At 38.7% G+C, this 144179-nt stretch overlaps 1 protein-coding gene across 1 annotated transcript; it reads right to left on the reverse strand.

The window, feature by feature from the left end:
- Positions 1-13705: 13705 nt before the first annotated feature.
- LOC131855899 (uncharacterized) lies at positions 13706-80157 on the reverse strand. The gene is made up of 4 exons (XM_059207430.1): positions 79910-80157; positions 79729-79833; positions 20085-20224; positions 13706-13834 (listed from the first exon to the last, which is right to left on the reverse strand). Exons 1-4 carry the CDS (start codon positions 79992-79994, stop codon positions 13829-13831), a joined length of 336 nt encoding a protein of 111 aa, XP_059063413.1. The 5' UTR covers positions 79995-80157; the 3' UTR covers positions 13706-13828.
- Between the last annotated feature and the right edge of the window lie 64022 nt (positions 80158-144179).

Consider the following 144179-nt stretch of genomic DNA (forward strand, 5'->3'; position numbering starts at 1 on the left):
CCAATTGATCAAGGACAAAACCAATGGAATCATGAAATGTTAAGTGTTGTCTTGTCAAGAGCCGAGTTCCAAGTCTTTTCCTCATGAACTCGAAATCCTGAAACCCCCCAGTTCCAAGCCTTTTCCCTAATGACCCGGAATCCTTGAACCCCCAGGTTCCAAGCCTTTTCCTCACGACCCCGAAATCCCGAAACCCTCGGTTCCAAGCCTTTCCTTCATGACCCCGGAATCCTGGAACCCCCATGTTCCAAGCCTTTTCCCTCATGACCCTAGAATCTCAAAACCCCCAAGTTCCAAGCCTTTCCTTCATGACCTCGGAATCCCAGAACCCCAAGGTTGCAAGCCTTTTCCTCATGACCCCAGAATCCCGAAACCCCCAGGTTCCAAGCCTTTTCCTCATGACCCTGAAATCTCAAGACCCCCAGGTTTCAAGCCTTTTCCTCATGACCCCAAAACCCCCAAATTCCAAGCCTTTTCCTCATGACCCCATAATACCGAAACCCTCAAGTTCCAAGCCTTTTTCTCATGATCCCGAACTCCCGGAACCCCCAAGTTCCAAGCCTTTTCCTCATGACCCCAGAATCCCAGAACCCCTAGGTTCCAAGACTCCTCTCCCCTTGCGGCAGGACTTGACATTCGACTTCGGATGACTTCCAACACTTCTAGATGATGTGATCAACACTAAAGCTCTTAATGCTCCACCAAATTCTGCGACTTGTCTACTTTCATTCATGAAGCTACAGGGGCACATTTAATGTTTTTTGCAAGATTGCCATAAAGTGGAGTCCAGGGCCATGTTTATTTATGGTTACTTGATGGCCTTCATGTTAGGACTGCATGCTTTGACTTTGGAATGTCAGACAATCCACCTTCTAGAAGTACTTTTTGTCTTGAGATTGCCTTCTCAGGGTATGGACAGGTTGCTTGCATACACACCATGTCGGGTCTGTGCACCTCCTTGCTTTCCCTGACTGACATTCCTTTGTGCACGCCAAGGTCAAGGCTTCCTCTCCTTGACCATTGGTCTCTCCTCTACAACCAGTTTTCTATATATAGGTTGTTAAGCCTCATTGTAAAGGGTTCTCTCCCTACTGGCTTGAGCTACTCTTCGCTCTTTCACTTTTTTTGAAGATTTGTATATTTTCTTGCATTTCTACAACTGTAAGTTTGGCCATTGGCCTGAGAATGAATTGAAATTATCATTCTTGCCTTCCTTCAACTTATGCATGTTGTGTATGTTTTTCTTACCTTCATTGTAAGTGTGTTTTGTGGCTTTCTCTCACGTATATGTTGTGTTAACTTGTTTCTAGGTATGACTTGTGGGAAGCCTTCTCCCCTTTTGACAATCAACAAATTCTAACCTCCATACATGCGTTTGGGGTAATTCATGCAACTAAAGTTGGTGCATCTCCTGGGTATTTCGATTGATTCTTTGTGTTGTTTTTGGGTGTCCATATCTTATCTTGGTGCATCACCTCCTTTCATTTTAGCATTTCCTTCTTCCCTTTTTCCTCTGCAAGCTATTAGGATAGGTTTAGAAGTAGAATGTGGAGTGTTGAGTTGGTTCAGCACCTGCACTCGGATTGAGAATGAAGTCGACCTTCTCCAGAGATTCAATCCCATTGGGCAAGGTCCCACACTTTGGGGTTGTTTCCATGTTTCACAAGGTCGCTGAGCTTATAGCTCGGCAAGGGTGCAAACAAAGACAAGAACTATCGCGAAAAGGATTAATCTGAGAGTTTGAGTCCATGAGGTAGCTAAAATACTAGTGCCAAAGAAGGATGGAGAATAGAGGATGTGTACAAACTCCCAAGTCATCAACAAGATTACCATCAAGTATAGGTTTCCCTTGCTAAGGATGGATGACATTATAGTTGTTTGAGTGGAGTTGAGTACTTCATAAAGATAGATTTGAAGAGCAAATATCACCACATCTAGATTAAGAGGAGATGAATGGAAGACAGCCTTCAAAACCAAGGAGGGCTTGTACGAGTGGTTCGTCATGCCTTTTGGGCTAACCAATGCAACGAACATATTCATGCGGCTCATGAACGAGCTATTAAAAGATTTTTTGGGCAAATTTGTTGTTGTTTACTTGGATGATATTTTGATTTTCAGTAAGACAATGGAGGGGCATTCAATGCATATTAGTAAAGTCTTTGAGAAGTTAAGAGAAAAGTTGTTGATTAACCTAAAGAAGTGTGGTTTTGTGAAGGACTAAGTGTACGTGGGATTTTTGTCCCGGTAGATGGTCTTAGAATGGACCTAGAGAAGGTGAGGGTTATCATTAAATGGCCTACCCCAAGGAGTGCTACTAAGGTGAAATCATGTCATGGTTTGGCTAGTTTTTACGTAAATTTTATCAGGAACTTCAATAGTATTTGTGCACCCCTAACTGAAACAACGAGAGGGGGGTAGAGAGGAGTTTAAATAGAGTACAAGAGCAGCGAAGGGTTTTGACATGCTCAAGAAGAAAGTCACAAAGCAACCTATTTTGCAACTTCCAGACCTTAATAAGGTGTTTCAAGTAGATTGCGATGCTAGTGGTAATGCCATAGGAGCAGTATTGAGTCAAGAAGGTAAACCCGCTGCTTATTTTAGTAAAAAAGTTGAATGATGTGATGCCAAGAGAAAATATTTTGTTTATGGTCGGGATTATTATGCTATAGTTTAGACATTGAAAAAATGGAGACATTATCTTATGCCAAAAGAGTTTGTTTCATTCACTGATCATCAAGCTTTACAAAACTTGAATAGTCAAAGAAAATTGAATCAAAGGCATTTAAAATGGGTTGAGTTTTTGCAATGGTAAACTTTTGCTTTAAAGCACAAGAGTGGAAGGTCTAACAGAGTTGCAGATGCCTTGAATAGAAGGTAGACTTTGTTGATAGAAATGTAGATTGAAGTCGTTGGGTTTAATTAAATCAACATTTTATATCCTAAGGATCCTGATTTTGGAGACACTTGGAGAGCTTGCATGGAGCCTATTACTTTAGATAGGACATGGTGGTTGGATTTTATAATCCAAGATGGTATGTTATTCAAGGGAAGCTAGTTGTGCATTGGCAAGACACATTAGTCAAGATAAGACCATTGCTCTAGTTAGTGAGCATTGTTACTGGCAACAGTTGCAGCAAGATGTGAAGAAGCTTGTGCAAAGTTGCAAAGTATGTCAAATGGAAAAAGGAACAAGTCAATATACAGGGCTATATCAACCATTACCTCTACTAGAGAGACCATGGGAGAATAATAGTATGGATTTTACCAAGGACTCAAAGAAGACATGATTCCATTTTTGTGGTAGTGGATAAATTTTCAAAGATGGGACATTTTATTCCTTGTAAAAAGAATATTGATGCTATTCATGTTGCAGAGTTATTTTTCAGAGAGGTGGTAAGATAATATGGTCTACCAAAGAACATATTTTCAAATCGAGATACCAAGTTTGTTGGGTATTTTTTGAGGACATTGTGGAAGAAATTGAAGACAGATTTAAAGTTCAATTTTGCGCCCCATCCATAGACCAATCGGCAAACAAAAGTGGTGAATAGGAATTTGGGTAACCTATTGAGATGCTCAATAGGAGATAAACCCAAGGGATGAAATTTGATTTAACCACTAGCGGAATTGCTTACAACAAATCTATCAATAGGACCAATAGTAAATCACCATTCTAGATTGTATATGGAACTAGTCCCATAAATGCTTTAGAGTTAAGGAAGATGGGCAAAGGAGAAAAGAGAAGTGTTGAAGTTGAAGACTTTGCAAAGCACCTAAAGAATTTGCATGAAGAGGTGAGAAAACATATTAATAGGATGAATAATCAATATAAGGCTAAGACAAATCAGAAGAGGAGATTTAAAGAATTTGGGCCATGCAGAATCTTAAAGAAGCATGATTCAAGAAATGCTTATGAGGTAGAGTTGCCAAGTAGACTTAGCATTTCACTTGTGTTTAATATTTCAAATTTGAAAGAGTATCATGAAGGAGGCATAGTGAAATATTCCTTCACCTACTTCAGAAAAGGAGATAAAAAACATCTTGGATAGCCATGTGGGTAAAAACACAAGAAACATGCAATATGAAGAGTATCTGGTTAAATGGAAAGGAAGACTTGTTGAAGATTCATCATGGCTAAGGCAAAGGTTGACCATTTTGGTTTTCCTCTGAAAACCTGAGATGCAACAAGGCCACTTATAAAATTACCCCGAGTGTCTGATGCAAGAGCATCCAAGGTGTAAGAGCAATCTTACATCACCCAAAAATATTATTTAATTTTTCAATAAATGCAAATACTAGCAAAATTCCTATTTTTAGTAAGTTTGCATTTTTGCATAAATGAACCTAAAAACTTACCCCATGGAGCAAGACTAGAATACAAAGTGAATGGTGAAAGAGTCATCTCAAATGCTATGGCGTTTGAGAGATATTAAGTTTTTTTATTTGGGGAAATTTCTCCAATACAACTTCAAATGCAATTTTGAGGGCCTTAGAAGCCTCTGATGGGCTTGAAAGTTGAACGAGTTTGATATCAACCCAACTTGTTCTAGGTCTCCTTCATGATCTTTCCAACGATGGACAATGATTGAAGATCTGACAACCGGATTAAAAGTTATGGCTCCCAAAAGTTCAATGACCAGAAATCAAAATTTTCAATATAATATCTTCTTGAGTGGGAAATTGGATGATTAAAATTCTAGTGCCCAAACCAAGGATTCTAGAACATTTTAAGGTGGTTACGCATGCCAGGTAAAGAAGGTGAATGAGAGTTATAAAACACAATTCCAGTAGTGCAAATTGGGCTTTGCCTTGTAGATTATGGTAATAAGAAAGCCCATATGGCTATAGCATGTTATTTTCTCAATGTTGTAGTTTCATTTCAGTGGAATAATAGAAATCAAGTGTTTCTTTCTTGCATTTTCTAGTTATCTCTCTATTGTTGTTGTGTGTTTGGGTTGTAAGGGGAGTACACTTCATCATTTAGTCACGTGGGCACCTAGCTGCCAACTCTTAGGCTTAATTTTGGCCCCTCAAGCCTTAATTGGACAATTTTCTTCCAAAAGCCATAACTTTTCACTTGGGTATTGAATTTTGGTGAACGAGATATTGTCGAAAAGTTGGTTCCCAGCACTTTATAGTGGTGCAAATCTCATTATCAGATTTTGTTGTTGTTGAATTTTATTGCTGTTGGAAGTGTGATCAACTTTTTGGACCTCTAAGCTCATCACTTTTTGCCTATTTCTCCTATTTTTGTGATTTTTGCAATTCTTGTGGCGTTGGAAAGGTATTGAGGAGCTCTATCATTGTGCCCATGCACTTTTTCCAAATCCAGTCCCAAGTACATTTTATTAATTTTTTGCAAATATCGCATTGTGATTGATTACTTAGACATCCTAACTCCTAGAGGTTCTATCTTTTGGGAGTTTATATATGTTGTTGAGGGTTTCTATCTTTGTAATTTGCGAGAATTGTCTTGAGCAGATTGTTGAAGCAGAAGATAGTAATGAGGAGCATGAGTAGATTGAATCGACTACATCCACTTCAAGCACCATACCAAGCGACATTCCTTCAGCCAAAGCTATTTCTCCAGATGTTGAACCCACAATAGAATATATTTTTTCCAGCTATTGGAGCCACTGTAGAGGATACTTCTCTAGTTGCAAGAGACATTCCCACCATGAAGACTATTTTTGCAGTTAGTGATATTCATCTAGCATCAGTTCCAACTAACTTGTCAGTTGAGGCCTCTGAACAAATGGCTAAAAGCCTAAAGCTACTAGGGGCTCCTATTGAAGTCAAGGAGCATCCTCCACAAGAAATAGAGCAACCTACAGTGTTCTAGCCCAATATCAATAGTATCCAGCCTTGTAGCGCCCAACAGACTGCACATATCATTGAGCCTCAATTGATCCATCTATTATCTACAGATACACCTACTTAGGATGGGGATTCCAATAGTTCTAAGGAGATCACTATCCAAAATTCTAAGTCGGGTCCACAAGACTACATGGGTATCATCAAAGATATGTTCAAGATTTGGAGCCAATAGTTGTGGTTATGAGTGAAGTGGCAAAAATCGCCAAACAACTAGACACTTCTTACTCCCCTCTAATTCTACACGAGGTCCATCATATTAAAAAAAATTATGAAGGATGCCAAGAAGAGTTTACAAGAATCTTCCTATCTAAAGGCTTGCCTGCTACTCAAACTCTCAACATGAAGAAGGCTTGGCAACCAAAAAGTATAGTACCTGGATTTGGTAGGAATGACGGTTGGCTTATTTCAACCCTCTACTCCATTGAGTCCCACTTTCAAGAAGTCTTCTACTTGCTTCAACACCATTCGGCCCCCCACAGGTAGCTCATGGAGCATTGGGATGAATCGACCAACATCTTTCGGAAGTTATGTGAAGCAATAGATGAGCAAACTCAAAGATTTCGGGAATAGTTTGCTAAACAGTCACACCTCACCAAAATTGAAAAGGCCAAAGTCATGGAGAAAGCAAAGAAAATGTGGGTGAAGGATCAACAGTTGCTAGGCAAGGACAACCAACTCACTAGAAAAGATAAACAACTTGTGGAGTTACAAACTGAATATGAGAAGATCAAGTGCCAATTGTTTGAAGTAGTCTAGCTTGTGAAGACCACTCATGAACAATAGTTGTTGGTAGCCATCACCTAAAGCTTCACACAGAAGAAGTGTATCATTTGCACCAGAGTATCTCCCGACAACCTATTCCGTCTACATCATTTCATACTTCAGGGACATATTCTAAACCAATCCCTAGGTAATATGTAATGTGTTTTGTTATGTCTTCCAATTTTGTTTTCTAGTAGTCTAAAAGTTGACTTCTTTAGGGGGGGAGAGGGAGACGGGGGATGGGGTTGATGTATTTAGCAAAAATAATTCTATTTGTTTTGGTAGTCAGCATAATTAGTTCTTGGTTGTAAGAGGTTGGTAGTTGTTGATAGTTGGTAGTTCTCAGTTCTCAGCAACCATTGGCCACTTCATATACTTCTATTGTAAACGAGAAAGGGAGACCACGTGTATGGAATTTCCCTAAACTAATTCTGTATACACTCATGAATGATATACGTTGAGAAACCTTTGTGTAATTTCTGATATGAATTCGTTATAGTTTTTGCATTCATTATACTATTTACCCAGTTGTACTCAATCAATTAGATTGTAATGTCCCCAATTTAGGAACTAAAAGATATACGATTTAATGGCAAGCATGAATGTAATCCAGAAAGCAGCAATTAAGGATAGTAAACAGCAATATCAATGGTGAATAATGCCGATGGAGGAAGAACAATAATCAGGAGTTAAGTAACCGTGTGCAAATTAATGCCTAACATCACAATGTCTCAGCAAAGGGACATTACATTATGAGCAACCATTGAAAGATGATATAAATATTATAAAACTCATGAGCGGCATATAGTATGAGTAATGGTTAGATACTAAGTAATCTATGTCAAATATGGTTGAAGAGCTACACCGAAATGGACAATGTCTTATCCATGATCTATCTATCATCTTTTGGGCTAACATAAAAGTTGACTGATGTCTAGAAATATAATACTTCACGGAGGTGCTTCAGATGAATACACTGAAGATCCTTGACACATCAGCAATTGCATACATGGCGTGGCTAAGATTAGAGAAGAAGTAGTCGATATTGTTGAGCATTGATAATAACAAAGATCGATAAGTAAGGATTCAACAATTTATGATCTACACCTCTGTTGTGCGAATCGCACACCCATCCCCGTCTTGGACAGGGACCCCCCAGTTTGTGCCTTTCTGTCTTTGTGGAAGAGGAAGAGGATATGAAGGGTCAAGTGCCGCTAAAACCAAATTCGGCCTCTAGAACCATATTGCGAACTTAAAACTCCCCAATTCTCGCAAAATCGCCTAAATATGAAGAAAGAGTTAAGGCCTGCAATGACGTTGAAATGCCGATTTTCGCCAAGGGATACAAAGGAGATAAAGAATGCAAAGTGCCAAGGTTGACAAACTCACCCAAGTGTCAAAAGCTCGCACTTCTTGAGGAAAAAGTTAAAAATCGCCAAAATGCCCAGGAAGGGCAAATTTCGGACTTTCAGGCCAAAATGAGAAAAATGCTAAAAGTTGGCAAAAAGTGCCAGAGGTCCGAAAATGCTAAAAGTTGACAAAACTGGCTTAAGGTCCAAAATTCACAAAAGTTGGCAAAAAGTGCCAAAGGTCCGAAAATGCTAAAAGTTGACAAAACTGGCTTAAGGTCCGAAATTCACAAAAGTTGGCAAAAAGTGCCAAAGGTCCAAAAATGCTAAAAGTTGACAAAACTGGCTTAAGGTCTGAAATTCACTAAAGTTGGCAAAAAGTGCCAAAGGTCCGAAATTCACTTAAGTTGGCAAAAGTGCCCAAAGGGCCGAATTTGGGCCTTTAAATGAAAATTTGAAAAGTGAAAAGTTGGCAAAAGTGCCCAAAGGGCCGAATTTGGCCTTAAAATGAAAATCTGAAAAGTGAAAAGTTGGCAAAAATGCCCCAAATGGCCAAATTCGGACCTTTTAGCCAAAATTTGAATAAGTGAAAGTTGGCAAAAGTGCCCAAAGGGCCGAATTTGGGCCTTTTAAGTGAAAATCTGAAAAGTGAAAAGTTGGCAAATATGCCCCAAATGGCCAAATTCGGACCTTTTAGCCAAAATTTGAAAAAGTGAAAGTTGGCAAAAGTGCCCAAAGGGCCGAATTTGGGCCTTTAAGTGAAAATCTGAAAAGTGAAAAGTTGGCAAAAATGCCCCAAATGGCCAAATTCGGCCCTTTTAGCCAAAATGTTAAAAAGTGAAACTTGGCAAAAGTGCCCAAAGGGCCGAATTTGGGCCTTTTAAGTGAAAATCTGAAAAGTGAAAAGTTAGCAAAAATGCCCCAAATGGCCAAATTCGGACCTTTTAGCCAAAATTTGAAAAAGTAAAAGTTGGCAAAAGTGCCCAAAGGGCCAAATTTGGGCCTTTAAGTGAATTTGAAAAGTGAAAAGTTGGCAAAAATGCCCCAAATGGCCAAAATTCGGACCTTTTAGCCAAAATTTGAAAAAGTAAAAGTTGGCAAAAGTGCCCAAAGGGCCGAATTTGGGCCTTTAAGTGAAAATTTGAAAAAGTGAAAGTTGGCAAAAGTGCCCAAAGGGCCAAATTTGGGCCTTTAAGTGAAACTCTGAAAAGTGAAAAGTTGGCAAAAATGCTCCAAATGACCAAATTCGAACCTTTTAGCCAAAATTTGAAAAAGTAAAAGTTGGCAAAAGTGCCCAAAGGGCCGAATTTGGGCCTTTAAGTGAAAATCTGAAAAGTGAAAAGTTGGCAAAAATGCCCCAAATGGCCAAATTCGGACCTTTTAGCCGAAATGTTAAAAAGTGAAAGTTGGCAAAAGTGCCCAAAGGGCCGAATTTGGACCTTTAAGTGAAAATGTCAAAGTTTTTAAAACTTTTCGAACGCCCCTCTTGCCCGAAATTGCCAGGAACAACTAAATTCGCGGAAGGAGTAAAAGCGTTAAAACTTGGGAAATTTTCAAATAACCCTCCAGGCGTTAAATTTTAATATTTGTTAAATTAAATTAATTAATTTTTCAAATTGATTTATTGAAATGAAATTGATTGTTCACAGGTCACAGGACGTCATTAGAGAACCAGGAGAAAGACCTGAAACGCAAGTCGAAGAAGGATCGCAATCAAGGCCAAGCACTGAAGACTGGAAAAGAAAAAGATGTGGGAATGCGCTGCAGGAGCGCGAGAGCAACCAAACATTGGGAACCGTGCCGCTGAACAAAGATGAAGTCCACCATTAGGACCAAAGACCAAAGAACACTCTGAAGGCTGCAAGTTTATGCCTTCTCGAGAAAAAGCACACAGCTGGATTTAATTCCAAGAATTCAATTTCTAAAAAACTGAAATTGTTTTATTGTAAAACTGCTTGTAGGTCCCACTCAGATATTTTGAAAGAAAGGGGAAACAAGTCAGTTGTGGACAGTTATGTCCAACTACCGGATAGACTCAAATTGAAGCCAAATAGTGGCAGGTAGTTGAAATTGTGGTTGAATGGATGAGTGAGAATTTAATGGGCATGGGTTAAGGCTGCTAGTTTCTAGAAGGCAGATCAGGACCCTTGGATGCAGTCCATCCTGGCCTCTGATTCAAAATTGTAAAACTATAAAAGGCAGAGGCCTTTCTTTTGTAAAGAGTTAGATAGTTAGAGATTTTTAGATAGTTAGAGATTGTTGGATAGTTAGACTCTGTTGAGAGAGTTAGATTTTAGATTTAGAATAGGTTAGATTTTAAGCAGTAGCATAGAGATGCTACAAAAAGTGTTGTAATAGGCAGCTGAAATCAATATATAAACATTGATTTGGTGTTTATTGTCTTGTTTTCATCCTGTTTGCATGGTTTCTCTCAGCATTTTAGATAGATCTTTCTGTTTTGGGTGTGCAGGTATTTGATAGATTCAGGCTCATACCATTGAGGATATACTGATTGTGTATCCTTTTGTATGGTTAACCTGAGCCTTTAATTGTGCTTAGTTCAATTGCAAGTGTCCGTCTGAGCTGCGCCAGAATTGGGTGCTTAGTCGTGCGTCTCCAATCTGAAAAATCTTCCAAGTCCCTTTGAAGATTGCACCATTCCTGCAAGGTTGTGAGCTATTCTGGCCAAGCAGGAATTGGTTATGTTGAATCCGTCTACCCGCATACCCGTGTTGTTAGTTTTAGATCTCCCAACCCTTTCCTTTTGCTCTTTATTACGTAATTTGAGAATCACAGCAAACCAGCTTGTTGCAAATCGTAAGTCCCCTTGTGCTCCCAGCAAATCACATCGACCACTGGGTAATCCCGTAGTCAAGACCTGACAATCAAAACCTTGAGGTCGTCCCCTTTGATCAAACAAAAAACAGCATTAGGGATTTCCTTATCTCAAGAGAGGATAAGATACTTAGCGAGTTTATTCTATTCTGCGTTGGCCAGATGAAGTCGCAAGTTCAGCGATTTCAGACGCGTCAACAATCTCTTAACTATTTTGTCAGGAATCCCAAGCGTATCTAACCAGAGACAACAAAATGGTTGATATTACAATCAGCGATCATAATGACCACTATCGTTTGGCACAACATTATATGATATGTTAATGTCTACGTCACAAGAAGCAATAATATAAAGGGAATATTGTAATGTCCCCTACTAGGTTTAGATATGTTTTAACCATAATTAATCTATTTTATATACCAAATATATTAGGAGGCATTTACATCTTAACCAGAATCCAATCAGTGATATTCCATTGTTCAATCAATTAACCATTATTAAATAAATGGTCCATAATTCTTAGTGCAAGTGTCAAACCAATTGTAATGTCCGTACATGAAAATATCTCATTTTATATATATATATATATATAACCTTATTGATATTTCATCATTACTCCATATATATATATATATATATATATATATATATATATATATATATATATATATATATATATATATATATATATATATATAATACTTATTCTGATTGGAATATATACACAAAAAATTAATTAAATAAATAATTTAACCCATTATTGATGTATTTGCTAATTACCTATTATATACATTGATACTACCACTGCCCAAAACATTAGTTATTAATATATTTAGTGCTGGTAAAGGGCAGACAGATCTGACGCATAACAGATCTGGTCTGCCACTGTTATGAATTGAAGTATTAGTATTATACACATTGCAGTCTATGTTAGCATTATTATTAGATTCTGCAATCAAACATTATCGGACTGCCTATACTAAGTATACTTAATAGACACATCCCCTATGCATACCACTCAGAACAAGATGTTCTGCCTATAACTTATAAACCGTTTTGATCTGATTTCACCGATATTATTAATTTCTTTATATTATAATATTAACACTTGTATTAGGCTGGATCCGTCAAAACATATGTATCTAGTATTACGTATATATTCTACATATAATGACAGACACAAACAACAATATATCAAGAATTAGAATTAAGCAGATACATTTAATATTTATTATGCTATACCTCAGACCACAGGTTGTTCGGATCTGCTTGTGTAATCTTATGAATTATTAATGCCCGATCTCTCCTTGATTTCCTTTTTTTTAACTTCCGTTTGGTTTTCAAATCTCATTTATATCTCCCAAGGAGACCAACCCAAAGAGTCATCTTCCTTCATTAAGGAACCATTCAAATAAAACACATCTCACAAATCGCACCCTTTGTTATCTTAATTTTTTCGTCTTTTTAATATTATCTGGCCCTCATTGAATTCAATGATTGCTGTATATTATATCCCTCATTTGGTGATGGAAGGTTATGTCTTTTTCCTCACCGACACCGCCCTTGTAAAAGTGGTGACTCTTAGTTAAATGTCTTCTGCCTTTAACTAATAAACTACTGCTTTTATCGTAAACTCATATGAGTCTCTTCTATATCACCTTTCAGTAATAGATATGTAAATTATAAATTTAATATTTTAAATATATAAATTGTGTTTTTACAATTAAGAATATGTAAATTATGTTTATAATTTATAATATATAAATTATGTTTATAATATAATATTAAATTATTTTTATTTGAATATTTCAAGAGTATTATTAGTAATAAATATTAATTAAATAATAATATTAAATTTCAAATAATCATTTGTTGGTAATTAATTAATAATAATTACTTCATTTTAGGATATATATAACGATCAAGGAGGGGACATGACAAATATAGGCCATGTATACATCAGCAAACTTATATAACAATTTCGATAAAGCAACAATCATTAGACATCGATTATTATACCGATTAAGACAAGTCAAAGACTAATCATTAGACGAGGGGGAGCAATTAACAAATTTGATCAGCTATTAGTTAGAGGCACAATTAATCATTGATTAATGAAGAGATATGAAGAGGCCCGATTGATGGAAGGTTATGACTGTTCCAAACTAAAAGGTGCAATCGATCAGCACTATGCCATATTTAAAGGAGATCATACACTCATTTGGAAGCATCGATGGTGTTATTTTTATATTGTTTCTTATTCCAGTTTAGAAGAACTAAAGGAGAGCAGGTCGAAGGCCCAATATCGTGTGCAGGAGCTCAAGGGTTCTTCAGAGCAGACACAGCACTCTGTATCTTGCATAATATTATCCCCAGATCTGAACAGCAGTATCCAATTGTGTGTGCTATATAGTCCAAGTCAGAACAGTCATTCATATTGCCTTTGGTAACATCAACGTCTAGTCCATTGCACATCTATATTGTCTTATTAAACAAGTAATTGTGCATTTAGTACAAATTATTTCACTTCAGCCTAAACTTAACTGTATAAATCAGAGGCAACCAATAGCTTGACCATTACCATTTATTATATATTTGCATTCTTATTTCCAAATATCTAAACTTATTGTAAGAACCAGTTATTAATTGTCCCATAATTCAGATATTGTCTGATAAGGGATATTACATAGATTAAGGCACTAAACAAAGATCAAGCATAAAAGGAACCACATAATTGTCATTCACAAGGTTGTCAAAGCAAGTCATATTTCTAACCAAAGGAAATGTTTTGCTAGAGCATAGGTTGGGATGAAATTTTCATACCTACTTACGTAGCTTGCCAAAATGGAATGCACTGCTTCTCCAGAAAGGGCAATTACTCTATGTGCAAGTTGGAGAATGTTGGTCAAGCTTTCACATTTAATAGGTCAATATAGTCGGGAGCATTCAGGTTTATGCCAGCAGCAGAACAATTGGAACATGATGTCGGGAGCAGGGCAGTCAGATTAATTCTGTAGTTGACACCCATGCATCAGGATATTGACTAAAAGACCAAAGGATAGAACACAATTCTTCTATCTTCTATAACAGATCAATTTCATCTTTCTCAATGGAGTTCATATAAATGTGTATAATGGCCGAAAGGAATCCAGCCTCCAATCTACAAGTTAAATCATGTCATTTTACACCTGTTCCCATAGACTTAAATTGAAATACGAAAAACAATATAATTGTGGAGCACTAATTCTAGTATTTGTGTTTTTGTGGAAGAATGTTGTTGTTATGCTTGAATTAGAAGTTTGTTGTTGTTCTCCTTACCAATGCACTCTAACAGCAATTCATAGATGACTGTTCAAACCATTTCCTCCCATAACACATTGGAAACCATACAATTTGGTGGGTTGTGAACCTGGATGCTCCTGATGTACAATATTATTGATGTGTAAGTATGCAGAGGAAGATAATGATATGCTTATTTTTGAAATGGTAATTGAATAATCTACAAGGAGAGGAACTCCTTAGATAGAGAAAAATACAAGAAGATCAATCCATAATGGAAATGATTGAGAACTGAAACAAAGAAAGGAAACTTACTAAAAAGAAACTAAACGACTTAAATGACCATTGTGGCCAAATATAAAAATATTACTTTAATACCCTCCCTCAATGGTCATTCTACTAACTATACCAAGTTGCCCCCTAAATTTTACAAACTTCTTCGGGCTCAAAGATTTGGATAGAATGTTTGCAGTCTGATCCTTAGTCGGAACATATTGCAACATCACAGATCCATCTTCAACAAGTTGTCATATAAAGTGACAATGAAGCTCTACAAGCTTTGTTCGCTTATGAAAGACTAGATTCTTGGCAAGATTTAGCACCCCTTGGTTGTCACAAAACAAGGGTGAAGGCCCTACTTGAAACATTCTCATGTCAGAAAGCATCCTCTAAAGCCAAACTGCCCCACATGTTGCTTTGACAGTTCCCCAACCCTTTGCTTTTATCAAGGAAAGAGCTACTGCCTTTTGCTTCTTACTGGTCCATGCGACTGCACCCATACCAAAATTGAAAACATATCCAGAAGTAGACCTCCTGTCATCAACAAAAGTTGCCCAATCTGAATCTATGAAACCAATCAGCCAAGCATCTTTGCTTCTACTATACTATATACCAAAGTCAAGTGTCCCTTTCACATATCTCAGTACTCCCTTCGCTGCAACCCAATGTTCAGCCTTTAAGACAATCATGAAATGAGAGATGTAACTCACTGCATAACTTAGATCAAGTCTAGTGGTTGTAAGATAGATGAGACTGCCAACTAGTTGCCTGCATGCAGACTCATTGACCACTAGTGAGTCTGATTTGGCTAATAGTTTCAGCCCTTTCTCCATAGGTGTAGATGAGACTTTACAATCTGTCATCCTGAACTTGTCCAACAAACTCCTAGCATACTTCTAGTGAGAAATGAAAAAACTACCACTTTTTTGCCAAACCTCTACACCAAGACAATAATGTAGAAGACCCAAATCTATCATATCAAATGCCTAACACAAATTCAATTTGATTTGCTCAAACAAATATGCCCCACTAATAGTAATGATGATATCATCCACATAGATGACAAGAAGAATGATGTCATTACTAGTGCTCTTGACATACAATTTGGGATCTAAAGGACTTCTCTGAAGCCCTATGCATCCAAATACTTGTCAATCTCGATGTACCACGCCTTGGGGGCCTGCGTTAGGCCATAAAGAGCCTTCACTAGTTTGAATACTTGGTGCTCTTTGCCTGCAACATTGAAACTTTGAGGTTACGTCATGTAGACCTCTTCCTCCAAACTTCCATTGAGGAAGGCACTCTTCACGTCCATTTGATGAACTTTCCAGCCAAACTGAGCTGCAATAGCTAGAACAAGTCGGATGGTGCTCATCTTTGTTGTAGGAGAAAATTTCTCATAGTCAATGCCTTCTCTCCACGCAAAACCTTTAACCACCAACTAAGCTTTGTAATTATCAAGATTTCCATTAGCTTTGTATTTCACTTTGTCAACCCATTTGCAGCCAATGGGTTTCTTCCCTAGTGGAAGATTTGACAGAACCCAGGTGTTGTTCTTCAAAAGACTATGATGCTCAAATTCCATAGCCTTTTCCTATTCAGGTTTTACCTTTCGCCTATGAAAAATCTTGGGGCTCATAAATATTCTAAATGTTGGCCATAAGAGCAAAGTTTACTATGCTCTGCTTGCTCTTGCCTCTGGATGATCTACCCTCAACTAGTTCATTATCCCAAGCATCAGCAATAAGCTTTTCCCACCACTTAGGTCATAGGGTAGAAGCATCTTCTTCCAAATTAGGACAATCGTCATGACTTGGGTTGTCTGGAATGAAATCATCTGGATGTTGATTCAAGTTCTCCTAAGGGAAATCTGCTAGTATAGGTTCGTGCCTAGGAGATGCCACAAGTTCGAATTGTCAAAATCTCTCCCTTTAGGTGGAGTTAATGGAAGCCTGACACCCAAATCTTTAGTCTGCAAAGGTTGATCTTCAAGATTCTTAGAAGAGAGCTGAAATGGCCCACCTTTTTCATCGACTACAACAGCCCTGTTGAAGGTGAGATGATTGGTGTTCACATCAAATCGCCGATAGGCCTTATGATTATCATTGTATCATGTAAGCATCAACTTTTGGCTTTTGTAATCCAGTTTGGTCCTCTTTGCATCTGGAATCCAAACATATGTTGTCAAACCAAAAACCTTGAGATTGTTGATTTTTGGTTTCCTCCCAAACCATGCTTCCTCTAGGGTCATCTTCTTGATGACCTATGTGGGGGACCAGTTAAGAAGGTATATTGCAGTATACACTGCCTCAACCCAAAACTTCTTCGGAACATTTATGTTCTCTAGTATACAATGGGCTGTTTTCGTAGCAGTATAATTCCTTCGCTCAACAACACCATTTTGTTGAGGGGTATAGGGTGTGGTAAGTTGATGCTTGATACCGTGTTTAGCACAAGAAGTTGATGAATTCATTTGAACAAAACTCACCCCCATTATCTGACCTAAGAGTGATGATTGGACATCCTAACTCTTTTTCAACTAAGGCTTTAAACTTATGAAATTCATTAAACATATCTGATTTTGCTTTGAGGAAAAACACCCACATTTTCCTATTGAAATCATCAGCAAACAAAAGAAAAGACCTGGCACAAGTGACAATTGAGATATTCATTGGTCCACAAACATCCGCATGAACCAGTTGCAGGACCTTGGATGCTCTCCAAGCTTGTTTGTCTGAGAATGGAGTTCGATGTTGTTTCCCTGCTTGGCAAGCTCCACACACACCATGTGTCTGATGTTGAATCTCAAATAAGCCTTCTACTGAATTCTCTTGAGCCCCCTGAGAGAGGTATGATAGGTTGAGATGCCCATACCGTTGATGTCAAAGAGTACTGATAGATGAAATCTTCACAACCATTGCATGCTCTTGAGACTCCAATATCAACCAACCTATACAATCCATGATCTTCAAGCCCAACTGCAATTGTCTTCTTAGACTCCTTGTCAACAATGTGGCACTTATGTGCACTAAAGATGATGTCCAACTTCGGACAATATCACATAATTTGACTCACAGAGAGAAAATTGAGCTACATGCTCGGAACATAGTAAACATTAAAAAAAATCAGATTTCTCCCACAAGATGTAATCTAAATGTTGCCCTTGTTGATAACTGTATACTCTTCACCACCACCAAAGATCACTGAATCAGAGCAAGCGTTGTACTACATGAACCAATCTCTCATCTGTATAAAATGTTGAGAAGCTCTAAAATCAATGTACCACGCAAAATATTTGACACATGATCTGTTGGTCTTTTGGCCATAAATGCATAAAAGGTAAACTCCTACTTAGCATGCTCTGCAACATGGGCCTTCTACTAAGACCCTCCCTGATTAGATTTCTGATCAGCCAATCACTTCCTATAGTGTTTTTTCATGTGACCGATCTTACCATAATAATGACATGTGATATTCTTCTTGGAACTCTCCTCAGATTTGCTTTCTCCTTTCTGTTGAGAGGACTTGCATTTGCCTTTGTCTTTGGCAGTAAAAGCTTGTTCCATAGTGGTTGTCTAGCTGCTACTCCCAAACTACTTCCACCTGTCCTATTGCAAGAGCTTGTTGCACTAGTCATCAAACTTCAAGTCATTGGTGGATGTAATGTTGAGAGTTTCAATGAAGTGCTCATAGGATTATGGTAAGCTTTTTAGTGTAATAACCACCATATTGTCTTCTTCCATCTTGCGACCAATGGCCTCCAGTTGATCGCGGATGTCTTTGATCATCATAAAATGATCCTACAAAGAAATCTTGTCGTTCATCATAATCAAGAACATATTCTTAAGGAAGAATGCTCTGCCCTTGTCTGACGTTTCATGCAGGTTCTTTAGGTGTGTCTAGATTTTTGCAGTTGGCACTTTTGGAAGCATCTCGCCAGTGACAGATAATTTGAGCAACATGACCACTTCATGGTTACATTCATCAAACTTGTCTTGGTCTTTTCCTAACACTGTGGGACAAGCAGAATTACCCAAAACAATCTGATCTACGCACTAGTACTCAAAACTTGTGAGTATTTTATGTTTCCAAGTGTTGTAATCGTTGCCATTAAATCTCTAGTTACCTTCCAACATGATGTTGGTCAAAGATATCATCCCTCCTGTTTTCCAAAGGCACAAAAAACGAGGTCAAAATCAACTCCAACAATGAACTTCAATTTTTTATTAAAAAATTGGCAAAAAAAGATGTTTGTTTTTTGTCAAAAATCAATCGAACCCTAGCTAGCACAAATCACTAGGTCTGCAAATTTTCAAAATTCTAGCAAAAACCCTAGGCCTGTAGAAACCCATGATTTTTTTAAATCATCAAAATCTTGAAGAAACCCACCTCCACCAAAATGCTCATAGAAATACGATTTGGGCAAGCAAAAAAAAAGAAGTAACCCATGTTGTAGAACCCATGATTTTTGAAGAAAATCATGCCAAAAAACCCTAGGCATAGAAAAAGGAGTAGAGTCGTTGCACAAAAGTTCAAGAAAAACTCGCACGGTCTTGCAAAGGCACACACTTTTACAAGAAACGTCAAAAAATAGACTTCGCGTGTGTCAAAAAACATACTTCGCAGTTCGCACAGATAACTTTCGAATTGCAAGAAAAAAACTTTTGAATTGTTGACTATGATGAAACGTCCCACTACAAGCAGACTTCACGCAAAGTTTTTAAAAGAAAAAACGCAATTTAAAAGTAGAGATGCCACAATTTTTCTAGAAACAAGCCTACGTTTTTCAAAAGAGAAAATTTGCAGATTTTTTATAGACAAAAAGACCTTGAATTTGCTTTGTAACAAACAGCGTGATTTTTCACAGAATAAAGGCCACAATTTTTATTTTTAAAATATCGATCAAAAACGTTCATGAAATTTCAGGCAATTAGACCACGAATTTTATTAAAAAAAATCGCCAAAAAATTCCTTGGCTCTGATACCATGAAATGGTAATTGAATAAGTAGAGGAAAACTCCTTAAATAGAGAAAATTGCAAGATCTTTCCTTAACAGAAAAGATCAAGAACTGAAACAAAGAAAGGACACTTACTAAAAAGAAACTAAATGACTTAAATGATCATTATAGCTAAATATAACAATATTACTTTAATTTTTTTGATGTTGAGTTGAGGTTAAACTGTATTTTTTTCGGTTTAGGGCATTTTTATCTAAAATTTTCCTTGAGTATTATTTGCTAAAAGTGGTTGCAAACATTTTCAAAATTTTAACATTGGTAAACTTCTTGTCTGCTTTTCTGGCTTTAGTATCAAACTGAGATTTGGACTTATGACTCAGTATACATTTGCCCTCTGCTTTAAGAATATACACTCATTTGCATTTAACCATTTTATTGTTACAGTAAGTTCAGATTCGCTATCATCAAAATTGTTTTAGGGTTCCAGCAATATCTAGGGATATATTTTCAGACAGCTAACGGTAAGTCCCACTAAGAATGCTAGTATGAGAAGTAGATAAGCTAGTGTTACATGCAAGCCAAGTACCATTCTAATTTACCTCAAGAATATAGAATGCAAAACAACAAACATTTTTATAAAAGCAAATACAAACTTATTGGAGGGGAGTAATAAATTTGAACAAAGAAAAAGGAGATAAGTGAAGCATGCTTTAATGTCAAATCTAAATATAAGCCAAAGCATACCTGACCCCACGCATGGACACCTGCATCAGTTCGGCTTGCACCAACCAAGCCAAGCTCCTTTCTTCCCAACTTTGTAATCTTTGTTAAGGCATCCCCAACAATGCATTGCACTGTTGCTGGTTTTATCTGATACTGCCATCCTGAAGAGCAATGTGAGAAAATCAGCAACTTGAAAACATCAAAAAGAGTTGTGTCCAAAGCAATCAAATCTGAATGTAAGAGATTATGTTGATGCAAATAGCTCATAAATTCAATGCAATATTATGATTTTCATCTATAGTTACTACAAATCTATCGTTTTCCATTGTCTTCTTTGATAACAGTGAATGAAGTTCTGTAATATTAATCTGTTAGACATTAACCACATGGACACACAGAAATCAGAACATTTAGAGACAAAAACATTTTGGCAAAAGCATTTATAGCATTGTTAACATAATGCAATCCCTTATGAGATGCAGCCACCCAAACAATAGGACAATGTCATGTCCCCCTCCTTGATCGTTATATATATTTATATATCCTAAATAAAGTAATTATTATTAATCAATATGATAATTATCAACAAAAGATTATTTGAAATTATTAAATATTATTTTCCAATTAATATTTATTATTAATGTGATGAACCTTATAGTGTGTTTCTATCTTATAATATTACATCTCAATGTTTTATATTATAAACATAATTTATATATTTAAAATTTAATCCATAAAATCTAATTCTCACAATCCTCACAATGAATTCTTGAAGAATACATTATGTGCAAGTAAGGAAGACTGTGAGAGAAAAGACAGATTGAACAAGACAAATCTTGAAACAGGTCAAATAGAGCAGGTCGCACAAGACAAGATAATAATCATTAGTGCCACGATTTGATAAAATGATAAATTTGGTCTTTGATAATTTAGTCAATATATTATCATCACCTTTAAGTGATAATTTAATCAGTTTAAGATGCCGAGTTTAGTTAATAATAAAACAAATTGTTTGAATAACACATCTATTTGGAAAGTCACGTAGTCATAAAGAGAAACGGCTTCCAAGGTAAACTTCACATATTAAATAAAGAGATGATTCATTTTTCGGTGGTGATTAGAAATAAGATCGAATAAACTAAGCCAGAGATTATTATCATTAAGGAAGAAAATGTAATTGTGACTTATGTAATTGTGACAAGTCACAATCGGTTATTATGAGAAGATACAAATCTGCTTGAATGGGCACACGAAAGTTCACTGTAGATTATAAGAAGGCTCTGATTCAGATAAAACATCCTTGCTCTTGATGGTATGTACGGTGATGTGCTTAATATATAAAGTCTGATAATGTTTTTATGCAGAACTTAATAGTAATACTAATATAGACTGTAATATGTATGACAGTCATTCTTAATTTTGTATACAGTGGCAGACCAGATCTGCTCTTACAGCCACTAAATATAGTTAGTGATTTTACGCAGTGTTAGAATTAATAATTTATATAATACGTTATTAGCTAACACATAAATTATTGGTAATATTGTTTAATCCATTTACTTATTTCTGTATATATATATATATATATATATATATATATTATATACTCAAATCAGAATAAGGAATAATATAAGGGTTATAAATATAAATATTGATATAATAATAGATATTAATATAATATCTTTTAGAAACTGCTCTGCAGTAATACATAATAATTCATGTATCTAGTATTTAATAAATATGTAAATGATATATAAATGAATCAGAATAAGATTAATTATCTAGTATGATAAATTAGCAAGTACTTGATAGACTAAAGAAAGATAGAATATCACAGATTTGATTCATGTTAAGGTATACTTGGCTCTTAATCAAGTTATTTAAGTCATAAGTGCATTGAAATAGATTAATTATAGGTTAAAATAGACCAGACCCTAGTAGGGGACATTACAGACAAGGTTATAAGATTTAAGTAACAACCCACCAAACAAACAACAATCATATCAGAAGCCATAGGAACAAAGTGGAACTAAGTAGAAAGAATGGATTAAGTATTCACGTACAAAATAACCTTTCCATGGATGCTTATTGCCTAGCCTGCACTTCCTGCATAACATCCTGATGACTTTCCTAATCTCATGCCATCATCAAGGAATGTCATTGTGAGAGATTCTCTCTATAAGGAATCACTACTAATCCATGTCTCCACCAAAAAATCTCAATTGTGGCATATATTCATGAAGGAAAAAAGAAGAATAATTAAGATTGCATATATACCCAAAAAGTAAGTGTGAAAAAAATGACTGCTTTTTATGGCCTTACTGGTCAGAACCCTAAGAGAATCAGAGGACAAATCTGCAAATTAAAGTAAAAACCACATCAGATTAGTATGCAGATGCACATTCAAGAAGAATGAAAGACTTTACAACGTAAAAATATTGCATGAAAGAAGATATGTACAGTACTGTATATGTAGCAATCATGCTCGTATGAACTTCTATAGCTATTTATACAAAGAGGCTATAAGCTAGGCCTTTAACAATATGCTAGCCGAAGTCAAAAGCATATGTACACTTTTCATGTGGACAGAAGTATGTCAGGTGTTGAACTGGTATGATGTGAAACTTCAACCCTGTATGGTTCGTAAAAAATATGGTGCAAGTGTCATCAAGTGTTAGATGCATATGATGCCAAACTAGGTGCATCCAAGTGAAGGCATATGCATCCATGTGCACATCCAAATACGTAGGCAAGCAGTGTTGTGCAAGAAGGAACAAGGATTGAACATTGGATAGTATGCTAAACTACTATGCACAAAGTTGCATTGTAGCTGCATTGTGCATGTTGAGAGCAGAGAGGATTACAAACTGAGTGATGAGGTAGAACAAGAGAAGTGTGTATGATTCCTACGCTGAAATCAATTGCCCCTTCTTAAGAAGCAGTAATCTCTATTGCATTAAGGCTAAGCACAATAAACTGTCCACAAAGTTGCTCTAAGTGGTATCATTTGACATGATCATCATATTGCCCAATATTGACTACACGAAATAGTCAAAGATTGCTGAAACGAGTACTACTTGTCGTTATGTCTAAAATGGCTTCCTTTACTGCTAGATTGACATGAACAAGGTCCAAGTCTATTGGTTTTTGAGAATGCATTAGCTCTAGAAGACAGAAAATATGGTTTCACTTTCAACAACTCTATGTTGAAGATAAGATGCAGACCCAAGTTATCAGACCCAAGTTATCATCAACAAAAGCGTTTTGGCTAGCTTGCATAGTATGGTGTAGGGTGTAATGTCCCCATCTTTAACCTGATTTTAAGAAGCAATAAACAATTATGTGATCAAAGGTGGCAGCCTTGATAACAAAAGTTTGAGTAGTTAAGAGTAGAAAAGAATGGTGTAAATAGTATCAATAGTAGGTTATACAGTTGTATAGTTTGTAAAACAGGGGAAATCCTCTTGTCCAAAGAATGATAAGGATAAAGACAAGTAAGAAATGGGTACATAGGTCATCAAGGCATAAAGGCTTTCAAGCATTTAAGCTTATATTGTCATGATGATGACCTTGCTAATTAACCATCTTACACATATGAATCATGAATCTACCATTAATGACATTGCTGATCACCTTTCCAAAAGTGATCAGGATCAACATATCAAGCAAGAAGAGCATTAAATCAATTAGTTCACATGGAGGTTACATATTCCCAAATACAGTGAAGATTGATAAAAGCTGACTATCTAGATAATGGAACATTGATGACAAGCAAGATTACTAACTGCTCATACCAAGATCGCAAGTCACCAAACATTGTATATTAAAATCATAAGTGCCGCTAAACCATGGAAGACAAAGATCGATGAATGGTACGGTGATAGTGAACAGAAATCAATGGATGAAGAAGCGGTAACGATTACAAACTTTATGTTCATTGATTGATTAGTCATGTTCACTGATCATAACGGTATAAAGAAATCATTTATAGTTGACACCTCTTAACTATGTTGTAAACAAAAAACAAAAATATCGATTAGACTAACTACACAAGTATGATCATGACATTAAGAGTTAATTGGGCAGCAATCATGATAAGCAGATATCGTTTATGTACAAGTCTGATTTGATTATGATCATGACTGATGGATACAAATTACAAGGTTAATGACAGCAATCAAGTCTTAAAGCAGAATTACCAAGAGATGCCACCTTTAAAGAAGATTAATTATCAACTAAATTTGCCAGCAATCACTAAGAGTGTTAATGGTATAATGAACTGATGCAAATGAGAAAGACACAATTTGTCAAAAGAGGTGTGACGTTTAAGAGATAACAGTATACATGAAGACTCAAACACATTCAATGAATCATCGAATATTGTTTTGTTATTTACTTGTATCCATATTTGGATCTGCTCAAATCAAGCATCTACCTTTGGCATTTTCAGGTTGCATGGATTAGAAGTCACAATCAGGAACAGCACCATTATTTGCACAGTTCAAAGAAATAATCAGACACAGCAATTAATCAGCATCACTATATGTGACAGAGAGAAGACCAACAGCATAAGTTTATAGTTATATCAGAAACAGCAAAAAGGTATCTCCATAGTATAGATCAGAACACAGTCATTGCATAGTTCCCACAGTCATATCAGACATAGCAAAGATATTACATCTTATCAAATTAATAAGTATCATTACAACAAATTCTGAATATCATATTCATTGTAACCAAATAATAGTTGCAAATCATATATTGTTTCAGATATCAATTGCATCAAGTTAGAGAAATAGATATATCTATATAGCAGATTATAACTTATCATTCTTATTATAAGTGGTATCTACTATTATCTATTTCAAGGTTTTGTGTTAATTACTTAGAAAGAAGTCACCTATGATTAAAGTGTTAGTTAATAGTCCCTCATTCCTAATGTAGTGTCATAAATTGTAACCAGTCCAATTTACACCTCGTGTTTGTGCTCCTACTTTAGCATGTCCTATCTCCATCCTCTCCAAGTCGGGTTTGACCCTATTCTCCAACTTAGATGTCATGAACAACATTTGGTGGGTCCCATCTTGGGGGTCCCTCTCTCATTTCTCTTTGTATTGGTCCTATTGGTGGGAGGACCAAGGCGTGGAGGGCCCTAATCTAGACCAAGGCACCCCAAAATGCCCCGGTCCATCTTAAACAGGCCCCAATTTGAAATGGGGCAAGTTCTCTATCTCCCCGATGACATTTGATCCCCATGGCTAGACATGACCGTTGGAGATCAGCCTAATCAATAATTTACCTAGAGAACCCTATATAAAGACATCCTATCAGTTCATTTTAGATCTAAAACTCCATCCGTATTGTTCATGCATCCATGAAGCATTCATCATCAAGCATCTTCAGAGATTCAAGGCTGCAAATTCATCATTCAAGCATTGTGCAGCAAAATGCAGCAAAATTGCATCAATCTTCATGCAAGCATGTGTGTGTGTGATTAGGGTTTTTGATGTTCATGTGTTTGTCATGCCATTACATTCAACATTTGTGATTACATTCAAAGAGTATTACATCATCATCAACAATTGCAGATCTGAGGTATATCTCCTTAACATTTATTTTAGTATTTGCATTATTTCATTCAAGGTTAATTTCTAAACCGGGGTTTGACTTAGGCAATCCCCTATCCACAACATCTTTCCCTCTCTTTCTGTGTGCAGGAAATAGATGCAAGATTTGTACTCGGTAATTTCAATAGTGACGAACAGGTTCAGCTTTCGATGACGGAAAATTCGGAGTTCCAAGGCGGATTAGTGCTACCTGGTCTCAAAAAATTAGGCCGAACTTCTGAAAACAAGTTCCGAATCTATTCTTTTGCCCAAATCTCAGTTTGTGGCTCTATGGGACATCTGTAGCATTTCGTATTTGTCAAGTTACTTCAAATATCTCTCATGTTGCCCTAATTTCATAACTACATTCTAAATTCAACTAAGAAAGAGCATAACTAATTCCAACCAGTGAATCCAATTAGAATCTCAGCCCTTTCCTCACTTGGATTGAGGCTAGATCTATTTGGTTCACTCCTCTTTCAATGTAATTGTGTTAATTGGGTTATTTAGTGCATTTACTTGGTGAAACCCTAATTCCTAATTTTCACCACATTACACCTAAGAATTCAAATAAGGGGACATCACATAGGGACCATAGTGGAGAGGTTTGATATTCCAATGTAGATTGTGGAATAATTCCTTTTGAAGATGAATCCACATTTTGGCAGATAAGGAATTGGAACAGGACAACCCTAATTATGGACACTGCAAGGCCACAAAAGTAACATCTAAGGCATTGCAGTACTGTTTCAAGCATGACTAGGCACAAGGACATATAAAAAGCCAAAGGCTATATTAGAACCTAAACCTAATGTACGAGGAGAGAACTAAGAGAGAACAATAAGAGGAGGTAAGGAGAACAGAGTACAAAGTGAATAGGAGAGTATATAATGAATGTAATATGAAGAGAAGCACCACCAAACAAATCCGATGTTTATATCTATGCCTGTGGTACAAAATCTATATTGTATAGTGACTATATAATATGAATATCCGAGCACACTGGTTCAATTTGTATATGGATGAATAAAATCGTTTCCTTTATAGTGTGCATGTGTTACCTATCACCCTATTCTAGTTTCCTTCTCATTGCATCATCTTGGAGTTAATTTCTCTAACATAAATAATCCAAACCTTGGACTTGTATTTCATTGTCAACATTTGGTTTCATTGTTGGGACCCCAATTTGTTGGTGAAAAAGAAGAAACTAAAGAAAGAAAGAAAGAAATTTGCAGTAAAGATAATGTTGTGACGTTTTCACACATCGCCCCATTGCAAATGGGGACCCCCACTTTTTTCCGCTTTCTAGGTTAGTTGTCTTAGTTTAGTCGTCAAGTAGTGTCTTTAGCTATTAACCTTTTACTTGAGGAGGTGCAGTGTCTTAAGTTGCCAGGAAGTGATCAAGTCATATCTCCCTCTCTAAGTTGAAATTGAGGTCAGTTTAGCTTTCAATACCTTGAAATGAACGATTTAAAATGATCATCATCACAGGCTTTGAAAATAAGAGATGGAATATTGAGTCTAATTATGGAGAACAGTCTAACAAAGTGGAATGCTTGGAGAGAGGGTAGTTAGGGCATTAGAAATGATGAAGAAGCCTTATAGAGATGAGATTACTTTCATGAGATGAAGGGAGAGCCCTTGAAGTGGATGAAGTGATGGAAGCAGCAAAAGGGGCAAATCAAGTCACTTCCAAAACACCCAAATCCTCGACACTATCAGTGACACTCAAAATCCCCAACACTATTAGTGACACCCAAAATCCCTGACACTGCTAGTGGATGGTCAAAAGTCCGACCTACTTGGTGTCACTTCTAGTTGCTGGTCCAAAGTCCAATCAGGTTGAAAAGATTCATGTACTTGGTAAGATCAACATTTCTTGAGGTAAATGCTTGATGTTTCGAGGGTTAATGATGTTTGAGATGAGTGAAATCTGCTAGGAATGAGTAGAGAGTCCTTGAAATGTTAAAAGAACAAGTTATATGCATGCTTTAGAAGTCACTTCCACTTGGACATCAAATCTCCAACCTGTTAGAAGGCACTTCCACTTGCTTCCAAGATCCACGACATGCTTATGCTAACTTCTAGTTGAAGGTAGAATCCATGAACTTTCTTGGAGACTTCCAATTGGCACTTAAAATACCGCCCAAGCACATGGAGATGATGTTTATGTGGTTGAGAGATGAATGATTTCAAGGATCATCAAGAGATTGATGAAGGGATGAAAGGGCTTATGGAAGGAAGAGGTTACTTCTAGTTGTGGGCAAAAAACAGGACCTTATGCAAGTATTGTCAATGCCCCTTGAAATCCACGAACTTCATAAGCACTTCCATTTGAGGTCTAAATCCATGATCCTTCTTGAAGGTGACTTCCACTTCATGGCAAAATCTCCGACCTGCTTGTGACCACTGCCAGTTGGACCACAAAACTCCGACCTATTATGTGTCACTTCCAGTAACAGATTAAAACCACGACCTCATTTGGAGACTTCCAGTTGGTCACAAAATCTCCGACCTGCTTGCCAGCACTTCCAGCGGGAGACTAAAAGTCCAATCTGATTGCTATCACTTCCAGTAGATTACCAAATCCACACCCAAGAGCAGAATAGTGAAAGATCAGACCTTGAAACAATTCAAATCAGAAACTCAAATCAGAATCAGGCCTTAAAACATTAGAAAATCAAACATGAGAAATTAGAACACCACTCCATCCCATCAAGAATGCATATCAGATTTTTTTAAAAAGAAAAACTTTAAAAATTAGGTGAAATCAGTATACATTAGACATGTTTGATGCTTTCCTTGTTATTTTGCAAGCAACTAAGGAAAGAGGATGAAGGATTAGCTGAAACAAGAAGAGGACTTCGCTAGGAAGAACAAGAGGGAGTTGATAACATCGCAAGGATAGGATCATCATCACAAAATAGAGGTTAACATCATGAAGGAACAAGCATCAGAGATACAAGTATCCAAGGAGATCACACCATTCAAGGCTTGCAACACTACATGGGTAAAGCCTTCATCACATGGAGGAAGGTCCAAGACTTTGCAATACTCCAAGATTCATCAACATTGCAAGGGAGAGATAAAGACTCAACTTGTCATGTCCCCTCCTGGATCGTTATATATATACAGAGAGAAAGAGAGAGACCCTAAATGAAGAAATTATAATTATTATTTAATAAAATAATTACCACTAAATGATTATTTAAAATTTATTTATTAAATATTATTATTTAAATAAAATTTACATAATTTATATATAATAAATTATAAACATAATTTACAGAATCTCTTGAAGAATTTTAATTGCACCTCTTCAGTGATGAATTGTTTTCCCATTAACAAATTAATACCATAAGACTTCACAATTGTCCTATCAAGCTCCCGAGCAAGAGCATGGAAGATAAGATGAAGACAAGAGATTAGGTATGTCATTCCCATGATTAAGGAACGAAGGAATTAAGGCATACAAACTAACGAAGTTCTAATATATCAATCAGCAAAAGGTTTCGAGTAATCAATAAGGACACCAGGGGATCGATTAAAGCAAGACACGTGATATGGCATAAGAAGGAAAACATTCTTGGAGTTCAATACTTAGGTCGATGTGAATCCAATTGTTAGCAATTACCAAGAACGTGGTTAGACAACCAATTCAAGGACATTGAAATCAACCAGTTCAATCACCTTCACCTACACTATGAGTGTCTACAGCAGCATGACCATAAGATTATCACATCCAGCACCACGTGATAACTATTCGAGTGATTCCCTGTTTCCATCGAGCAATAGAAGTCGGTGGTCATTGTATATACTATGAAGCCTCCAATTAGCAATAAGTATAAGATAGAAAACAATCGATTAACACAACTTAGCGATCAACATAATATCATTAATAGATCGCCACCATGAAAGGATTGTCATATATAGCTAGTCATAGATTAATTAATAATTGAGGTGTGATTACCTTAGAGGAACCCAATACTATAAGGTGCGATCTCTATTAAGAAATTGGTTATTAAAGGAAGAAGCTCCTTGAATAGGCGCCTCGCTCCATATAGTCGCCACTCTCAACATGCAATATAAGGGATACCAATATATACGTGCATAGGGATAGGATTATATTAGGGACATCACAAGTGGGAAAACAAGAAAAGAACATGGAACGAACTATCTCAGAATTATTATTAAGTTACGAGCAGTCACATCCTTGTTTTGGTGGTGTGCATAAGGATACAATTAATATGTATGATTAATAAATGAAGCCGATAATGTTCTTAGGTAGAATATAATAATATAAATAAAGATAATAATGTGATAATTATAATTAATATAATATCTTACGAACACTGCTCTACATAATAATAATATCTATAAATGAATTAAAATATATATGAGGGAAAAAGGCAGCGGAAGGTTTAAGGGGAAAAACTGTGAACAGCAAAGGCAACTACAGATTGGCAACTACTGCTGCGGGATTAAGAACAGGTAAGTAATGAATGAATATTTTTATATATATGTTAATAAATATAATTAATGCTTATTTAATGTATATGTTAATGAATATAAGTAATTAATATTTTAACATATATATATTAATGAATGGATATTTTAATATATATGTTAATGAATGAAATTAATGCATATTTAATATATATGATTGTAATTAATGCATATTTAATATATATGTTAATGAATATAAGTACTGAATATTTTAATATATATATTAATGAATGGTTTTAGATGTTAAGGAATATGTGTAAACATATGTTAATGAATATGTGAAAATATATGTTAATGAATACATATTAATGAATAGTTACGAATATACGTTAATAAATAAATGTGAATATATGATAATGGATGTTTCCTGAATATATGTTATGGAATACATGTTAAGTTAGGAACATGTAAATGTAGATTATGGAATGGAAAATAGTAATAAATTGTAAAATGTAATATAAATGTGATTGTATGATGGGGGCTATAGGGAGGAAACTCCCTTAGCCTGATGGAGGGATTATGATAATCCCTGGTAGGCAGTATATACTGGATTTCTATATGCATATATGTTATGGCTTGGTTGACAAGGTTCATCCAAGAAGAGAAGGATCTGGCCGGTCCTCTCTGATGGACTTGGATGGTGAGATGCATCATCCAAGGCAAGGAATTGATCATATGTGATGGTCTTCCTTGGTATGGCTTGGGTGTAAGAAATAACATCCGAGACAGGAATCGAATTAACCTTCGATTTGCTGGATGGCTTGGGTGTAAGAAATTACATCCAAGGCAGGAATCGAATTAACCTTTGATTTCTTGGATGGCTTGGGTGTAAGAAATTACATCCAAGACAGGAATCGAATTCACCTTCGATTTCCTAGATGGCTTGGAACCAAGATGGGTTCCAAGAAGGCAAACTTCACAGCCGCCTAAGGACATATCTTCGTATGGCATTCGTATCCTTTTTATTAGATAAGAATTGGGATTAGTGTTAATTAAGTATTTTAAGGTTAAATTGCAAGTTAGATTAGTTATATATGTATATTTGTTGTATTTCTAACAATCTGTTTTGCAGGACAGTGATCCCTAGCTAGTAGGGACATTACACACCTTCATTAAGATAATGATATCAGCATCAAGGGTTTAGACATGAAGGAGAGTGAAAGTAATGAATAAAAGGAAGCCACCAAAACATGGAAGGAGTAAGATCAATACATTCGAGGCAAGAAGGAAAGAACAAGAATAAACATCACAAGGTCTACATCAAATGCAACACTAAGGCGGAATTCCCAAACAAGAAAATGAAAAGTGAGATAATCAAGAAGAATTACAATCAAACTCTCGTGATGAGTTACAAGATGAGCAAGCTGAGGTGGTGCCTCGTCATCACCAGCTCACCTTCACACATCATTCCAAATCAAGGTGTCTAGATTCAATGCACCCGACTCATACAACAAGGCAGATAACTACCGCATGTGGGCACAAAGTTCGATGTACCTACCCTTGTCATTCATTGGTCAATCAGTCAAGGAAGGACGTGTCATTTTTTGTAAATTTATCATTGGTCAAGCATTAAATGATATGTAATGGGTGTAACAAACCCTAATTAGGGTTTTCATCTTGTAATCTTGGCCATTGATTGTGAATCAATCTGAGCCACTCATTGTAAAGAGCTATATATATAAGGTTCAATTTTCTCATTTGTAAAAGTTAATTGTTGATATTTAATAGTCAATAGTTAGATAGCAGCTAGAGTAGAGTAGGAGAAAAGAAAATTGTTGCCAAGACTTTGTTGCAAGAAGCATATTATTTTCATTTAAGATATGGTGAATTTCATGTGTTTATTCGACATTTGCATGATCTCTACTTCTCATTTATTTTCATGTTGATTAGATGGATGGAAGCTATTATGGATAGTTAATGGCGAAATTCTTATGTTCATACTAGTATTTCACTGATTGTGAAGTATCTTGCGTGATCAACTGAACTCTCTTCATGAACCTAACTTCGATTACTACTCACTCATTGTGAAGTATCTTGCGTGATCAACTGAACTCTCTTCATGAGCCTAACTTCGATTACTACTCACTCATTGATATGCATTGCATTGATGGTGTCTATGTCGTCGGTAGTAATTGGAACATCATTTCGCTCTCCTTAGATGATCGCACTAAACTTTGTGGAGTTGTTGCTTTGCACGGAAAAGCAAAGTCTAGTTGAGTTTCACTAAGTCATCTATAGTTTCTTACATTCTAGGATTAGACTAGCCTTCTAAACCCTATCTCTTATATCATTTTTTTAAAAGTCAGCTAAATTTCCACGTTCCAGCAGCATTCAGACATTCAAGTATCAATGTAAGTCCCCCTTGTGATTCCAGCAAATCACATCACAATCACTGAGTCTATCCATGTATAAAGTCAAAACCTAACTATCAGAACCTTGGAGTCACCTCATATGATCACAAAGTTTAGCATAAGAGGAGATTTTGTTCAAGGGAGGATAGAATACTTAGTATTTTATTTTGTGTTGCATAGTGCATAAAAACACATCAACAAATACAACCAAGAAAAGGTGTACTAATAGCAATTATTGCAGTAATCAAGATGTGTGTTAACACACATTAGGTGCTAACCCTTGGTGAAAGGTTAGGCACATAGGAGCTTGTTGTGAGGTATTCACACATTGCCCCATTGCAAATGGGGACCCCCACTTTTTTCTGCCTTCTAGGTAGCATTAGGGTCCTTAGCTTTTAGCCTTTGTATTTGAAGGGGAGTATAAGGTTGGGTGGCTAGGAGTCAAGTAGATAGTCTTGCATGAGTGTGAAGTAAGTAAGTTTGGAAGGTCCAGCTATCAAAAGTTCAATCATGAGTAAGGAAGAATTGCTAGTTTGAAGGTCACTTCAAGTGCTCCTCTTAAAGGAACGAACTTCACTTCATGAACACTCCTTGTGGTGAATTTCTTGCACTTCTGCCACAGAGCGAAAATTCACTATAAGATCTCATCTTGAACAAGCCATCATATATTGGAGTTAAGAATGCAAGTAAAAGCAAGCAAGGGAGAGTTTGGTCTTGGTTTGAAATCCACTTCATGAGCTTAACCTCAGGAGCGAACTTCATCTTCAAAGCCTCAGGAGTGAATTTCACCTTCAAACTTCATGAACTCAAGGTTTGGAGCGAACTTCATGCTTGAGAGGATTGGAGCGAATTTTACACAAAACGAACTTCATGACTTGCTCCCTTGGGGCGAACTTCATGACTTCACGAATTGGAGCGAACTTCATGAGTTCAAGTTTTGGAGGTAACTTCATGCTTGAGAGAGTTGGAGCGAACTTCTTCATGTTGAAAATAAAATAATGAAGGAAATTCAAAAAGCGCCTACTTCATGATCAAACACTCAAGAGCGAGCTTCATGAGTTCAACATTTGAAGCGAATTTCCTACTTCATGAGTTGGGGTATTGAAGCAAACTTCATGAATTGCCACCTTGGAGCGAACTTCATGACTTCGCATTTTGGAGCGAATTTCAAACTTCATGAGTTGCAAGTTTGGAGCGAACTTCATGACTTTGCATTCTAGAGCGAGTTTCATACTTCATGAGTTGGGTTTATCAAGCGAACTTCATGACTTGCTGCCTTGGAGCGAACTTCATGACTTGCAAGTCTGGAGCGATCTTCATGACTTCATGTTTTGGAGCAAAATTCATGACTTCACCTTTTGAAGCGAGCTTTATGTTTGGAAAAGACAAGCAAGCTTAGCAAGCAAAGGGATTGAAATAAGACATCATGTGCACACCCCTTAGAGCGGATTTCAAATGCACTTCATGAGTTGCCTTCCTGGAGCGAAATTTTCCAACTTCATGAATTGCCTTCTTGGAGCGAAATTTTCCAACTTCATGAGTTGCCTTCTTGGACCGAAATTTCCCAAGTTCATGAGTTGCCATCTTGGAGTGATTTTCCAACTTCATGAGTTGCCATCTTGTAGCGAATTTCCAACTTCATGAGTTGCCTTCTTGGAGCGAATTTCCAACTCCATGAGTTGTCATCTTGGAGCGAATTTCCAACTTCATGAGTTGCCATCTTGGAGCGAATTTCCTACTTCATGAGTTCACCTTTTGGAGTGAACTTCATGAATGAGGAAAATGGAGCAAATTTTGCACTCAAAGCTTCACGAGCGAAATGGAAGATAACAAGATGAAGAAAATTTGGAATCACTTACTTCATGTTCAAGCATTCACAAACGAACTTCATGACTTGACGAGTTGGAACAAATTTCATGTTTGAGACATTTGGAGCGAACTTTACAAGTATACTTCATGAATCAATGAAATGGAGCGAATTTTACACAAAATGCACTTCATGAGTTCAAGGTTTAGAGTGAACTTCAAGAGTTGAGGATATGGAGCGAATTTCTACAAAGATGAACTTCATGACTTAGAAGATTGGAGCGAATTTCATGAGTTGAGAAAGACAAGAGAACTTAATAAGCAAGGTGATTGAAACAAGCTTCACGTGCACAACATCTAGAGCAATCTTCATCTTCAAATATACATAAGCAAATCTCAACTTCATGTTCAAACCTACATGAGCGAATATCAACTTCATGAATAAGGCTACTTGAGTGAATTTTAACTTCATGTTTGAGATAAGCGAACTTCATGTAGGGGGCTTCAAGAGCAAGTTCGAAAGACAAGGACAACTTAATGAACATCAAGGGTGGAGTAAACTTCAAGGGCTCCTCTTTAAGAGTGAAAAACAACTTCAAGTGTTGCTTCATGAGGGTGAATTCTCTTTATATGCTCTTATCAAACCTATATATCGTGTAATTGATACTTGCTTGTTTGTTTTGCATCACACAAGAAGCATTCACTTACACGAAGACATGAAGGGAGTCACAAAGAATGAATTCCAAAGGAGAGGGACAATGGTGACATCAGAAGTACATCAATACTTCAAAACCAAGACCTACATCAAGCATGATTGAAGAAGCAAATAGTTTCAGAAGAGTTAATCAAAGTTTGCTTCCCATCATCATCATCCCTTTGGGCAAACCGGATAATATTGAGTATCAAGAGATATCTCTCAACATCTCTTCATGATGATGAATCAAATCAAGCCTACGAAGTGCAAGATAAAGGTTGAATCCTAGTCATCATCCCAGTCACTACCTCACCAATTAGGGAAGGTCTACCTCAACATGTCTTGATTCAATGTACCTGACTCACCAGTGATGGCATAAACTCCGAGGCATCTACCCTTGTTATCTATTGGTCATCCTAAAGTGTTGTAATCATTTCATTAGCCAAATTGGGATTGTTGTAACAAACCCTAATTAGGGTTTTTAATGTAAAATCTTGGCCATTGATGGAGATTTAATCCTGGTCATTCGTTGTAAATGAGCTCTCTATAAAAGCTCAGACTCTTCATTTGTAAAGGTTAATAGTTAATAGTGCTAGAACAGTGAGTAGAGTAGTTAATAGCTAGCAAATAGTGAATAGAATAGCAATTAGAATAGAAGTTAGAGTAGGTGAAGGCAAAGATTGTTGCCAAACCTTGTTGTAAAGAACAATTGATTTTATTAAAGTTATGGTGAGTTTGATTTGTTACTTCCACAACTCGCATGGTCTTTGCTTCTCTATTTGCTTTCATGTTGATTAAATTGAGTGGAGGAATTTGTTGAATGTATTCGTATGGAATTCGTTTTGTCCATAACACTAGCCTCTTACTGATTGTAAGCATGCCTTGTGTCGTCAACTGGAATGATATGAGCTTAACTTCGAATTGTTCTACATTCATTGCTTATGCATTAACTTGAATGGTGATCGATGTTTGATGGTATTGATTCAAATATCTCTAAAATATCCTTAGAAGATTGCACTGAGCTTGTGTCAAATTGTTCAAGTTGATGGTGAGATCTCGCTCAGTAGGACTCCATCTAGTCATTCGCTCATCTTCCTGCATTCTTAGGATTAGAATAGACTCTCTCAACCCTTCACTTTTTGCCATTTTTCAAACTCTAGCTAGTTTAGGATAAAACAAAGCATCACCATATTGAAATATCAGATGATCAAGTTCCAGCAAATCAAGCATTTAGGCATTCAAATGTAAGTCCCCTTGTGATTCCAGCATAATCACATCAACCAACGGAGCTTATCCACACGTAGTGACCCTACATTCATGAACCTTGGAGTCTTCTCAAGTGATCCTTAAGCTAATCTTAAGCATTTGAGAGATTTTGTTCAACAAAGGATAAGATACTTTAGGTATTTTATTTTGTGCTCGCATGTGCGTAAAAAACACATCAACGTGGCTGACCATGGAATAGGGTGCGATCCAAAAGGAAAAGAATAAAAGGACAAATCTAGTCTAACTCTTGGGACAAATAAAAAGAAATTAAGAATGGATAAAAATCAAATAAAAATTTTATGACTGTTGCCCCCCTTTTTAATTTTCGAACCGCCATTCAAAAAATTTCTAAGTGTTTCCTTATTGCTCCATTTTTCAAGCTCCTTGTCGCAGGCTTTATGAGTTTTCAAAGTTATGTCGTGTTGTGACCTTTTTCACACATCGCCTCATTGCAAATGGGGACCCTCTGATTTTCCTGCTTTCTAGGGTTTTGTTAGTGTCCTGTGACCTTTTGCTGCAGTTTCACCAAGCCTTGTCCGATTCAGAGCATTTCAGGCCCTGACGATTGAAAGTTAGTTTTTGCAAGTTATGTGATTCCGAAGTGTGAACACCACCAGAGTGCTTAGAAAAGCCAAAGGATGAAGATCGCAATCGATTTGGACGAATTTGGACAACTTTCTATTTTTAGAAAGTTTGTTTTTTTGCTTTTTCCTATTTTTTAGGAAGTTTTGTTTTTGGCATTTTCAGCCCGATCCCCGGTATGGCTATTTTTAGAAAGTTTTTCCTATTTTTTAGGGATGTCTTCTTTTTGACTTTTCGGGATGCAAACCTAGGGTTTACACTTGTACCACTGACCTGCTTCGACCGAAACTCAAAAATTCCAAGTTTTGACCTAAAAAAGCTAAATCCCTAGATTTTAGGCTTTTTGTTTTTTCGGGATGCAAACCTAGGGTTTACACTTGTACCACTGACCTGCTTCGACAGGAACTTGAAAATTCCAAGTTTTGACCTAAAAAAACTAAATCCCTAGATTTTAGGCTTTTTGCTTATTTGGGATGCAAACCTTGGGTTTACACTTGTACCACTGACCTGCTTCGACCGGAACTCGAAAATTCCAAGTTTTGATCTAAAAAAGCTAAATCCCTAGATTTTAGGCTTTTTGCTTTTTTGGGATGCAAACCTAGGGTTTACACTTGTACCACTGACCTGCTTCGACCGCAATCCAAAATTTTCAAGTTTTGACCCAAAAAGCTAAGTTCCTATATTTTAGGGGGTCATGGCACCTTCAAAGGATAATCAGCTCAAAAAATCATCCTGATCCTCAAATGTCCAGAAATTTGGCTAAGTCTGGAATGTCATCCTGATCCTGAAATTTGACTAAGTCTGGAAAATTGGAGAATCCTCCAAAAACTAGATTTTGCATTATTAGTCCTAGAGGCCCGAAACCACTCTCAAACATCCTGACAATATATATGAAATATAACTTAAAGTATAAGAATTGAAATACCACTTATACTTAAATGTTATATTTCATATATAGTCTGCCCTCTTGAGAGACCTTCAAAGTCTGCCATGGGTTGGGAGGTCATGTGGGAGCACTCTTCAAAGTCCGCCCAAGCATATGGAGAGCGCCTCAAAGTTCGCCCAAGGTGGAGAGCGCCTCAAAGTCCGCCCAAGCATGTGGGAGCACTCTTCAAAGTCTGCCCAAGCATGTGGAGAGCACCTCAAAGTCCACCCAAGGTGGGAGCACTCTTCAAAGTCCACCCAAGCATGTGGAGAGCACCTCAAAGTCCGCCCAAGGAGGAGAAGCCACCAAAGTCCGCCAAGGTTAGAAGGGTCATGGGGGAGCTAACACCAAAGTCCGCCCAAGAAGGATGTTGCTTGAAGTCCGCTTAGGGGATGGGTTTGAAGTCCGCCAAGCTGGGAGCCTAGCCCAAAGTCCGCCCAAGGTGGAGCACTCTCCAAAGTCCGCTCAAAGTGGGGATGCCATAGAAGTCCGCCATAGGTTAGGAGGCCATGTGGGGGAGGTCTTCAAAGTCCGCCTAGGCCAAGTGATGGAGAAGCCAAGTCTGAAGTCCGCCATAGGATAGAAGGCTATGAGGAACCTTATCCAAAGTCCGCCTAGCCCATGAGAAGCCTTGTCTAAAGTCCGCCAAGGCTAGAGAGGCCATGAAGGAGCAAAGGCTAAAGTCCGCCCCATGCCTTAGCCAAAAATTCGCCTTGATGGAGGCCATGTAGGAGCAAAGGCTAAAGTCCGCCAAAATTTGAAGAAGATGGAGATAAAATTCAAAAATCCACCTACGCATTGAAAAGTCAAACAAAGATACCAGTGATGTCACAAAATCCACTGAGATTTCAAAATTAAATCCAAAATGAAGAAAATATCTAAGGATTATTTAAAAATCCTCAAAATAAATCCAAAATGGAAAGTTTTGTTGAAAGGGAATATTGGAGAATTGATGAATATCTTCAAACTTAAATCAAAATGGAAAGTTTTTTTTTTAAATTAGAAGTATGAGTTGGATGATTTTAGGGGTTTTACTTGAAGATTTAACCTTGTCTACAAATACTTCATTATCAACTTCATTATTACACCAAGAAGTTCAAAGTTACTAAGGAGAGCTTAGTAAAGTGTGTCGAGTTGAAGATCATCTGGAGAAAATTCTAGATATTGCTGGAACTTGGATAATATTTTTTGGCAAAAGGGTTTACAAATTCTGGAGAAAGGCAACTAGTACGAGGAAGAATCATCCAAACTTTTCTGAATTTTCTGAATATTTTGGAGAAAATTCTAGCCTTACTTCTATCCAAGTCAGAGGTGAAATTAAAATTGTGAATTTTATGAATATCTTCCAGAATTTAATAAATGATTTTTTCGAAAATTTTGGAGGAAAAAAATCATTTTTTTTGGCTAAGTATGAATTTTTTTTTAAAGTTTTGACACTTGGCGGTAACCACAACCAGCCTTAAGACTGAGGGTTTTAAGGTGAAAATTCGATTTTTATGGCTAAGTATGAGAATAAAAAATGGAAAATTTTCCAACACTTAGCCATTTCGCAGCCCCGTTATTTTCAAAACTTTGCAAATCATTTTCTAACTTTAAAATTTCATTGTTTGCCTGCAGGCCCTAGACATTATGAAATTCCAGGTAGACAAAGATGCTCCTCCAGAGTCGAGGATGACTTCAAAGTGGAAGAACATCAGCGACACCAACCTCGGACACATCAATTTGAGGGAATTTAAGAAGCGAATGTTTGGTCTGGACAACCTTGTGCCTACCACCATTGCGCGAAAGATGATGAAGAGTGGTATCGTGCATGCTGCTGGCTTCCTCCCCACCATGCAGTGCAATGAACTAGTAGTCGAATGTGCCAAACACTACAACCCAATCGGTAACAACATTGTTGCACCTGATGGAAGAGTGTTGGCGAATGTCAACGATGAGGCCATCAGAGAGGCCTTCAGGATTCCAGAGTACCACAACACAGTGTCTATGACAAAGGACGAAGCTGACAGTCTGTACCAGGAACACCTAGAGGAATATGATGCCATAGTTAACCATTCCTGGCTAGACAAGCCGAGGAAGGGCGCCTCCAAACTCCAAAGAAAGAGCCTAGTGCGAGCATACTTCAAGGAGGACATTGGGGACATGATTGTCCTGCTCAATAGAATAATAGGAAATCCTCAGGGAGCTCCATTCGAACCCTGGATGTATTATTTCATTAATGAAATAATCAATGGAGTAAGGATGATAGACTGGGCCCGGATGATCAGCGACAACCTAGACAGCCAGCTGAGGAACCTGGAGACGAATAGGACTTTCTTCATGAGTTCTTACTTGTTTTATTCATTGGCCAGGACCTACAGATACAGAGGCCTCACTTGCAGAGGAGAAGTTGGGAACAAGGAGAACCAATTTCCAGTCTACGATTGCTATCCCCAGCTCCACATGGAGGAGAACTTCCATTTTAAAAGAGTGAATGATACCTTCCTGATGCATATCACCCAGACACTTCAAGGTGGCTTGCACCAGAGGCTCTCTCAGGAGTCTATGGACTTCATTGGTCGGTTTGGGTGTTGGTACATACAATATCCAAAATTCACTTACCTCTGAATTCAAGGATTCTCCAGGCCTCCATACAAGCTTCTGGCTTACCCTACCAACCGAGTGGTGTTGCTCGAGGTTGTGAGACAATTGGAGGAGTATATAGTGATTCAAAGGGATGAGCAGAAGAAGGCAGGAACGTCCTCACTCACAATTGGTAATGGGCTGGAAACATGTCCATCATCACAAGCTGTTGCAACCGTGGAGAAGGCGCTGGCTTGGTATCCCTTCTATCAATACAAGGCAAGAAAGGATTTCGATCCATTCCATAGAATAAAGAAGATCGAAGGGACAACGTTTGAGCACAGACTGGATCTAGAAGACTACTGGGCTAATGCAGCCGATAGCTTCGAGATCAGGAAGAGATTCTGGTCAAGAATTCCTTTGAGTATGGTGAGAGCAACGGAAGTATTCAGAGTTGCCGATCAGGTAGAAGAAAGCCTAGAACTTCAGCAGCCGGGCTTTGAAAAGATGAAGAATGAACCCTTAGTCTTAATAGATTGGACAAAGGGAGAGAAATCAGATCTAGCAAACCTCATGAGGTCGGTGGTTGAGTACTCAAGGTGGTGGGCGTCTGAAAAGACAAAACAGTTGAAGGCCAAAGGTGTGACTTTGACTTATGAATTAATGGGAGTAGATGATACTCTGTCCGTCGATCTTTGTAACTCCGCCGGCGATGTTCGAAATCCAGAAAGTGTTGGGTCTCAAAAGAGGAAGGAGTTGGTTGGAAGCTCCACAAAGGTCACAGGGAAAAGGGTTGTGGGTGAGAGAAGAGAATCCAGCGAGAGTCACTCCATCCTAAGTGCTGCTTCCATTGCGCCTGATCAGAGTGCAACTGGGGAGCAATAGATGAACATCTGTGCGATTGATGATGAAGTAAGAGTGCTTTCCCAACCAGTTGAGGAAGTAGTGAAAGAGGTCTTCCAAAGCCCAAACAGAGAGCAAGTTGAAGCACCTACAATCTTCTTGGATGGCATACCAGCAAACCCAGGAGAAGCAGATGATGAGTTTGATCGGAACACTGTAGAGCAATCAACCATTCCGGATTGGCTAAGAGCAAGGATAAAGGCCAAGGTTCCCAAGGAGGCCCACTCATCCGAGGAGGTCACCGCAACATTCATGGAGAAGGTGAATGAACCCTCTATAGCTAAACCACCCAAACCCGCCAGGAAGTTTTCCCTAATTCAGAGAGACAATGCCGGATTCAAGACAGTCCAAATAGCAGTGCCCAAAGAAGGGAAGACCAGAGACAATGTCACCGCGGATGATTACAAGGTTACCACCATAGAGTTGGGTAAGCCCACCCAGGACCAAGATGTCCAATACTTTGATGACTCCTGCAACGTTCTAAAGGCAAGGCTAGCTCATGAAAAGGAAAAGAGGAAAAAGGTTGAAGAAGAGAACCAGCAGTGGAAGAAGTATGTTCTCCATCTTACTAGCCCACTCAACCGTGAAGTCCCGACTACTCCACCACAGCCTCTTCAGCAGGGATCAATGAAGGACTATGATGATATGAAGGGATCATACACTCAAGAAAAGGAGTGGATTGCAGACGCTTCGGTACGTGCTGACACCCTGGTAGAAAACTTAGTATCGACACATGAGGCAACTTCTTTGTTGATTGATCGTATCCAGGATCTAGCCTCCAATTGGGAAGAGGTGGATGAAATTCAGAATGAAATACTCCCTCATCTGAAGGTTATCCGAGGCATGTCGAAGAGAAGCTTAGTGGATGTAGGCATCATACAGACAGGAGACACGTACGACTTCGGCACATGGTACTATACTCTGGTCACTCGGATTGAGGTTTTGAAGAAATCCGAGACCAAGTGCTTTGAGACAGAGGCAAGTGTTAGAGAGATCTTGGGCAAGGTATTCCGTGTGGCGTCAGAGATCTAGAAGAAGGAAAGCCTAAGGGAGAAGCATTTACAAGCAAAGAACTTGAGAGCCAGGATTCAAGCAAGCTTCTTCAGGGATTCAGGGATGATTGACAAAGGCGATCTTTCAAAGATTGCAAACTTCCTCTCCATCGATGACAACTTCCTCACCCAAGCAGTGGAGTGGGAAGGCATCCTTGCCACATGTGCCAATGATGTGGACCTCATCGACTTCCAGATTGGCGGTTTGCCAAGTGTCACCATGGAGGAGGTCAAGCTCATTGTGTCCAGATACGTTGAATCTCTGAAAGAGGAAAGTGGCCACTCACCTCAGTGAAATTAGCAGCTGCGCCACTTGTCACTCTTTCATTTGTTTGAACTGATAGTATTTCGGGAAACCCTAATTAGGGTTTAGGACTTTCAATCTTGGCCCTTGATCGCTATTTGATCTCGGCCATTCATTTATTGTTAAGAAACTATATAAGGTTGCCTCCTCTCATTTGGAGGGGGTGAGGTTTTTGATGTATTGTTGCTTAAGGTCATTTCCAGATAATATATTGCATGTGCGCTACTTTGTAATCTCTATTATTTGAATGATTTGCATAGTTTCAATTACCTCAACACTTAATTAACATTTATCTAGATTTGCTTTCATTGTTGTTAATTTGAATGAAGGATTTGATAAGTGTCAATTGATGGTGTATCTCCGCTCATACTTTTGGTAAATGGATGATTTCCATTCTACCGTGCAAAGTTAGTCTGAGCCCGTCCCCTGTGCATCCCAACATCTCGATCATAAGCACAACCCATTGAAGATTGCACCGGCTTTGTGTAGTTGTCCCTAGTGTGGCGAAGCAAGGTTTGGTTTCTTGAGAGCACCTAGTTGATACCGTCTCCAAAATTCGTAGGATTAGATTAGCCTTCCTGAACCCTATCTCTTTTCTCCTTTCTTTTGAAAGTCTAAATCCCAAAAAATCCCAAAAAAAAAGAAGAGCCTAAATTGCTAAATCCATCTAAGTCCAGCAGTTCAAAAATACTTGTCAAACGTAAGTCCCCAAATTTCAGCATACACTACCCAAGAAGCTATTCCACTAAAGTCGCTTGTTCGCACATATAGACCTTGGAATCAATAGTGATTTTTAAGGAGAGGATAGAATACCTTCGGGTATCCTATTCTAATGTTTGGTAGATGATAAAACAAACACCAACATGTCACACAATGTGCCTCTTCTCCAAGCTTGTCGCGGGGTTAGGAAGTTTCGAAAGTATCCGATCACCCGATCTCCATTTGTTTTGTGTTTTGGTCGCTCTAGCGGCAGTTATGGGAATTTGTAAGTCCCGACCTTAGGTTCATAAGTTCATATTTTCCCCAACTGAGCGACTCGTCAGTTTCACCTAGGTCTTGGGGCGCCGCCTTTGTGTCAAGTTGTTGTGCAGACTAACGTTGTTTGCCTTGTCAGCAGGAACAAGCCGAAATAAAGGACCGTTTTGAAAGGTGAAGTAAATGCAGCATTTAAGGCATGTCACATCACTCGAGGACACAGATGGGGTGGCGGATAATTTTTGAACTACCTCTCATTTTTGAGTTTTCACAAAGTGCATTATCTAGCTTGTGTCCATGCATAGTGTGATACAAAACCACTGGGCAGGTGTGCAAGACACAAAAGTAGAACAATTGAACCTAGAGACTTTCCTACAAGAGCTCAAAGGAGGGGGGAGAGCTTCATTGTGGGAAAGAATTCTTCAGTGTGGCTTGGCTTTCGCAGCTGGTTTTCCGGTTGTCGTGCCTTGTGCAGATTTAATAATTGCATGCTCTGAAAGATAAAACCCAAAGACACAAGAAATCCGGTCAGATGGAGGAAGGGTTGTAGCACGGATTAATGTTGAAAGCGTCTCTCGCGCTTTGTGCCTTCCTGAGAGAAAAGCTTCTAAAGACATGTCCATTCTTGTTGGTGAAGAGTATTTCAAAACACACGGAGACTGATATATGAACTGCATTGCCAGAAATTGGTTAAAGTCTGAAAAAGGAGGTAAGTCTCAATTACCCGCCAAGTTGAAAAGAATGCACTTTAAGGATGAAGTTGTTGGGATTAGAGTCCTCCTGCATCGTATTGTAGGGAATGCTTGCACTGATTCTTTTGAGTTCTGGATGTGTCATTTTATTCTGATAATTTGTGCTCCCGAGATTTTTATTGACTGGGCTTCTATCATTAGCTATCATTTGCATGAATAGTTGAGGAATTTCCATCAGTCCCTTGCCTTTCATATGTGTTCATATTTGATTTTCATATTAGCTAGTCAAGAGTCTGCTTGGCCAGGTTTGGAATTGCATCATCCTCTCCCTGCATTTGCACCCGTCCACCGGAAATTTCCCCAGCTCACCATGCGTAAGGGTATGCAAGCTTTTTCCCATGTCAACGATGCATTCTTGATGGGTATGGTTAGAAAATTGGAAGGAAACCCTAGTCTATGGATTTCCCATGACTGCTGCTTTTGTGATGAAGTTTGGAAGTTTCTACACCCAATTCAATAGGTTCACATACCTTAGAATTGGGGGTTTTGAGAAGCCTCCGTTGAAATTGCCTCGGTTCACATATGATTATATTGTTTTCTTGGAAGTTTGCCGCCATATGGCTGTAGTGAATGTTAAATATCTAAACATGGGAAAGAAAGGATACTCCTTCCCGTTGTCCACACCTCCTTTCTCTTGCAAAACAAATGGTGCCGCTAAGGCCGTGGGAACAATTCTAGAGAAGTTTCATTTTCAATCTCTGCCGTCTAGAAATAATTTTGACAGCAATGGATATGTGAAGCATAATTTGTATGGAGCCAAAGGTTATATGCATTGGCCTGAGCTCGAGGACTTCTGGGAAGATTGTTTGGATGATGTTGAAGTGTTTAAAAGAGGTTTCATGAGGCTTTCTTTGTAGCAAATTCATACTCTTGGTGTTTCTTGAAATGTTCCTAATGATGTGATTGAAGATGAGGTCATTTTGGCCCCAGAATAGCATACTTGTAATGTCCCCTTCTCACTGATGTTCTTTCAGAGGTCCATTAGCCTATTCCTGAGACCCGTAGGCTAGGTGGAATGAGTAATCAGGGTCTAGCATCGATGAAACGAGGACTTACTATTTTTAGTAAGTCAGGGGATGACCGTTCTGGTGCCATTGTCCGACCGAGCACTCCTTGCTTTGCCTCTGGACGCGATGATCATATTTTTCTGAGCATTAATTCTTGACCTACTATTTTTAGTAAGTGGCTGGGTGGCACATTTCTATTTTTGGCAATAGACAGGGGTCTGAATTCTGCAGCAGTTTGTGGTCGTCTGGGCTCAGTTTCATCTTGGAGGTGATAATGATCAGTACGGGAGACATTTGCAACATAATTAAATATTATTTCCTTTCCTAAGGTTAATATTTAATTAATCTATTTATTGGCTACTGGTTTATTAAATTTGGGATTAATGCCTGTTTAATCCTAAATTTGAGCGAAATTCAATTGTTTTATGGGATGTGAAATATTTTTAAAAGGGATATTATTTCACTTTACATCGCCATTTTTGTGCCTAAGTGTCCAACGTGGGTCCTCCCCCTTCTTGGGAGTGAGTTTTGACTTAGGAGAATGGGCGCTACACTTGGGTCCACATGTGAGTGGAAATGAAATTCAAATGCAAGCGTGAAATTTGGAGGGATGTCATTTGAGTTTGATGAATGAAGTTATAAATATGAGGCTTGGGTTCCCATTTGCACCATCTTGAAAATCTGTAATGTTATGCTGCCGGATTGGCGACAGAACTTGAAGCTTCGGAGTGCATCTCCCTAGTGCTACCCGGTTTCGTACTTGAAATACAGTACCTAGCTGTGCCTTGTATTCTCCTATCGCTTTCAGAGCTTTGCCATAGACATCTTGGTGTTGCAACGATTCTGGACTTGCTGGTTTTGCCTGTGGCTGAAACACATTTTTGCTCACATCTCTCTGCTGGAGCGTCTGATAGTTATGGGTATTATTCCTATCTTCCTTCCCAGCACTGGCAAATAAGTTTGTAAGTTTTTAGCACATTTGTTTGAGTATTGATTTAATTATGCAAAATCGAAATTCCTAGTCTAGGCATGGGTTTTTTGGGTTGCATTGGGATGCGTGCAAAATAAAAAGAGGGTTGTTTGGGGTGTGGCTGTGATTGGTTGTCATTGTATTGGATGTATGGTGGGATTGGGCTTGATTTGAATCAATTCGGGTAAAAATTGAGTGAGTTATGAGTATTTTCATGTTTTCATGGGCTGCTGGAACTGTACTTTCAGCGTGCAGAGCAGTGTAACAGAAAATTACAGTATTGTGTAGAAATCTGCAGTTAATCTTCTCATCTCATCTCCATATTGTAAGGATTGTTTCAATAGTACTGAGCATCCCATTCTATCTGCTTTTATTTGTAATTCCCACTGCATAAGTGGAAGAGGCTGGCTTGCCGCCTTCTCAGTTTTGTAATTCAGTTTTCTTTGATAAATAGTCCTCCCGCTGAAATATGCGGTAGAGTGATGTTTTAATGTAATGTCCTCCCGCTGAATAAGTGGTCGAGTGATAAAGTTCAATGTTTTGGTCCTCCCGCTGAAATATGCGGTACAGTGATTGTTAATGTAATGTCCTCCCGCTGAAATACGCGGTAGAGTGATTGAACTTCTATTTCTTGTAATCTTTCCCTTGGTCGGTTCACCGCCAAGAAGTTTAGTTTCTATCCTGCTGGGTAAGCAGAAGGGGATGGCTTGCCGCCCATGCAGTTGTAATGTTCAGTTTGTTTATTGATGCTGACGATCCCCGAAACACCGTATGCTCTCACCCTCCCAGTCTGGGCTCTCGGTGAACAAAAGGTGGAAGGGTTCCCTTTAGTTGTTTTTCTTATTACTCTAACCTTAACCGGTAATTGTTGTGGATGAATTGCTATTGGCCTGAAAAAACAAAAAAAAAATTAGTGGGATATTACAATACTCTTGCCAATGCAGTCCCCACAGAAGTTGATTGGTCCAAAGAAGAGGTCTCAGACCTAATGGTTTGCACTGCCCCAGTATTGAGAAGAACACCTAACTATCTAAATGGCAAACGGAAACAACATGTCAGCTCCTCACAAAGTCAAAGGTCGTCATCTCGTAGAGAGCAAGGAGCAATTTCCTCTTCCCCTATTCCAGCATCTACGGCCAAGTCTGCAGATAGGTTTCCAACCCGAAGTTCTCAATCAGGTGGCGATGGGGAGAAACCTGAAGAAACTGCTGCTAGACTAAAATCAACCTGTGAGCGGGATGATAGAATAGTGTCGCCCAGAGGGAAATCACCCCTTGCTGATTCTGAAGGTATTTATCAATGGATAATTGATGATCATTCTTTCTTTGATTTGCTTGAAATCCCCTCCTCTCCTGTGTAAAAACCCCCAACACTATTAATAAAGAGTCAAGGCTTGAAACAGAGGTAGAGAAGAAAAGGAAAGTGTCCACCCCCGTTTCAAGTGAGATAGATACAGTTGCACTACTGCTACAAAGTTCTCTCAAGCCTAAAAAGGCCAAGCAAATGTCTCAAATCATTTATGATCCTATATTTGATCACTAACTCCTAGAGATCGCTGATCCTATTAAAGAGGTGAACGCAACTGACATAACAAAAAAGGATTATAAGATCAGTCATGTGGACATGGGACCTTCTACTTTAGAAGGGGACGTCTACCATGCTGATTTTTCAGTCCGTGCGTTGATTAAGAGGGCTCAAGAACAGAAGAAAAAGAACCTGGAGCTACAATCCCAAGTGCAATCATTGAAGGATTTCATTTCATCTATTATAAATCCTGCAACTGGGGAGGCTTCAAGTTAACATGTGCAGGGACTTGATCCAAATACTGTGAAAAAGATCAAAGGTAATTTAGGACATGCTAAAGTTGTCACTGAATGGATATATGAAATGTATAGAAATGGTGTCAGTTATATAACCAAGTTCAAGGTGTTGTATGTGAATATTTGGAGTTAAATAAAGGAATTGTTAGTTAAGCTACAACAGGTTAGAAAAGAACATGGGAGCATATTTGTGCTTTCGAAGGGAGGTTACTGATCTCACCACATTGAACCTTGCCATTCCGATGACCGAAAAATTAGTAGCACATCCTAAAGAAATTGATCTTACCTGGCGAGAAGCCTTGGAATGGAAAGAAAGGATCTACCATGATTATATCAGTGACATTGATGATGCCTTAAAATGCTATTTGAATGATATGCTGAAAATAAAGAATAATCTTTGTGCTTTGGATGTTGACCTTATGGATAGCTTTGAGGAGAATGTACAAGAACTTGGTGAAATGATGGGCCAGTTCAAGGAGATTTATCAGAAGAATATCAAAGATCCTCAAAATATTTCTTTGGAATCCTTCAAGGGATTGTGTCACTTGCAGATGCACACTACTGCCTTTGAGACTGAGAAGGATGAAAGCACAAAAACATTGCCACTATTGATGGGTTGACTTCAAAATGGAGAACAAGACTGCGCATCACAGCAGTACCAGAGGACCCAAACTTGGAGCCGATCATGAACAGGAACCGTGAGTACAGACAAAGGCTTAAGGCTCAGGAGGTGGCACATGCTAATCAAGAGGTGGAGATCGTTGGTAATAATGAACCGGAAGCTGAATAGGCAGAGGCAATTTCAGAATGTTACTGTTTAAATGTTTTTCTTGAATATTGGCGTGGAAGCCAAAAAGACTTATTTTAAAATAACGGTTGTCTTCAAGAAACCATTTCTCTGAATGTTTTAAATAGTTGGACTTATTTTCATTTTAGGATCTTTTGGGCAAACTTTGATTTACTCTTAAGAACAAAAACTTCTTTAAGTATATTTATGTTTACTGTTTTGAATATAGAAAGTTTGTTGGCGGCTTCAAATATTCGTAATCTTTGAATTATGGTGTGTGAATGCTTTATGTTCTTTTGAATGGTTATCAGTGGATGCATCTATATTTGAGATGGTGAATGGTTTCAGTTTTCTACTGCTGCAAAAATATTATCTTTGAATGGTATTTTGTAGCAATTTAGTTGATTCAAAATCTTGAAAAATCTAAAACGTGTTTGTATTTCATGCATGCCTTTTCAAATCTTTTTGGTTATAAGCTCTTTCCTTGTTTGCTTTCTGGTTAAAAGAATTTCAGTTAATTTCCATTCATTGAATATCATCCGAAGGTACCTGCCACCTTGTAAAATAAGCAAAGAATCAGTCAGTAAATAGTTTGTTCAAACTGGTTCAACTGTGGTTACATTTGTCACCTTTGTGGGCGTGAGAATATAGAGTTAGGTGATAAATCTGTTAACCAACAGATTTTTCGCGACTCTACTGGGGAATATAAAAACCAGTATTATAAAGTATTTGTGGATTAGTAGTCAATCATGGGTTTATCAAGACAGGTTGCCCCTGTGTTGCAACCTAATGTAGATTGGTTGGTCTATAATCAAGAAGACATAGTTATAACTCTTCGACGCCTTGCTTGGGAAAAGAGGAGGATTGATCGTCGATATCACAGAGTTAATGTTGTTTTGGAAAAAGAAGAGAAGTTTGGAGAAAATGTGGTGCGTATGGATGTTGCTCAAGGAGTAGTTATTCTAGCCGAAGAGCTCCACCCTTTACCAGTCCTTAGAAATAATTAAATCTTCCACTTAAGTAGGAGTTGGCGACTCCAAGCCTTATTGTTTAGTTAAATTCTGGCTTCAAAAAGATACACTAGGGCTGATAAGAATAAGAGGATTGTTGATAAAGATTTTGAATTCTTAGAATCTATCAACTTTTCGGCTTTCCCACCTATACAGAGAACTAAAACTGTCAAGAAGCCTCCTCCTCCTCCTAAATCTAATAAACCTCCACCTACCAACTCACATTCCCTCAGCCAAATCCCTATATTGCAAGGTACCACATTACCCCTTCAAGTTTGTTTCCCAATCCCTACTATCCAAGTCATGGCTCAACTTGTCCCATGGGGTTTAGCAATAGGTCCTATCACATTTGCAGTTGGGGCCCAACTCCATGATTTGCCCAAAGGCACCAAGAAAATTATCCCCAAGTTCAATGGAGATGGGAAAATTTCTCTTGAGGAACATTTAAAGGCTTTCTTTGTTGCGTCCTCTATCTTGGCAGTGCAACATGAAGATGTTGCAATGAGATTGTTTGTAGAATCTTTGACTGGTCCTGCTGTTGAATGGTTCTATTCTCTACCTGATGGTAGTATAAATGATTGGAATACATTGAGGACCAAGTTTGAAAGTAGATTTAAAATAGCTAAAGATGATTCAGTTTTGGTTGCTCAATTGGGTTCTATGAAGAAAGAAGTACATGAAACCACGAGAGAATTTGTAGCAAAGTTCCATAAATTGTTTAATAGAATCACCACCAATATGAGGCCCAGCGAGCATTTAATCAAGGCAATGTTTATCAACAATTTACCGCTTGATATAAGTTTCACCATTAAGAGAGAGGGTGCTGCTAATATAGAGGTTGCTCAGACTTTAGCCATAGCAATTGAAGATGATTTGATTGCCGTTGGTAAATGGAAAACAAAGTTGCAAACTGGAAAACCACTACAAGTAAATTCCACCAATCCAGTGATTCCGAGATTAGCCAATGATATTATTACCCTGAAGCGGAAGATGCCTAAAGGTACGTCAACTTCTTATCAAGATACTCCAAGAAGGGATATAATTATCAAGGTGTTCAAAATAAAACGCTCTCTATAACTAGTCCAAGTCAGAGGTTGGCAATTGAAGGTCTCCCTTCTTACTCTTCATCTTCAAATGTGAGTAATCATTGTATTTTTCATTTGACACCTGATCATTATGGAAGTACTTGCCCGAAAATGATAAGATATACGCAATTGCTTTCCACAAGTGAGCATGCCACGGAGCCTTATGTTGAGGAGCCCAGTTCATCCAAGGATGTTGGTGTAAATTTCTTTGAGTACCTGCCTGGTAATGTTGATGAGGAAGATGTATTGGTAGAGGTGAATGATCCTAATTGCGCTGTGTTCACTAGGTCACAGCATGCAAAGGGAGAACAAGGTAATTCCTCCTCCACCCCAAGGTTTCTCTTAACTAAACCGAAGAAAGCAGACCAAGGAACTCCCAAAGAATCTCAGGTCAAGGTAACTCCTTCTACTTTTGTCCCTGTTATATTTAACTCTAGTCCCTTTGATATTATTGAGTCTTGTAAGAATACAAAGATCCAAATCTCCCAAGCCGAATACCTAAGGCTTAACCCTAAGAAATTGGACAGGTTAGTCAAATATGTCAAAGAGGGAACCCTATCACCTCAATGTAATGCTCAGTTATCCTGTGATAATGAAGTCAGTGTGGAAGAACAAGTTTGTCCCAATTCTAAAGATGACCCTTCTTGTTCGCAAGACCCCTCTGCTAGACCAGAGCCTTTCTATGTCTCTTTGTTTATTGTTGGCTTTAGGTTAAGTAATTGTATTATCGACTCTGGTGCTTCTGAAAATGTAATGTCTGCTCGGGTAGCCCAAGCTTTAGGTTTATCCATTACCTCTTCCCAAGGGAAATGTTATTCTATGGATGGCTCTGCAGTCCCAATCATAGGTCAGATCAAAGACACTCAAGTAGCCCTTGCAGCTTTTCCCAAAAAGAGACTAAAATTAACAATATTAGTGGCCGATATACCTGCCAGCTATGGGATGCTTCTAAGTAGGAGTTTTTGTAAAGATTTGGGGGGAGAAATTCAAATGGATTGGTCCCATGCTTTGATTCCACTTGAAGGCAAGAAAATGTGCCTTAATCCTGAGCCTAAAGCCAAGTTTACTGTATTGAAATTTGGAGACCCTAGAGCTGACATTTTATTTGTGGAAACCGGGCCTAGCACCTATACGTGTTCATCAAATCCTCATGATAGTTCAGATCAGGTAACCCCTAATCTAAAAGATGAGTTCTGGACACTTGAGTTCGATGGAAGTTATGCCAATGCTGGATTAGGAGCAGGGGTAGTCTTAGTCTCACCGGATGGTTACAAGTTTCCTTATGCCTTCAAACTAGAATTTGCTAATACCAATAATACTGCAAAATATGAAGCTTTGTTGCTTGGTTTAGGGTTAGCTAAAGAAAAGGGAATCAAACAATTGAAGGTTGTTGGTGATGCTGAGTTGGTTGTCAGGCAAGTTAATAAGGTTTATACTATGAAAAAATAGTCTACTGAAGCATTATAGAAACAGAGTTTGGGGCTACATTGGAACCTTTGATGCCTTCTCAATTGAATCTGTTCCGAAAAGCCAGAACACAAGAGCTAATTTGTTAGTTGCTTTGGCCTCTTTACTCTTGCCCCATCCTGATTTTGTAGATAAGACTTTCCAAGTGGAGGTAAAGTACAGACGAAGTGTCCCTGACAATGTTGATCATTGGCAAGTGTTTAATGATGATAGATAGATAATTGAATTCCTTGAGAATTCTAAGTCTTTTGCTCACTGTTATTTTGAAGGAGGTGCTGATGAGATTAATGAAGTGTTAGAAGATGAGGTTATTGATTCTGAGGGGAAAGAAGCAGAGGTAGTACAGTTGAAAGGAAATAAGATACCTAAAGGATTGGTCTCTCTTGAGGATCTTTTCAATAGGCATGATCAATATCTAAAGCAAAAGAACAAGTTTGTTCCCACCTCTGCCAAATATGATCAGGTCAACATTGGGACTGAGGATAATCCAAAGCTTGTCTATATTGGTAAATGTTGCTCTCCTACACAAAGGGAGAAGCTGATTACTTTGTTGCTTTGTTATCAAGATGTCTTTGCCTGGAGTTATGCTGACCTAAAGAAATTTAGAAATGGCAGTTTCCAGTATAAAATTCCTTTTAAACTTGGTGTCACACCTTTCAGGCAGAAACAACATACTTACAATCCCAAGATTGTTGATGCCATCTTTACTGAAATTGAGAAGATGTGAAATGCAAAGATCATCTACCCTATTCATCATTCCACATGGATTGCCAATATTGTTCCTGTCAGAAAAAAGAATGGGGAAATAAGAATGTGTTGATTTCCGAAATTTGAATCAGGCTTCCTTAAAAGATAATTATCCCTTGCCAGTCATGGACCATATTTTGCAAACAGTTGCAGGTTCGGAGATGAAGTCTATGCTTGATGGCTTCTCAGGTTATAACCAGGTTGAAGTAGCCCCTGAAGATCAATGCTGGTGCCAAAATTCTTCGTCAAAAGTTCTATTGGCCAAGTATGTTCAAAGATACATATGAATGGGTAGCCAAGTGTGAAAAGTGTGCCATGTTCACTAGTAGACCTCATTTAGCTACATTGTTCTAATGTCCCCACCCTAGTCAGGGACATTGGTTTGAGTTAGCCTATTTTTGGGCCCTTGTAGGCTAACAGGGTATGGATAAGGGGGTCAGTCATGCAGTATCTTGAGGAGTGGTCTGTCTATTTGTTCTAGTTCAGTGTTGAGTTCAGTTCTGGTCTTCGTTTCATCAATTTCTGACATTATATGAGGATTTCCTTGATTTTAGGGAAAAACTGCTAAAAATAGACATGGTCCTATTTTCATTGGCATGGCGAACTGTGGTCCTAGCTTCTGACAGATTCAGTTTCTGAGCAATAATGAGAGAGATATGAATTTTTAAGTGGTTCCACGGGCAATTAATATTTTAATAAAATATTAATATAAAATCACAAAGTGAATCACTTAAATTTATTTAAGTGAAAAAATAATATCTCCTAAGCTAGGCATTGCTTTTAGGGTTAAGTTGGGAACCCTAAAAGCAAGTTATGATTTTTAAATCCCTAATTGCCAAAAATCATACTTTTTGGGTATTTAGGCAGCCAAGATGGAAATTAAACCTCATTAATTGATATTGAGCATTTGACATTTCTTCTGAGCATTTGGATATAACGGCTAGGGTTTGGACCTGTTTTGGAAAGCGTGCATTCTTCAGAATTCAATAGCTTTGAGATTGTGAAATATCAATCGAATTGTTGCAGCTTGGTTGGCTTCATTCAGAAGTCAAATTGAATTAAATTGGGGCAGATTTGGCTTCTTACAAGGCAGATTCGTTGTAGGTTTCCTATTTACTGTTTGTTGTTAATTCTTTTGTGGTTTGGAGGCTTCTTTTTCCCAAACACACAGCTTGCTCATTTATTGGCACCATCTTCCACTGTTTGGGTGTCTTAGTATTAAATAAGAGCAGATCTGAATTGTTTCAGAATAAAAATCAGAACTTTGTAAGTTGCTGATTGAATTATTTTAATTCAATAAATTGGCTAAGGACCTACGGGTATGCTTCTAAATTCTCCAGTTTATTGTTTCAGTTGATTAATTTCATGTATTATTTCAATATGTGTTGCAAATTAAAGAAACCCCCTTCTGCAACTTCTGTCTATTTCTGAAAGACCATCTTAATAATCAAAATAACAAAGAAGATCTACAAATTACAGCAGGTTGAAGAGTTGAACCAGCAAGGGTTCATCACAGTGGTATCAAAGCTTTGATCCTGCCTTCCTGGAGGGTTAGAATTTTTTATGCATCAACAACAGATTGAACCTCATAGGTATTACACATGCAGGAGACCTGATTTACAGGGTGATCCTGATCAAACTGAAGAAATACCCTTGGAAATTATGGGGGACACGAATGATGGTGAGCCATGTAGAGAGGCTGTGAACAATGAGGACCAAGATGTTGGAGTTATTATGAGGGGTTTAGTAACAGGGCAGCGACAGGTGGCAAATGTGTTGCAGCAGTTGACTACAGCCATACAATAGAACACTGTGCCAAGGGGGCATAATCAGAACCTGTAGGAAAATGGTAGTGTTGCTGGTCGCCCAAGGGCAAGAGTGACTCCCACACACACCTACGATTGGCCTACACGCCCAACCTTTGTTAGAAATGAACCTGAAGAAGAGGACATGGCTGAGGACAAAGATGAGGTGGCCTTTACGATTAACGTGGCCACACTTCATGATGAATGGGATGCATTACCACCAAGAGTTAAGGAACATCTTAACCTTGACAGGTTTATGAGTCAAAAGAGGGAACACAGCAAGAAGTGGAATTGGAATGACAAGAAACCTTGGAAGAAAACTAATGATCTCAAATATGCAATCAACAAGCTCATACTTTCTACTTTTGATGGCAATAGTAGAGTTACAGCCAGAGCTTGGATTAGCAAATTGGATACCTTCTTGAACTTACGTCCTATGTCAGAAGAAGATGCTATTAAGTTTGCAGCTTTGCATTTGGATGGGGTAGCCCATGATTGGTGGCACCATTGGATGGTGACTTCGCATCATGACCTTATTACTACATACCAAGAATTCACTAACAGATCGATTGAGCGTTTTGATAAAAGAGATCCAGAGTTGTATTTCAGGGATTTAGCTCAGCTGAAACAAATGGGCAGCTCGAAATCTTATATTAGTGAATTTCAGAAGCTTTCAGTTATGGTAACTAACATCTCAGATAGAAGGCTGGTCATTCTTTTTGTTGAAGGTCTTTATGAGCCTATGAAAGTTTGGATTAAGGCTTTTAATCCCCCTACCTTGCAAGAAACCATGAGGAAGGCACGTAGCATGGAACTTACCGCTCCTCGTAGTAAGTTCACTCCAAACAACTCAAAACCATTCTTATCATTTAATGACAACAAGTCTGATCAAAAGAAATCAGAAAATGTGGACTAAGGGAAGAAGTTTACAACGCCTTTGGATAGGGAAACACATAATGATTTGCGTAGAAGGAAGCTGTGTTTTCATTGTAAGGGCCCTTATGATCAAAACCATGATTGTCCCCTCAAGCCTAAGGGTCAAAATAGAAATATGGAGTGGTTTTATGAGGGAGAAAACATGACTGATAACACAGACCAGCAAGCTGATCAAAATGATTCTAAGACTGAAAATTCAGAAAAGGAAGTTGAAAATGAAGGAGAATTCGATCTACAGGAAGCTCATATGTCTAGCATGCAAGGAGAAGGTTATTTTAGGTTGCGTGGACTCTTGGCTAGTCAAAGAGTCATTTCTCTACTTGATACAGGTGCAACTCATAATTTCATAGATGCACGGTTGGTGGAGAAGCATGGGATTCAAACTCAAGAGTTTGAAGGCATAAGGGTGAAAGTTGCTGATGGTAATATGCTGACTTGTGATAGAATGATTTCAGACTTACCCATGAAACTCAATAATTATGAATTCAAAGCTGACTTTTATGTGGTTAACATGGGAAAAATGGACGTGGTCCTTAGCATGATGTGGCTTCATGCCATAGGTGAATTTACACTCAACCTCAGAGATATGGAGATGAAATTCAGGGTTGATGGGACTAATCATGTTCTTAAAGCTATCAAGGCCAGCAACTTGAAATTAATCACTCTTAAAAGAATGGAGAGACTTATCAAGCATGACATGGTGGATTGGGCAACAGAGTGTGAACTAATGCCTACTTATGAGGAGCAGCATAGAACACCTTACCATTCAAATATTCAAGAGCTTAGAGTTAAGCATACAAAGGTGTTTAGTGACATACCTCCTGGTAGACCTCTTGATAGAGGCATAGAACACATTGTTGAGCTTGAAGAGGGCACCAAACCCATTATGATTACACCTTACCAGCACCCCAAGCGGTTGAAAGATGAAATTGAGAAAACCATCAAGGAACTTCTAGCAATGGGACACATAAGGCGGAGTAAATCTCCTTTCGCTTCATCAGTTGTTTTGGTGAAGAAGAAAGATGGTACACTCAGAATGTGCATTGATTATCGTATGTTGAATAGAAGGACTATAAAGAACAGGTATGCCATTCCTCGCATCGATGAGTTGTTAGATGAGCTTCACGGAGCTTGTTACTTCTCCAAGATTGACTTGAGAATAGGTTATCATCAAATCAGTGTCAAGGAGTAGGATATTGAGAAGACTACATTTAGATGTCATTGTGGACACTATGAGTTTCTAGTTATGCCTTTTGGGTTGACCAACGCACCAGCTACCTTTCTGTCCACTATGAACAGGGTCTTCCAGTCTCAGTTGAGGAGATTTGTTCTGGGTTTCTTTGATGACATTTTGGTTTACAGTAGAACTTGGGAGGAGCACTTGGTTCACTTGGATACTGTTTTAGGCATACTTGACAGGGAGTCCTTTTACGCCAAAGACTCCAAGTGTGCATTGGGAATGGCAAAACTTTTGTATTTGGGTCACATAATCAGCAAAGAGGGAGTTTGCATGGATCCTGATAAGGTTCGTGCCATTGTTCATTAGCCTACACCTGAGACCTTGACTCAACTCAAGGGATTTGTTGGTTTATGTGCCTTCTACCGTCGGTTTGTTAGTGGTTTTTCACGGCATGCCGCACCACTCACTGATTTGACCAAGAAAGGTGCATTTGTTTGGACACCTCTCGCACAGGAGTGTTCTGAGAAGTTCAAGCAATTGATGACTACATGTCCAGTTCTTGCTTTACCCGATTTCACCAAACCTTTTGAGCTTCATTGTGACGCATGTGGAGAGGGTATTGGTGCAGTAATTATGCAGGATCGTCATCCTATAGCTTATGAGACCCAGAAGCTTCGAGGTCCGGAGAGGAGCTATAGTATTTATGATAAAGAAATGTTAGCCATCATGCATGCAATGGCCAAGTTCAGGCAATATTTAGTTGGCAGCAAGTTTTGTGTCAAAACTGATCATAATAGTTTGAAGCATTTTCTTGGACAGCGGGATCTAAATGAGCGTCGACGGAAGTGGGTCAGCAAGTTACAGTCTTATGATTTGACATCTCCTATGTCAAAGGGACTTCGAACATTGTTGCTGATGCTTTATCTCGCCGCCCCCAATTGAGCTCCATGGTAGCTGTGTCCAAAGATTGGAAACAATTGATTATAGCAAAGTATGCCAAGAATCTATCGGCCTCTAGTATTATTGATGGAACAGTACAAGACAGCAGGTACTCTCTTGTGAATGACCTCATCATTTACAAAGAGAGGATATTTTTAGTCCCAGGTTCTGAGGTGAAGTGCATACTATTGAGGACTTTCCATGATTCACCTATCGCTGGACATCCCAGGTACTTTAAGACCTATAGGAAGGTACGAGAGAGATTCTCTTGGAAGGGTCTCGAGTCTGATGTTCTTCAATACGTCAAAGAGTGTTTTGTTTGCCAGCACAACAAACAAGAGCACAACTTTCCTGCAAGGTTACTTCAGCCACTTCCTATTCCTGACAAGAAGTGGGAATGCGTGTATATGGTTTTTATTATGGGCTTGCCAAAAGCCCGAGGGAGAGATAGCATTTATGTGGTGGTTGATCGGTTGACTAAGTATGCACATTTTTTTCCGATCACGACTACTTATTCCGTTGGTCAGGTGGTTGATCTTTTCTTTCGTGAGGTATTTAGATTGCACGGTTTACCTCGGAGTATTGTCAATGATAGGGACAACAGGTTCATGGGTCACTTCTGGCAAGAGTTATTTAGACTTTGCGAGACAAATCTCACTCTGAGTACCAGTTACCACCCCCAGATTGATGGACAGACAAAGATGTCAACAAATGGGTGGAAGGATACCTGCGGAACATCTCAGGGCAACAGAAGGCTTGGGGGAAGTGGTTACATTTGTGCGAGTTTTGTTATAATTCCACTCACCACATGACTATTCAGATGACACCTTTCAGAGCTTTGCATGGATATGATGCTCCTAGTTTTCTAGATTTATTGATGAGCGATTGCAGAGTACCGAGTGCTGGGAATTTGCTACAGGAGAACCAAGATATTATGAGAGCACTTCGTGATAATATTCAAAAGGCTCAAAATCAGCAAAAGCAATATGCTGATCAAAGGAGGGTTGAGCGATCTTTTGAGATTGGGGATATGGTGTATTTGATGCTACAGCCCTATAGACAGTCCTCTCTTAAGAAGAAGGGCTCAGAGAAACTCAAGCCACATTACTATGGTCCTTTCAGGATTTCCAGGCGAGTTGGCCAGGTGGCTTATTAGTTAGATTTACCGGCTGATAGTAAAGTTCATAATGTGTTCCATGTGTCACGCCTTAAGCAGGCATTGGGACAACAGATAGTTCCTTCTGCAGTTTTACCACCCCTAGATGATGAGGGGAAGTTAGTGCTAGTACCTGAGGCCATTCTAGAGTTCAAAGAGCGTCATTTGCAGAGAAGTGTCATCAAGGAATTTTTGATTAAATGGAAAGATCTGTCGATAGAGGATGCTACTTGGGAGTGTGATAGCATTTTACAGCATCTAGCATTGAGTTTGCTTGAGGACAAGCAAATTTTGGGAGGGCGGACTGTAATGTCCCCACCCTAGTCAAGGACATTGGTTTGAGTTAGCCTATTTTTGGACCCTTGTAGGCTAACAGGGTATGGATAAGGGGGTCAGTAATGCAGTATCTTGAGGAGTGGTCTGTCTATTTGTTCTAGTTCAGTGTTGAGTTCAATTCTGGTCTTCGTTTCATCAGTTTCTGACATTATATGAGGATTTCCTAATTTTTAGGGAAAAACTACTAAAAATAGACGTGGTCCTATTTTCATTGGCATGGCCAACTGTGGCCCCAGCTTCTGACAAATTCAGTTTCCAAGCAATAATGAGAGAGATATGAGTTTTTAAGTGGTTCCACAGGCAATTAATATTTTAATGAAATATTAATATAAAATCACAAAGTGCATCACTTAAATTTATTTAAGTGAAAAATTAATATCTCCTAAGCTAGGCGTTGCTTTTAAGGTTAAGTTGGGAACCCTAGGAGCAAGTTATGATTTTTAAATCCCTAATTGCCAAAAATCATACTTTTTGGGTATTTAAGCAGCCAAGATAGAAATTAAACCTCATTCATTGATATTGAGCATTTGACATTTCTTCTGAGCACTTGGCTACGACGGCTAGGGTTTGGACCTGTTTTGCAGAGCGTGCATTCTTCAGAATTCAGTAGCTTTGAGATTGTGAAAGATCTATCGAATTGTTGCAGCTTGGTTGGCTTCATTAAAAAGTCAAATTAAATTAAATTGGGGCAGATTTGGCTTCTTACAAGGCAGATTCGTTGTAGGTTTCCTATTTACTGCTGCTTGTTAATTCTTTTGTGGTTTGGAGGCTTCTTTTTCCCAAACACACAGCTTGCTCATTTATTGGCACCATCTTCCACTGTTTGGGTGTCTTAGTATTAAATAAGAGCAGATCTGAATTGTTTCAGAATAAAAATCAGAACTTCGTAAGTTGTTGATTGAATTATTTTAATTCAAAAAATTGGCTAAGGACCTACAGGTATGCTTCTAAATTCTCCAGTTTATTGTTTCAGTTGATTAATTTCATGTATTATTTCAATATGTGTTGCAAATTAAAGAAACCCCCTTCTGCAACTTCTGTATATTTCTGAAAGACCATCTTAATAATCAAAATTACAAAGAAGATCTACAAATTACAGCAGGTTGAAGAGTTGAACCAGCAAGGGTTCATCACAATTGCCCTTGAGACCTGTTGTGATTGATGAGCCTTTCCAGCAATGTGGCATCGATTTCATTGGCCCAATCAATCCACATTCTTCTACCGGATACTCATATTTTAACAACCACTGATTATTTTACCAAATGGGTAGAAGCCATCCCCGTGAAGCATACTACTTCTGAAGTGGTGTGCAATTTTCTGAAAGAAAGCATCTTGGTGAGATTTGGAGTACCTAAAAAACCAGTTGCTAACAATGCCAATTATTTTTTATCAGCTGAAATTACCTTGTTTTGCTATGAGAACGGCATAAGCCTGGCACACTCCTCAAATTATTACCCTCAAGGGAATGGACAAGTTGAGTCTACCAACAAAAATCTTACCTCCATCATCAAGAAATTAGCGGATGAGAATCAAAGGGAATGGCATAAAAAGTTATATGATGCTCTGTGGGATGATAGAGTAACATATAAAAGGGCTATAGGCATGTCTCCTTTTCAGCTTGTTTATGGGGTAGAGACTGCTTTGCCCTTACCACTAGAACTCTCTGCACTCAATTTGCAAAAGGCTATTCAGTGTACTTGAATAAGTTGGAAGAACAAAGGGACGTGGTGATAGATGTTTAGTCCTTAATGCAAGGTTGGTGAACGAACAAATAACACCGTGTTTTCCACACGTACCAAATACTCAGGTAACAAAACAGTCATACATCATAGCATAAATAATAACAATAAACAACTAGACCAGAAGAGTTATATCTTTATTGATCCACAATATATCCATACATAATCTCCCCTTGTCGAGGTTCCATCTAAACAATATATAGACCCGACGGTTGGCCAAGTTGCCAATCGTCACCAACTCCCAACTACCCGACGGGAACCTCTCGGCGACAAAACATAACCATAAACACACTTATAAATATTATTCTTACTAACATACGTTATTACCCCTAACATTAGCCCCCCAAAAAACATAGTCGTCTTCCAGACGACTAAGACGATAAGAGCTGAAATATAAAACATAACTAGGACCGAGAAGAGGGAGGAGGTGTCCCTATAGTGGCCGCAGGAGAAGATTCTTGTACGGCATGAAGTCTCAGGTTCTTTTCTGCCAGTAGCTGTCGTTCTTGTGCTCTCTTCACTATGTGAACAGCTTCCAATAGCTTCTTATCTTTTTGTTCTATCTATGAGGAGCTCTGCCACTTGGGCTGCTAGTACCTGCGCCTCCTTCTCCCGCATGCTGCAACGGGCCTCATAGGTGGTCATCTTCATTTCCAACTCCTTTCGCGGGTTCCTTTCTACTGCAACTAACTGTGCATGCTTCTCTCCTTCCTTCTCCAATTTTGTTATGTACAACTGATGAGCTTCTTGCTCTACCTGGTGTTGCCGCATCTCCAAGTACACATCCCGGAAGGCCCCCTCCATGCTGCAGAAGATGGTGCCCAAAGTGTTTGTGCCTCCCAGCAAGTGTCTGTGAGTCCAGTCCTAAATCATCTCTGGCGTATTATGGTCCGGCCACCCTTGCTGCTCAAAGTGTCATGCGAAATTGTTCGTACACCTCGTAGTCATGAAGTGACACAATTGCGTAGCGTTGACTGAATTGTCGGCCTCCATCTGTCCAGTCAATTGTGCCATGCTACGTGCAACATCGAAGAGCCCCTGTAGCTCTCCCAAGAATCGTCGGAGTGAGCCTACTGGATCACTCGGATCCGGTGGGGCAATGTGGAGCCCTGCTATGATCCCTCTGGTCCACTGCTCCGCCTATCACTCCCTGGGATCTGGTGCTCTCGATCAACGGGTCTCCCCCCGTCCAGGTCTGAGATGTCTATGTCTAGTGACAAGCGCGCCCCAATGGCCATGTTATGCGGTGCAGGGGAGGGGGAAAGGTGCAAAGCAAGTGCGAACTGCCCTAGCCATCCATCCAGCGAGGCATCTATATCTTCGTCCATGAGAGTATCCAATGCTGCCACTGCCTCCAAGTCATCGCCAGTCATCAGTATATTCCCTGCCTCCTTCCCTGTTGGAGCCGTACTAGTACCTGTTGGGGTCATACCAGTATCTACTGGGACCGTACCAGTATCTGATGGAACTGTACCAATACCTACACCTGCTGGTACCGTACCAATGTCTGTCGTACCAGATCCTGATCATGTCGTACCAATTCCCTGCGCCGTCATCATGTCTTTTCTTGGTATGACCTCTCTTGCCACTGTCTGGTCTATCGTACTGGTATCCTCCATGGTTTCTGCTGCAAGTACGGCCAAGCTGATCTGTAGTAGTGATACCTGCCGCTATGTTGGTGGTTCCCTTTCATTGATTTTTCGGAACAGCACCCCTACTGGTCGTACGTCTCCCATGGGGCTGGCCACCGTAAGCGCTTCCTATGGTACCAAGTGTGCCGAGGATAATTTCGGAGGTGTGAACTTTACCTTCGTACTTTTCCATTGTGCCCGTAACCCTCCGTGTTGCTCCTCTTCCTCCTCTTCCTGCTGCTGCGACTCTGTTTCCCCTTCCTCCTCTACAACTGTGTGCCCTGCCATATGGGACCCCTCATCACCACTTTCCTGCTCCTCAGTCTCTTCCACCTCCTCTGAACCCTTTGCGCTGCTGACATCTTCGACCTCGATGGATGTGTCCAGTTTCCTCTTTTTGGTCGGTTGCGCAATGTCACCTAGTGTGTCCAGGTGGATATAGTAGTACATAGTGGGTTTGTTCGGTTCCACCTATCTGCGTGCTTTGAATGTTCCCCATATTTCTGGTGGTACTTGCAGGTGTACAACGTCCAGGAATAAGCTGATAGCATGATGGCAAATGTAGAACGTCTTGTGTTCCAGTCTTAGAAAATCATGGATTCGTTCTGCTAGGAGTTGCCCCCAATTGTACACTTCCCGCATTTAATCCCATTCATTAATCCTATCATCCAGATAGCTATGTCAGAAGCACGGCTGGCTCCGGTATGGCGACTTTTGACCAGGTCCATTAACATCCTCCATTCTCCTGGTGCAATAAACGCACGCTTCATTCCTCCGCCATCAGCCCAAGCACTTTTCCACTACTCCTCCGTGAGATCGTCTCTGCATACCAAATCCATCAACCATTTCTTTTTTTCCTTGGTGATTTTTTTGGTTGGTTTGGCCGCGGATGCCCCTTTCTCGGGTATACCAAATACCCTCCTGAAATCCTTTGGTTTAAACGAAACTTGCACTGTTCACCCTTGAAATTGAATGACTAAAGCTTGTTCTTGTGGGTTGTATCTGAACACCATGGTTCGCAAAACTGGCTTGAAATCCTTAATGCTGAATGTGAGCATTTGGATTGCGTGGTCGACCTAGGCCCTCCTGAGAGAATCCTTTGTTACATGGTCTGGAGGGGTTTCTTCCCACCAAGTACGGCATTTGCTGCCGGTCACACTCTCAAATGCTACATTCTCCGCCATGATTCCCTTTGAATCCCTCTGTACCTTTGACCTGTTCTTGGCTTTCTTGTTGTTGGCTAGCTCTGTGGCAGTCATGGTTGTACTACAACTGCCTTGTTTTGTTCTCCTTCCTTTGCCCCGTCCTTGGTCGCTATTATAACCGTCGGACACTGTGCTTCGCCAATTTGTACAACCCATTGCACTACCCGCAGCCTTCTCACCGTACAGATTCCGTAGTGTGCTTTGCCTCTTGCTTCTTATACCTGCCTATTGCCTGCGTGTACGGACTATTGTGTGCTGGTCTTTGTACAGTACTTGTTTTCATGTTTGTACGACTTCCTCATTCCCTACGTCAGCCGCCGAACACTGCTATACCCGCTTCTTAGCTGACCGTACGGTATGTGTTGAACTTCGTACGGAATATGGCACTGAGGTTGTCTATCGTACGGAATACTTCGTCGACTTTGGTGCCCACCGTACGGGTCAAGTACGACCACCGTACACCACACACCTTCCCGCGATATGCTCCCTGTACACCGTACGAGTTATTCGATAGCCTGTTTTCCTTTGTCACGTCTGTACACGTAGGCCATATGCCATACGGTGTAGACTTCTGGCTCTCTTGCTTCCCAACTCGTGCAATCCATACACCGTACGGGTTTGTCACTGTTTCTCCGCCCGCCTATACGTCCGTACGGTATATGGACTTAATTTCCTTCCTTTGCTCAGTCGTACGGTTACCTGCATTCGTCCTCTCAATTTCGCCTGGCTGTCAGGTTCACTTCGCTACCTTCCCTGCTCTATGTACAATTGGGCCTTTTGGGGGTTTTTATAATCGCTTATCCTTGTCAGGGTTAGGGTTAGGTGCAAATGTTTTATTAACTTAATATAAAATAAATACCTTTTTAGCAGTCTTAATTTTTCCATAGTTATTTTGCTTATTTTTGCCTGCCATTTCAATTTTCGAATACTCGCCAACTTTGTTTTTTTTCCTTTCTCCCTATATTTCTCTTCCTTACCCTTTAGTACCCCCTTCTTTAACAGTCGTTTTACTTCCTTTATTTGGCAAAGCTTTTTAAATATCAGTCCCCATACCTTTAGTTTACCAAGGTATCCCTTGGTCAGGTTGTGCCTTCTAATTGGTCTTCTGGCGTCCATTGGCCAGTTTATTGCGTCTACCCCTGCTGCTGAATTATCTTTCTGCCCCCTTTGTTTTCTCTTTGTTGGCCGGATACTATGCTTCTTTTTCACCTTCTTCACCGTTCCTTTGTTCCATGTCCTGTCTTCCTTCCATTTCTTGTTTGGTTCTTGATCGGTGTCCTCATCCCCATTGTTGTTCCTCTTCATTCCTGAGCAATCATTCTGCATCTTCATTCTTATCTCTAAGTCGTGCAACCACATACAGACGTGTGGGAGTCTCTTGTAACATTCTTGTGCACAACATGTCCCTACGTACTCCAAGTCCCATATCTTGTCCACTAATGGAGCAAGTCCCACACCCTTGTATCGACCGTCAATGTAGCGTTCCCCGTACTATTGGTACCGTTTTACTTTCTCTACGTCAACCTCTGGTGGCCCCGTGGGCTTAGGGATCACCCAGTACAATGAATTGGGTCCGGCTTCTACCTCCCTTGACTGGAAGGCAAAGACGAATAGATCTTCTGTTTTCAGCACCATTTTTAAATAGGGACCTAGTGTTGCCCCATATACCTCTAAGTCGAGCTCGTTCTCCAGGTCCACCGGTTCCTCTTTATTTGCGTTCTCTGCTCTCCTCCGGGCTTCCGCTTCTTCATCAATATCATATGCTACATACCCTTCCCGAAGTCCTTCGTATGGGGCCCGCTTCCTCCAATGTCCTAAAACCCGCACCCACACAGCTGGGTCCCCAAAATACGCATTCCTGAGGTGCTTGTGGATCCTAGAAACGCCACACCTTCCACCCTTTTCGATACAAGTCGTTCTTCTATGGCCGCTAAGGGCTTCGCCCAACCTTCATCTCTCCGATAGGGTTCTCCCTTTACCACTGGGTCTTCTTCGACTTCCTTGCTCTGGTCAATGGTCCAGTGCCCTCTAGTGGCGTATCCTAGCATGTTAATCTCAATCACAGGTTTGTTCCATTCTTTGTAGATTTTCAGCTTGGAACCGTTCAGTGGGTCTCTGATCGGATTGTTGTCCAGAGTCGAGAGCTTTACTGCCCCGTTCCTACCAACCTCTCTGATCTTGTAGGGTCCAAGCCAACAGACTTTGAACTTCCCTGCTCAAAGTTCGTTCCGGCTGTTATACTTCAAAACTACCTACCCCAGCCGGAAGTTGGCCCGTCGTAGGTGCTGGTCATGCCAATGCTTCCGTCGGCGTTGTGCCACCTCCATCGCCCATTGTGCCACCAATCTTCGTTCATCCATTTTTATCAGGTCGTCAAGCCTTGCATTCAAGCTCTCTTCGTCATCGAGTCTGTTATCCACCGCCACTCGAAGGCTCGATACGGTGTACTCAGCTGATACTACTGCCTCCTGCCCGTACATGACCTGGAACGGGGTATGCTCGGTAGTGACTTTGTATGTTGTACGGTACGCCCATAGCACGACTGGTAGTCTTTCCTCCCAGTCTTCCTGTTCTACCCCACATGATTTGTAGATTATTGATACCAACACCTTGTTGGTTGCTTCTGCGTGTCTATTAGCTCGAGGATAGTACGGACGAGATAGGTTGTGGAATATTTTAAATTCTACGGTCATTGTACGAATTACTTGATTAAGAAAGTGCACTCCCCTGTCACTAGTGATTTGAAGGGGTATCCCATACCTTGTGACTATGTTCGTACAAGAACCATGTCGTACTCAAAGTCGTGTTGTCTGGCAAGGCCCTCGCTTCTCCCCACTTGGTAAGGTATTACGTGGCTACTACAATATATTTACACATGTGCATGTTACTTGGCTTCAAAGGTCCCACAAAGTCCAGACCCCACCGTTCGAGTAACTCCTGCGGCTGCAAAGGAAAGAGAGGCATGAAGTCCCTCGAGTGGTTTTCCCGCCCATTGGCAAGTGTCACACCCAATCACCCACTCTCGAGCATCAATGTGTAGAGTTGGCCACCATAGGTCGGCCAGAAGCACTTTCCTGGCAGTTGCATTCGGTCCCATATGTCCGCCTGCTAACCCATCGTGTGCCTCCTTCAACACGCCGGGAATTTGCTCCTCCATGACACACCTTGAGATTTGGTCGGGACCCATTTTATATAGGAGCCCATTAATTAGTTGGAAGGTCTTACTCTTCAGTGCCAGCTTCCTTCGTTCCCCTAAAGGCATCTCTCTTGGAAATGTGGAGGTAGATAGGTACTAGCCTATCTTTTCATACTAGGCTAGTAGTATTGAAATTTGGAACAAGTGTGCATCTGGAAAGTTTGTGTTCACCCCCTCGAATGGTTCCCCTGATTTGATCCTTGATAGTTGATCGGCTATTACATGGGACTTTCCTGGCCGTACGATAATGGTGAAGGTGAATTCCTGCAGGAGTAGTAGCCATCGACTTACCCTACCCTGGATGATTGGTTTATTTACCAAGTACATTAGTGCTTGATGGTCCACATAAAATGTGAACAGCCAACGGGTAGTAACAGAACTTTTGTACTGCGTACACCATCCCTAGTGCCTCTCGCTCTGTTGTGTTGTAGTTCCGTTCAGCCCTTGACAGGAGTCGGCTTGCGAAAAAGACAGAATGGTCCAATCCTTGTGTCCCTACCTGCGCAAGGGTAGCATCAATTGCAAAATTGGAGGCATCGACGTGTACGTGAAACTCCTTGTTCCAGTCCGGGTACACCAATGTTGGTGCACTCACCAGCCGATCTTTCAATTCTTTGAAGGCTTCTTCCTGCTCCGTACCCCATACGAACGACTCTCCCTTCCTCGTTAGCTTATCTAAGGACTAGGAAACCTACGCAAAGCCTTTGATGAATCTTTGGTAGTAGCCGACATGGCCCGGTAATGATTTCACCCCTATCACATTTGTTGGGCTTTCCATGTTGACAATCACTCCTATCTTGTCCGCGTCTGTCTTCAGGCCTTCCTTACAAACGATGTGGCCTAGAAGCTTCCCTTGTGGTACCATGAACCTGCATTTCCTTGGGTTTAGGGCTAACCTAGCCTTCCGACACCTTTCCATGCACTGCCCCAGAGCCTTCAAATGGGTGTCTTGATCACTAAAAATCGACCAGTCATCCAAGAATGCCCTAAAGTTTCCTACAGACATCTAGTCAAAAATGTGCAAAATTATTCTCTGAAAGGTTGCAAGTGCATTGCATAGTCCGAAGGGCATGCGATTATAGGCGTACACCCCTTCCTCCACCACGAATGTGGTCTTCAGCTTGTCTTCTTCCGCGATACTTATCTAGTTGTACCCAGAGAATCCATCTAGGAATGTGTATATCTCATGCCCGGCGACTTCTTCCAGGATGCTGTCAGTGAATGGGATCGAAAACGGATCCTTGATGGTTACTGCATTCAGGTACCTGAAGTCTACGCATATCCTTATTTGATTAGCTTCCTTCTTAAGACAGATGACTATTGGGGAAACCCAGTCACTAGTTTCCACTTTGAATATGATTCCTTCGTCTAGTATTTTATTGATCTCCTCATTTACTTTGGTTGGGTAGTTTTTGTTCATCCTGTACAGCCTCCTCCGTATCGGTTGGGCTCCTGGTACGAGGGTTATGCGATGTACGCATAGCTCTGGCAGTACCCCCTTCAAGTCCTTGTAAGTCCAGGCAAAGACGTCCTTATATTCCAGGAATATCTTGAAGGTTGTTGCCTTCAACACGGGGTTCCAATCATCCCCTACAAGTATCATCTGTGGTTCTTCCTCATTGCCGAGATTAACCTTCTTCACATCTCTTTCCTAGTACTTGATGGGTTTATCTCGTTCAAACTGGTGGGCTGGTGTGTCATCCATCCGCGCCATTCCCTCCTAGTACCTACCGTACTCCGGGGGAAATGACTGTTCTTCCATACCGCCACTCGATTCCCCTATTTCACATATTTGCAGCATGTCACACTCCGGGTGGAAGACCTCATAGTCCTCCATTTGCCAATGAAAGAGTCCGGCCAGTGAACTAGTTCCATCTTCGAAACATCCATCCAATTCCAACACTCCTTCCTCGTTGGGTTATTTCCCTCCTTTGTCTCCTTCAGAACCCCACTCCAATCTATTTGAATCTTCTGAGTCGAAGTTGGATGACACAAGCTCTTCACTGACGGACTGGTTCCTTAGATCGATTACATACTTATGACCATCACTCTCAATTGAGAGCATATTCTTCTTCCAGTTATGATTGGCTCTGACCATGATCAGCCATCCCCTTCCCAAGAGGGCGTCGTACGCTTTTCTTTCCAGTGGAATGACTACGAAATCCAGAAGGAATTGTTGCGTCTCGATTACCACCTTTTGTGCCATGAGGGTACCGAGGGGTTTGATACCGTGTTGGTCTGCCCCGACCAGGTGGAATGTTGGTGGCCAGAGTGTAGGCTTGCCAAGGCTTTTCCAAGTTTCCTCCAGTAGTACGTTGACTCCAGACCCGCCATCCACAATGGTGTTTGTGAGCTTTTGTCCCATTATATCCATCTCTACTACTGTTGGTTTCCGTCCAACGCTTACCGTGAGTAGCATAGGGTTCATGGCGTCTGTACCAAGTCCCTTCACCGGGTCCGTACTACATGGTTCCGTCACCGTTTGGTGTTCCTGGTCGAGGGTGGTGTCCCCGGTTGCATTTGTCAGGGCCATCCTCAATTGTGGCATGGTCTGCAGAAGGTCGGATACCCGTACGGGTATTGTGGTCTGTAACATCTGCTTAATGATAGTTTTCTCCGGTCCTGACCGGAGTGGTGTACTGGCAGCCAAGTGCGAGGCCCTCCGTTCTTCTGCCATCGCCCGCTTGATATCTGCCCTAGCTTCCTGAAGCCTTTCCTTCTCGTGCGAGGGTCAGGATACATGGCCTTCTTGTTTTGCAATCTTGTGATTGCCAATGAGCCTTCTCCCAGTCCTTCCACCTCATGATTTCTTGGGCCGCACCATCTATACAGCAAACTTCTTGCATCACCCCTGTTTTGGCATTCCTGCGCAAAGTGACCCCATTCGTTGCACTTCTTGCATTGAATCATGGGTCGCCCCTTCGCGTCGTATTGAATTCTACTCCTTGGTGTGTTATTATTGGATCTAATGTTACCCCGCCGATTGTTTCTGTACCCTCCAGGGGAGGCGTCAGGGTTTGCTGTCGGCTTCGGAGGTGTCGTCGGCGGAGTGGCTTGGTCGGGTTGGGCGTAGAGCACTTGTGTGCTCCGTGCTTTCAAGTTGTACGGGCATTCCTTAGTGGAATGTCCCATTACTTGGCAGATGTCACAGAAAACTTTGCGGGGACAACTTCCCTTATTGTGTCCTTCAGTCTTGCAGTCGGTGCACCATAGTTCTTTTCCTTCCCTGCCACTTTCCTTGTCACCCTTTCATTCCTTCATCATCCTCATCATATCCTTCCAGAGTGCTTGCACGGTTTTGGACCCCACATCGCTGTCTTCATCCGTACTGTCACCGTCGCTCACCTGTCGCTTCCCCCGGGATGTCTTGTTTTCACTTTCAATATCCATCGCGCGGTTGTATGCTTCATCATACGAGGGCGGAGGGACCACTTTCATCGTTCGTCTAAGGGACGGTACCAATCCTTCCACAAACCACCGCTTCTTGAGGCCATCAACCGGCTGGTTATCCATTTTGTTAAGTAGTTCTTGTTATCACAAAAGCTCGCACCCTTGCTGAGCTATCAACTCTGCAACCTTGTGAAACATTGAAACAACCCCGAAGTGTGGGACCTTGCGCAAGGGGCTTGAATCTCCGGAGAAGGCCGGCTTCCTTGTCAATCCAGGTGCAGGTGTTGAACCAACTCAACACTTCAAAACTAACTCCTAAGCCTATCCTAACAACTTGCAGAGGTAAAGGAAAGAGAGAATTGCTTGAAATAAAGGGAGGTGATGCACCAAGAAGGGATTGTTCCTCTCCCTACCGAAATGACACAAAGAATTAACCGAAACACCCAGGAATGCACAAACTTCAATTGTATGAATGATCCCAATACATGTGTTGAGGTTAGAATTTGCTAAGTGTTAAGAGGGGAGAAGGATTCCCACAAGTCACACTCAGAAAAACAAGCTAACACAGCATACATGTGAAAGAAAATCACAAACATACACTTATAATGGAGGTAAGAACACATACACAGCATGCATAGGTTAAAGTAAGGCAAGAATGGTAGTTTCAATTCATTCAAAGGCCAAAAGCCAAACTTACAATTACATAAATGCAAAAATAATTACAAGTCTTCAAGAGAAGAGAAAGAGCATAGGAAAGCTCAAGGCAGCAGGGAGAGAACCCTTTACAATGAGGCTTAACGGCCTTATATAGAAAAATGGGTTACAATGGTGATCATGACCCCTGCATGTCAGTCTGGATGTGCAAGGAAGTGCATGCACTTGACTTGTACATGCAAGCAACCTAGCCATACCCACAAAGGGCAATCCTGAGAAGGTGAATTGACTAACCTTCCAAAGTCAGGCATGACATAAGTCACCAAGCATGGCCCCGTACCTCCCTTGATGGAAATCCTGCCAAAAACATTAAATGCACCCTGTGGCTTCACAAAAAAAAGTGCACGAGTCACCAAGTTGTCGGAGCATTAAAAGCCTTGAGTGTCGATCACGCCATCTGGAAGTGTCGCCAGTCGGAAGGAAACCTAGAGACTTCGGAAGTTCGAACTCCTGAAGTGAGGAAGACAAGGGAAGAACCTCGGAACCTCAGGGTTTCGAAGTTCCAGGATAGAGAGAAGAAGAGAAGGAAAAAGGCTTTCGGAATCTCGAGGTTCCGGAGTTCCAGAGGAACTAGAGAGAGAAGGCAAAAAGGGGAAGGAACTTCGGAACCTCGAGGTTCCGGAGTTCTGGGGAGAAGAAGGAAGAAGAGGGATGAGGGAACCTCAGGGTTCCAGGGTTCCGAGAAATGCAAGGAAGGGAACTTCGGAACCTTGAGGTTCTGTAGTTGGGGAACTTCGGAGACCTGGGTCACCGTAGTTGAAGAACAAGGAACTTGGGAACCTGGGGGTTCCGGAGTTCCGGGGTAGGAACTTCGAAACCTGGGGGTTCTGGAGTTCCGGGGTTGAAGACTTACAAACTTCGGAACCTGGGGGTTCTGAAGTTGAAGAACAAGGAACTTGGGAACCTGGGGGTTCTGAAGTTTAAGAACAAGGAACTTGGGAACCTGGGGGTTCCGGAGTTCCAGGGGAGGAGAACTAAAGAAAAGCTAAGGGAAGGAAGGGAACTTCGGAAACTTGAAGTTCCAGAGCAAGAAAGAAAGAGGCTAAGGCAAAGAAACTCGGAACCTCGGGGTTCCAGAGTTTCGGAGAAGAGAAAAAGAGGGCCAAGGAACTTCCGACAAGGCAACACTTCAAACCATGATTTCACTGCTTTTCTCCTTGATCAACTGGGCAGCGCTGGTCCATGGAACATATCTTTGATCGGTTCTCACTGATGGACCAAGGGTGTCATAAAATGGCAACAGTTCCCTTAGCCTTTTGTTATATGCGCATACGCTTTCATTTTTTCCCTGTTTGGTGTTGTAAATCTCCACCACAATTTCGTTGTCGTCCCGTAGGAGTTTGAACTCCTCTTCGAAAGCCTTCTTCAGATTGCTCCAGAACGTTTTATATTGGGCATCGAGGTCTGTATACCAGCCAATGGCTATTCCTCGCAGTGGCTGGGAATGCCTTCAACCAATAATCCCGGTCGTCCTAGCCATTTGCCTCCCAAATGGTCACGCATGTCTTACAATGTCGTACGGGGTCCTCTGACCCATCGCCCATGAATTTTGGAAGCTTTTGTTTCTGCGGGGTGTGTGCCATTGTTCTTGCCTGGATGGTTTTATGTAGCGCTTGGAAATGACTATATGCCGGAAAGGTATTATGTGTCCGGGAGGTACCGTACGCTCTTGGTCTAGTTGGGCACCTATCCGCAGGGCTTTGGTCACCCTCGCTCCTATAGTCCCTCCTTCCCGGGGTTTCTAGATCTGACACTCCTATTTTGATGTCCTCTAATAAGGACAAATTCCTGATGCCAGATAATGTTGCTTCAAAAAAAGTGGCAATCTCTTCGTGCAGGTCCCGTACCGCCTCCTCTCCTTGTTCAGAATATTCAGCCGGGTTGCTCTGCGACTCGGCTCCGGAGTCTTCTTCCCTTGACATCAAATGTGGGGCCTGGTTGGCGAGATCTTCCTCCGCTACGTCTGGAAGTGGCAAGTTCCTGGCAACCTCGGCCAACTCCTTCCACTTACACAGCCTTTGCCTCTCCCGACTACGACTCCGACTCACACTCCGACTTCTGTTGTGTTTCTCTGGGCTCTTCGAGTCAGCAACCTCCCTTAGCCGTCGTCTCCTTTCGGCCTGTTCTTTTATGCGGAGAGATCTCCGTACAGTTCCCTCCTCTACTCCTTTGGTGGCAATGGTAGGTTTGTTTTTGTTTGGCCGTAGGGGTATCAAGTGCCAAGGGTATGGCATCAACTAGCCTCCCTCTCCTCTTCCTCCCTACGGCTCTGCTCCTCGTACCTTCGGAGTACTTGTTGCCAACAGAGTTCCTGTGTCGTTTCCTCCCTTCGATCTTGGAGTGCAATCAGATTTCTGGCGAGTAACCTTGGAATACTTCCGAGCAGGTCAAAGACGGGAGTGCTGACGGTGAGTTCACCACGTACCTGTTGATGTGTATTTTGGGCACGACCAAACACAGAATAAAATACCTAAAAGGTAACTTATCCTCTCTTGAACAAAGCTTCCCGATTGCTGAAGATCTCGCCGAAGGATCAGTTGGAGAAACTCCAAGGTTCTGTCATGTAGGACCTCTACTCGTGGATAAGCTCTTCGCGGTACAATGTGATTTTGCTAGAATCACAAGGGGACTTACACTCGATGACTTGAACGTCTGATTTGCTTTGAATATTACTAGAACACAGGATTTCACTAGCCTAGATTTTTTAACAAAAAGGAAAAAAGGATGAGGGCAAGGGAAGGATCTAATTCTGACACTAAGAATGTAGGAGCAATGAATGACCTTTGATGAAATTCTAACTAAGTCTTGTCTTGACATCCCAGGACCATCTCCACAAGGTTAGTGCGATCTTCGGAGGAAAGCTTTATGACGTTCAGATCATCGCTACAGGCATAGACACCATCAGGCTAATGCATATCAATGAAAAAGCGACAATTGAAGTTAAGCTTAAGTTGAATGATTCCAGTTGACTACACAAGGCAAGTCTGCAATCAACAAACTGCTAGTAGTATGGATATACAAATTTCACCATCAATAAAACACATTTCTTCCACTCATCTAATAACATGAAACCAAATCTGAGAAGTATAGAGACCATGCAAATTGTTGAATCGACCCATAGATTTCACCATTTCTTCAATGAAGTTTACAAGTCTTTTACAACAACATCTTGGCAACAATCTTTGCCTTCTCTTTCTATTCTACTCTCGCTGCTATTCTATTTGCCATCTAATAACATGAAACCAAATCTGAGAAGTATAGAGACCATGCAAATTGTTGAATCGACCCATAGATTTCACCATTTCTTCAATGAAGTTTACAAGTCTTTTACAACAACATCTTGGCAACAATCTTTGCCTTCTCTTTCTATTCTACTCTCGCTGCTATTCTATTTGCTATTAATCATTAGCTATTCTAACCTCTAAGAACTAACTATTCACCTTCTAACTATTAGCCTTTTCAAATGAGGAGCCAGGGCTTATATAGCACTCTCAATACAATTCAATGGCTCAGATCAATTTCAAATCAATGGCCAAGATTTTACAATGAAAACCCTAATTAGGGTTTGTTACAACCAACTCAATTCTGGCCAATGAAATAATTGCATTATTTGGACATGTATTCTCTGGAATATTCGACCAATGGATAACCGGGGTAGGTACATCGAAGTTAGTGTCATCTTTGATGAGTCAAGTACATTGAATCTGGACACGCTGAGGCGGACCAATCCGACTGGAGGAGTGATGACTGGGATGCCACCTTGTCTGACACCTGCAACTTGGTAGATGTTCAATTTGATGATGCTGAGAAGCTAACTTTAATTAACTCTTCTGAAACTATCTGCTTCTTCAACGGACCCTTGTTTTAACCTCCTTTGTCTTTGATGTGCAGGATGGATGGTGTACCTTCCCTTAAAATGCTGGACTGGAAGAGGTCGTCCTTGATGATGCTGGACTGGAGAAGGTCGTCCCTATCCTGGCCTGGTATTCTTTCATCTGCAACACAAACCAAAAGATGATTAAGGACACATAGTAAATTCATTTCAACATAGTATTTTACACCTTAAATCATCAACAAAAGATATTAAAACGAAGCTTGCTCAAGATTCTCCCCAAGGACAGGCCCTATAGGAATTTCGCCCTGGACCCTCTGGAAGGGTCAGGAGCGAAATTTGCATTCCTGGCCAATTTAGACCTCTTTTCAACATTACCTCACAACCAGCTCTTCGCCTGGCCCAAACAAGGTCAAAAATAAGAGCCTCAAAAGATTTTGCCCTAGACCCTCTGGAAGGGTCAGGAGCGAATTTTGTATTCCAGGATGATTCTATCACTTGTTTACTCCAAAACTCCTCCCAAGGCAAACATATGATAGCTTTCCTTCCTCCAGAGCCCAAGGATCCACGCCTTGACCTCTATCATGAGCAATTTGAGTGAAATTGGGAATTTCGCTTTGGACCCTCTGGAAGGGTTAGGAGCGAAATTCAAGTTTTAGGTCTCAATTCCTCATCTCCTTCACTTCAATTCATCTTGCAGGGCAAAGTAACATCATTTCAACCTCAACCACGCCTTAGGACTCAAAGTCTCGACTTGACACAAGGAGGAAATAGGTAGATTGAAGAATTTCGCTCTGGACCCTTTAGAAGGGTCAGGAGCGAAATTCTCTTTTTAGCTCAAAATTTGCATTTTTAATGATCAAAAATCTTTCCAAGGCATTCCAAATAGCTTCTCTCACCCTAGTCTAGGCGTGACTTTATTCAAAATTTGGAGAAAAGGATGGTTTTAGTGTTTTTCGCTCTGGACCCTTTGGAAGGGTCAGGAGCGAATTTCTTGTTTTGAGCTCATTTCTTCATATTTGATGACTCTTGGCAATTCAAGGACATGCCTAAGGACACCTTTAATCTTGATCCACACTAGACTTGGCATAAAATTGAGGGAAAAGATAGGTTTTGCACAATTTCGGCCTAGACCCTTTGGAAGGGTCAGGAGCGAATTTCCATTTCTAGACTTGATTCTTCATCCTTTCGATCCCAATCTTCATTGCAAGGTAAAATTTCATCCTTCTTCACCCAAGGAACAAGGTTTTAAACCTAAGCAAGGTCAAAAAATAGGTTTGCAAGGAATTTCGCTCTGGACCCTTTGGAAGGGTTAGGAGCGAAATTCACCTTCTTGGCTAAAATCCTTCATTTTTTCAATCTTACTCTTCCTTACAAGATACATTTCATCATTTTTCATCCAAGGAACAAGGTTTCAAGCCTAAGCAAGGTCAAAAAACTAGGTATGCAAGGAATTTCACTCTAGACTCTTTGGAAGGGTCAAGAGCGAAATTCATCTCTTAGGCAAAATCTTGATCATCCAAAGCATCCAACTCCCTCTCAAGGCAAGAACATACTCATTCATCCTCCATCATGTCAACACCTAGTCAAAACAAGGAAGAAATCAAGAGCTATAAGGATTTTTGCTCTGGACCCTTTGGAAGGGTCAGGAGCGAAAATCATGCTTTGACCTTGATTCTTGATTTTTCAAACTCTAATCTTCCTTGGGAGGCAAACATAGACTACTCTCCTTTCATTTCCACCTTGGTCCTGACTTTGGCTAAAGGAAAAATGAGTGTTTTCAAGAATTTCGCTCTGGACCCTTTGAAAGGATCAGGAGCGAAATTCATTTTCTTGGCTAAAATCCTTCATCTCCTCCACCTTAAGTCACTTCCTAAGACTAGAACATGTCAAAACACCTCTATACATGCCTAAGGAACTATGAACTTGGTCTTGACAAGTGAGAAATTGAGGTGTATAAGGATTTTCGCTCTGGACCCTTTGGAAGGGTCAGGAGCGAAATTCCTAAGATCCTTCACATTTTCACATCCCATCACCTCAAAACTAGAACGTTGGTCAAACAAGGGAGAAAATGAGGTTTATGAGGATTTTCGCTCTGGACCCTTTGCAAGGGTTAGGAGCGAAATCCCCTTTTCAGGTTGATTTTGCACTTGATTAATCCAATTTCCTTCTCAAACTTGATCAATTTCAAGGACTCGTCATCATATCCAAGGCAATCCATCATCCAACTAACCCCAGGCAAGGTCAAACTAGATCTTAAGGCCAAATGGAGGATTTCGCTTTGGATCCTTTGGAAGGGTCAGGAGCGAAATTCCTCTCCTAGGTTGATTTCCATCATTTCAAAGTCTTAAACCTCCTCCCCATGCATCAAAACCTACCAAACCATGCCTTAGAAGTTCCAAACTTGGTCAAGCTGAGGAGCAAAATAGGGGAAATATGAATTTCGCTCTGAACCCTTTGGAAGGGTCAGGAGCGAAAATCATGATTGGGCTCAAATCCTGACTTCATCTCCAACCTTTCCTTATCAAAACAAGAATTTTGCTTTCAAAAATGCCTGGGACAAGGATTAGTTCATGGTTTTGGGCAAGGTAGAATGCCTTATGGAAAAATTCGCTCTAGACCCTTCGGAAAAGGCTTGGGAATCAATTAAGCCATGACTGCTATGGAATGGGAATGATTTTTGCAATGTGTTATCTATTAACTAGCAGTCCATTTGGCAGTCTCCTATGATCACCTTCAAAGATTGACCTCTCGCTAAAGTTCCTTGGGTCCACACCCTAAAATTCTCCGTAGGTCATAGGGGCATCATGACCCTCTCGAACTTGTTTTCTAAAATGGCCAAAAATTGTTTATCTTGGCCTAAAGCCAAATTCAAATTCAAATTCTCCAAATAGAATCTTGAGTCTTTCTAGACAATTGTTGATTATGTTCCTATGCAAATGCTACTTAAAATTAGAGTTAGATGTAATAAACTTTAGTGGAAAGATGGGAAATCATATACTAAACCCCATTTCACAACTACAAACATCATAGAAGATATTCATGGCTCTTTCTGCATTTACATATGGTTTAAAAACTCAATGACAAATGGACTTTATATTCCTCAACTTGCTCACAGAAATGTAAATTCCAAACTATTTGGATAGCCACTCTTGAACCTAAGCTTGCTCACTTTGCTTAGTGTATTCTTTACCAAAATCTTCTCCTTTGATCCCATTTGGTCCATCTAGGGTTTCTCAATCCTCATTGTCCTTTTCTACATACACTTTAAAACTCTCAAGCATGATTCCTAATTTTACACTGGAGCCCAATATGCTTGAATTTGGATCTATGACTTCTTTTGGCCTTTCAGACCAAAGTCTTTTCCCTTGCATATGATTCTTTAGGGGGCTTGTCCAAAACTCCTGCTAAATTCACCTAGATCTAGCATACTTTTAAAATAGAGATTCTATTTAGTATTTGAAAAGATAAAAATTCAGCTCTTTTCAAAATCTTCTATTGATAATCATTTATGCATGTTTACTAAATCCAAGATTTGCTCTTTCTTTCTCATGCAGATACAAGTGCAAGGTAATAAATTTTCTCATCTACAAGTGCCTCTTGACCACTAGAGTATACCTTGTACAATTGTCGGAGTCCCACCAACCTCTCTCCCCAACAAGGTTCGGTCCCCTACTTAAGGGTGCCAGCATGGATGTACTTCCAATGTTCATAGACATGATTCCCATGGTTCTCAACGACCTTGGAGCAGAGATCAAGTCACATTGCTCATTGTTGATCTCCACAAACTCGCCCGTCATCTATTATTTCACAACCTCATGACAGGGATGCTTCTTGTTGGCAGGGCAGTGGCAAAGTTCCTTGCTTGGATTTGACCATTTCTCCCATCAAGAATGAAACTCAGCCAGCAAACAGAAAGCAGGATAATAAAGAAGGCATCATTACAAGTAAGGAGCAAATTCCTTCACAATGACTGTGACCCACCTCCACCTATATTGATTTTACTTACTGCTTTGCAGTTTAGCTACTTGATTTCTTGACTTTTTTGTTTGACACTTTACCCTGTCTAGACTTTGGTGTGTGATACCATTCTACCCATCTTTTTATATCAGTATGATGTATTCCTTTATATTATTTATATCAATGATTATTCTACCCATCTTTTTATATCAGTATGATGTATTCCTTTATATTATTTATATCAATGATTCATTTACAAATTGAAAAAAAGCAATCCAATCATCTCAAATACTAATTTTAGTTATGTTATAATGGGTAAATCACTACTTTTTGATAAGTTATTATCTGAGATTAAATGCTAGAGTGCTCAGAAAAAGCAAGGTTAATTTTACAGACCACGGGTTCCCCGCAGCAAAACCAACTAGAATATTCTCCATAATTAAAATTTTAGACTTGTGGCAAAAACAACCTGCATATTTGGTGCCATTATAAGCCAGCACGAGTTTCCACCTCCATCTGTCCTCGTAGTCATGACAACATTTTTCGCCTATTGTTGCAGCACCATTTTCTGCGGCTGAGCACAACTAACTTGTTAATGAGAAACAAGAAATTTGATTGCTCTCTACCAAACAAAACATTGGTATGTCTACCTGTGCAAATATTCCCGTTTGGAGAGTGCAAGGGCATAGCAAAGGGTATAGATATTGGACGATTTCCAGCTGAACACCATGCCATCTCCTCTATAATGATTTATTTGCCGCTTGCTTCCAATCAGTGCCACAACTGAGTATGATATGATAAAACATATAACGTGTTAGGCAACAAATGTTTACTCCTAGATTAATAGGATTGACTGTGTTATTTTTTTATAAAAATTGAAGATGTCATTGTATTATGCAATTGAACAAGTGTCACATAGTGGTGAGTATTTGTGTGGTAATTTGTAGTAGAAATAGTAATATTTGTTATAGTTATTAATAATATTTATTAATTATAACTAATATATTATTTTATTAAACTTATCAAAAAAATATTATTTTATTAAATTTATTTTGTTTTATATTATTTATATATTTATAATGTCAATGGTATTGGTGAGAAACAGTTTAATTTCGAGTTTTCATAATTTTTTGTGTGAAAATGTGTCATTTTTTTTGCTACTATTTCAATGAATTGATAGTCTATGTTAGGGCCTTGGGCATTCTACAAAGACTTTGTAATAGTATTTGTTTTAAGATTCATGTAGTGTTGAACTATGATAAATTACAATTTCTTTGGCTACAAATCTTTTTGCCATGCCAAGATCATACATTTGGATGTTTAATGTCATTTTGTTAGGGAGTAGGTAAATACTAGCGATTATTTTACAAATTGTAGAAGTGGTATACAATTTATATGGTGCAAGGATTCATTGGGTTTACCATTTCATGCATGAGCTATATTTTTCATTTATATTACAATCTATCTCATGGTACATGCAAAGTGGGAGAATACTGGAACTTTATGTTATTCACTTACTATGAGTTCTTAAATGAAGAGAATATGTTAAGGTGTTTTCTTCTATATTTTATATGTTTAAAGTTTAAATTGTTATTTTTTAGTTGTTTGAATTAATGCTTATTTTATATGTATATGCCAATATCCATATTGTAATTCTTTTATTAAACTATTATAAACCCTTGTGAATTGAACTTATATGCATTGGAGGCTAATTGGTTTTAAAACCAAAACTCAAACATTTTAAGTTATTCTTTGCATAGCAGTTGTTTGTTATGTTGGAACAATGACATTAATCACTTTTTTTTATTGTTCTAGTATGAGCAATTAAGTGTGGAACTAAGTTTGTGTAGTGCATAATATAGTAAAGAGATTGGCTCGCTTTTAAACAAATACAAAGTGTAAAGATAGAATTGCCAATGAAATGTGGTGGTAGGATTCTTTAATGATGTCTTATGATACAATCCCAAACATGTTTACTTCTTTTAATGAAATACTTTAAATTCACCATCAATATATAGAGGGTCACATACCATGCATAAACAAAATAGAATACACTCTTCTCATAGAAACATATAAATAGTTTCAATTTTTTATTGATTGGTTATTATGTCATTTAGTAGAGAGGAGGCCTAGATATTTAGGTAAACCATGTATGAAAAATTCACCCTATTTTTTTAAATATCATACTATTTCTTTATTTTAGTATTGTAGTGCCCCTCCCTGAGTCATCTTGCTCTTTTGAACAACAATAGATCATATTGATATAGCTTAGTCTACTTAATGGTGATTTGATAGTATCTTATGATGTACTAAGCCTATTTCATGATTATATTGGATATGATAATGATTATGATAGTGCTTGCTTGATTGTGAGTGTCTTCTCTTGTATTCGTGATAAAGACGATGTCATATCACTCATTGCGAGCATGATATGATGTTGTGATTCTCTTCACTTGTCTGCCTATTTTATGATATATGTTATGGTATATGTTGTTGAATATGTATTTATGGTGACAGGTTTGCAGGTACCAAACATTGACTCCACCTGGCTTCATAGGTCTGAGCGTGTCTTTATCTCAATGGCAAGTTGATTGGGGATGACATGAAAACCCATTATACACTCTAGGTTTAAGTTGATTAACCTTGTCAGTTTAGAGTCTCGATTTGGGTTATTATCTAGCGTCAAGTGGTTTCTTAAGTTGTCATATGTTGGATTGCTTTGTAGTGTTGTGATTATCGATTGATTTAATCATTAAGTAATTAATTGATTTACATAGTTTATAACAATAAATTAATGTAATAGTTGATATTAATATTTAATATTAATGTGTGATTATTATTTGGGGATTTTGAACCCACCGCAGCACGAAAATCCATGACCTCACAGTAAACCCACACCCCAAAGGAAAATAAGCAAGGGATCCACACACCCCTGCAAGGAAACAAATACCCACCCCTCCCAAGCACTACCAAAGGGCAGATCGGACCACAACCCCCTTCCCCACAAGCTATCCACAAACTAGCAGGGAACCTCGAGCCCCTACCGCGCGCAGCACAAACCCACCTTGTGAGGCCCTACCCCAACTCATCCTGACATTTTCTATTATTTTCATATTGAGACCATTATGGATGCTTTATTTTATGCATTACAGATTTAGAACTTATATGATTCCATGATTTGGATCACATTGGTGTATATTGATGCTTCATTTTATGCATTATGATTATGAAACTTTATATGTTACTAGAGTAGAATTATTTTGAAACAATGTATGTCATTATTGGAATTTCAGGACTTCATTCTAATGATAGAAATAGGATGCTTATTATATGAACGGTTCAATTTTGAGGATTATGATAATTGCTTATGTGGAATCGAATTTGAATGAATGGGATATTGAATTATTATTGTCAAATGTATGAGTGTTTGATGTGCAATGAAATTCATGTGTTTAATTATATATATTTGTGATTATTTGGAACTACTAATGTGTTAATTGAGATGCGCAGGAAAATTATCCATGTGACCATGGAAATAATATGGAGAACCAAACCTAGACCTATGTACGTTTGTTAAGTCAAGGGTTGTCTATTTGGAGAGACAACACCCTGTTTGTATTGTATTTTATTTGTGAAAGTGAATGATGCATGAGTGTTAAATTGATTTTATGTATATGTGTAATCCTACAAGAGACAAATTCCATGTGTGATTTTTATATTGTATTTTATTATGTCACTTGACACATGTGCTGATTAGTGTTATTGATTTTGACTTGTCTCTTGGAGGGAGTTTTGTTTTTACCAAAGCCATTCAAACACATGAGTGTGGTCCCAAATTTGTCTTGGGTAGGGAGTCTTGGGAGTGGTCAACTCAGGTTTGACCTGTAGGTTAACTTCAGTTGGGTTTCTAAGGGGTCAAATGGACTCCTAGGGTCAATTTTAGAGCTTTTCCAAAGGTCCAAAGGGTATACCTATGGGTTAGGGGTATTTTTAAACATGTGACTACTCCCATGTGACTATTTAGTCACCTCAAAAAGTGGTTTTCCCAAGGTGAGCGAAAATTCAACTTAGAAGGTTCCTCCTAGGATAGACAACCTTCCCTTTTGATGTCAAACTCTCTTCCCCATCCTCTCTCACCTTTTCCCTTTCCAATTTTAGCAACATGTAAGAGGTTGGGAAGAGCAACCAATGGGAACTCTCACCTTACCCAAGGGGTTGGGAAGTGTGAAAGAGGCCTTCTTAGGCAAAGATTAGGGACTTAGTGAGTAATCACCCACTCTCCATTGTTGGAGATTATGCAATTTTTGAAAATAGTTGTAGGATAGAATTCTTGGTGAAGTGTTGGTGAAGAATTTGTGTGGATTTGGGCTACTCATCCCCAACTAAGTCTGTCATACCTATTGGCAGATTAAGGTTGGTTTTACTTCCTTTTAGTTATGTTGTTTATGTTGTTTTGAAAGAAAGAAATGCTTGTATGAGGAGATGTGTATATGTAAATTGTTTTGTAGGAGAAAAATGTAAATTTCCCTTTCCTTGTTCTTTGTTTATATGTTCTTGTTTTGGGAGTGTCCAAGGCCTCCTACTCTTGGGAGAGTAGGATGGTCTTGGGGTGGAAGAAGTGTGGCAGCCTTGGGTGAGAGGCTCTCCTTATGGAGAGTGATCTCAAGGGTGTCCTTGTGACCCTTGCTACATAACCTTGTGTATGCATTTGGGGGTCATAAGGGGAGAAAATATGGCTCTTATGCCTTTGGGGGCCATAAGGGTGTGGAGATGAATTTGTTGTATCTTGATTTGCCATGAGGCGGCTTGAGTTGTATTATGCTTGCAATCTCCCCAATGGTATTTGGTCCACTTCCACCGGTGGAAAGATCATCACAAGTTGTGGTGAGAGTGTAGCTTGGGATGGGAAAATGCATGTTGAGTGTTTGCCCTTTGTTTGTTGTGTTTGTTTGTTTGTTTGTTTGTGACCCATCGAGTGCTTGGTTCTCCAAGCTCGGGGGTGGCTTCTAGTAAGCCTAGGCTGGGAGGTGAGCTCTCCATGGTCAAGTTGTATTCTATTTGTAGGTTGCTTGGGATGGGAAAGAAAAGATGAAGAGATTGTTGCTGTTTTGAGTTGCAGAAAAGTTTCAATGAAAAATGTATTTATTTTGTAGCAAAAAATGAAGAAGCCATTGTTGTATTTATTTTCCAAAAGCAAAGAAATGTATGTATTTATTTTATTCATAATCCTATGGAAAGGAGAATTCTAGTTGGGTTTTCAAACCCATTTGTAATAATATTTACTTTGTATTTTAATATGCTTAAAGAAATGTATTTCTTCAATTTGGTTAGCTTTACAAAAAAAAGAGAAGCATATCTATATTTGGCATTAAATTCTTATTGCTATTGATATAATATAAGTTGCATTTATGTTTAATCAGCAAATAAAAGATTCATTTTATCCCTTATGCAAAATGGAAATAGTCTCACATTAGATTCTAGTTTTATTTATGCTGCTGCAATTAAATTAAATCTGTTATTTGTTCTTTCATTTGATGCAGAAAATAAATCCTATAGTAGTAGCCTATTTTATAAAAAAAAAAAAAAGGGGGTTAGCATCTAGAATTAGTTTTATTGTTATACCAGAAAAAATTACATTTAAGTTGTTGTTTTATGTGCATTCTTTTTTTGTTAGTCACAAAATATAAAATACTTATCTTTTTTTTTAGCCTTTTAGAAAACAAAAAATATATATATTATTCCACTATCATCATGTTGTAAATGATCATGTTAATTTCTGAATGTAAAAAAATAAATTTACCAGAAAAGAAACTTATAGTTTGGCTATGAGCGTTATTGAGATTATATATGTACCTATATTTGTGTATAAGTATATGTAAATATATATTAACACACACACACATACACACACACACACATATATATACATTTAAACATTTAAATATTAAATGCTGGAAAAAAACCTTATTTAAATAAAATAAAATAAAACATTTAACATATATATATATATATGTTAAATGTTTTTTTTTTAAATATAAATAAAGAAAAAAAAAGAGTCGAGACCGTGGCCGTCGGCATCCACAGTCTGCGGGGGTACCGCAGCTATGGGCGGCGTCGTCCACAAACCACGGTGTCACCGCGGCTCTGGGCGGCGACGTCCACAGTCCACGGGAGCGCCGCAGTCGTGGGCGGCGACGTCCACAGTCTACGGGAGCACCGCAGTCGTGGGCGGAGCTGTCCCCAGCCTGCAGGTGCACCGCACCACCTCCTTTAAAACTGCCTCCCCTTGGTAAAAAAAGAAAACGTCGCTCCCACTTGGTAGATCCGCCAAGGCTTTGGCCCTCCACTCCCACGACCTGCACATACACACACACACACAGCACAACACACACAAAAGCAAAGAAAATAAATTTTATCACACTCATGCCCTAACCCTAATTTCGGGTTAGGGCAAACACACATGGGATTTAAAAAAGGATATGTGTGGGATGGGTGTTAAAAAGGAAGTTTAGGGTTATTAATAAAAAGAAAAGAAAACCCTCCTTATCCTCGGAATGTGTGTGTGTGTGTGTGTGTGCGCGTGTGTGTGTGTGTGTGTGTGCAATGTTACATTCCCTCACACCTCTTATATAAATAAATATATATGTCCTAGATATATGGTTATCTACATATACATATATGTAAGTAGAATTTTATATTTATATGGAATCAAATAGTTTAATTGTAAATTATGTTAAACCACTTTCAATTATCATAGGAATGAAGAAGCATATTAATAAGATGTTTTAAATTTAAACTGTTGGAAGGATAAATCTTTAGGGAACTAAAATGACCTATGTATGTCAAGTTGGCCCCCTTTTAAAATTTTTAATTATGAGGTATTTTAATTAATGAAAATTTTGTTTAAATAGGTTTATTTAATCTAAGTGCTAGGGCGGATTTATTTAGACCCTAGGCAATAAAAGAACTATATGAAATTATTAATATTCCCCATCAATTAATTTTGAGATTATTTGTTAAGTGAGTTTAATTATTTATTATGGAAGATAATATCAATTATGTTGGAGAATTATAATCCCGCCTTTAACTTAGATCATTTATCGTCTAATTGACTTAGTGATTAGAATTCACTCAAACTATAGTTAAGACTGAACTGGTTTTGCATTATTTTAATAAGTTAGTTGTACTAGGTTAAGTATTTAAAAATAAATAAAAAATGATTCCGTTTGTGCCCAGAAGTTTGGGCATGACACACCTCCCACAGACCACCGTACCTCCACCAAAACACACCACCCTAAAAGCAGATCCTCCCCTCCCTGCAAAAACACACACCGCCCTCCCCTCGATGCACCAGCAAGCAACGACTGCCCACGAGCTAGGGCTTCGATGCCCTAGCTCAAACCTTGCAAACTTTCTTCGCACACGACACCATCCCCAACGTTAATGATACTTTATGTAATCTTGTAGATGTTAAATAATGCTTGTTGGAGTTGAGAAAATACAACACCACAGGAGCCCAAATGATCTCTGCAAGTTGAAAAACTTGTTACAAGGAGAAGTAATGAAGCAAATCACAGACGGACCAAAAACACGGGAAAAATATGCTCCAAAAGATGAGAGCTCAATAATCTTCAAAAATGTATTGTCAATAATAATCCTTCTTACAATGAAAAGAAAGAACTCAACCTTTAATAGGTCAAGAAACCCTAAAAGGGAAAACCCTAGGCTTGCACATAATAATTAATAAAAGAATTAATTATTATGCACCTAAAGTTAGCTTAAGTGTAAAAGAGATAAAGGGAACTTAAATAATTAAACAAATATTGTTTAATTAATCAAGTAAATACCAGAATACTCTAACAACCCCTTAAGCTAGACTTAGGGAGAAGCTAAAACCTAGAACAGCTACTGAAAGCAATAAAGATGGGTCCCAACAACAAGACCTGATCAGGTACCCAAATACAATGAATTTTCTATGAACTGGAGAAATAGAGAAAACCACGTGGGAACAAAACTCTACTCTAAAAAGAGATGGAAAAGAACACCACTGAAGCATGAAGAACCTGCAAACACTGTCGAAGAGAAACCGCTGATATGAAGAACCTCCACTGAAATAGAACATGACCAGGTAGAGAAGACTATAATCTGTATGAGTGCCCTCAAATGACACTACTCGAATCAAAAGGCAAACAAGGCAAACAACTGAAATCGAAGATACAGATGGCATGAAAACACCGAAGCCTGAAGAGCTGATCAATCGAACCATGGAAGCATTAGAACCAACATGACAAACCTCCCCATAATGTTGAAGAGGGAGAGGGACAGGTACACTAGAAAGAATGACCAACAAGAACTGCACGACAAAGAACCAAGAACATCAAAGGTGCTGAGAAAAGTACATGGTGTCGTGGAAGGAACACTCACTTGACACACATCATGAGGTGAATGTCATGGAAGGAACAATCACTAGACAAAGGAAGATGGCAAACAATAGGCAAACATCAACCCCCTCATGGCACTTTATCAATAGTGTATGTACAACAAGGCACAAGAGGTGTAAGATTCCAAGTAAACAATGCATGATGGCACTTTATCTCAGTGCGTTTGCATAAATACAATGCTACAATGATAATAAGACTAGAAATGGAAACGAGAACCAAAATAAAGACATCCTACCCAAAGAAGAGATCCCAGGACCTGAAACAACCAAGATATCCACCAGAGTGCTGAAAAGCAAAAAACTGAATAGAATATGCATGGAGCAGAATCTAGAAATAAAAATCATATGGCTGAAAATCACACAGCACACGCTTTCCAAAAATATAAACTTTTCAAAAAATGGAGGTTGGATGCTCATTCTACAGCTCCCGGAGTGCAAAAATAAGACCCCACTTTGACTGGAAAAAAACACAGTCAAACAGAAAAATTGTAAAAAATTACCAACATGACAAGGTCTGTCTTGGAACCAACTTTCTGACACCTATTCATTTTTGAAAAAATGACTCCGTATGCCCAAGATATGACCAAAAAACCAAACCCCCCTTGAAAGAGGCAAAAAAGGTAGTCTGGTGGCTGGGCGGTGCTCCGGTGGCCAGTGGGTGGCGCTCCGGTGGCGGCCTGGTGGTTCTCCGATGGCGGGCTGCTGTTTCCGGTGGCTGAGGTGGGCGGGCGGAGTGGAGCGGGCCATGGCGGTGGAGCGGGCCGGCAGTGCAAAGGGCGGTCGGGCTGAGCTGGTCGTGGCGGTGGTGCTGCAGGCAACGGCCGACAGCAGAGGAGGCTAGGCCGGGCGGCGGAGCAGGCTTGGTCAGGCCGGGCGGAGTGGGCTGCATAGGCGAAGCAGCCAGTGGTGCAGAGGGCGGTCGGGCTGAGCTGGCTGTGGCGGCGATGCTGCACGTGGCGACCGACAGCAGAGGAGGTTGGGCCGGGCAGCGGAGCAGGCTTGGTCAGGCCAGCCGGAGCGGGCTGCACATCTGGAGCGGCCAGTGGTGTAGAGGGCAGTCGGGCTAAGCTGGTTGTGGTGGTGGTGCTATAGGTAGCGACCGACAGTAGAGGAGGTCAGGCCGGGCGGTGGAGCAGGCTTGGTCGGGCCGGGCGGAGCGGGCTACATAGGTGGGCAGGGGTCGAAGTTCCATCGGCGGTCGGGGAGAGTAGCAGCGTCGGGGGTTTTGCAGGCCGAGGGTCGGGAAGAGGTGGTGACCGGCGGGAACGGAAGCCAGGGCTGATAGGGGCTGAAACCAAGGAAGTCGCGAGGCCCGAGGTCCACCTGCAGGGCCGACGTGTTGGCAGGGGGCCCCACGGTACCCAGGGTACCGTGGGGATCCCCCCCAAAACTTTGCCAAAACAAAAAAAAATTCAAACCCTATTCGCCTTTTTTTATTTTTTGGAAGATTTTTTTTTGATAAAAAATGAAAATCCAGCCTGCATGCCGTAAAAAGGCAAAAAAATATTTTTTTGAAATTTTTTTCTCGAACTGCATGCCAAGGCTGTGCGGCCTGGATCTGGAGAAAAAATACTCCCCAAGGCTCAGGAACCAACATAGGTCAAATTTTATATGACCATAAGGGTTTTTGGGCCTTCTGAGCACAATGGTGAGGTTTGTTTAGGCCCAAAGTGCTTAGAAAAAAAAAATCCCTAAGTACATAAAAAAATTCTTGAAACCCCAGATCTGCTTCCACTGCAAAAAATTCTCAGAAACAAGAACAGATGGTTGCAAATCTAAGCTCTGATACCATGTTGGAGTTGAGAAAATACAACACCACAAGAGCCCAAATGATCTCTGCAAGCTGAAAAACCTATTACAAGAAGAAGCAATGAAGCAAATCACATAAGGAACAAAAACACAGGAAAAATATGCTCCAAAAAATGAAAGCTCAATAATCTCCAAAAATGTATTGTCAATAATAATCCTTCTTACAATGAAAAGAAAGAACTCAACCTTTAATAGGTCAAGAAACCCTAAAAGGGAAAACCCTAAGCTTGCACATAATAATTAATAAAAGAATTAATTATTATGCACCTAAAGTTAGCTTAAGTGTAAAAGAGATAAAGGGAACTTAAATAATTAAACAACTATTGTTTAATTAATCAAGTAAATACCTGAATATTCTAACAATGCTTTTGATTAATGATAGTTTAATATGTTGTATTAGTAGATGCTTAAAAAATAAAAATTTGCATGTTAGTTAGTATATTTATCTAGTGCATTTTGGTGGACATTACAAGTATAAAGAAAGACCGAAGTTGTAAGGGACCGAAAGTGGTCTTATCATGACATTCATTACATCTGTATGTCACATTTCTACTTGCCATGTCAATAATGAAGAAGTAACCGATCTTAGATATTAACGTGATAATGATATTTAAAATTATATTGAACTTTTAAGAGAACTTTAATATAACTTTTAAGAGAACTAAAAAGTTTTAATGAAGGTAAAAATAATAGTAGAAGATAGGGATATTGATTGCATTAGTAACTTTTTAGAGATATCGATTGTATGAGTTTCATAAGTTACAGTTAAATATAATTACAAATATTTGATGACTGAGACGAATAGAATTCAGCATGGAATAGAGCTTGAATTTTGATGACAGTCATGATTAAAAGAGAAATGGTAGTTGTAAGCATCTACATGGGGTACACTAAATCTGCACTATGCCAAATTGAATAAATGTAGAAATTTTGTCCAATATTTGGTAACCATTTCAACATCCATTCAATATGAATTATTATTATTTTGATGTGGCACCTTGAGGTTTCCTTTGAGATGGACTTTTGTTCAATTGGTATCCTATTGGAGTGTTAATCAAATTTTATGTTGTATATTTTTAATTATGAGTGAAGGGTGTCATTTGGACTCTAGAGCAACTTAAGATATTTTTTTATCATGCAATGATATTTATTCATATCCATATTAGTTTATAATTTGGATAGAAATTCCACAACAATATCCCAATACAATTGAAATTAACTGAAGATGTACGGAATAACAGATACAAAACTGTTCTAGTTAACAACTATTTGTAAATATCTATTTTTTTGTTCTGTTTTTAGTCATAATATATTATAATATACAACCAAAGTTAATTTATTAATCTAATAGATTTACCAGGACCACCTTTAATAATCTCGAGCACTCTACAGTGTGCAAGTCTAAATTTGTTGATGATCCTGGCAGTTGTCTATTGGTGTCGTGGATGGTGAAGACATGGAGTGCCAATCATAATAAAAGTGTTGGTATTTTGGTATGGTTTTGTCATTGATGTCAACACCTACTGAAACACTAGCACTTTGGAGATCTAGCAACATTTACCGGCAAGCAAGTAACTATTGCACAGTTACTGGTATATGGTTCACCGGCAGGATATAATGATCACCGGCACTTGGAATGATATGGAAGACACTTGGTAATGTCGAAGACATCGTGTGGACACTTTGTTTTGAAGAATTAATCATTGGTATATTCATATTTGCATATTTGATTTTACCAGCAAATAGGTCCAAGGTTATCTAGGGTTACACTAGTAGGGTTATCTTTTCTAGATCAACATGGCACACTATGGAGATGATTTATTATTGTTGTAAATGCATTAAGCCGACATGTTCAATCGGTTATTGCATCGGATATTATATTGTTTGTAAAATGTTTTTTGTAATATCTTGTAGAGCCGACCTACTAAAATTGGTCTTAGGTTATGGTATAAATGTAAGATCTTATTTGTAAGATCGAATGTGGAATGCGAAGAAGAGTTGTGAGAAGGTATATGCGAGATTAAGCAGAGGTATACACGAAGACATCATTTGAAGGTGAAGCTAGGTTTTTGTAGAAGCATATCAGCATTACACCGATACTGAATCCAGCATATGAAGATGCTATTTTGTACAGTACATTCTTATTGGATTTAACCATCCAACTATAGTTAGTGTGACTCCCATTTTGTGATTGAGCAGTGAGCTCTAGGCTATTGGCCTTTCTGCATGTGCAGACCCCATTTATGTACACCTACTATCTGTAGTAGTATCATCTGATTGTGGGTAAGGTTTCCCACCGTGGTTTTTCCCCTTACAGGGTTTCCATGTACAAATATTGGTGTTATGTGTTGTGGATGACTTTATGTTTATGTTTCATGCATTAATCTTTACTGGTATAGCACTTTACTGTTAACACTGTCTACCGGCATACTTAACTGGTTTACTGGTATTAAGCATTAAGTTGGTTAAAGGTTTTTGGTTTGAATTTATTAGACAACTGATTCACCCCCCCCCCCCCCCCTCTCAGTTGTCTCCGGGACCTAACAAAAAGAACTATAAAGATCGTACAAAAATGAAGTATTGTTAAATGAAGAAGAATAGAAAGGATGCAAAGCATACTCAGGATAGTATGTACAGTCTCGGTAAAAGGAAAGATGATTTTAGAATGAATAGGGAAATAAACAAAGAGAATCCAGTTAAGAAAATAGTTTTGAGCAATTGAAACATGATTTTTTGTCAATTGAAACAAGGGTTCTTCACTAATACAACCATTTACATAGATTAGCTCAATCTATTGTCTAGGTTATCAAGAACTAGAACCCAACCATGGGAATAGTCCTAGGATAAATTAGTGTGGAGACACCCAAGTATCAAGTATTAGGCAAAGGGACTAATTATGAAATCAGAGAGTGTGAAGCTTCCATTGCAACATAGGTAACATATGATCCATCCTAGATGAAAAGAGGAAGAGATGGAGGTTTTATGATTCTTGCAGACTAAATTGGAGCTATTGGAAAATGTCACAATATTAAGCCACATAAATAACAATAGGAAGGGGAAAAGATAGCCATGACTGCTCTTGTGATTACTCAAGAGAGTTCTACTCCTACTTTTGAAGCTGCAACAATTGTGTGAGTATTTAGGTGTAAGACAAGTTATAATTTGGTTCAACCTATTCCTATTTTTCATCATGTAATTGTAATGGGAGGTGAAGGGCTTAGTTATGTCTTCCCATTTAAAGTTTTTTCTCCTAAGTGTGCACAATGATTTGATGTTATTTCGGTGTAAGGTAAAATGAGCAGAATGTGTTTTGAATATGGCTTGCATTGCACAAATGAAATGAGCAGATGGTTCAGTTTAGAGTTTTATTATTTTATATGTAACAGATTAATATGTCGTGTCTCTATAAATTATAACCTTTACCAGGTTAACTGCATCTAATCAATCATGTAGTGTGGTAATTGTTCAAATATCATAAGAAATGCATACATCAAAGTTGGCAATGTGTGAGCAACTAGAAGAACAAATTTCAAGTTGTAGCTAGCAAATATTGAGATAAGAGTTTACACTAGGAAAATACTCTGAAGCATTCATAAACAGTCAAGGGAAAGAAAAGTTGCCATGCTTTGATATGTTGCATGATGAACATAATGGAAGACCAAAGCCTATATATAGAGCGTTAAGAAGTGTTCATATTCATTAGTCAAAGAAGATAAGGGCACACGATGCAAATATTGAAGCTCTGTTATCGATGTCTAAGAAATAATGAGTTAGAAGATGATTGTCCTAACAACAACCATAGTAAAAATAACATTGCAATGATAGTTGTAAAGAGATAAAGAATGGTAATAGACATGTGATAGTTGATGTAATGCCCGCCAAAATATTCTAGAGAAACTAACCATATAAATTGAAAATAGAGATTTTATTTTTTTTAAACATCACTTAATGCAATATATTCAACTAACTGCTCACATGCATTTAATATACATCAAGATAAACAATTAATCACCATGATCATTTTCACCAAAGTACTATACGCAAGCGGAAATAAATAAATCTCTTCAATTAATCTTCCTTGGGGTATCTCAATGCCATTACCTAATCTATCTATAGAGCATAATCACATCAAGAATATATCATCATAAGCATAACATCATCATGATTACTACCATCATCTAATGCATTTTAACTCAACTATCATTTTCTCTTGCCATGCATACATAAGATTCTTTGCTAGACTATCTATCATGATTCCATTCCTAATAATGCCAGTAACCCCCTAAAATTCATTTTAAACACCAATTCCAAATGTTCCTAATCTCAATCACTCATTCTTGACATCCTAGCATCACTATTCCATTTCCTTAATTATCATAGACATTCACATAACACTAGATGTATATCCATAGAACCAATCTGGTTAATAAGCAATTTCCAAGATACAACAAGATATATCAATATGTTCACCTACTATATCATCTACCATTACACATGAATACAATATCCATTTACATCAAGGAGCATAGCTCTCAACCATAATACAATTATCTCATGAATTCTACAAGTACGTATGCTATTTGAGTTATATACATCAATCTACTACAAGTTTCCATCCATAGTTGAAGAGAGAAGAATCCACATCCATTCACAAGAGCATCCAACGAAGAACATCCTAGTGGAAGAAGGCATCAAACCACTTGACCATGTGGAACCATAAGGAACCATCCCCCGTGCTAGGAGATGACATAAGATCCCACACATACTCTAGATCTAAGTTGACACCTAACAACCAAATAATAACACTCCACACATCACACGACTAAGTCAAGGCTCAAGAATCATATGACCTCCAGAGGCTACTCATCAAATCAAGACTCAAGGTGCTAGGACCTACATGTAGGGAAAGTGTCATCACATGCAATCATAACGGGAACCTAGGAACCCATCCCAACATCCATAATGCCCATGCAGAGCCATCTCAACCTTGAAGGAGTAAGGGAGATTAGCTTACCTGGATCACCAAGGCCTTCCCAATCCTATCTCGAATTACCACCCCTGGGCAAGGCATTGAGGGAACCATAACCATTTCTTATCTTATCATGGTGAATTACTACTACCCAACCCTCCTAGAATCAATTAATTTAAATTGTCACTTGATTACAAGGTAAACTCCCAATGAGATATTTCAGTGGCCTAGATCCTAGGTAACCTAGCTATCTACTCCTTGCAACCCCAATCACTCACTTGGAAGCCCACTCCCCCCAACATGCATCTAGACCTTAGGGTACAACACATACATAACATAGTATAACATGACCAAGGGCTCTCAACAATACAAACTGGATTATCCAAGGTAAATCAACAATGATATTAAATAGATATATATCAACGTAGCAACCTCATTGCAGTATGCAATCAAATCCACAATATTAATAATATAACCAACACAAGCCCGAATAAATAACAACAAGGCACAACAACTTGCTCCCAACCAAAATAACATAGATCGTCAATTAAAGCCAATGAATTGTTCTTGGGACAACTTTAGGAACTCAGAAAAAAGCTAAAATGACAGCCTCTAGATTGACAAAAATCCGAAAACAAAAATTAGAAAAAGACTCAGAAAGGCCAAAACAACAGTACATAATTAACAATGCATTTACAACTCTTGCAACACATTCACAAGGTTATGTCGTGCATACAACAATTACTGTAGAACATCTAATAGGCTAAACATTGCATCCATGACACCATGACGCATACACAAGGTTCTGTCGCACCTACAAAAGTCATTGCAGAACATCTAACAGGCTAAACAATGCATTCGCGACACCGCGATGCATACACAAGGTTATGTCACACCTACAATAGTCATTGTGGAACATCTAACAGGCTAAACAATACATTCACGACATTGCAATGCATACACAGGGTTATGTTACACATATAACATTTACTGTAGAACATTTAAAAGGCCAAATAGTGCATTCGTGACACTATGACACATACACAGGGTTTTGTCGCGCATATAACAGTTACTGCATAACCAAAACAATACTAGCAACTCCCAACCCAAAAATTCACAGCGAGCATATTCAAAAATTATAACCAAGAATATAATAGTCCCAATAATTACATTTATAATTGATTTATTTAAATCCTTAGCAACCCGAAATCTCCCACAGACAATCTTTTCCAAACAAGATTCTCAAAAATAAATACAAAGAAGGATAAAACCTCTAACCCAATAATAGCAAAAAAATGAACAATAAAATTCGATGAAGCGCAATCCCAAATCCAAACTTCAATTCCAAATTCAAATCCAAGCCAAAATCAATTTTCACAATAATGAAAATAATCTCCAGCAAGCCAACCCCCAACAAAGCACATGAAAACCAATATATAGAAAATCAAAACCAAAATTATAGAAAATGTCGGCCAATGGAAATAATAGATTAAAATATATTTTTAACCAACCCTTACCAAATACCAATGTAAGATTATAAAATATATTTAATTAACTTACGCAATATACTCATCCAATCATAAAATATGATAGGTAGAATAAATAATTAATTAATAACCCAGGAGTAAAAAGAAAATAATAATAATATAATCAACCAATAAATTAAATAAACCAAGGCACGGTAAAATATTAAGGCCCAATTAAATATTAAACCATAAAATAATATAAATTATAAACAATTAAATAATAATATCTCACAAGCACAACTCCCAAGAGGGTCCAATCATCACAAGGGGTAAGTAAATAAATAAATAATAATTAAATAACCAACAAATAGATAAACTAGCAATAAATAAATAAATAGATTAAAAAACACTAAACAAATAATTAAATGTATGGATAGATATATATGCTCCAACCAATATAATAAATAAATAAATAATCTTTTATGCATAATTATAAATTTCAAATACTATGATCCACAAAATGACATTAATAAATAATAACCCTTAGTAAGTAAATATGCAATTATATTTAAATATCCATGCCATCCATTAATTTAATTTAATATTAATAAACTATATAAACCAATTAATAATTTAATTAACCAATGATCACAAATCCTCATGACAACCCAACATAGGGTAACATAAATTCCACAAGACAGTTCTAACCACAAACTAAGATTGTCAGGATACCAAATTAAACCTAGAGTGTAGAATGACATTTCATGTCACCTCCGATCAACATGCCATTGGGATGAAGACACACTCAAACCTGTGAACCCAGTTGGAGTCGATGTCTAGTACCTGCAAACCTGTCACCACCAATACATATACAACAATGTATATCATGAAATAGGTAGACAAGTGAAGGGGAATCACGATGTCATATCGTGCTCATGAATGAGTGGTATGACATCATCCCTATCACAACGCAGTAGAAGACAGTCATGACAACCAAACACTATCATAATTATTATCATATCCAATATAATCATGAAATGGGGTTAGTACATTGTATGATACCATCAAATCATCATAGAGTGGACTAAGCTATATTGATATGATCCATTGATGTACAAAAAGGTAAGATGAATCAAGGAGAGACACTATAGTTGATTACAAGCAAGAAGCTACAAGAAGATAGTTATGATCAAAGTCAATAAGGTTTTGAAAGACTATTCTTGGTAGAGTCCTCTACCCATTGAGATAAAGCAGTTGAAAAATAACATACAAAATTAAATTAGCATTAAGAAGTGTTCATATCCAGTGTCTATCCAATAGTCAAAGAAGATATGGGCATATTGTGCAAAGATGGAAGCTCCATTATCAATGTCTAAGAAATAACAAGTTAGAAGATGATTGTCCTAACAAGTGGCATAGTAAATCAAACTTTGTAATCATAGTTGTAAAGAGATAAACAATAGTAATAGACGTAGACAGTGACGATCACAGTAAATAAGGTCAAGTCAATCAACTAGGAATTATAACCAATGACATTAGTAGAAATAAATGCATCACTACTAGGTATCATTTGAATATAAGTACTCATAGACTCCATATCAAAGTAAAAACTATCTCAAAACTTAATCAAATCAATAAGCAAAATTGAATAACAAAATGATCTTTATGCTTCACCTATGTGCCAGTGAAAATATTCAAGTATTATACATACTTGTTATTTCGTATTAATGAATAAGTATTGAGAGTTTAGTAGTTATAAACACCTGGCATTTCATATTCATGAAATCATAAGCTTGTTTTGAAAACAAAATTGTGTACTTTATGATATGTATCTTCCAGAAAGTAGTGGTAGTTTGTTTTCAAAAGCAAAACTATGTAGTTTATCATATGTACAATATACTTATGTATTTGGTAAGAAAATATTTCGATTCATACAATTTTTGCTACAAGTAAGTGAGCTACAAGGGTAGGGAAATAGAAGTTAGTTAATGTTTTTTTATGCAAATTTATAAAATTTGCAATATATGAGTGGCTGTATAATATACTTTGTATACTTGACTTGAAGATTCAATGACTGGTAAATGGTTCTCCTCCATGTTGATAATAACATTGTCTTGATTGAGTGTATACGTTCCTTCTTTTTGCAATGCATTCCAATTTATTCTTTTTTTTAATTGTTAAAATGCATTTGATGGAATGTGTAAATGTGTATTCAATGTCTTTATTACACTTGTTGCAGTGACCAACATTATTTTTCAGTGTGCTGAAGTTTGGGTTGTTACAGTCGCATTTGGAGCAAGTCGGTTGGAATGGTATGGAGAAAGCATTGGCAACTCATAATACTCCCTATGATAGTAAATGTTACAATGAATTAATTTTCTCTTTTTTAAAGTGAAATGTATGGTACAAAAGAAATTGTATTTTACTGAAACGTGGAAATATTTACCTCATATATTGTATTGAGCAACCTTTGGAGGTGTTCTTTTGTGTCTATATTTGTGAGAGGCTTGATTTAAGCTGATTTGGTAGTGTGGAGTGGAGGATATTTTATATATGGTCATCTCACAATGTTTTTGAACAAAAACAAAAGATACTCTTTCATTTGGACTGTAAAAATTTGTTGAAAATAGCCAAGATCAAGAGCACATTGAATAGCACAAAAGAGAGACAAATAAATTTGATGAGAATAAACTGTATTCTAATCAAGAGAAAAATAAGATCAACTAGATAATTACATACAATATTATGAGCCTTCTTATAAAAGCAAGGCTAAGAGAGAACAGATCACACAATGATGACATGCGGCTCAATAAGATGCAAGGTTAGGTAGGAGAAATAAAAGTCGATAGGAGAAATAGTAAAATATTCCACATGAGGAAGGTGGAATTATCACTCCATGATAAGTGGATATGATAAAGTAATAATGTAATATCACACCATAAATGGTGGAATTTATCCTACATACACACACCCAATGTATGCACATCTCCCTAAGTGTATCATATACAAACTACAATGTTATGCATGTACCTAAGTAAACTTAAGTAAAGTGTAATTATGTCCAACATGAATAAATAATTACACCAACACCCCCTCTTAAGTGCAACTTAGGGGAATGCACTTGAATCTACAATGCAATTAAGCAAGCAAGATGGGTCCCGACTACAAGGCCATGTTAGGTACCCATGTACAAATGCAAATGCAATCTGCCATAAAGTGGGGAAAGAGAGAAAAACCCAATGGGAACCCCCCCCCAACTCCCCCAAAGAGAGATGAAAAATATACAAAGAACTCTCAAAGAATTATGTGAAGGACAAAACCCCATGTGAGGAAAAAGTTCCCCCCATATGAGAAAAGAAGAGAGACCAAGGATCCCCCCTCAATGTATAATCTGCACCAATGGTAGAAGCTCGAAACTGAATGAATAAAGTGCTCCATGATCGTCGAACAATGTTCCTCCCCTTAGGAAGAAACAAAACCAAAGGTGTATCCATGAAGTCTCCCCAATCATGAAGGGAAGATGTAGGAAAAAAAATCAAGATGAATGAAGTCATTGAAAACTGCTCAAGTGTCCCCATGTCAATATTGAAATTGTTGGTAATTTGGAGGAATTGATTATGTGTTGCGTTGATGTTTGTCATTGATGTCAACACTAGTTGTTTTCCTGTCTACTGGCTTCCGATAGTGTGGTTGGTCTTTGATGTTGATCTGGAGATTTGTCTCTGGTTTGGTCCGACTGTTGGAACTGGTTTGGATTGGTTATTCATGTGTTCTTGATGCATATCACTTTCACTTGGTTCAAGATTTGATGATTCAGATGCTATCATATGTTCTAGTGAGCCTTTTGGTTACCGGTAAGGGTTTTACAAGCAACACTTTGATGAAGATCTTTTGATGAATCTAATAAGTGGTGTTGGTGCGACTTCTAGAAGGTTATCAGGATGCTGATGGTTATCATGTCCGTGTTCCATTTGATCATGGTGTTTCATTTGTCTTATGCTGACCTATTTTCGGTCTGGTATTATTATGCTAGGTTATGGACTGGTTTATGTAGCGTGCTCCCGATGCATCATCGGTTGGATTTATTATTTGGTTTATGTTGTTTCGGTCTTAGGTTGACTTGGTTTATCATTGGTTTACATGATTATGCAATGGATTTATTGTATTATCTTTTAAATGGACAACCTAATTGTTTAGGTCTTGGGTTGGTATAAATATGATGTAAGATCTCTTTGTAGATCGTGGCATGGTATAGGTTATGGGATTATCTGTGTGCGAATAAATTTTTAATCATATGCAAAGGTTTTGGTCGATCATAGGTGATTTAATTGGGTTTATAAAAGAGGTTTAAGAGGTATTGAGCTTAACCAGAACCGTACTCAAGCATAGGAGATGTTATTCTTGCAGTTCATTCATCTTTCCGAACTGTAGTTTGGATTTATTTTATAGTCAGTGAGGCTCCTTTTGTGATGAGCAGTGCGCTCTAGGCTATTGGCCTTCCTACATGTGCAAGCCCCTCTTATTGTAATCACATATTTGCAAAAGAAGTATTATCTGAATGTGGGTAGGCTTCCCACCATGGTGTTTTTTCCTTTACCAGGTTTTCCACGTACAAATCTTGGTGTTATGTGTTATGGATGGTTGGTAATTGTTCAATGATTTATGTTTGTGCTCAAGTATTATATCTGTTATTTTGGTATTTGGTTTATGCATTCCAATAAAAGGTTTTGTGTACTTAAAGTTTTATAATCTGTTGACAACTGATTCACCCCCCCTCTTAGTTGTCCATTGGTTATCCTAACAATTGGTATTAGAGTTTGGTCCTCTCTGCAGAAGCTTAACCGCTTGAGGAAGATCCTATGACAACTAATAGTTCAACTGCATCGGTTTTCCAGAGAGAAACCCCTAAGCTTGATTAGAAAAATTACAGGGTATGGAAGATTCAAATGGAGAGTCATTTGAGATGTATTGGGAAAGAGATTTGGGAGATCATAGAGAAAGGCTATACTCCTCATAATTCAACATCTAGCAATCCTCATCCAAAAAAATTGGATAAGGACATTAAGAATGACTGTAGAGATAGAGAAGCACTCTTAAGTGCACTTTCTGATCAACAAATTATGGGATTAATTGACCAATCATCTGCGAAGGCTATATGGGATAAGTTGGAGGCTATGAATGAAGGTGACCCTACTATTAAAATTGCTAAACTTGATGGTTACCGGGTGAGGTATGAGAACCTGAAGATGGAAGAAGATGAAAGGATTACTGCTTTTATGGAAAGAGTTAATGAAATTGTTATGGGAATTTAGTGTTGTGGTGGATATCTGAGCGAAGATGAGATTGTTTCTAAAGTATTGAGAGATTTGCCACCGAATTAAAAGATGAAGGATATTGTAATTAATGAGCTGAGAACAATGCCTGACTTTTTTGTTAACAAGGATACTTTGGTTGGAAAGTTATCTGCTTTTGAGCTTGAAGAATTTGGTCCTCAAGGAGCTGTAAAGATTGGATCTGCTTTTCACAAATTTGTATCATCAACCGACAAGAGTGATTGGAAAGCTTTATATGTGAAGGAACTGGAGGAAATGAGGAAAGATGATGATGAGTTTGAGCGACTTGAAGCCCTATTTGCTAGAAGAGTACCTAAAGGTCTGGTAGGAAGTAAGTATGAAGGAAAATCACCTTTTAAATGTTTTTCATATAATAAGATAGGTCATTTTGCATCTAGATATCCTGAGAGGAATTCAAGGTTTGAAGAGAAAGGTAGAAGATCTTTTAGGCCTAACCATGATTATCAGAACAAGTATAAGTACAGGAGAAATAAAGATAAATCATGTTACTATGTGAATGAGGAAGGTGTGATTGATTCTTATGATGAACCGACACAAGATTCAGCTAGTGGATTCGGTAGTGAAAAGGAATGGGTATTTTTGGATATCAAGGAAGATGCTCCAACACCTGTTATTCAAAATGAGGAAAAGGCCCTTGCTGCTAAAATTGAAGACAAGTATGAATGGGTGATAGACAATGGATGTTCACATCATATGACTAGAGATAAACGGAAGTTCCTATCATTGCAAGAATTTGATGGTGGTCTAGTTAGATTTGGAGATGACAAAGTATGCATAATCAGAGGAAGAAGAACTATATCATTGGATGGTAAGCATAACACTGATAATGCTTATTATATTGAAGGTTTAAGGCATAATCTTTTGAGTGTAGGACAATTGGTGGATAAGGGATTTCAATTACAGTTTAAGGATGGAAAATGTAAAATCATTAATAAATTTGGTTTGGAAATTGCAACCGGTACACAGACTAAAGGGAACATCTTTCATTTGAACTCTGATGAGAAGACATGTTTGATTGCACAAGTTGACGAGAGTTGGTTATGGAATAAGAGGTTGTGTCATGTGAATTTTGATTTCATTGTAAAGTTCAGTTCAAATAAGGTTGTTAGAGATATACCTAAGATTATGAAGCCCTATAATTTAGTATGTAAGTAATGTCAAATGGGAAATCAAGTCAGAACTTCTTTTAAGAGTATACAAGACAAATATAATGATGTTCTTGATCTTATTCATATTGATTTGTGTGGTCTTGCTAGAATAATGAGTTTTCAGGGTGATAGATATTTTATGCTAATCATTGATGACTATTCTAGAATGATGTGGGTTACTTTTCTAAGGGAGAAATTTGAAGCTTTTGAAAAGTTTAAGATCTTTAAAGACAAAGTTGAGATAGAGACAGAGTTGAATATTAAATGCTTAACATCAGATCAGGGTGGTGAATTTACATTCGGTGAATTTAACAATTATTGTGAGAAGCACGGGATAAGGAAACAGTTGTTTGTGCCCTGGACACCTTAGCAGAATGGTGTTGTGGAAAGAAATAACAAAATTATTATGGATGTGGTCAAAACTATGATGATGGAAGCTAATCTACCTCATATCTATTGGAGAGAAGCTATGAGCATGACAATATACACATTTAACAGAGTCCATATCAAAGGAGACATCGGTAAGACACCTTATGAGTTATGGTTTGTTCATACACCTACAGTTAAGTATTTCATAATCTTCGGTAGTAAATGCTATATCAAAAGAGATGATTCCATTGGAAAGTTAGATCCTGGATGTGATGAAGAAATATTAATTAGTTATTCTAATGAAAGAAAATTATATAGATGTTATAACAAAAGATTGCAGAGAATTATGGAGAGTGCTAATGTCAAGGTGGATGAGCAGTACAAAGGTCAAATCAAAACTTATGAGAGAGAACCGGAAGTGGATATGATCATAACTAAACTGGTAGAACCTAAAACAGAACAAAATGTTGAACCAGTTACCCCGATAATATCACAAAATTCAACAATGATTGAAGATCAGAGTAGGGAAACAGAAAGTCAAAAGACTCTTAGGTATGTAAGGTTAAATCATTTAGAAGATCAGATCATTGGAGACAAGAACAAAGGAGTAATGACAAGAAGAAGGTTGGCAACTGATGAGGTATGTTTATTTTCTCAAGTTGAACTGACATTAGTTATTAAAGCTTGTAAAGATGAATATTAGATGAAATCTATGGAAGAGGAATTAGATCAGATTGAAAAGAACACCACATGGACTTTAGTTCCCCAGCCTAAAAATAAGAATGTTATTGGAACTAAGTGGGTTTTTAGGAATAAATGGAATGAGGATGGACAAGCTGTGAGGAATAAAGCTAGATTGGTATGTAAAGGATATTCTCAGAAGGAAGGAATCGATTATGATGAGACTTTTGCTCCGGCAACTAGGATTGAAGCTGTGAGATTATTTCTTGCTTATGTTGCCCATAAGAAATACAAAGTTTATCAGATGGATGTCAAGTGTGCATTTTTTAATGGAGATCTTGAAGAGGAAGTTTAAATTGAGCAACTTTATGGATTTTCACTTTCAGTTGATAAAAACATGGTTTGCAGGTTAAGGAAAGCTTTATATGGATTGAAACAAGCCCTTGAAGCTTGGTATTCTATATTGGACAAATATCTTTTGAAGTTTGGTTTCACTAAAGGTATTGCTAACAGTAACCTATATTATAAGATTACTGATGATGACATATTGATTGTTGAAGTCTTTGTTGATGATATCATTTTTGGAGGTGAGGATAAGCTATGTATGAAATTCTTTGAAAATATGAAGAATGAATTTGAGATGTCTATGATTGGAGAGATGAAATTTTTCTTAGGTTTGTAGATTACTCAGAATGATAAAAGTATTTTCATCTATCACTAAGTATGCTAGAGAGTTGTTGAAGAAATTTGGTATAGAAAATTGCAAACCTGTTGGTACCCCTATGGTTACAAGTGAGAAATTGACAAAGAATGATGAATCAGCTCTGATAAATCCTACAAGGTATAAATCTATGATTGGAGGTTTGTTATATCTGACTCAGACTAGACCGGATATAATGAATGCATATTGTATTGTATCAAGATATCAGAGTGATCCTTGAGAGAATCATGAGAGTGCGGTGAAAAGGATTTTTAGGTATTTGCAAGGAATAACTGAGTATGGTTTGTGGTATCCTAAAAATGACGACTTTACACTATGTGCATATACAGATGCTGACTAGGCCGAAGATGTTGATGACTAGAAAAGCACATCCGGTGGAGATTTATTTCTTGGAAAGAAACTTGTTTCATGGATCAACAAGAAACAGTCATGTACTTCTCTATCTACTACTGAAGTTGAGTATGTTGCTGCTACTACTATCTGTACACAAGTTCTATGGATGAAGGAAATGTTGAAGGATATCAGGGTAGATTGCAATGAACCGGTAGTTGTTCACTATGATAACTCTGCTGCTATTGAGCTATCAAAGAATCTGGTATTTCATTCTAAGACTAACCATATTTCTATCAAGTATAATTTTATGAAGGAGAAGGTGGAAGAAAATGAAGTCAGACTGGTTTATGTGAATACTAAAGAGCAGATTGCAGATATCTTCACTAAACCTTTGCCTAAGGAATCATTTGTGTACTTCAGAGATAGATTGGGAGTTTTTGCCCCTCTGGTAGAGACTTGACTGATGCTGATTGGCATCAGTCTGGCATGCATTATCAGAACTATCATTCATTTTAGATTGATGTGTTGGTGCTACTACTTAGGGGGAGTAGTCAGCTATGTGATTAAGAGGTTTTATGACTTTTCTTTGATGTTTATGTGATATCTTTGGCATTGATGTCAAAGGGGGAGAGATATATATGTGAAAAATAGAGCTTAACAGGGATATCATTCATAGGGGAAGTTTGGTCTATTGGTTTAGAACTTCATTTTCATATCATCTTGGAGAGTTTCTTGGATGTCTTCCATTGGGGGAGACTTTTTTGGCACTTCTTGGCACTTGGATGTTTTTCACATCTAGTGTTGCCATCAATGCCAAAGGGGGAGATTTTTTTCTTTTGATTTCCTAGTGGTATCCCCAACCTTATGGTTTTGAAACTCTTCCCAATGACCTCAACCACCCTTGCCCTGGGCTTATTTTTGTGCCAGATTTTGGGGGATGGAGGGGGCGAGCAGAGGCGAGACTAGTCCACTGGAGCTGCAAGTCGAGGCTCAAATGCGGCGTGTAGCAGGGAAAACCCGGCCAAAGTGAATAGAACCTTGGACCTACATGGGACAAACCCAAAGCCTTAGCACAACCATGCCAACCGTTTGAGATAGCGGGTGAACCCCCAAAGGGGGAGATTGTTGGCAATTTGGAGGAATTGATTATGCGTTGCATTGATGTCAACACTAGTTGTTTTGCTGTCTACTGACTTCTGGTAGTGTGGTTGGTCTTTGATGTTGATCACGAGATTTGCCTTCAGTTTGGTATGGCTATTGGAATTGGTTTGGATTGGTTATTCATGTGTTCCTAATGCATATCACATTCAGTTGATTTAGGATTTGATGATCTGGATGCTATCATATGTTCTAGTAAGCCTTTTGGTTACTGGTAAGGGTTTTACTGGCAACACTTTGATGAAGATATTTTGATGAATCCGGTAAGTGGTGTTGGTGCGGCTTCTAGAAGGTTATCAAGATTCTAATGGCTATCATGTTCATGTTCCAGTTGATCGTGGTGTTTCATTTGGCTTATGGTGACCTATTTTGGGTCTGGTATTATTTTGCTAGGTTATGGATTGGTTTATGTAACGTGTTGGTTGATGCTCCTGATGCATCACTGGTTGGATTTATTATTTGGTTTATGTTGTTTTGGTCTTAGGCCAACTTGGTTTATCATTGGTCTGCAGGATTATGTAATGGATCTATTGTATTATCTTTTAGGTGGCTGACCTAATTGTTTAGGTCCTAGGTTGGTATAAATATGATGTAAGATCTCTTTGTAGATCGTGGCATGATATAGGTTATGGGATTATCTGTGTGTGAATAAAGTTGTAATCATATGTAGAGGTTTTTGTCGATCATAGGTGATCGAATTGGGTTTGTAAAAGAGGTTTAAGACCTCAGGTATTGAGCTTAATCAGAACTATACTCAGGCATAGGAGATGTTATTCTTGCAGTTCATTCATATTTCTGGATTGTAGTATGGATTTATTTTGTATTCAGTGAGTCTCCTTTTGTGATGTGTAGCGTGCTCTAGGATATTGACCTTCCTACATGTCTAGGCCCCTCTTATTGTAATCACATACTTTTTGTAGAAGCATTATCTGACTATAGGTAGGCTTCCCACCATGGTTTTTCCCTTTACCAGGTTTTCCAAGTACAAATATCGGTGTTATGTGTTATGGATGGTTGGTAATTGTTATGTGATTTATGTTTGTGCTTAATTGTTATATCTTCTATTCTGATATTTGGTTTATGTATTCTAGTAAAAGGTTTTGTGTGCTTAAAGTTTTATAATTTGTTGACAACTGATTCATCCCCTCCCCCCCTCTCAGTTGTCCACCGGTTATCCTAACATAAATTTACCCCCTCCAAAGGTGGTGTACTGATCCACACTGCTGAAAAATGCACTCCAAGATCTAATGGAGATGAATGTAGAACAAGATCCAAAGACTCACATGTCTCCTCTAAGGATAAAGAGACTTCCTCCAACTGTTGTACATAAGAGTCCACAATCATGTCAACCTCAAAAGAATGATCATGTAGAGAATGAACAAGAGGGACAAAGTTTTCCCTCATAACAATTGAAGAAGGATCATCTTCATTAAATAGAAGATGCATATCATCAATGATGTCTGCAAAATCTGCAATGTAGAACTCCACAAACAAACCTGGAATGTCTGTCAAGTAGTCATCCCAATGAATTTAAGCTGGAAGACAAGCTATATCCTACTGCACCAAATCACGAGAAGGCAAAACTGTTGCAACATTTGCATCATCAGGTGCAATAGGTGATGTGATATCAATAGGAGGAGATGGTATGCAAGGCTCAATAATGGGGTCACATGTGAGAATCCCCAAGTTCAAGTACCCAAATTTCTTCTTAATATTTGAACCATCATAATAAGTGTGATCATCATGTGAAGAATCATCCTCATCAATCAGAACAAAACCTACAAAGGAATACTATCGAGATGCATGATCAACCACCCCTATAGCTCTAGTATCTGAGTCTCTAATGAAACTAAATCAGGTGTGAACTCCATAATTCTCCTTGTTTCCCCACGAGTGATTTGATAGATGGAAAGAAGATTGTTTGTCAAATGGGGTACACACAACACATCATTGAAGGATTTGTCCCCAATGGTAATAGATCCTTTCCCAATCACATTTATGTAAGTATGATTGCCCATTAGTATTTGGTGGCATATGGCAAGGCTCAAATGAAGAGAACATAGATTGTGAAGATGCCATATAATGAGAAGGCCCTAAATCTAGAAGCCATCTTCCTGAATCATGACTTGTGGTAGCACAAAGAACTTGTCCCTTACCTTTTGATTGTGAGGAAGGGGAAGGAGATGTATCCTTATTTTTATAAGCAAATGATAAATCAATATTCTTCTTCTTGAGGATGTTGGTCAACTCATCAATCTGCTTAGTGTGGCAATGGTGCTCATTATGATCACTTTTCTTGCAATAAGAACAAAACTTCTCCTTATATGATTTGCTCTTAGGTGAGGAAGTAGAATCCTTTTGTTGTGGAGAGGAAGATTGTGAGCCATCTTGTTGTGTCTTAGGCTTGAACTGCTTTTGCTTCTTGTTGGAATTCTTTTCTTGTTTCTGTTGATTACCTTTGTTAGCCACTAAATCTTTTGACTTTGAAGATTTGAGAATCTCAATGCTCAACAACTTAGATTGCTCCAACATCAACATTTATGTAAATGAATCAAAAGAAGGCATAGTGAAGGAACTACCCACTATCAAGAGATGGGTTTGGAAGCTAGAAACAAATGTTGCATACTTTGATGGAAGCTTTCCCAAAAGGTTGTAGACCAACTATGCATCCTTCTTATCAATGCCACAATCCTTCAACTATGCTCTTAGCTCATTTGCCTTGGTAACATAATCTTGGATTGTATCAAAGTTCTTGGGATCCAACATGGTGAGATCATTATCAAGTTGATAGCCTCTATTCTCATCAATTTTCCCAAGACATCCCATGCTTAACTATTTTACACTTGTCAATGTGAAAGACGAGGTCCTTTGATATGTACTTCCTCAATGTCCCTATTGCCATAATTCTTCTAGTGAGCTATTCCATGTGAGTATTATGATCAAATTTAGGATTAACTGGTGCAGTTATAATTCCATCAATATAGTGAGTTAATCCTTTTTCCATTAGCTTACTCCATGCATCAATTTTCCAAAAAGCATAGTTATATGGAGTTAAAAGTGGAAATTTAGGAGAACCCATAGCAACAAAATGAAAGAGCACAAAGAAAAGAGAGACACAATCACACAAGACACCCCCTCAAATTACTCAATCAAGAAACACCCCCCCCAAACAAAAAAAATAATAATAATGATGATTTGACACTTTATACTTAGTGCGTGTACAATGGGCCACTTGCAAAGAAGAGAAAATTAGAATTTTGATTTCAACTTTACAACTACCTTAAATAGACTATAAGAGACTCCAACAAATACTGCAAGTGATCTAAACTAAGATCCAAGAAAAATACAAATACCAAATAGGCCAAAAAATACCAAATACTGAAAGTACAATTTCTACTCAAAATCACTGCAAATTGATGGTAGATTATGAAAATAGACAAAAAAATTATGCACTTAAAAAAAACTGCACCTAAAAAGGAGGTCGTATGACCCCGAACAAAGCCTCTAAAGTTGAAAAATTGAGGATTGGATAGGTACAATCATGAAAAACTAAAAACTATGAAAAATCTATCCATCAAAATCAGAAATTTCAACCACCACTGCAAAGAGCACGAAAAATTAGTCTAAATAAAAAAAAAATGCACCAAAAAAGGAGCTAATTAAGTGAGCAAGTTATGGCCTTTTAAAGTTGGACTGCAAAACTAAAAATCCCATTGGAGAGGGGGTTAAAAAAATTCAAAAAATATGTTGACGCAGTGCTAACATTATTATTTTATGGGATTAAATTTGACGCCCGTCTGCTCATCAAACAAACTTCACACCCCTGCCTACATGACGTCCGTACAGTACGAACTAATGGTGAGACCCAATCGAGTTCTGATACGTGTTGTATGGTCGATGACGTGTCGTACGAAAAAGGTGATATGGTGTTGAGGTGGGCAGACCATACAGCAAAGTGTCTGCTGACTGGGCAAATTGTACTAGTGATGTGGCGGTATGGCTCGCTAATGTGGGTGACAGGGGTTTTGTATGGCTGTGTGGCTCGACAAAAGATGTGGGAGTCCATGTGGCGAATGACTAGGTGCGACATATCCAAGTGGGTAAATCACTGCACAAAACGTGTCACTGGCTGGCTAGAAAAGATGGTTGGTGGTGCGGAGAGTGTCGGCGGTAAAGAGGAGCTTGGGATGCGTCGACAGAACCTGCAAAGAAGGCTCAGGTGGAGGACAAGCATGATGATTGCTGGGAAAGCCAGATGTGGTCAGAGGGAATTGGTTGGAGTGATCAGCGGTGCTGATAGGGCCACCGGTGGAGCGATAGTAAAGAAGTAGTGTTGGGGAAGCAAGTTGCCCAACCGACAGTGGGAGGAATGGCTGAAGAGGGAAAGCAGATCGGTTGTAGGAGCTGGTAGTGGCATTAAAAAGTAGCAAGCTAGAGGAAATGAAAGGGTTGACGAAGATGGTGCGGTGGTGGAGGCCACCAAAACCTACAATACAAAGCCTACAGAGCTGCATAGTACGATGTCGAGGGGGGCAATATATATATTTTTAATTTTTTTAAAAAAAATTTACAAATGCTTTTAAAAAAAATACAAATTATAAATTTTTTTTAAATAAAATAAATTTCGCAGAATTTATTATTATTATTATTATTATTTTACAAAAATCATACCATCAGTCTAATAGGCTGAATTTTTCCTCCAATGGCCAAAATTCACTTTTCACTGAATATAGGCGAATTATACTCAAAACTAATGGAAACGGCCTCCCGAACGCAATGGTGAGGTCGAAATCGCTATAGGATGCCCCCAAAATAAGCAACTCCCTAGATCCAAAAATAGAATGCTCCAAAATGTCTCCAAAAAGACTAATCAATGAAGCCCCAATGGCTCTGATACCATGCAATAATTTGTTGAAAATAGTCAAGATTAAGAGCACATTGAATAGCACAAAAGAGAAACAAATAAATTTGATGAGAATAAACTGTATTCTAATCAAGAGCAAAATGAGATAAATTGGATCATTACATACAATATATGATGAGCCTGGTTATAAAGGCAAGGCTAAGAGACAAGAGAGCACACAATGATGACATGTGGATCAATAAGAGGTAGGAGAAATAAGAGTAGGTAGGATAAATAGTAAAATATTCCACATGAGGTGGATCTCCCATTGAAGGTGGAATCATCACTCCACGATAAGTGGATATGATAAAGTAATAACAATATCACACTATAAAAGGTGGAATTTCTCCTACATACACACTCTCAATGTATGCACATCTCACTAAGTGTCTCATATGCAAACTACAATGTTATGCATGTACCTAAGTAAACTTAAGTAAATTTTAATTATATCCAACATGAATAAATAATTACACCAATAGGGATATGCTGCTCAATGTGTACAAAGTGATGTAGCTGATTTTGGTGGATAGATATCTATCAAAAACAAATTATATTATGAGTATGTAATTTGAATATTTTAAGATTATTAGTTATAAAATTTGTAGTATGTGGTAAATAGAGGGGTGTAACAATATACCTATGCATTATCAAATTTTGTGTCTCCGTCTTTGAGATCTAAGATGTACTGAAAATGTTTTCTTTTTGTTCCAACAACAATGATGCCAAATGTTCCAACTGTTTATTGGTTCATACTTTGTACAAGAAGTCTTATTGTTGTGTTTGAAATGAATAGATATTCATTGAAAACTTGAGGAATGTTGTCTATGATACTTGCTTCTGTCAGTAGCAAAATGCAATTACAATCATCATGGTCATAACCAGTTTTTGAAGAAATTTGGAAATTGGTTACTCAAATACTTTTTCCTTGAGATATCTTTTGTTCAAATTTTTGAATAAAATGTTTCATGAAATTTAGTGTGATTGTCATCTCTCATTTTTGGTCTATCAAGTCCTCTCGAATAATTTCAATAGCATTCTTCATTTTGTCAAGGTGCGTTCTATATGTGACAATTACATCCCCTTCAAAAATATCTCCAGTTTTGTGTGCATTCAATTCTTTAATAGAAATTACCTTTGGAGTTTCTTGCTTGGCTTTGTAAAGAAAAAATAAAGATTTTCTAATTCACAAACCTCCCAAATAACTAGATAATCTTTATTATCTATGTTCTAGAGAAAAGTAGGTCTAATCCCTTCTTAACTTACAAACAAGTTGGAATAGGCTGTGAAGAAAAAGTTTTGATGTCACCATAGTTATCAATCAAGTAAACAAGAATAATTATATAAGAAAAACAAATTTTTGTGGTCACAATATCGTTGGCGTGTCACCATTGAATTCTGCCATGAAGATCCATTAAAGACTTTTTGGGCCTCAGAAAACATCCTAGGGAAAATAGTCTATTTTTATTGTATTTTAGGCTCACCTCCTTATGCAAGGATTCCAAAAAAATAAGTCAATTTTGTTGAAGGTTGAATTTTTCTCAAGCTGACAAAGTCTAAATTTTGTAATATGGGTATTTGCATTTCTTCACAGGATAATGAATCCCAACCCACTACAAATCTAATCTTAATGGATGGAAGCATCGAGCTATATTTTGAAGCTCTAAAATGTGGGGAGATTTTGCAACAATATTTATGCCACTTTATCTGCAATTTAGATGGGCTTTATATAGTAAAAAAGATTTTAGAGGCTCTTAAAGAAGATGACCAAAGTTGGGCAACTCTATTTTATTCTTCCATGCAGGAAATTAGAGTATGTGGTCACATAATCAAACATGGGTGCTCTTCTTTTCAAGGCCAATTCTGCACTAGAACAAAAGAGAAGTAGGAGGAAAAAAGTGCAACCTCTATTTGATGTTCATTTGGATTTGAAGGAGGAAAGCCAGGAATTGTCATGGGCAAAGGAGGAGGAGTGCAAGGTCAATTTTCTCTTGTCTTCCAGGGTCTCTATTTTAGCTGCCTCCAAGGTGGGTAAAAACTAGTGGCAATTAAAATTGGAGAGCATTATGGAGGGTGTGTGAAATTAGAATTCCAAAAGATGTAACAGTGTCCATGTATAGGGTAGATAAGATCTACAAATGTAATATTGTGTAATAGTATTTGTATTGAAATTTGTTCTGAAGAAACAAGTGAAAGTTTTTGAACGTTGATGAGAATGGGTTTACTTTAGCTTCTATTTAATGCACAATTGTTCCAATGATTTTTTAAATCGATTTGTAAAATCTATTATATGGTGGATTATTTTGTTGTTTGTTTCAATAAAGTCATTTTGGTGTTTATTGTAAACTCTTTTTTTTTTAAATGAAAGATTTAATATTATTTATAAGAATATTTTGTTATTTTATATGAGAGTATGAGTCTTTGATTGAAATTTATTGGACTAAGAATCAAGGAATGGATGGTATCCATTATGTTGAAGTCATTTGGGCTACGATCTTTGACTCATCTCTTACGATGTGGGGGCCTTGCATTGAGAAGTATATGATTCCTAATAGTGTGAGTTATTTTGGTGTGTATTGCACGATTTCTATTTTTTTATGAAAGATTTTATATTATTCAGAAGATCGTTTTTCTATTTGATATGGGAGTATGAGTCTTAGATTGAAATCTCTTTGGCCCACAGTAATAAATAAATATGATGTTAGAACTAAGCAATCAAAGTGAGAAGGAAATTGAAAAAAGTAATTATGGAGTTAGAACTAAGAAACCAAAGTGAAAATGAAGAAGAAAGACATATAGCAAAGAAATGTAGGTGGATGGGTGATAAATAAATATTTACATTGTATTTTTTAGTACTAGTTTATATGAGATAATCAAGTTGATTATCTTTTATAGCTATTGTATCAGATAAAGGCTGCAGAATTTGCATTTGCAATGAGTAGAAGCATCTGCGTTAATGTTTCTAGAGCCTTGGCAAAAAAAGCATTGAAGCAAGAATAGGTACCACATGATTCACTTGAAAGTAGAAATTTAGATAGATGGTTGTTCTCACATGAGACTGGATGGCATAGTTGACCACTTTTATTTTTCTATGACAACATGGAGCCTCTTCTTCTACAAAATGCAATGAGAAATGTTTGTTGCAAAGTGAAAAAAATGCATCTGTCAAGTGAAACATGTGTACGTGTGCATGTCTCTGGTTGGGTTCTTGGCCCTAGACAGTTGTTGTATAGCCATTATGGTGTGCATTTCAGTGCAAAAAGGTTTTAAAAGTTTGAAAATGTCATTCAAGGTTACCCCATGCATGTCAAAGCCAATCCATAATCTTAGCCAACATTTACTATATAGTAACAAGAGATGGAAAACAAAACCTTGACTTATTTAAACTATAAGAGGATGCAAAAAAAAATTATGAATGAAAGCAACACCAATAGATGGCATGTGGGTGGTAACACTAATAAGGAAATTAAAAAATTCAAAACCAAAATGAAAGAATGTAAATAATTTAAATTTACATGGGACCATTGTAGAAAACAATGTGCCACTGAGAGGGGGGGTGAATCAGTGTTTTCCAAAACTCTTAACCATTTAATCCTTAGAGTGAGTACCAGTTAGCAATGCAAACACTAAGTAAACCTACTGGTGAGATACAAGAAGATATCAAAAGGTAACCACACAAAGCCACATCACATAACACCGGTATACACGAGGAAAACCCAAGATGGGAAAAACCTTGGTGAGAAAAGTTGCTGGAGTCTACTGCTACAATCCAACCTCACAATGAAAACACTGGTTACAAAATTTAGGGTACCAATCCAAGGAAAACCACCCCTACTTATTTAGGGCACCAACCCCTACTGATTTATGCGTACCAACCCAAAGGAGCACCAACCCCTACACTGAGCTTCGACTCAATGATAACAATACATTATATCAAAATAATACAATGGTTGTATCCCAGTTACAAATGAGTTCTATAACCTTTGCAAATAATCTCTCTCTGTCGGTTTCTCTCCTACTCAACTTTACCGGTAGTATTCTTTGTCTTCCACTCTACCTCCTCTTTGTCAGTTCACACTTCCCTGCCTTACCGGTTCACTCCGATCACCTATCACACTGCCTTTTCCTTGTCTGATCTTTTCTTACTCTCTTCCTCTCTCTTTTTTACTTCTTGTTGTTGCCTTACCAGTTCAAGCTCTACCGATTGTCTGTCTTTGCACCTGGTTACTAGTTACTTCCATAGTACTGGTTAAACCCTGCTCTATCCTTGCCTACTTCTGCTGCTTACTTGCTAGTTCTAGCACTACCGGTTATCTTGACTGATGCATCCTTGTAGCTTACCAAAATATCAAACCTTTAACGGTTCATCTCCTGTTAAACCTTCTTACCAGTTGCACCTCTAAATTATCAGTTTCTTTACTCTCATAGTTAGATCAACTCTTTGTTAGCACTCTTTTCTTTCAACTGACATCACACCAACTAGCAGCATCAATCCATCTCTGTCTTTGATGTGCACATATGTAACTGAGCTTTCCCACCAAAACTTGAGTTTGAGCTTTGGCATGCTAGTTTTTATTCCACTGATCACAAGGAGTATCAAATTCAATTAGATCTTGTTCTACATGAAGATCGAAAAACCCGCAAGCAATCAGACATCACCACCATATATCCTTTCATCCAAAGCACGTTTGCTATACTTAGAAAACACAGACTATCCGTCAGCTTGGCACTTGGTAATCACCATAAATGGTCTGGCGGTTTGCATCACCTACTTCAATTTGTACCTAGACACTCTACATTGATCAGTGCATGCCATCGATCTCCTCGTTTGACCTTCCTTGAGCCACAAACCTCTGCAACACATCCTGTGATTTTTGAGGTCTTCATTTAATGTCATCCAACTCTGTAACTACCTCGTTGGTGCACACTCCATATACCACATGCATTTTTTCTACCTCGACTCCACGTGGCACCTTTGTCGGCATCCACCTTAGCTCACTATGTCGGTCAGACTTGGTCACTGACCAATAAAACACAATCAATGTATGCTTCATACTACTAGTCCATCTTTGCCTACCAACTCTCTAACCTTGTCGATATATCTTGACTTAACAGTTAACCTTCACGTCTTCACCTTCCTTGAGCCGATGGATCATGTCAGCCCAGTCATCACACATACCGATCCTCAACAAGTATCAAGGGTGACTCACCATGTGTATTTTCATTTGATTGAGAACACTTCACATTGCCTCTTGGCTCTCTTACCAATTGTATCCTTGATGGCACCACTTCATCAATCTTCCATTATCCTGCACTGATCTATATCTACATTCTAGAGTGAATCTATGTCTACAGATGTAGCACTTGATGGACTTGTAAAGCATTGAGAGGGGGGGTGAATCGGTGACACAAAAAACAATACTACTTTAAACACTAACTGGTAGATATACTTAACAAGTTTGTAAAACAATATGCATGCAATCTAAAATGATATAACAACATCCACAATAAGTAAAACATCCACCATAACACAAGTGTTTATACGTGGAAAACCCAAATGGGAAAAACCATGATGAGATGGGACTCACAAGTTAACTATCTGCAGTAACAGATAACTGATCGGTTAAGGTCTACAAAAAGTTGCTCTGCTAGGAGCGAATCCTGTTAAAGATCTCAAAGCTTAGTTAAAATCTATACCCTGTAAAAGGTAGTACCCAGTTAGGAGTAACCACGGTAGAGGATTTCTAAATCCAAACTAATGGATCACCTCGTTAGAGGGTTTGTACAATAAAGCTTGTTAGAGCTTACCCGGTTAGGGGATTTGACTGTTGCAGTGATTAGAAAACAACAGGTGGTGTGATCTAGTAGTAGCACAACTTGCTTGAATAGATCCTCTTCTGTGCACTCAACACTTCATTACCAACATACTCTGCAACTTAACACTTCTTCCTTCACTCAAATCATCTCATAACATATCTCATTTACTCATACAAAATAATTCATTGTGATGTTAATATATAGACATTTAGATTTCATGTCGGCTTATAGAAATCATATCAGAATTTCCTAGGTGCAGTGTATCTGGTCCAACAATCATAACTCATCACAAAAATATCACCAAAAATTGTCAATGAGGATAACTCATCACGACTAGTGATAACTCATCACATCATCAATGAATACCGATTGGAACAACAATACTAGTGGGAGTTAAACATATAAACCATTTGTCCTTTGATGCTCCTTTGATAATCTTTGTTGGATCTTCAGGGTGATGTCGAGTTATTTATATCCACTGGTTATCTCTATGTATATACCGGTTGTCACCATGTACCCGTTAGATATAAACCTCTAGTATACCGGTTGCAATATAAACAAATTTGAAGTCAAACTGGTAGACAATATGAACATATGTATGTGTTTCATCAATGACAACATATGATGAAGTTATTGATTACAATCATCCTCAAGCCAACAATCTCCCCCTTTGGCATTGATGGCAACACTTAAAATTTTTTACAGCAATACAGCTAAGTGTTCTTACAAAAAAAATTTATACACACATATATATATACTCCCCCTTACTAAATACAACATACAAAATTTTCACAAGACACATACATATTTCTACTCCCCCTTTGGCAACAATGCCAAATTGAAAAGCAAAATACATACATATGTATGTGTATATATATATAATTTTGTAGCAAAAAGTTTTACATATACAAAAAAATTGAAAAACTGAATCAAGATGTATGTAGTACGATCCTCAGAAAAATGTCACTAAAGTTTCTCTTCAATTGAGAAAAAGCATGTTCCCAAGTCTCCAACAAGTTCTCAGTGATCTCAATTGTAGTCATAATTTGAGTATGAAACTCTTCCATTGAATCAATTGTATATGTTTCTAGAGTAGCCAAAATAGCTTCTGCATTCTTGTAGGCTCTTTGCACTATGTCCACTTGGGGTCTAAGTAGATTCTTCAATTCCTTCAGGGATCAGAGTCTTTTAGCTTTTTCAAAATCATAGGTATCTAACATGTTTTGCAAATCATCCACAGATTTTCCAAAAGAAAAAATAAAATCTTGTAGTGGTACATATGCATTGCATATCTTCTCTGGCTCTTGCTCTATTTCAATTTGCCTGTTATTGATATCAGAATAAAATAATTAAACATTAGAAGTAGATGCAAGGATTTTCCCTCTTGTTTCAATAACTTTTCTTAATAAATCTTTATTAAGAGATAGAGCAATTTTCCTCTATCAATCTCTTTCATAAGCTGCTCTCCATGCTTCTTCCTGTAACTCTTCTCGACATAAGTTTGTGTTGCTTCCTCTAGGGACTTAAGTTGGTCAGATGCACCAGCAACCAATTTAGCAAGTTTACAAATAGGAGTTGTCAAATGCCCTGTAGCAGTTTCCGGTAGTAGACGCTAGAATATCCACAAAATTATGAATGGTTTCTGCTTTCATTCTCTATTATTTAAGTCTCTTCTTGTGTGCCCTAGATTGCATGATAGTTGCAATCTTCATCATTTCAGATGCACTCATATTATCAACAATTATAGGCCTTGAGATGCCTAATGAGTCGTTATCATCATCATCAGTCTGTTGTATGACTAACAATTTTACCAGTTCAGGAGATTTTACCTTATTAATCTTCTCTTTCTCTTCTTCTTTCTCCATTCCCGTTTCAAAAATCTGTGAATCAACTTTTTCATCAGATTCCTTCTGAGTGGCCTGCGAAACTGGTGGGAGTTGGGGTTTCACTAGTTGTTCCTTGGCTGGTGGAATATCCACTCCTGGTTGAGTTGTCGGTATCTCAAATGATGTAACCTGTGAGTCTGAAATTGCTGGTGGCTACATATCTGATGCAGGAATATTTCCAAATAGATCTATTGTATCTTGAATATTATCAACAAGTATGACTCGTTGGGAAATAGTGTCATCCTTTTCCTTGATAGGATAGACAATATTAGCTTGCACAATTTCTTCCTCATCCATTTCAGGTACATCAATAGTATCTTGCTTATCCTTATAAGAATGTATAAGTTCTTGCATCCATTGGATGTTACGAGCAATCTAATGAGTCTCAGTTTCAACGGGTTGCACCTTTCCACTAAGTACCTTCAATCTTCTTGTCTTGAAAGAAAATTGAACTTTGTACTTATCAAGCAATTCATTTAGCTCATCCTTTGACAAATCAGGAAAATATTGCATAAATACATCATCTATAATTTCTTTTTCTTTCTTTATTGCTTCCTCCCATTTATTCAAAAGAATAGTATATAAGGAATTAGAAATATCCTTTTCAAGATCATGAGGTAATCTATTGTAAAGGCACAAATAATTGATTACCTATTGAACAATTTGATCCTTCTGATCTTCATTGAATGAATCAAAATGATCCTTGACATTATCAAATCTGTTTCTTTCTAATGTCTTCATCATTCTCTCAAAATTAGTTTCAGGCTTGAAAGTTAAGACATTAATAGGTACAGTTGCCTTTGGCACTTCTTTCATTGGTTTGGTTGCTTTACCGGTTGCTTTCACTCTCTTGGGTTCCTCCTCAATATCACTACTTTCAGATTCTACTTGGATAATTAGTTTCTGACCTCTTTTCTTTGATGCAGTCTGCTTCTTTGCATATACTTTAGGTTTCGGTTCCTTTTTAATTTGGATACTTTGTGTCACTCTTGTACTTTTTATCACCGGAGGTGCTTGCTCAGCCTTCCTCCTCTTACCTTTACCACTTATGGTTGGAACACTATTGGTTTTAGTTTTTGCAGTTTGAACTTCAACTGTATCCAATTTTGTCTTCCTTTTGTCCACTGGAGATGCCGACAGGTTATTGGCATAACCGATCAATAAGTCATAGTTGACTTCATAGCTCATGTCTTCCATTTCATCTTCTCTAGGCTCAATAGCCTCCATAAAACAAAAATCAGTGGTGGCTGTAAAAATAATGTCCTTAGTGAAGTGTTTCACCACATCCTCAGGTAATCTTACCCTCATACTCATTTTCTTCTGAAATTCATTGAAATATTTATTCATTGCAGCAGAGAAGGTGTTCCTCACAACCTTGATGTTGTTCTTAATCTGGGCGGTTACCGGTAGATCCTTAGACCATTCAAGATCACCAATTCCTGATAGGAAATTCTAGAAATAAAAGAATAGACCGATCAACAACTGTCCAGATTTAAACATTTGACTATTGTCCTTCTTGATAGACTGAATATTAAACATTAATTGGCTCCTTATGGCCTCACATAGGTCATAATTAGCATTTTTAGCTATCATTTTATAAACAGTATGCACCACTACAGATGGTACACTATTCATTCTGCTAGAATAGAATATCCGGTAGCCTATAACCATAGCTGCCAACTTAACCGTTGGGTCCTTGATGTTATTGACAGAAAAAAGCACGCCCATCAAAGGTTGATCCGGTTAAAGTGTTTACTATCTCTTTTGAAATTCGCCTTAAGTTAGCTATTTCACCGGTTGAGTAAAAACCATTTACTACTTGAATAGCCTCCTTGGTTATAGTATGAGTCCTTTCTAAATACATGTTTTCCCCATGAACACGACTCTATATTAATTCAAATATGTTCCTCTTCAAAATCTTCAAGAAAATAAGTTGCATTATGAAAACCTTTCTCATAAACCCTAATATACTTGGGTTGAATGTTTCCATTTTTATCGCAAAGGGATTTCAATTGAGAATATATCGACAATGATCCTAAATCCTTTATTTTGCAATCAATGTAGCTAGACAAATCTCCTTTCACTATGACACCACTAGGAACTTGTGATAAAGCATTATAAGATACAATTCGTTCTGACTTTACAACTTCCATAGGTTCAAATGTGATAATCAATTTCTCTACTGGTTTAGAAGATGATACCATTTGAGATAGACTAGATTCGAAGCAAGAATTTTCAAATAAATACCTTAGTTTATGCATGCTACCTCGTTTACCGGTTGAATACTCAAGTGCACACCAGTTCAATCTTCACTGACCTTCAAATCAACTTGATCACTCAAATCATGATACAACTTCGACTAAAATTAGCTAACAATCATTTCTTATTTTTGCAAGTGCTCAAAAATTCTTTCTCGAATGCATTAGGGTAAAAATAACAAAGTGAAACTCACTTTTATCCTTTTTACCTACTGCATTAAATACTCGCCTATTAGGGTTACAAACCCTAATTACACCACTTAATGATACATGCAATATTGATAGATGTAAAACTGGTTGATAACTGATTGACAAAAAGATCAAAATTTCATGCATTCAAATTCTTTTACCACTCATTCTTTTCAAGGGGTCCAGAAGTAGATTTACCACTATGTTCTCCTTAGCCATATTGAAAGGCTTAGTTCACTGGTGTAGGATTCTCCACACTGAGTGAAGGATTAGTTTCTTCTCCAGGTAAATCATCACTCTTCTTCTTCCATATTCGATTCATTTCTTCTCTGGTTTCTTCAATAATGACCTTCTGCTTGCCTTTCTGATCTTTAGAATGACTAACCGGTTTTCTCTTTCTGGATCTACAAAAAAATTCCATGCGTCCCAGTTTATGACAATAATAACAGGCCATTCTAGATGATCTCCAAGGTCCTGCATTGCCTCTTCCAGTTCTCCTTCTGCAATTCATAGCCACATGACCAAAATTGTTAAAAATGGTGCAAATGACATTTGTTACCTTTTCCATCTCAAATGGACTAAACTGGTTGACATAGGGTCTTTTCCAATTCATGTTACCCTGGTTATCATAGTTTCTCATCCAACTGTCATTTGGTCTTAGATTCATATGCGATACTGGATTATTTGCTCCATATCTGCATTCAATTTATCTATGTCCATATATTTTGCATGTGAAGCAATGACCTTCAAACTTCTTGGACATATACCGAGTATTTGTATTTTAGCTTGCATTTCTATTAGGTTTGTTTCTACATACATTTGCAGTATGATCAGGTTTATGGCAAACAAAGCGAATAGGTTTAAAAAACCTTCTTACCGGTAGGATTTTTGGCCTTAGGATCAGATTTGTTCTTATATGTGTTGCTCTTGGTATTGAAAGATTCTCCTTTTTCAAATGTGTGAAAACCAAGTCCAGAGGTATCACCTTTCATCCACTGTGATTGAATTTGTTCATCCAGCAAGGTAGAACTTTTGTTGAAATTTTCTAGTTTCCCATTTGCTTCAGTGAGCTGTCTGGTGAGATATTCATTATGTTTTTACAAGTTCTCTCTCAGAGATGATGCCAATTCAAGATCTAGTTGTAAGTTCTCCTTTTCTTCTTTCTTTGCATTCAAATTCTCATGCAAAGTAGAATTCTCTTGCTTGATCTTGGCAATCTCATGATCTCTTTCCTTGATGAGATCTTCAACAGTTCTCCTTGCTTCCAATTCCTGACTCATACGGATAGTAAGGTCTTCTAGCTCTCTCCTCAGATTTAGCTTTTCACTGTTTAGTTTTTCAACTTCCTCAGCTAAAGCATCAATATTGGCCACACTTGAAGAACTATTATTAGATATTTCTAATAGTTGTTTAGTTAGCTCTCTCCTTTTGACTTGAGAAGCTTTCAATTTGACCCTTAGGGTTTCAAGCTCATTCCTACTAGCCTCAAGCTCTGTAGCCATCTCAAAGTATCTCATATCCCCCATGGTAGCTTTAGGGTTTCCTTCCAAGGAATTAGGCTTTAAAGAAGTTAGGCTCTGATACCAATTGATGGACTTGTAAAGCACTTAGAGTTGGGGGGGAGGGTGAATCAATGACACCAAAAACAATACTACTTTAAACACTGACTGGTAGATATACTTAACAAGTTTGTAAAACAACATGCATGCAATCCAAAATGATTTAACAACATCCACAATAAGTAAAACATCCACCATAACATAAGTGTTTATACGTGGAAAACCCAAATGGGAAAAACCACAGTGAGATGGGACTCACAAGTTAACTATTTGCAGTAATAGATAACTAACCGGTTAAGGTCTACAAAAAGTTGCTATGCTAGGAGCGAATCCTGTTAAAGATCCCAAAGCTTACTTTAAAGCTATACCCTGTAAAAGGTAGTACCCGGTTAGGAGTAATCTCGGTAGAGGATTTCTGAATCCAAACTAATGGATCACCTAGTTAGAGGATTTGTACAATAAAGCTTGTTAGAGCTTACCCAGTTAGGGGATTTGACTATTGCAGTGATTAGAAAACAAAGGTGGTGTGATCTAGTAGTAGCACAACTTGATTGAATAGATCCTCTTCTGTGCACTCAACACTTCATTACCAACATACTCTGTAGCTTAACACTTCTACGTTCGCTCAAATAATCTCATAACATATCTCCTTCGCTCATACAAAATAATTCATTGTGATGTCAATATATAGACATTTAGATTTCATGTTGACTTCTAGAAATCATATCACAATTTCCTAGGTGCAGTGTATTTGGTCAAACAATCATAACTCATCACAAAAATACCGCCAAAAATTGTCGGTGAGGATAACACATCATGACTAGTGATAACTCATCACATAATCAATGAATACCAGTTGGAACAACAATACCGGTTGGAGTTAAACATATAAACCATGTGTCCTTTGATGCTCCTTTGATAATCTCTTCTGGATCTTCACGTTGATGCTGAGCTATGTATATCCATTGGTTGTCTCCATGTATATACCGGTTTTCACCATGTACCGTTTAGATATAAACCTCTAGTATATCAATTGCAATATCAACAAATTTGAAGTCACACCGGTAGATAATATGAACATATGTATGTGTTTTATCAATGACAACATATGATGAAGTTATTCATTACAATCATCATCAAGCCAACAACACTTACATTCTTCTTCATCTGACTAGTTCACCTCTCAACCAGTTTGCCTAAATGACAAACACTTCACTACTTACTCTCACTTTTTTGTCTCGGTAACTCATCATCCATCCTCTTGTTGATCTAGTGCACATCTCCGGTTTCTCATGTTGAAGGTATATGATATTTATCATTCGGTCGGTGGAGGTAGACACACAGTGGCTCACAATCTACAAATCACCGATGGGAGAGGACCTATGTCACCTGCTAGCTAATGGTGTGACTTCCTTGTTATTGGGAAGATGCAACTTCCTTACAATCCTTAGGAAACATTCTTTCTTCAATTTTCTCTTCATCCAAGGACAACATCATTTACCGATGGGAGTCCTGCTAGATGACATCACACTAGCATACCGGTGGCCTGTTCACTCTACAATCTTACTGGTTATCATCTTACGGGTTAGTACCAACATGTATACTAACTTGTTCACTGGGTACCGGTTTCTTCACTCCCAACATCAACATGTATACCGATGACTCTAGCTTGCATACCAGTTGAACTCAACTGTACACACTACTGGTTAACATCCATGACAGTTATATCGATTGACATCAATGACCACCATGCCAGTTGACATCAATGACCACCATGCCGGTTGACATCAATGACAACACAATGCCAACAATCTCCCCCTTTGGAATTGGTGTCAACACATGTAGTATCCGACATACTATAGATTCTCTCTCCTCCTTTGACAACAATGGCATAGGGCACTGACATAGTTTCTCTTTCCCTTTTCTCTCCCCCTTTGACAATAATTGTTGAGAGATGTGTTAGTGAGTACTACTTACGTACCGGTTAGACCGCATCTTCTCCATTTGATACCAATTGTTGATGCAAGCACTAATATCAATTGGTGCTAATTTGATACCAATAGTACATTCTTAATCTATGGGGGGTTTCTTTGACACCAATCTTTTGATAGCAATCAGGTACCAATCTGATATATTCTCCCCCTGTGTAGGTAACACTCCCTCTTTGTGCTCACAACTAGTTAGGTGAGCCCTTTTCTCCTCCTTTGCAGGTTGTTCTACCTATAACCTAGATTGCACTTCATGTCAGTTGGTGGCCCAATGACAAATGGACACATCCAAATCCTTTTCTACTATACTCATGGGCAACCTGATTATGACTTTGATAGATAGACAAATTGAATAGGAACCTTCCCAAAGTTACTAACATGTATGGTCAAACAACTGCTTGATCTGCTAGTGTGTTTAGTATGTCTAATACCAATCAGAGGATATGGCTGTGAACTCCCCCTGAACCACAGATCTTAGGTCTTCTTAGCTTGTCTGGTCCTAACCCGATGCTTCAATCTGCACCTTGTGCTGGTAGAAGTGAGCATCTATGATCTGCAAATGATCTACCACTTCCATGATGTCCATCACAATCCCGTGACATCCTCTTTCATGACCACAATGCTATCCTACATCAACATTGTGTCACATATCCAACTGGTTGACTGATCAAGATGTATGCACATGAGATCAATTACCGGTCCAACACATTACCAGACAATGCTTCTGCAATATTGCCTAAGGCAAAATTTCCTCTTTCAAAGCCACCAGAGCCACTGCAACATTCTTGGAATAAATTCTCATATATTCTGCAATACCAGTTACTATCCCTACCGACAACATACTTCACATGTCGTTCTATTGTACCGGTCCAATATCTTTGCTGATATACTTTGTCCACTAGCCCTTCTTCCTGTGTCACATCCCATTGCTACCATTTTGCAATTTGAACCATCCACTTGACACTTGCAGGAATGATCCATCTCACCTGTGTGAATGTGTAACCAAGATAGTAATTGCACATAGTCTACCATCTCAATTTCTCCCTCATATTGGTAGCTTTGAGTCCTTACCTTTGTCCTTTTCAACATTGGGGGTGAATGAGATGGTCAATATGTAACTCCCGTTGAGTCCTGCATCTCCTTTAAACTTTAGGAGATATCACCTGTGCATTGAATGCACAATGCCGGTCCATGATCATGTTTTCTTCCTTCTTCCTCCATACCTGCTTGGTCTCCCTCCTCTTCTCATTTGTAGTATTTGGAGTAGGTCTTATCTTTTTCTGCTGATTGGTCTTTTTTTTCTAGGTTTTGCAGTATGACTAGATACATTGCTATAGAAGCATACTATATTCATCCCAATGGGATGATTGGAAGAACTTCTATCAGACTGGTTTGATCTTCTTCTCATGATCATGCCATTGTAGCCAGCTACCGGTTTCAACTGACTTCTTGATCTTGTAGGAACACTTCTCCTTTGGTTCCATGTTGGCCTTTTACTCTCATATGCTCTATAGGCACTTTCATATTGAGCATAGCTATTATACAGGCTACCATATGACCAAACTTCCTTCTTCCTACATTCATGAATTCTATGGCCAAGTCCATTATAATGATAACATATAACATTTTCTTTTCTTGGAGCAACAAATGGACTATTGTCAGCATAACTGGGAGAGATCATATGCAAATTTCTACATTTTGATGTCTTATACCCAAAAACATTACATCTTTTGTAAACTGAATTGCTACTCCTAGGAACAACACTTTTTCTATTCCTCGACATCATCTTGCATTCCTTTGCCCTATGGCCGTATCCTTTATAAGTAAAGCAATAACTAGAGAGTGGAGACTTATTACTTACAAATTTATTCTGCCAAACATGAGGTGATCTTACCGATATGGCTTCTCTACTTCTTCTTCTCAAGGGATTCTTCTTGGGAATAACAACATCTCTTTTTCTTCTACTGGTAGGAGATCTTTAAGGCTGCCTTCTTGTATTCTTGTTTCTGGTGAACCCATCTTCTCTCATCTTTCTTTTTCCTTTAGGATCTGCATTATTTCTTCGTACTACACCGATTTTCATCTTTCACCTCATGTTTATTGAACACAAGATACCATTGAGAGGGGAGGGGTGGTCAATTAGTGATTTCCAAAACTCTTAACCCTTTTAACTCCAAGAGAGATTATCGGTTACCAACCTAAGAACCAAGAAAACCTACTGGTAACATAAAACTAGACAACACAATTCAACCACACAAATGACACATCACATAACACCGGTATATACAAGGAAAATCCAAGAAGGGAAAAACCTCAGTGAGAAATGCTGCTAAAGTCAACTGTTCCAATCCAACCTCACAGTGAAAACCTTTGGTTACAACATTTAGGGCACCGACCCAAGGAGTACCACTCTTGCTTTAGGGCACCAATCCAAGGAGCACCAACCCCTTATTTTAGGGCACCAACCTAAGGAGCACCAACCCCTGCACTGAGCTCCAACTTAGTGATCTATCTTGTACATAATTTATTACAAAAGTAATAGTCTACTTCACACCACTGCACACACTTTATCTAGTCAGTTTCTCACCTCTTCTGCCTCACTATTTTACTTATGCTCTTCTTTCTATCTCCTTCTCAGTCTCTCTGCTCACCTTCACTTGATGCTACTGTTGGTACTGGTTCTACTTCTGCCTATTGGATGAACAATCAGAACATACACTTGTTACCGGTTACTCTGCTCACCACTTTATCCTTTCTTTGCTCACTACTTGCAGGATCTTCTCTCCATATACATGCAACTGCTTCACTCTCCACTACCTTCCAGTTAGCATGAACACTGCCAGTTACTACCTTTGTAACTCACTTTGCAGTTTTCTGGTTTATCTGATCTTGCCGGTTAAGCCACTATGAAACCCTCTCACTGGTTTAACCTTCCCTGCTAGCTCTTTTGTTCATATGTTAAGTTCCTTGAATCTTCTTAGTCTTATCTCATCTTTTCTCTGCTTAGGATCATTCTCCTTCACCATTCAACATCACTAAATTCAGTCTTTTGCCTTCATTCTCATTATTGAGCATTCCTGCCAAAACGCAACTTCAAACTCTTGGCGCACAAGGGTTTCTTCCACTGAACATGAGGTCAATCAGATCCAATCAGATCTAGTTCTGCAGGAGGATGAAGAACCTGCAAGCAATCATGCATCACCTACCATATCTTCTTCCTTCCAAGGCACGTTTGCTAAACTTAGCAAACACAAATAGTGCATCAGCAAGGCTCAAGATCAATCACCATAAATGGTTCTGCAGATTGCATCACCAACCTCATTCTACACTTGGTCACTCTGCATCGATCGATGCATCCCATTGATCACCTCTATTCGACCTTCCTTGAGCCGCACACCTCTAGAACACCTCCCATAATTTATGAGGCTTATAATTAATGTCTACTGACTTTGTCACGACCTCGTCAGTGCACACTCCATTTACCGTTGCACGCATGTCTGCCACCTTGACTCCACATGGCACCTTTGTCGGCATCCACCTTAGCTCACCACGTCGGTCCAACTTGGTCACCAACAAATTACACACAACCGGTGTGTGCATCATACCACCTTGTTTATCGATTGGCATGTTTCTGCCTTCATACCAGTAATTTGCATGATATCTTCATGCCATCCATCTCCAACTGTTATGAATATGTGGCAACACCACTTTCCATTTGCATACTGATAACTCCATGTGTGCAACTATAGAGCCTTATCTTCATTTGAATGGTTCTCTTCTCAACCGGTTTGCCAAGGAGGCAAACTCACCATCTTAACTCTTCCTTCTCTGACTTGGTAGCACATCATCTCTTCTCATGTTGATCTGATGCACATCTTTGATCTCAAACTCAAGAGGCATCCTCATCTTTCACTTTAGTCATCCGGTCTATGCATCCAATCACCTATCTTTTCTTACTCTGACTGACTTATCCTGAATAGTCATGATGTATGTCATGTATGTTGTGGGATAAGAAAGGTATTACCATTTATCGAGGGAAGGAATAGACAACTGCACTTCAACTACTAAACACTGGTGGAGGAAGATTTATGTCACCTGCTAGTAATGATGCAACTTCATTGAAGAGAGGATACATCTCCAGCTTGACATATGCCCTAGTACCTTTTCCATATGTCATCTTTGCTCATTGAAGCAACACACACTCTATCAACACTTTCTCTTTCTCGGTGGGAGTCCTGCTAGTTGACCTCATACTAGCATACTGGTTGAACTGCTAACCCTTCATTAGATCATACTGTAGTGAGCTCTACCGGTCACATGATTTTCAGTTCTTATCACTGACCAATAACTTCTCTATCATGCTTGTTCAACATCAACATACATACTCACAAACTGGTTCCTTCTTCCCAATACTGATATGTAAACCGGTTACTCCAACATGCTTACCTAGTGGCTTCATTGTCCACACTAATGGTTGATAGCACTAACAACATATCAACTATTCTCCCATACCGGGTTTCTTACTTTATGCTATACTAGTTGACATCAATGACGACACGATGCCAACAATCTCCCCCTTTGGCATTGATGTCAACACATGTAGTATCCAATATACTATAGATCCTTTCTCCCCCTTTGAAAAAAATGGCAAAGGGTCTTGATAGTTGGTATACTTCAAGCTCTCTCTTCCCCTTTTGTACTAGTTGCTTGGTCCCTTTTTACCACTATGCTTCGCAACCTCTCAACTAGCAGCACTTGAACCAAATAGCTGACACCAATTTGTTTGACATATCCTCCCTCTATGTAGGTAACTCACATCTTTTTCACAACTCCCTGTATAGAGGTCCACGATGCAACAACAATGACACTTGAACTCCACCTATGTCAAGTGTGTTAGATACCAGTCATAAAATATGACTATGAACTCCCCCTTAATCACAGCCCTCTGGTCTTCATTTTTTTGTCAGGTCCTAAACTGGTACCCCAAACTGCACATGTATCGGTGGAAGTGAGAATCTATACATGTTGATGGTCTTTGAATTCCATGAAATCCATCCCATCTTTGTGATGTAAACATACCTAACCACAATGCCGTCACATTGACTCCATATCAACTCTCACACCAGTTGACATCATGATGTCTCATACACATGGGATCGGCTACTGGTCCAACACACTTTCATTTAGGACAACTTCTAATATCATTAGAGACATAAATTCATCTATCCAGGCCACTAGAGCCACTGCAACACAACTGGGACACATTGACTCACATATACCACTATACCAGATAATATCCACATCGATAACACACACCATTTTACACTCCCGGTTCACTATCTTCACGGGGACACCTTGTCCATTAGCCTCTATCTTCTTGTGTCACTTGTCTCTTATCCCGATTACAATTTGAACTATACATTGACATAAATATGAGTGTGTAATCAAGGCAACAACCACACATACGCCTATCTCACCTTTTTCCTTCTTACCGGCAGCAACCTGGCTTTTCCTTTGTCCTTATCAAGCATTTGGGGGTGAATGATCTGATCAACATACAACTCCCCTAAGGATTTACATTTCCTTTAAATTTTAGGAGATATCACCTGTGCATTGAGTGCACAGTGCCAGTCCATGGTCATGTTCTCTTCCTTCTTCCTCCAAACCTTCTTGGTCTCACTCTTCTTCCCATTTTCTGTCCTAGGAGCAGGTCTTACCTTCTTCTGCTGATTGGCCCTTGCTCTATCAGATTCTGTAGCATGATTGAAAGCATTGATGTAGAAGCAAATTGCATTCATACCAAGCAATTGTCTTGAGGACCTTCTATCAAATCAGTTTAAGTCTCTTCTTTTGTTCATGCCATTACGGCTAGCTATCGGTCTCCATGGATTTCTCGAACATGCAGGAGTATTACTTCTTTTTTTCCATGCAGTCCTTTGTTTCTCATATCCCTTGTAACTTACTCTATGTTGATTAGGACTATTCTATCGATTACCACAAGACTCTGAGTTTTTCTTGCATTGATGACTTTTATGGCCAAATCCATTGCACTTGTAACATACATAATTTACATTTCTAGGAGCAACAACTGGATTCTTGTTGGCATAACCGGAAGTAAGAATATGCATATTTTTACATTGTGACATCTTATGCCCATATGCATTACATCTCTTGCAAACCAACTTGCTATTCCTAGGAAGAACACCTTTTCTATTCCTAGACATCATTTTGCATTCCTCTTCCCTATGGCCATATCCTTTACAAGCAAAACAATAATTGGAGAATGGATACTTATTACTTACAAATTCATTCTACCAAACATGAGGTGATCTGACTGGTTTGGCTTATATACTTATAATTCTTTGGGGTGTTGCATCTCTTTGTCTTCCACCGGTGTGGAGTCTCTTAGGCTACCTTATTGCATTCTTGTTTCCGGTGAACCTTTCTTCTCTCAACTTTCTTTTTTCCTTTAGGATCTACATTATTTCTTCTTGCTGCATCGGTCTTCATTTTTAGCCTCAAGTCCTCACTAGTTGTAGCTAGGTCCACCTTCTTTCTTGGTCCACTTTGGACTACAAAGGTCTTACCCTTGTTATCTCCATTAGAGGACACAAACTAAATGCCCTTGTGAGAGACATCCTCACTTGTGGAGCATTCACCGACAACATATCCTAATCCTTCGATATCCTTGGAGTGTTTTTATTTACTCAACATTTTGTCCAAGGCCTCAGTGCTTCCATCATACCAGATCCTTACCTTGAGCTCATTTTGACACTTCTCAAGGTCTTTCTTGATGCTCTCCATTTCTCCTTTTAGGTCCCGACATTCTTTGTCCTTTGTCTCCACTTCTAGCTGCAATTCCTCACATTTTCTCTCCTTAGTATCAAAGAATAATTTCAATTCACCAGTTAACCCCTTTGCCTCTTCTAGTTGAGATGTCAATATGCAGATATTGTTATTTGATTCTTCAAGGCAAGTTATCAACCGACAACATTCTTCATGAACTATTTTTTTAATAATTCTTCAATTCATTTATAACATTTTGCATCTCTTCTAGTGCACTTACCAGTTCACATTCAAGGTCAAATTGGGCTTCATCATCACTATCAGTCCCAAACACATCTTTTTGGGGAGATTCATCTGTATTGTCACCTTTAGATGCGTGCTCCTCACATTCTATCTCTTGAGCCATGAAAAGGTGAGTTCCTTCTTCATCATTTCTATTGCAATAGCTGGCTAATCTATCTTTATCATCTGCACATGTGTTTGTTTCATTGATCTTCTTGCTTCCACAAACGGGTTCTGCAGTGTAGGATTCATTGCCATAAATTTTCTTCAATCCATCCCATAGGATTTTAGCAGATTTGCATCTGTCCACCTGTGAGGAGACATCATCAGATAGCCCAATGAGTATGGCCTCCATAGCTTCATCATTACATTTGTTTCCCTTTTATTATTGAGGACCGATGGGAGGACTGACTTTACTAGGGCATCCATTTACTACTGGCATCCATACATCAAACCCAAGGGAGGACAGGTAGACTTCCATCCTACGACTCCAAATAGAAACATTTGAACCATCAAACACTAGAGTAGGGGGTAACACTAAATAGACCATTGTGTTCAAATACCATAGTCTACCCAACCTAGATAAAGCTTATTAACTAAGAACCTAGGCTTTGATACCAATTGTTGAACACAAGATGCCACTAAGAGGGAGGGGGGGGGGGGGGGGTGAATCAGTGATTTCCAAAACTCTTAACCCTTTTAACTCTAAGAGAGATTACCGATTACCAACCTAAGAACCAAGCAAACCTACCGATAAGATAAAACTAGACAACACAATTCAACCACATAAATGGCACATCGCATAACACCGATATATATATATATATATATATATATATATGAGGAAAACCCAAGATGGGAAAAACGTTGATGAGAAATGTTGCTGGAGTCTATTTCTCCAATCCAGCCTCACAGTGAAAACCTTCGGTTATAAAATTTAGGGCACCAACCCAAGGAGTACCACTCCTACTTTAGGGCACCAACCCAAGGAGCACCAATCCCTTATTTTAGGGCACCAACCCAAGGAGCACCAACCCTTGCACCAAGCTCAACCTTAGCGATCTATCTTGTACATAATCAATTACTAAAGTAATAGTCTGATTACAAATGAATCTTGTAACCATTGCACACACTTTATCCTACCTCTTTCTCACCTCTTTTGCCTCACTAGTTTACTTCAACTCTTCTTTCTATCTCCTTCTCAGTCTCTCTACTCACCTTCACTTGCTACTACTAATACTGGCTCTACTTCTGCCTGTTTGATGAACAGTTAAAACATACAACTGTTGTCGGTTACTGTACTCACCAATTTATCCTTTATCTTCTCACTACTTGTAGTATCTTCTCTCCATAGACATGAAACTTCTTCACTCTCCACTACCTTCCAATTGGCATGAATACTATCAGTTTCTACCTCTGCAACTCACTTTGCAATTTTTTGGTTTATTTGATCTTATTGATTAAGCCACTATTAAACCCTCTTACCAGTTTAACCTTCCTTGTTAGCTCTTTTCTTCATATGCTGAGTTCCTTGACTCTTCTGAGTCTTATCTCCTCTTTTCTCTTCTTAAGATCACTCTCCTTCACCATTCAGCATCACCGAATTCAGTCTTCTACCTTCATTTTTATTACTGAGCATTCCCACCAAAATGCAAATTCAAACTCTTAGCCTGCAACGGTTTCTTCCATTGAACATGAGGTCAATCAAATCTAATCAGATCTCATTCTGCATAAGGATAAACAACCCACAAGCAATCATACATCACCTACCATATCTTCTTCCTTCCAAGGCATGTTTGCTAAACTTAGCAAACATGGACAATGCATCGACAAGGCTCAAGATCAATCACCATAAATGGTTATGCAGATTGCATCACCAACCTTATTCTGCACCTGGTCACGTTGCATCGATCAATGCATCCCATCGATCACCTCTGTTTGACTTTCCTCGAGCTGCACACCTCTGCAACACCTCCCATGATTTATGGGGTCTGCAATTAATGTTAACTGACTCTGTAACAACCTCATCGGTGCACACTCCATCTATCGCTGCATGCATGTCTGCCACCTTGACTCCACGTGGCACCTTTGTCGACATCTGCATTAGCTCACCATGTCAATCTAACTTGGTCACCAACAAATTACACACAACCGGTGTTTGCATCATAGCACATTGTTTACCGATTGACATGTTTCTGCCTTCATACCAGTAATGTGCATATATCTTCATGCCATCCATCTCCAACTGTTATGCATATGTGGCAATACCACTTTCCATTTGCATACAAATAACTCCATGTGTGCAAATACAGAGCCTTATCTTCATTTGACTATTTCTCTTCTCAACTGGTTTGCCAAGGAGGTAAACTCACCATCTTAACTCTTTCTTCTCTGTCTTGGTAGCACATCATGTCTTCTCATGCTAATCTGGTGCACATCTATGGTCTCAACCTCAGGAGACATCCTCATCTTTCACTTTAGTCATCCGGTCTATGCATCCAATCATCTACCTTTTCTTACTCTGACTAACTTATCCCGGAGAGTCATGACGCATGTCATGCATGTTGTGGGATAAGCAAGGTATTACTATTTACAAGGGGAAGGAATAGACAACTGCACTTAAACTGCTAATCATCGGTGGAGGAAGATCTATGTCACCTGCCAGTAATGACGTGACTTCACTAAAGAGAAGATACATCTCTAACTTGACATATGCCCCGGTACCTTTTACATATGCCATCTTTTCTCATTGAAGTAACACATACTTTGTTGGCATTTTTGATGTTTATGTTATGATTGTCATTGATGGACACACACTTGCATTAAGATCCTCTTTATATGTATGAGTTAGAGCACAACCGGTATTTGTTCCAACCGGTATGTTGAATTATAGTCTTTAGACTATTGATGTTTTGCAGAATGTGTTTCCCGGTTTGAAGCGAGATGTTGACCCCAAGCAGTACGAAGGACCAAAGCGGCATAACACATTTTTACCAGTCTTCATTTTTGTCAAACTGACAACCGACATTTTGTATGAACTGGTAATACTCTGTGATGAGTTACCAACTGGCATTTTGTGATGAGTTACCATCCACTGATTGTTTGATGGTGCCAACACATTAACGGTGCTTTTTGTCTCATGGTACCAAGTATGTCCAGGTTCATTGAACCTAGGAAATTGTAATGTAATCCTATTGGACCGACATGAAATCTGATTCCTTTATAAGGACATAATGTCTAGGGTTTTATGTTGTTGATGCAGTCACAGTAAAAGTTTATATTGTTGCTAGGGTTTAAGGTGGTTGAGAAGTTGGAAAGAATATGAATGTGTAGACGACTGTAGTAATGCAAGAGTGCATTAAGAACGAGCTATCAATGATCTAACCGAGCAGTCTGTGCTATTAGATAGATCAAACACTTGTTGATTACTCACATCTTTGACAAGTCTGTAGCCCTTAACCGGGTAGGCCCAAAAGCCTTTTTGTAATTCCTCTAATAAGGTGGTTCACATCTGTGGATCTGAAATCCTCTAGCAAGGTAGTCTTTAATCGGACTTATCTCCTAACAGAGATTGAGATTCCTAATAGGACCTGTTCTGGTAAAGAACATTGTAAGACCTTAACCGGTCTGGTTCCTATTCTGCATATAGTTACTTGTGAGTTCCATCTCACCATGGTTTTTCCCATTTGGGTTTCCACGTCACAAGCTATTGTGTTATGGTGTTTGTGCTTTTGTGGGTGAATGCATTATTAGCTATTTGGTTTGCATGTTTGTTAACCGGTTTGTCTGTTAAACTGTTTTACCAGTTTACTGTTAGTCTTGCAAAGTGTTTAAGTGCAAAGATTTTTGGCATACTAATTCACCCCCCCTCTTAGTATTCATCAATTGGTATTAGAGCCAACCTTTCTATAAGTTTAACTGCTTGGAAAGAGATATGGGGGAATACACTTTGAGGGAACTTACCCACCAGATCACTCAGTCTGAGCAAGCCTATGATGATCTTATGGTCAAATACAAGGCATCTCAAGCAAAAAGGAGAGAACATGCAGAAAAACTGATGGAGCTATCTGAAAATAGTTCTTCAGATGAAGCAGACATGGAAGCCCTAATTGCTGAAGTAAATAAGTTGAATGAATCAAACTCCAACCTGAGAAAGGAGTTGGAAGGACTGACTATCTGGATGTGTAAAGAGCTTGAGAATCGGAGGAAAGCTGAAGACCTGGTGAAAGAAAGAGATCATGAGATCTCCAAGCTGAAACAAGAGATGAGTGCCCTAAATGCTCAACTCCATGCAATCAAAGTGGAAAAGGAAGACATGCAAGGAGAACTGAACATTGCCATCTTTGAGAATGAAAACCTGTTGGAAACAAATGCTGCTATTTCCAAAGAACTCTTTGAGTCAAAGGAAATACTTGCTAAGTTCAACAAGAGCACTGTCAAGCTAGAGCAAAACCTTGAATCTGCCAAACCGGTCAAGAATACCAATGGACTTGGTTATTTCGGTCATGAGGAAGGTGAGACCTCTGGTACAAATGTTGGAACATCAAAGAAAAAATTGGCATCAAAGGATAAAGGTAAGCAAAATTTAAACCTGTTTGCTTTAACTGTCTTAAAGAAGGACATACTGCAAATATGTGTAGACGTAAGGCTTACAACAATTTTCCTTATTTCCTAAATGATAAGCCTAGATCCTATAGATTTGATGGTAACTGTTATGCATGCAACAAGTATGGGCATAGAGCATCTAAATGCAGGTCTGCTATGAATAATACAGGAAGATATCCTCAGAGGACCCAAGGAGCTGGTCCTGAACCTTTTGTGAATTGGAATCACAACTGGTTTAATGCCTTCAATCATCAGCCATGAAGCGGTGGTTATCAAGCGGCAACCGGATGGAGAGAAATTTGTATGATCTGTCATGGTCATGGTCACACTGCCGCAACATGCAGAAGGAAGAATGGAAACCTGAACAATGGACCTTGGAGAGCACCTGGATTGGTCTGCTATCACTGCAACAAACCGGGTCACATTGCCAGATTCTGTAGATCAAGAAGGAACATATGTAATGATATACCGCTCACTCCGGAAGGAAACATTGACGTTTACACTGTTCAAGCGGACATGAACAAAATCAGGAAGGAGAAACCAACGGTGTTACAAGAGGAACCGATTTCTGCACCTAGTGTGGAAATCACAAAACTGACAAACTAAGCTTCAAAAAGCTTAGGGGGAGCAAACGACAAAATGTTTCAAACCCCTGGTTTACATTGGTAAAAGTCCTTAACCGGTATGTGATACCTGTCATTTGGCAGAATACCGGAAATGGTAAAAACAAAAATTAGGGTTTACACCCTAATGGATGAGCATTAATGACGGTAGGTGAGGAATATGTTTAAAAGCATTTTTCAAATCATTTCTCACTATCAGTTTTCAAGCGAAGAAAAGTTTCTTTCAAAGAGTAGAGCGACGAAAAGGCGATTTGAGCAGAGATTTTGAGAAATTGAGAAACCGAGAAGGAGATACAAATTCAAACTGGAAATGGTCAAGTGGAGAACACAAAGCGGTGACTCAGCACCCGACGGAGTGGGAAGTGAAGGAGAATTAGCAAGCCCTAATTTCATGTGTTTCAAAAGGTATTTATTGAGTTCTTAAGATTTCTATCATGGCTTCCGCATCTCGTACCAGTTCTAGTGCATCTGTCGAGTCTGCAAGTTTTATTCAAAGGAAGTCCAAGTATAATGCCCTATCACAAGTTTTGGCTGGTGTGATAGTAGAAGAGGGAATTTCTGACTACATAGATTGCAAGATAGAAGACCTAGGGTCTCTAGCTATCCACACCCAGTTAGGCTTATTTTGTGGGAAAGATAAGAAGATCAAACTGGAGTTTAATATTTTGGAGAAGAAAAAGCTCCACAATGCTATTTACTTCCTGGAAGATTTCACAGAGGGTCATATAAGGATCATTCTGAGCAGAGTCCATGGTGATAAGATGTACCTAGACAGAACACATGACATCATGCCGCAAGAAATTCATGCAGTCACTGGATTCTACAACATAGGGGAAGTGCTAGCCCTGAGGATGGTAAGCAAAACTGAAATGTCCAAGCTCACTGGTTTAGTGAGCGACTCACAAGGCATGATAGTAAATTCTATCAAGGATGATCTGGTTAAGTATGCATGTATGGTGATTGGATATCGGACATTCTCAGCCAACAGAATTAACTCTGTATCTGTTGCAATGGTAAATGTCGCTTACCGAATGATAAAGGAGGATGCATCATTTGATCTGTGCATCGGTATGTAGAGACAACTTCTGTTGAATCTAAAATCGATGAAACAGGATAATGCACTTAGGTTCAAGTTTGGACAACTACTGGTTGGGTTGTTCTTCTATTTCCAAGGCTACTTTCCTGGAGTAGGAGATTTCCAATGGTCTGGTGACCAACCGATGACCAATCAAATCAAGGAAAGCATTGAAGCAATTAGAACCGGCTACCCTGATGTTGTGAACAAGTATTTTGATGAATTCACAAGAAAAATGAGCCAAAGAGTGAGGATATCAGGTGACATCGTGAAGAAATATGAGGATGATATCTGTTTCACCATTAAGGTGGATCAATGCATAATGGAGGTTGTTGAGCCTAGACATGAAGAAGTGGAGCTAATGGCTACCCTTATTGCCTCACTTCTTGATCCTAAGGCGAAGAGAACCTGCACCTACCTAGAGAGGATACCATCGGTTGAGGAACCACCAGCAATGAAAGAAAAAGAACCGGTAGTAAAGAAGGCAAAGGCAGTGCCTGCAGCATCTGCACCGGTTACTATTGCAACTCCAAAAGTGACCAAGCGGTCACCAGCCAAGAAGAAACCAGAAGCAACACCGGCTAAAGTCTTCAAGAGGAAGAGGAAGACAAGGAATACCTCTCTAGACTCAGAATAAACTATGTCTTAGGAAAAGCCAAAGAAAACACATCAAGCAAAGAGGAAGACAAAGAATGAATCGACATCTTCTGCACCGGTAAATATAGATATCTCTTCCTACAAACCTTTGACACATTGTTAAAGAACAATAAAGAATATTAGGAGGAAAGTGATAAATGACTTAACTGAGTGTTTTGACGATTTTAATGATGATGAAAAGGAAGCGGTTGAAAAGGAAATAATTCAGTATTTATGTGCTAATGACCGGTCACCCTCAGAGATTAAGTCTCAGACATCAGATTCTTTATATATGTCATTAGATAATAGATGGCGCATTGCCATAGAAAAGGAACAGGAAATCAGGGAGAAAGTTTTTGCACAGTACTTTCCCGACCTGTCAAATTCTGAATTGTTTGATGTTATTGACCAAAATAAAGGACTCTTCTTCACTCGAAGAAGAAGACTCTGGCTGTTAGAGGGTAGAGTTGATGATTTCGAAAAAGACACCCATTTGTATATGAGAATTGCTGTCCAGACTCACAAAGCGCATCTAGCCAATTGATAAGTTGAAGAAGAACCAATTATATCTAAATCGGATGAAGTATTTGATGATGAAGGAAATCTGGTTGTTGAACTGATCGACACCATTGATGTCGATGCTCTGGATGTTGAGGATGTTACTTAGGACACACCATCTGAGGCAACAGGGCAAGAGCAACAGGCTAAACAAGTTGATAAGCAAGCCAAGGACAGATAGGAAGCCGCAAAGAAAGAGGCAGAGTAGAGGAAAAAGGATGAAGAAGAGAAGAAGAAGAAAGATGAAGAAGAGAAGAAGAAGAAAGATGAAGAGGAGAACAGGAAAAAGGATGAAGAAGAGAAGCGGAAAAGAGATGAAGAAGAGAAGAAGAAAAAAGATGAAGAGGAGAAAAAGAAGCAAGAAGAAGAAAAGATTAAGAAGGAAGCAGAAAGGAAGAAGGAAAAGGAAGATAAGGAACAAGAGAAGAAGAAGGAAGCAGAAAAGAAAATGGCTGAGGAAAAATAAGCGGAGAAGAGGAGAGAAGCGGAGAAGAAGAAAGTGGAAGAGGACAAGACAGGAGAAGTAGAGAAGAGCACCTAGATGGAGACTCCGAAGGCAACCGAGAGTCAAGCTAAATCAGCTGATCTCACCAGTCCTATCGATCTCCATTCTGTAAGTGAAATGAAGCTAATGCAGAGCATCAAGGTAGCTCAAGAGCGCCTTGAAATCATTCGATGGAAGAAGGAGTAGGATGTAATTCAAGCGGCTGTGGATACGCTTACCAGTTTGATACCCGGTACAAACCTTCCCACACTAATTCATCACTTGCTAAACTCAAGCTCCTATGCACAGTAGCGGATGATCAGGTGCAGAGCCTTGAAGAGGCAGCAAAGGCCAATGTCAAGAAGGAGCATCAAAAAGCTCTTAATATAGCTCTGGTGAAGAAATTAAATGAGCTTCGGGCTGAACTGAAGAAAGAACGAAAGGATATAAGGGATGCTCTAGATGAGGGGAATCTGTTACTTAGCAAGATTTGCCAACCCCATCTATTCTATGATGATGTGCTAGCTCAAAAGCAAAAGCTTGAAAAGGACTTGCAGTCCTACTTGAGCACATTCAAGCCACCTTATGACTCCTTTACAAATTATGGGCAAACTGTTCACTGGTTTCACCTCCAGTTAGCAAAAATGGAGCAAGAGATCAACACTCGGTCTAGAGATTTGCAGGAGCTACAACTAGTTCTACTCCCATGATTGCAAATTCTTCAGAAGTGCTATCTGAACTTGGATGCGTTAACAGTTACACAGGAGATGAGCACAATTGATGCCATGGAAGAACAGGTCTCCCAGATGCAGACAGAGCAAGAAGTAGCCACTTCCCTACTTGAGTCCTGGTCTTTGTCGATGAAACAATTCTTGCAGGACTTTAAATCTATTTTTGGCAAGTATCATTCCTTGTCATCATAAACTTTTATTATTTTTAATATCAAATGAAAACAGGGTTGTTCAGCTGTACTTTGTCATTGTTGGCAAAGGGGGAGAAGAATTCTATTTGGAGAAGTATCTGGTAATAAAATTTTTGATTATATGCTTTGAATATCTCAATGTTTATACTCTATATGCAAAAATGCTATACATTGTATTGTTAAAGGGATAGTGTATATGCTTATGGGGAGCAATTTTGCTAATGGCATGATTTTGTTGTAAAACACTTAGATGTCAAAATTTTATTTTCCTAAGTGCTGCCATCAATGCCAAAGGGGGAGATTGTTGGCATTTTTTATGTTTATGTTGTGATTGTCATTGATGTACACACACTTGCATTAAGATCCTCTTTATATGAATGAGTTAGAGCACAACTGACATTTGTTCCAACCGGTAAGTTGAATTATAGTCTTTAGACTATTGATGTTTTGCAGAATATTTTTCCCAGTCTGAAGCGGAATGTTGACCCCAAGCGGTACGAAGGACCAAAGTGGCATAACACATTTTTAGCAATCTTCATTTTTGTCAAACCGGCAACCGACATTTTGTATGAACCGGTAATACTCTGTGATGAGTTACCAACCGGCATTTTGTGATGAGTTACCATCCACCGATTGTTTGACGGTGCCAACACATTAACGGTGCTTTTTGTCTCATGGTACCAAGTATGTCCAGGTTCATTGAACCTAGGAAATTGTAATGTAATCCTATTGGACCGACATGAAATCCGATTCCTTTATAAGGACATCATGTCTAGGGTTTTATGTTGTTGATGAGGTCACAGTAAAAGTTTATATTGTTGCTAGGGTTTAAGGTGGGTGAGGAGTTGGAAAGAATATGAATGTGTAGAAGACTGTAGTAATGCAGGAGTGCATTAAGAACGAGCTATCAAGGATCTAACCAAGAAGTCTGTGCTATTAGATAGATCAAACACTTGTTGATTACTCACATCTTTGACAAGTCTATAGCCCTTAACCGGGTAGGCCCAAAAGCCTTTTTATAAATCCTTTAACAAGGTGGTTCACATATGTGGATCTGAAATCCTCTAGCAAGGTAGTCTTTAATTGGACTTATCTCCTAACAGAGATTGAGATTCCTAAGAGGACCTGTTCTGGTAAAGAACATTGTAAGACCTTAACCGGTTTGACCTTAACCGGTCTAGTTCCTATTCTGCAGATAGTTACTTGTGAGTTCCATCTCACCGTGGTTTTTCCCATTTGGGTTTCCACGTCAAAAGCTATTGTGTTATGGTGTTTGTGCTTCTGTGGGTGAATGCATTATTAGCTATTTGGTTTGCATGTTTGTTAACCGGTTTGTCTGTTAAACTGTTTTACTAGTTTACTGTTAGTCTTGCAAAGTGTTTAAGTGCAAAGATTTTTGGCATACTAATTCACCCCCCCTCTTAGTATTCATCAATTGGTATCAGAGCCAACCTTTCTATAAGTTTAACCACTTGGAAAGAGATATGGGGGAATACACTTTGAGGGAACTTACCCATCGGCTCACTCAGTCTGAGAAAGCCTATGATGATCTTATGGTCAAATACAAGGCATATCAAGAAAAAAGGAGAGAACATGCAGAAAAACTAATGGAGTTATCTGAAAATAGTTCTTCAGATGAAGCAGACATGGAAACCCTAATTGCTGAAGTAAATAAGTTGAATGAATCAAACTCAAACCTGAGAAAGGAGTTGGAAGGATTGACTATCTGGATATGTCAAGAGCTTGAGAATCGGAGGAAAGCTGAAGATCTGGTGAAAGAAAGAGATCATGAGATCTCCAAGCTGAAACAAGAGAGGAGTGCCCTAAATGCTCAACTCCATCCAAGCAAAGTGGAAAAGGAAGACATGCAAGGAGAACTGAACATTGCCATCTATGAGAATGAAAACCTGTTGGAAACAAATGCTGCTATTTCCAAAGAACTCTTTGAGTCAAAGGAAATACTTGCTAAGTTCAACAAGAGCATTGTCAAGCTAGAGCTAAAGCTTGAATCTGTCAAACTGGTCAAGAATAACAATGGACTTGGTTATTCTGGTCATGAGGAAGGTGAGACCTCTGGTACAAATGCTGGAACATCAAAGAAACAATTGACATCAAAGGATAAAGGTAAGAAAAAGTTTAAACCTGTTTGCTTTAACTGTCTTAAAGAAGGACATACTGCAAATGTGTGTAGGAGTAAGACTTACAACACATTTCCTTATTTCCTAAATGATAAGCCTAGATCCTATAGATTTGATGGTAACTATTATGCATGCAACGAGTATGGGCATAAAGCATCTGAATGCAGGTCTGTTATGAATAACACTGGAAGATATCCTCAAAAGACCCAAGGAGCTGGTCCTGAACCTTTTGTGAACCGGAATCACAACCGGTTTAATGCGTTCAATCATCAGCCAAGAAGCAGTGGTTATCAAGCGACAATCGGATGGAGAGAAAATTATATGATCTGTCATTGTCATGGTCACACTGCTGCAACATGCAGAAGGAAGAATGGAAACCTGAACCATGGACCTTGGAGAGCACCTGGATTGGTCTGCTATCACTGCAACAAATCGGGTCACATTGCCAGATTTTGTAGATCAAGAAGGAACATATCTAATGATATACCGGTCACTCCGGAAGGAAACATTGATGTTGACACTGTTCAAGTAGACATGAACAAAATCAGGAAGGAGAAACCAGTGGTGTTACAAGAGGAACCGGTTTCTGCACCTAGTGTGGAAATCACGAAACCGACAAACTAAGCTTCAAAAAGCTTAGGAGGAGCAAATGGCGAAATATTTTGAACCCCTAGTTTACATGGGTAAAAGTCCTTAACCGGTATGTGATACCTGTCGTTTGGCAGATGACCAGAAATGGTAAAAAGGCAAATTAGGGTTTACGCCCTAATGGAGGAGAATTAATGATGGTAGGTGAGGAATATGTTTAAAAGCATTTTTCAAATCATTTCTCACTATTAGTTTTGGAGTGAAGAAAAGTTTCTTTCAAAGAGCAGAGCGACGAAACGACAATTTGAGTAGAGATTTTGAGAAATTGAGAAACTGAGAAGGAGATTCAAATTCAAACTGGAAATGGTCAAGTGGAGAACACAAAGCAGTGACTCAGCAATTGATGGAGTGGGAAGTGAAGGAGAATCGGCAAGCCCTAATTTCACGTGTTTCAAAAGGTATTTCTTGAGTTCTTAAGATTTCTATCATGGCTTTTGCATCTCATACCAGTTCTAGTGCATCTGTCAAGTCTGCAAGTTTTATTCAAAGGAACTCCAAGTATAATGCCCTATCACAAGTTTTGGCTGGTGTGATAGTAGAAGACGGAATTTCTGACTACATAGATTGCAAGATAGAAGACCTAGGGTCTCTAGCTATCCACACCTAGTTAGGCTTATTTTGTGGAAAAGACAAGAAGATCAAACCAGAGTTTAATATTTTGGAGAAGAAAAAGCTCCACAATGTTGTTTACTTCTTGGAAGATTTCACAGAGGATCATATAAGGATCATTTTGAGCAGAGTCCATGGTGATAAGATGTACTTGGAGAGAACACATGACATCATGCCGTAGACAATTCGTGTAGTCACCAGATTCTACAACACAGGGGAAGTGCCAGCCCCGAGGACGGTAAGCAAAACTGAAATGTCCAAGCTCACCGGTTCAGTGAGCGACTCACGAGGCATCACAGTAAATTCTATCAATGATGATATGGTTAAGTATGCATGTATGGTGATTGGATACCAGACATTCTCAGCCAGCAGAATTAACTCTGTATCTGTTGCAATGGTAAATGCCACTTACTGGATGATAAAGGAGGATGCATCATTTGATCTGTGCATCGGTATGCAGAGACAACTTTTGTTGAATTTAAAATCAATCAAACAGGATAATGCAC

The sequence above is a fragment of the Cryptomeria japonica genome, chromosome 1 (assembly GCF_030272615.1).
Source record: "Cryptomeria japonica chromosome 1, Sugi_1.0, whole genome shotgun sequence".
NCBI lineage: Eukaryota > Viridiplantae > Streptophyta > Pinopsida > Cupressales > Cupressaceae > Cryptomeria > Cryptomeria japonica.

What these genes read in the sequence shown, in the direction of transcription:
- LOC131855899 (XM_059207430.1), bottom strand. Translation starts at nt 79,994, where the DNA reads ATGGCATGGTGTTCAGCTGGAAATCGTCCAATATCTATACCCTTTGCT. An exon ending in AAACGGGAATATTTGCACAG is followed by an intron (nt 79,834 to 79,909) that starts GTAGACATACCA and finishes AGTTGTGCTCAG; the next exon opens with CCGCAGAAAATGGTGCTGCA. An exon ending in TAATGGCACCAAATATGCAG is followed by an intron (nt 20,225 to 79,728) that starts GTTGTTTTTGCC and finishes ATTGCTCTTCAG; the next exon opens with GATGGCAGTATCAGATAAAA.